The 144,179-nt window shown below is 43.8% G+C and overlaps 9 protein-coding genes across 14 annotated transcripts in view; 6 read left to right on the forward strand and 3 right to left on the reverse strand.

Annotated features, from left to right (window-relative positions):
• The first annotated feature begins 2,194 nt into the window (after positions 1-2,194).
• Positions 2,195-13,472, forward strand: LOC311133021 (tapasin-like). Its single transcript, XM_084166440.1, has 9 exons — positions 2,195-2,344; positions 3,211-3,399; positions 10,445-10,693; positions 10,978-11,337; positions 11,598-11,921; positions 12,200-12,298; positions 12,447-12,475; positions 12,756-12,792; positions 13,003-13,472. Exons 1-8 carry the CDS (start codon positions 2,284-2,286, stop codon positions 12,765-12,767), a joined length of 1,323 nt encoding a protein of 440 aa, XP_084022566.1. The 5' UTR covers positions 2,195-2,283; the 3' UTR covers positions 12,768-12,792; positions 13,003-13,472.
• A 4,387-nt stretch (positions 13,473-17,859) lies between these two features.
• On the forward strand, positions 17,860-27,092 carry LOC311132671 (uncharacterized protein). The gene is made up of 11 exons (XM_084165938.1): positions 17,860-17,905; positions 18,789-19,041; positions 19,453-19,833; positions 19,975-20,106; positions 20,296-20,412; positions 20,611-20,842; positions 24,894-25,063; positions 25,215-25,377; positions 25,520-26,075; positions 26,184-26,316; positions 26,533-27,092. Exons 1-11 carry the CDS (start codon positions 17,868-17,870, stop codon positions 26,590-26,592), a joined length of 2,235 nt encoding a protein of 744 aa, XP_084022064.1. The 5' UTR covers positions 17,860-17,867; the 3' UTR covers positions 26,593-27,092.
• Positions 27,093-33,444: 6,352 nt separating this feature from the next.
• On the reverse strand, positions 33,445-36,580 carry LOC311132027 (zinc finger and BTB domain-containing protein 22-like; the record flags this gene model as incomplete). The annotated part of the gene is made up of 3 exons (XM_084165193.1): positions 33,445-34,410; positions 34,569-35,474; positions 36,368-36,580. The coding sequence occupies 3 exons, from the start codon at positions 36,578-36,580 to the stop codon at positions 33,445-33,447; spliced, it is 2,085 nt and encodes a 694-aa protein (XP_084021319.1).
• A 66-nt stretch (positions 36,581-36,646) lies between these two features.
• On the reverse strand, positions 36,647-50,741 carry LOC311133022 (carboxy-terminal kinesin 2-like). Its single transcript, XM_084166441.1, has 17 exons — positions 50,623-50,741; positions 50,148-50,180; positions 49,827-49,913; positions 49,611-49,704; positions 49,402-49,458; positions 44,213-44,248; positions 43,883-44,090; positions 43,396-43,561; positions 42,763-42,930; positions 42,412-42,525; positions 42,000-42,284; positions 41,593-41,757; positions 39,335-39,473; positions 39,051-39,190; positions 38,858-38,931; positions 38,621-38,696; positions 36,647-38,488 (listed from the first exon to the last, which is right to left on the reverse strand). The coding sequence occupies exons 2-17, from the start codon at positions 50,157-50,159 to the stop codon at positions 38,444-38,446; spliced, it is 1,866 nt and encodes a 621-aa protein (XP_084022567.1). The 5' UTR covers positions 50,160-50,180; positions 50,623-50,741; the 3' UTR covers positions 36,647-38,443.
• Positions 50,742-54,430: 3,689 nt separating this feature from the next.
• Positions 54,431-68,846, forward strand: LOC311132711 (zinc finger protein 362-like). Of its 4 annotated transcripts, none has more exons than XM_084165984.1 (12): positions 54,431-54,578; positions 55,913-55,980; positions 56,305-56,563; positions 56,788-56,910; positions 57,377-57,415; positions 62,833-62,984; positions 63,177-63,253; positions 63,432-63,656; positions 65,434-65,601; positions 66,133-66,211; positions 66,420-66,578; positions 67,189-68,846. In XM_084165984.1, the coding sequence occupies exons 2-12, from the start codon at positions 55,918-55,920 to the stop codon at positions 67,579-67,581; spliced, it is 1,737 nt and encodes a 578-aa protein (XP_084022110.1). In that variant the 5' UTR covers positions 54,431-54,578; positions 55,913-55,917; the 3' UTR covers positions 67,582-68,846. The 4 variants fall into 4 exon arrangements, with proteins under 4 accessions (XP_084022110.1, XP_084022113.1, XP_084022112.1 ...); XM_084165985.1 differs by lacking the exon at positions 54,431-54,578 and adding an exon at positions 54,778-55,353; XM_084165987.1 differs by lacking the exon at positions 65,434-65,601 and having other exon boundaries at positions 54,447-54,578.
• Positions 68,847-69,080: 234 nt separating this feature from the next.
• On the reverse strand, positions 69,081-86,556 carry LOC311132484 (flotillin-1; the record flags this gene model as incomplete). The annotated part of the gene is made up of 11 exons (XM_084165769.1): positions 69,081-72,123; positions 72,778-72,942; positions 73,159-73,296; positions 73,609-73,654; positions 73,899-74,080; positions 74,315-74,467; positions 84,460-84,555; positions 84,701-84,820; positions 85,629-85,772; positions 86,276-86,366; positions 86,504-86,556. 11 exons carry the CDS (start codon positions 86,554-86,556, stop codon positions 72,103-72,105), a joined length of 1,209 nt encoding a protein of 402 aa, XP_084021895.1. The 3' UTR covers positions 69,081-72,102.
• A 2,754-nt stretch (positions 86,557-89,310) lies between these two features.
• On the forward strand, positions 89,311-95,533 carry LOC311132818 (tubulin beta chain). 2 transcript variants are annotated; one of them, XM_084166163.1, is made up of 4 exons: positions 89,311-89,456; positions 92,254-92,362; positions 93,054-93,164; positions 93,346-95,533. In XM_084166163.1, the coding sequence occupies exons 1-4, from the start codon at positions 89,400-89,402 to the stop codon at positions 94,401-94,403; spliced, it is 1,335 nt and encodes a 444-aa protein (XP_084022289.1). In that variant the 5' UTR covers positions 89,311-89,399; the 3' UTR covers positions 94,404-95,533. The 2 variants fall into 2 exon arrangements, with proteins under 2 accessions (XP_084022289.1, XP_084022290.1); XM_084166164.1 differs by having other exon boundaries at positions 89,333-89,456; positions 92,254-92,385; positions 93,062-93,164.
• A 25,781-nt stretch (positions 95,534-121,314) lies between these two features.
• On the forward strand, positions 121,315-123,973 carry LOC311131786 (transcription factor 19-like; the record flags this gene model as incomplete). Its single annotated transcript, XM_084164917.1, has 3 exons — positions 121,315-121,573; positions 121,824-122,808; positions 123,021-123,973. The coding sequence occupies 3 exons, from the start codon at positions 121,315-121,317 to the stop codon at positions 123,337-123,339; spliced, it is 1,563 nt and encodes a 520-aa protein (XP_084021043.1). The 3' UTR covers positions 123,340-123,973.
• Positions 123,974-132,565: 8,592 nt separating this feature from the next.
• The window catches only part of LOC311132915 (poliovirus receptor-like), a 76,696-nt gene continuing 65,082 nt past the window's right edge, over positions 132,566-144,179 (forward strand). Inside the window, exon 1 of one of the 2 annotated variants that reach the window (XM_084166298.1) lies at positions 132,566-132,937. In XM_084166298.1, the coding sequence (XP_084022424.1) occupies positions 132,850-132,937 (88 nt within the window). In that variant the 5' untranslated portion in view covers positions 132,566-132,849. The remainder of the gene's footprint in view (positions 132,938-144,179) is intronic. The other variant, XM_084166299.1, reaches the window with a different exon arrangement.

Raw genomic sequence — 144,179 nt, forward strand, 5'->3', positions numbered from 1 at the left:
CACCAGGTGTCGCAGGAAGGTCAAGAAAATCATCAGGGACCCCAGCCACCCAAGCCATGCCCTGTTCTCCCCGCTTCAATCACTCAGATGCGGGAAGTACAGGAGCATCATGGAAGGAGGATTACTTTGATGTGAAAGAGGAGAAACATTGTATTCTTCCTATAGTATTCTCAGAGGGCTTGTGGTTTGGGAGGGTGACACAATTGAGCTATCTCAGGCTAAGGTCTATGGAGCTTTATTTGGCATACTGTATGTGACCCATTGAAGGAGGTGAATCGTCTCCATTTGATATTAAGTTGTTTTATATCATCACATTGAAAAACACAGCAATAAAATAATACAGCATAGAAATATAATGGGAAGTACCATGCACACACACACACACATACAGAGGAGGGTGGAGTCAAACAGTGTTGAGGTAAGTCCTACACCATTTCCTGTAAGAGCGTCAGTATGCAGCCATCTTTTGTCTGCAGTTGAAGTCGGAAGTTTACATACACCTTAGCCAAATACATTTAAACTCGGTTTTTCACAATTCCTGACATTTAGTCCTAGTAAAAAGTCCCTGTCTTAGGTCAGTTAGGATCACCACTTTATTTTAAGAATGTGAAATGTCAGAATAATAGTAGAGAGAATGATTTATTTCAGCTTTTATTTCTTTCATCACATTCCCAGTGGGTCAGAAGTTTACATGCACTCAATAAGTATTTGGTAGCATTGCCTTTAAATTGTTTAACTTGGGTCAAACGTTTCGGGTAGCCTTCCACAAGCTTCCCACAATAAGTTGGGTGAATTTTGGCCCATTCCTCCTGACAGAGCTGGTGTAACTGAGTCAGGTTTGTAGGCCTCCTTGCTCGCACACGCTTTTTCAGTTCTGCCCACACATTTTCTATAGGATTGAGGTCAGGGCTTTGTGATGGCCACTCCAATACCTTGACTTTGTTGTCCTTAAGCCATTTTGCCACAACTTTGGAAGTATGCTTGGGGTCATTGTCCATTTGGAAGACCCATTTGCGACCAAGCTTTAACTTCCTGACTGATGTCTTGAGATGTTGCTTCAATATATCCACCTAATTTTCTTTCATGATGCCATCTATTTTGTGAAGTGCACCAGTCCCTCCTGTAGCAAAGCACCCCCACAGCATGATGCTGCCACCCCCATGCTTCAGGGTTGGGATGGTGTTCTTCGCCTTGCAAGCATCCCCCTTTTTCCTCCAAACATAACGATGGTCATAATGGCCAAACAGTTCTATTTTTGTTTCATCAGACCAGAGGACATTTCTCCAACAAAAAAAAGCACGAGCTCTCTGAGCAATGTGTGCACGAGCTCTCTGAGTTTGAGCTATGTCTTGTTCCGCTTGTTGTCCTCAGATGACTTAAATCCTTGTTTCAAAGAAATCAGGTGATCTTGACCATTCTGGTGAGCGTTGTAGTGTTGGAGCGCCATCTTGTGTTGAATGTGCATTCTGCAATGTGTGCACGAGCTCTCTGAGTTTGAGCTGTCTTGTTCCGCTTGTTGTCCTCAGATGAACTAAATCCTTGTTTCAAAGAAATCAGGTGATTTTGACCATTCTGGTGAGCGTTGTAGTGTTGGAGCGCCATCTTGTGTTGAATGTGCATTCTGCAATGTGTGCACGAGCTCTCTGAGTTTGTGCATTTGTCCCTCATAAAATCAGTGTATCTACTTAGTTTCTTTCTTTCTTCACAACCTCTTTCAGGTCCTAATAGGCCTACTTTTAATAATATGGTTATTATGTGCTAAAAGAGCCAACCTCAGGCATTTCAACGGTGGCGCGCACAGCAAAAGGCAGCCAGGGAGACATGCATTTAACCAAATCCCGTACATTAATCTTGAAATATAACTGCAACTTTATTCTAACCATTTTGACTTTATTCACGAAATTAAATTTCGAGTTTATTCTCGAAATATTGCCACTTTATTCTCGAAATGTAATTTCGACTTTATTCTCGAAGTTTAAATATTGGCACTTTATTTTTAAGTACTATATTGCAAAAAATAATAATCCACCACTCCTTATTTTTTTTTCTCTTCACTTGGCCCCAATACTCTTCCGTAGTTTCTAAACCTACATACTGGACTGTCTTTGGTTTTACTGTATACCATTGTGCTCTGCCTCGTCTGGCTATGCGCATGTCAGTGTCTGTCTGCAAAATGCAAGTGAAAGTAGAGTTTGCTGTGGGGAATTACAGGGAACATATTGCTCCATATTTTTTCTCATCCATCAGACTACAGAATAGTCGAGGACACTGTCGAAAACTAACATGGCCAATATATCAACAATATATAAGCTATCCTTTCTCGCCTTTACTTACTTCATGCACGGTAAATTGGTCAGCCTTTCTTACTGCACATTTGATTTAGTGGTGGATTTGACGAAAGTTGTAGCACTGTTACTGTTCTACTGTGTACTCAATTTTACATTTACGTCATTTAGCAGACGCTCTTATCCAGAGCGACTTACAAATTGATTAACCTTAGTTTGTAGCTAATTACAATGCATATAGTTGCGCAGTTAAAAATAACTTTGTTGAGTTAAAGGACAATCAGCAGTAGCTACATCCTACACCCATTGATTCTTGAAGAATATAACTTATAAATGGACCATGAGCTTAGTTCAACTGTCGTATCCCATCAGAACACAAAATATAAATTTGTTTTAATCCAGTGTTTGTAAACAAAATAAATGTAAACAAACACTGTATAGCCCCGCCCAAAAAACTATCATTTTGATATCATGGATGGTCAGGCCTTGCATCCATAGCTCTGTCTTTGAATTTGAGAGTGGTCGCATTTCTCCAGCCCCATTCCCCCGCTTTTTACCGAAACGGGTGGGGATATCGCTTTGTTATTGGTTTAACTGCTGATTTAAGAATATATACTTTCATAATATATACCTTGTAGAAAATGTACACGTGGAAAACAGCCCTACATAACGCTGGCATATTCATTTACATGAATTTGTATCGAGATTTAGAGTTTTTTTCAAGGTCTTAATGCTAAGCATGTATCATTAGTCAATAACTCGTTTCTATAATGATTGCCTTTTCATATCCATCCATATTCTACAGTAGTCTACATATTTTCACCCATAGAAATACAGTGTTGTTCTATTTAATTCTGTTTTTTCACCTACCCACATTGGTCGGCCTCACACATTCACACAACTCTCTCATCCTTCTCTCTTCCAGTCTATGGAACAAGTTGTCCAGTTCTGGAGTGCTGGTTTGTCCAGGAGAAACCAGGTAGAGGTGGGGGCTTCCATGCTGCTATGAGCCAGGAGAAGACACTACTTTACATCAATACAGACCCAGACAGTGAAGAAACCAGGTCAAAGCAGGGACCATCTACAGACCATGATAGAGTCTACTACGTCACTGGTCAGTACTTATCATTATACACTGCTCAAAAAAATTAAGGGAACACATAAACAACACAATGTAACTCCAAGTCAATCACACTTCTGTGAAATCAAACTGTCCACTTAGGAAGCAACACTGATTGACAATACATTTCACATGCCGTTGTGCAAATGGAATAGACAACAGGTGGAAATTATAAGCAATTAGCAAGACACCCCCAATAAAGGACTGGTTTTGCAGGTGGTGACCACAGACCACTTCTCAGTTCCTATGCTTCCTGGCTGATGTTTTGGTCACTTTTGAATGCTGGCGGTGCTTTCACTCTAGTGGTAGCATGAGACAGAGTCTACAACCCACACAAGTGGCTCAGGTAGTGCAGCACATCCAGGATGGCACATCAATGCGAGCTGTGGCAAGAAGGTTTGCTGTGTCTGTCAGCGTAGTGTCCAGAGCATGGAGGCGCTACCAGGAGACAGGCCAGTACATCAGGAGACGTGGAGGAGGCCGTAGGAGGGCAACAACCCAGCAGCAGGACTGCTACCTCCGCCTTTGTGCAAGGAGGAGCAGGAGGAGCACTGCCAGAGCCCTGCAAAATGACCTCCAGCAGGCCACAAATGTGCATGTGTCTGCTCAAACGGTCAGAAACAGACTCCATGAGGGTGGTATGAGGGCTCGACGTCCACAGGTGGGGGTTGTGCTTACAGCCCAACACCGTGCAGGACGTTTGGCATTTGCCAGAGAACACCAAGATTGGCAAATTCGCCACTGGCGCCCTGTGCTCTTCAAAAATGAAAGCAAGTTCACACTGAGCACATGACAGACGTGACAGAGTCTGGAGACGCCGTGGAGAACGTTCTGCTGCCTGCAACATCCTCCAGCATGACCGGTTTGGCGTGGGTCAGTCATGGGGTGGGGTGGCATTTCTTTGGGGGGGGGCCGCACAACCCTCCATGTGCTCGCCAGAGGTAGCCTGACTGCCATTAGGTACCGAGATGAGATCCTCAGACCCCTTGTGAGACCATATGCTGGTGCGGTTGGCCCTGGGTTCCTCCTAATGCAAGACAATGCTAGACCTCATGTGGCTGGAGTGTGTCAGCAGTTCCTGCAAGAGGAAGGCATTGATGCTATGGACTGGCCCGCCCGTTCCCCAGACCTGAATCCAATTGAGCACATCTGGGACATCATGTCTCGCTCCATCCACCAACGCCACATTGCACCACAGACTGTCCAGGAGTTGGCGGATGCTTTAGTCCAGGTCTGGGAGGAGATCCCTCAGGAGACCATCCGCCACCTCATCAGTGTCAGGTCGTGTTGTAGGTGTGGTGTAGGAATCAAACGCAGGAAGCAGACTGAATTCCAAAAAGCTGTATTCCTGCCTAAACACAGGCAACAGGACAAAATAAGCCTGACAGCAAAATACGCACGAAGGCGAAAAGACAATGCGCACAAACAGGTGCGTCAGGATGAAATAAGTGCACACACAAGTGCAACGAACGCTCCAGCAAACAGTGGAGAAAATAACGCTCAACCGAGCAATACACAGACTGACGGTAACAATCACACACAACACAAGACAAACACAACGAGAAACTTATAGGACACTAATTACTACAAAACAGAAACAGGTGTAGAAACAAACAGACAAAAGCAAACGAACATGAAACATCAATCGGTGGCAGCTAGAATTCCGGAGACGACGAACGCCGAAGCCTGCCCGAACAAGGGAGAGAGGCAGCCTCGGCCGAAACCGTGACAGTACCCCCCCCTTGACGCGCGGCTCCAGACGCGCGCCGACTCCGGCCTTGGGGACGACCCGGAGGCCGCGGCGCAGGGCGCGTCGGATACCCCCGATGGAATTCCGTCAGGAGCGACGGGTCCAAGATGTCTCTCCTCGGCACCCAGCACCGCTCCTCCGGACCGTACCCCTCCCACTCCACTAGATACTGAAGACCCCCTCTCCGACGTCTAGAATCCAAGATGGATCTCACGGTGTACGCCGGTACCCCCTCGATGTCCAACGGGGGCGGGGGGGTCTCCAAGATCTCATGTTCTTGGAGTGGGCCTGCTACCACCGGCCTGAGAAGGGACACATGGAACGAGGGGTTAATACATTTATACTCCACTGGCAACTGTAATCTATAACAAACCTCGTTCAACCTTCTCAGGACTTTAAATGGCCCTACAAACCGCCGACCCAGTTTCCGACAGGGCAGGCGGAGGGGCAGGTTTCTGGCAGAGAGCCAGACTCGATCTCCAGGTGCGTACACAGGCCCCTCCCTGCGGTGTAGGTCGGCGCTCGTCTTCTGTCGACGTATGGCACGCTGCAGATGGACGTGTGCAGCGTTCCACGTCTCCTCCGAGCGCCGCACCCACTCATCCACAGCGGGGGCCTCGATCTGGCTCTCATGCCATGGTGCCAGAACCGGCTGGTACCCTAAAACACACTGAAAAGGGGTTAGTTGGGTGGAGGAGTGGCGGAGAGAGTTCTGTGCCATCTCAGCCCAGGGCACATATCTCGCCCACTCCTCCGGCCGGTCCCGGCAGTATGTTCTGAGAAACCTGCCCACATCCTGGTTTACGCGTTCCACCTGCCCATTACTCTCCGGGTGGTAACCCGAGGTGAGACTCACCGAGACCCCCAACCGCTCCATAAAAGCTCTCCAGACTCTGGAGGTGAATTGGGGACCCCGGTCAGCCACAATGTCCTCGGGCACCCCGTAGTGCCGGAACACATGAGTGAATAGTGCTTCGGCGGTCTGTAGGGCAGTAGGAAGACCCGGCATGGGGAGCAAACGACAGGCCTTAGAGAACCGGTCCACAACGACCAGGAGTGTAGTATTCCCTTGAGAGAGGGGAAGGTCAGTTATAAAATCCACCGAGAGGTGGGACCATGGTCGTTGTGGAACGGGCAGGGGCAGTAACTTACCCCTAGGCAGATGTCTAGGCGCCTTACACTGGGCGCACACCGAGCAGGAGGAAACATAAACCCTCACATCCCTGGCCAACGTGGGCCACCAATATTTGGCACTAAGACAGTGCACTGTCCGGCCGATACCCGGATGTCCAGAGGAGGGTGACGTGTGAGCCCAATAGATCAATCGATCCCGACACTCGAGCGGAACATACTTCCGACCCTCCGGGCATTGTGGTGGACTAGGGTCGGTGCGTAATGCCCGCTCGAGCTCAGAATCGAGCTCCCACACCACCGGTGCCACTAGACACGACTCCGGCAGTATGGGAGTGGGCTCCACGGACCTCTCCTCCCCGTCATACCGCCGAGACAGCGCATCTGCCTTACCGTTTTGTGACCCAGGGATGTAGGTGATCTTAAAAGAGAAACGGGTCAAAAACATACTCCATCTAGCCTGTCGAGGGTTCAGCCTCCTCGCTGCCCGGATGTACTCCAGGTTACGGTGGTCCGTCAAAATGAGGAAAGGGTGTTGAGCCCCCTCAAGCCAGTGCCTCCACACCTTAAGGGCTTGTACCACAGCTAACAGCTCCCTGTCCCCTACGTCATAATTTCGCTCCGCCGGGCTGAGCTTCTTGGAATAGAAGGCACAGGGGCGGAGTTTAGGTGGCGCGCCTGACCGTTGGGACAGCACGGCGCCAATACCGGCTTCAGACGCGTCCACCTCTACCTGAAATGGTAAAGAGGGATCCGGATGCGCCAGCACCGGAGCCGAGGTGAACAGGTCCTTCAGTTTCTCAAACGCCCTGTCCGCCTCGACTGACCACTGCAGACGCACCGGGCCCCCCTTTAAGAGAGACGTGATGGGAGCTGCCACTTGCCCAAAACCCCGGATAAACCTCCGGTAGTAATTCGCAAACCCCAAAAACTGCTGCACCTCTTTCACAGTGGTTGGTGTTTGCCAATTACGCACGGCTGACACTCGGTCTACCTCCATCTTCACCCCTGACGCAGACAACTGATACCCCAAAAAGGAAATCGACTCCTGGAAAAACAGACACTTCTCTGCCTTCACATACAGGTCGTGCTCCACCAGCCTCCGCAACACCCTGCGCACCAGGGCCACATGCTCGACACGGGTAGGTGAGTACACGAGAATGTCATCTATGTACACCACGACTCCCTGTCCCTGCATGTCCCTGAAGATCTCATCCACGAATGATTGGAAAACTGACGGAGCATTCATCAACCCGTATGGCTTGACTAGATACTCGTAATGGCCCGAGGTGGTACTAAAGGCTGTTTTCCATTCATCATCCTTCTTGATGCGCACCAAGTTGTACGCGCTCCTGAGATCTAATTTCGTGAAGAAACGCGCCCCATGCAACGACTCAGTCATGGTCGCAATCAGCGGGAGTGGATAACTATACTTCACCGTAATCTGATTGAGACCACGGTAATCGATGCACGGACGCAACCCCCCATCCTTCTTCTTCACGAAAAAGAAACTCGAGGACGCGGGGGAAGTGGACGGCCGTATGTATCCTTGTCTCAGTGATTCGTCTATGTAAACCTCCATAGCTTTCTTCTCCTCCTGAGACAGAGGATACACATGACTCCGTGGGAGCGCAGCTCCTGCCCGAAGGTCTATCGCACAATCCCCCTGCCTATGGGGTGGCAACCGCGTCGCCCTCGCCTTACTAAACGCGATAGCCAGATCCCCATACTCAGGTGGAATGTGCAATGCGGGCACCTGGTTTGGACTTTCCACCGAGGTAGCCCCTAAGGAAACGCCCAAACATCTACCCACACACTGAGCAGACCACTCCATCAGAGCCCTCTCCTGCCACGAAATAACGGGGTTATGGGTACTTAACCAGGGCATGCCCAGCACCACCGGATACGCAGGAGAGTCAATCAGAAACAGTTGAATTATCTCCTGATGACTCCCCTGCGCACACATCCTAAGTGGCGCCGTGACCTCCCTGATTAAGCCCGTACCCAACGGACGACTATCTAGGGCGTGAACGGGAAAAGGAACTTCCACAGGGAGAAGGGGAAACCCTAACTCTAAACAAAACTTCTTATCAATGAAATTCCCAGCCGCGCCTGAATCTACCAGCGCCTTATACTGGGAATGAGGTGCCACCTGCGGAAAACACACAGGCATACAAAAATGGGCAACAGTGAGCTCTGGGTGAGTGGGGCGCCTACTCACCTGGAGGGAATCCCCAGTGCGGGACCTGTCGTCATCTCCCCGAGGAGGCCATCCCCAGCACCTAGCCGCGGTGTGTCCTCCCCGACCACAGTTGGTGCAGTGGATGGACCCCCTACTCTGCCGACTCCTCCTACCTCTAGCGCCAGCGCCCCCGAGCTCCATAGGACACGGCTCGGATGCGCTGGAGGATGGAATGGACGGACCCCCCTCAGGACGTCCGCGGGTAGCCAATAGGTTATCTAACCTAATTGACATGTCGACCAGCTGGTCGAAAGTGAGACTGGCGTCCCGACAGGCCAGCTCCCGACGGACGTCCTCTCTGAGACTACATCGGTAGAGATCGATGAGGGCCCGCTCACTCCACCCTGCATCTGCCGCTAGAGTACGGAATTCGAGTGCGAATTCCTGGGCACTCCTCCTCCCCTGCCTGAGGAAGACCAGACGCTCCCCCGCCGCTTTCCCCTCTGGGGGATGGTCGAACACCGCCCTAAAGCGGCGGGAGAACTCGGTGTATGTAATAGTCGTGGCGTCGATCTTCCTCCACTCCGCGTTGGCCCACTCCAACGCTTTACCGGCCAGGCAGGAGATCAGGGCGGACACGCTCTCATGCCCTGAAGGTGCCGGATGGACTGTGGCCAGGTACAGCTCTACCTGGAGCAGGAATCCCTGACACCCAGCTGCGGTCCCGTCGTAGGACCTCGGGAGAGATAGTCGGACTCCGCGAGGTTCCGGCGCTGGACTGGGTAGGCTGGCCGATGGTGCTGGCAGGGCGGCTGGCGGTGGAGGCGGACCCCAGCCTCGGAGGGTGGTCATCACCTCCTGCAGGGCGGCCCCCATCTGCAGGAGCTGCTCTTGCTGTTCCCGAACCTGGGTTTCCAGTCTTGAATGTGCTGCTTCGGCTCCTGCTGATTCCATACTGTATGGTGTGTGATTCTGTCAGGTCGTGTTGTAGGTGTGGTGTAGGAATCAAACGCAGGAAGCAGACTGAATTCCAAAAAGCTGTATTCCTGCCTAAACACAGGCAACAGGACAAAATAAGCCTGACAGCAAAATACGCACGAAGGCGAAAAGACAATGCGCACAAACAGGTGCGTCAGGATGAAATAAGTGCACACACAAGTGCAACGAACGCTCCAGCAAACAGTGGAGAAAATAACGCTCAACCGAGCAATACACAGACTGACGGTAACAATCACACACAACACAAGACAAACACAACGAGAAACTTATAGGACACTAATTACTACAAAACAGAAACAGGTGTAGAAACAAACAGACAAAAGCAAACGAACATGAAACATCAATCGGTGGCAGCTAGAATTCCGGAGACGACGAACGCCGAAGCCTGCCCGAACAAGGGAGAGAGGCAGCCTCGGCCGAAACCGTGACAATCAGGAGCATGCCTAGGCATTGTAGGGAGGTCATACAGGCACGTGGAGGCCACACACACTACTGAGCCTCATTTGGACTTGTTTTAAGGACATTACATCAAAGTTGGATCAGCCTGTAGTGTGGTTTTCCACTTAAATTTTGAGGGTGACTCCAAATCCAGACCTCCATGGGTTGATACATTTGATTTCCATTGATAATTTTTGTGTGATTTTGTTGTCAGCACATTCAACTATGTAAAGAAAAAAGTATTTAATAAGATTATTTCATTCATTCAGATCTAGGATGTGTTATTTTACTGTTCCCTTTATTTTTTTGAGCAGTGTATATTAAATAGGACAATCTCTTTAGAAATTATGACTGATTTGAGTGACAAACCAGTGGCTGTTAAAGGTGCAGTCAGTCAATTTGGTGTGACACCAAGCCTCTAATTTCAATTATACAAGGCTACAAGAGCGTTGCCATTTTAGACAGAGCTTTTCAGAAAAATAAATGTTATTTCATTGAAAGGATAACTTCTATAGACAAATCTCCCCCTCTCTCCTCAGACCCAGCAGCCACCCTCTGCAGTTCTTCTCTGCACCCACCAGAGGGCTCAGTCCAGAAGCCACAGTGCGAGATCAACCCCTTCATGCCCCAGCCATCCACCGTCCAATGGACAGTCCCACTCACGGACTCTGCCCACAGTCCTATCTACCTGCAAGCCGACTGGTACTCTGCTGCCTTGCAGGGCCTTGACGGACAACTGGGCCTCTCCAATGTCATGCGTGCTCCCACAGCAACCAAGGAACCCAATGGTATGACTGAAAAGGAATGAAATTCTTCTTGAGCAAGGGTTGTAAACAACAGACAGATTGTCATATTTAACCATTATAAGTGATAAAAATGGACTTCTAATCAAAATGACATGGTGTTACCAACACCACAGTGATAGTGACATATTATTAACCATAATTTAAATGAATTTGTCATACACCATGAAGAAGTATAGCAACCAGTGATGTTTATTACCACGTAATGTCACAGGTAAAGTAGTATTAAAGTGTAACGTCTCTCTCCTACCCCTCTCTCTCTCTCCCAGTGGTGCTCAGTGTGTCCAGTAGAACCTCCATGATCCGTTCCAGACTCGGGGAACCAGTGGTTCTAGACTGTGGGTTCTGGGTGGAGGCCTCTTCTCCTCTCTCTGGCTCTGGCTTCGCCGTGGAGTGGCGCTACCAGTTCAGGGGCGATGGACGTCTGGTCCTGGCCTACGACGGCAAGAGTGACCGATTTGCCGAGACCCAGGAAGAGGGAGCGGGGCTAGACTTCACGGCTCTGCACGAGACAGGAAATGCATCTCTGATCCTGCAGGAAGCTCAAGTGCGCCACTCAGGAACCTACATCTGCACGGTGTACTTGCCCTATCTCCTGGCTCAGGTGGTAGTGGAGCTGGAGATTGTAGGTGAGGAGAGATGAATATGCTTGATTAGTCTGCCAATACTAAAGCATTGCAATGTTTGTTTTAGATCTGTTTGGTAGAATCTCAGCCCCTATGTATTTACATGTTTATTCACTGAAACAACTAGTGTAACACCATATACAGTACATTCTTATAATGGTATATCATGGTCAACTAAATGGCATTAGATTATATGCCATAAGTGTGTATTATCCTATCTTATCTAATTCTCTCCCTCCTCTTTCTCCCTCTATCTCTCCCAGAGCCTCCGTCCCTCTCCATCTTCCCCTCCCCGCTCCCTCTCTCCGTGCCCGGACAGGTGGTGACGGTGCAGTGCGAGGCGTCAGGATTCTCCCCCCTCTCCATGGAGTTCCGCTGGGAGTTAACAGGGCCAGATGGTAGGGTCAGGCCCCTGGGTCAAGGAAGCGTGACGGGCCACAGACAGGGCCCAGACAGCACTTACAGCCAGACCAGCCGTCTGGAGTTGGACTCAGCCAAGCTGGATCTGGGCCGCGGCGGGGAGGTCACCTGTGTGGCGGTCCACCCTGGAGGCACCCGGCGGGCCAGCGTCACCCTCAATGTCACCGGTGAGAGAATTTAATAGAGCTGCATTGAGTTGATGGATGTTGCCCCTATCCACTGATTCAGAGCCAGATATTTCTATCCCTGTAAAGGTAAACGTTAGGATTGGGGTAAGGTAATCCAATCCTAGATCTGTGGTTAAGGGCAGTGTCTCTAAGCCTACTAGTATCATTTCTGATATGCAATTACAGTGATCTGAAAAGTCAAATAATTTAGACTTGATACAACACAACTGACCCTGAGTATGTTTTAAATTTACTCCCTATCTCTTCACCCCAATCAGGTGTCAGTGCTCCCTCCATTGAGGACTCTATGGCGATGGTTGCTGTGGCCCTGGGGACATATGGTTTGATCAAGGTCCTCTCCTGGACATTTAGCTCTGGTAACTACAATCAGTTTGAACTAAGATACACAAAAACTACGCTAATGTAATGTAAGATTTTGAAGCCGTAAAGCTACTGTGTCCATCCAAAGAATGAATTTGGATCTTGTGTGTCAATCTAAGGCTTGACCTTTTCTTGCTTTTATAGGGCCCGATGATGCTAACTCACAAGAGAAGGTAATTGCACTTTCATAAATGTTGTCAGACATATTTTGTAGTTACATGTAACTACAATGTATCTGTGGATATTTCCCAGCTAACATTGTCTTGCCCAAAAATGTTTTTATCTCAAGCTGTATCCCCCTAGTTAAAACTCCAGCCCATGGATTACGATATAATATGATGACATTATGTTTGATGTATTAGTGAATTTTTAATTAGGTCTTTGGATTTCTCCCATTGTCTGTTTTGTTAGTTTACACACATAAGGCTCATCCTGATCCTCTCTCAATTACAGGAAGTGAAGTAAATGTGGAAACATCTGGGATTCCCAGGTGAGTGTGTAATGGAACCAACAAAGATGGAATTTCAGGAATAAACGTGTACCGTTTGTAGTAGGTTGTGGAAGGTGGTACATGGAAAGAAGATATTGAGTTTCGGACAGCAGTTGACAATTAATTATATGACAAGGGGTCGGGCGAGAAAAATATTTTAATAAATGACTGATTTAAAAATTGACAAATTAAAATACTGTTTTACAACAGTGTGAGAATTCATCTCTAGAAGAACTCAAGAGACTTGTGCACATGAGCATGTGTACATGTGGATGCAGATCATTTTGTGTTGTGTTATTAGTGGCTCTATTGGGTTAATTGAACCTGTATTTAAAGATTGAACCCTGTCATTATTTGCTTTCTATGGATTCTGAAGGTAAATATAAGACAAAATCTTTTCCAATTGGAATATCATTTATTTTCATCATAAAATGTGTTGTATGTATAGTAATTCCCTGGAAGTGTGTTTATATCATTTGGTTTGTTTTGGGTAATGTTTAATTGTATCTTGCCTTGTAAAGAAGGTATAGGCTACTGTGAATAATGTTTTTCTTATTGATGTTCCTATCATCACATCAGAGTTGTTAGATTAATGTATTGCCAGGAATGAGCAACAACTTTGAGCAAATGAGGACTATTTGTAATGGGATGTAATAAAGTCTTTGTTCATCTTCAAACCAGTTTCGCCTGTTGTTTAATTTGTGTTATTGGTCATGTGATAAGTAGATAAGAAGTACTTATCATGTGAAAATCCTAGGATCTTTTGACTAGGGGTGCTTCTGCTTCCACACAATTTGACTCAAGGATGTGAATACTTACTTGATGGGGTTTTTTTTATTTTTTTTATTTTTTTTTATTTAACAGTTAAGAACAAATTCTTATTTACAATGAAGGCCTACACCGGCCAAACCCGGATCACGCTGGGCCAATTGTGCGCCGCCCTATGGGACTCCCAACAGTGCCTCAAGCACTGAGATGCAGTGCCTTAGACCGCTGCGCCACTCGGGAGCTTTGGTTTTAACCTAGCTGACTAAACTCAACTCCACAATGGAGTTGAGCAGCGACGAGTGTGGACATCAAGTCGTTATCAGTCGATACTGTTGATTTATTTCAATGTTGATTCTTTAATGCATACGTTGTACATTTGTTGGTCCTGTGTAACTGTGTAAATTTATTTGGGTGAAGTCATCTGTAGTTTTTGATAAAAGCAGACCCTGCCAGCAAAAAAAATCTGCCGTGCAATGATGGGCTGCTCTGAATTTAAAGATCCCTTTAAGTAGCCCCAAACGGTTCAGACACTACAGACAGAAGTTGGCACATCAGTATTACCAACTTCAGACAAGTCCCGTGACACTTGTGGGGGTCATAGAGCAAAATGGAGAACACCGTAGAGCAAATCGGGGAACACCTGTATAGCAAAACGGGGAACACCATTGTGTTCGTGCGAGTCTCATCTTTCCATAGAGTGGTCATGGTTTGTAGGCCAAACCGTTCGGACTCTACATATGTTTTCGTGAGAAGACCTATTTTTGGGATGTATCATGGTCTGACAAAAACTGCTGTAGTTCGGCCACCTTCCACCGCAGATGCGGATAGCTGAATGTGGTGGATTGAGACGCAGCCTATGCAAAAAAACAGTTATCTCTAGTTTAAATTTATGGATTTTGATGGGGATTAAAAAATATATATATTACGTCGATTGACGCACAGGTGTGGTAATAGACTCTCTTAAGGATTTTAACGAACAACAGCTCCCTTGGCAGAGGTCCTGTAAAACGCTACTTTTATCAAGAACAACGGCTTGTATCCCCAAAGGAATAAAACGGGGATACACAGGACAAATATAGGTACAATGTAGGCATAAATTTTTTTTACAAGTATCGACTGACCGGTGCGGTCAGCCCACACTCATCGCTACACATTTACATTTACGTCATTTAGCAGACGCTCTTATCCAGAGCGACTTACAAATTGGTGCATTCACCTTATAGCCAGTGGGATAACCACTTTACAATTATTATTTATTTTTATTTTTTCTTACGCTTCTTGTGTAAGGCAGGGTCGTACTCTCCGAATGTTGTAGAGCATGAACCTACAGGTCGGGTCACCGCCTTGATGTTAGCGGAGAACGACAGGGTGTTGTCCAGGGTCACGCCAAGGCTCTTCGCAATCTGGGAGGAGGACACAACGGAGTTGTCAACCGTGATGGCGAGATCATGGAACGGGCAGTCCTTCCCCGGGAGGAAGAGCAGTTCCGTCTTGCCAAGGTTCAGCTTGAGGTGGTGATCCGTCATCCATACTGATATGTCTGCCAGACATGCAGAGATGCGATTCGCCACCTGGTTATCAGAAGGGGGAAAGGAGAAGATTAGTTGTGTGTCGTCTGCGTAGCAATGATAGGAGAGACCATGTGAGGATATGACAGAGCCAAGTGACTTGGTGTATAGCGAGAATAGGAGATGGCCTAGAACTGAGCCCTGGGGGACACCAGTGGTGAGAGCACGTGGTGCGGAGACAGCTTCTCGCCACGCCACTTGGTAGGAGCGACCGGTCAGGTAGGACGCAATCCAAGAGTGAGCCGCGCCGGAGATGCCCAGCTCGGAGAGGGTGGAGAGGAGGATCTGATGGTTCACAGTATGAAAGGCAGCAGACAGGTCTAGAAGGACAAGAGCAGAGGAGAGAGAGTTAGCTTTAGCAGTGCGGAGAGCCTCCGTGACACAGAGAAGAGCAGTCTCAGTTGAATGACCAGTCTTGAAACCTGACTGGTTTGGATCAAGAAGGAAATTCTGAGAGAGATAGCAAGAGAGTTGGCTAAAGACGAACACGCTCAATAGTTTTGGAGAGAAAAGAAAGAAGGGATACTGGTCTGTAGTTGTTGACATCAGAGGGATCGAGTGTTGGTTTTTTGAGAAGGGGTGCAACTCTCGCTCTCTTGAAGACGGTAGGGACATAGCCAGCGGTCAAGGATGAGTTGATCAGCAAGGTGAGGTAAGGGAGAAAGTCACCGGAGATGGTCTGGAGAAGAGAGGAGGGGATAGGGTCAAGCGGGCAGGTTGTTGGGCGGCCGGCCGTCACAAGTCGCAAGATTTTATCTGGAGAGAGAGGGGAGAAAGAAGTCAAAGCATAGGGTAGGGCAGTGTGAGCAGGACCAGCAGTGTCATTTGACTTAACAAACGAGGATCGGATGTCGTCAACCTTCTTTTCAAAATGGTTGACAAAGTCATCCACAGAGAGGGAGGAGTGGGGGGGAGGGGGAGGAGGATTCAGCAGGGAGGAGAAGGTGGCAAAGAGCTTCCTAGGGTTAGAGGCAGATGCTTGGAATTTAGAGTGGTAGAAAGTGGCCTTAGCAGCAGAAACAGATGAAGAAAATGTAGAGAGGAGGGAGTGAAAAGATGCCAGGTCCGCAGGGAGTCTAGTTTTCCTCCATTTCCGCTCGGCTGCCTGGAGCCCTGTTCTGTGAGCTCGCAATGAGTCATCAAGCCACGGAGCTGGAGGGGAGGACCGAGCCGGCCGGGAGGATAGGGGACATAGAGAGTCAAAGGATGCAGAAAGGGAGGAGAGGAGGGTTGAGGAGGCAGAATCAGGAGATTGGAGGGAGAAGGATTGAGCAGAGGGAAGAGATGATAGGATGGAAGAGGAGAGAGTAGCAGGAGAGAGAGAGCGAAGGTTGCGACGGCGCATTACTACACAACTCCATTGTAAATCGTGGAGATTAGTTATTGGCTAGTTTTAACCATATGGTTGTACTTTCAGTTGCAAGGAGCACAACTGTATTCGCCTAATACCTGATCCCTATTTATTTAGTATTTTATATTTTATCAACAATACAAAAGATACACATACAAACGATGACATCATACAAACATCAACAGCTGCCCAGACCAACTAGCCCTCCCTCACCCCTATCTCCAGTGCCCATATCACTTTAAGCCACATGGCCTTCCCTGATCCCAAATTAAAGATAACATATATATATATATATATATATATATATATATATATATATATATATATATATGTATATATATATATATATATGTATATATATATATATATATGTATATATATATGTATATATGTATGTATATATATATATATATATATATATATATATATATATATATATATATATATATATATATATATATATATATATATATACACCTATATACAGTACCAGTCAAAAGTTTGGACACACCTACTCATTCCAGGGTTTTTCTTTATTTTTACTATTTTCTAATAGTGAAGACATCAAAACTATGAAATAACACATATGGAATCATGTAGTAAGCAAAAACGTGTTAAACAAGAGAGTTCAAGTAACAGACACATCTCAACATCAACTGTTCAGAGGAGACTGCGCGAATCAGGCCTTCGTGGTCAAATTACTGCAAAGAAACAACTACTAAAGGACACCAATAAGAAGAAGAGACTTGCTTGGGCCAAGAAATGGAAATCTGTCCTTTGGTCTGATGAGTCCAAATTTGTGATTTTTGGTTCCAACCTCTACAATCACCCAACCTCAACCCAATTGAGATGGTTTGGGATGAGTTGGGCCGCAGAGTGAAGGAAAAGCAGCCAACAAGTGCTCAGCATATGTGGGAACTCTTTCAAGAATGTTGGAAAAGCATTCCTCATGAAGCTGGTTGAGAGAATGCCAAAAGTGTGCAAAGCTGTCATCAAGGCAAAGGGTGGCTACTTTGAAGAATCTAAAATATATCATATATTTTGATTTGTTTAACACTTTTTTGGTTAGTACATGGTTCCATATGTGTTATTTCATAGTTTTGATGTCTTCACTATTATTCTACAATGTGGAAAATAGTAAAAAATAAAGAAAAACCCTGGAATGAGTAGGTGTGTCCAAACTTTTGACTGGTACTGTATACATATATGTTATTATTATAATTTGTTATGTTAATGCTATCAATATTTATCTTATCAGTCTCAGAAACACAAAATAAAAAATTGTTTAAAAAACTGAAGGGCAAATGTAGTCAATTTGGACAAAACACAAGTGAATAGCCAATGATCGACGATGTTACTGAGCGACAACCAACCAATGGTAGGCTTGAATGTTCCAGCGGTGGGGAGAAATTGAGGTATCGAGCGCGTAAGTTGACTATCATTGTTTTGTCCATAGCTAACCGTCTAACCACTGTCTGAAAACAGTAGCTATATTATATACTTCTGCATTTCATACATAAGGATAGTAAAATTATTTGTTTACATGTTGTCTTTGTCATACCCCTACCATTTTACCCAGAGATGTTGGCGCTTTTCTGACCAGCACGCTAACGTTAGCATTTTGCTAACTAACGTTAGCACGCTAGCTAGCTAGTTAACAGCACACACAACAATGGTTTTTGGAGTGTTGCTGCAGTTGAGGTTGACAGTAAACAATCTAGTAAATGTGGTATTTTCCTGACAGAAGTTTCAATCAGCGCCATCTCGTTTAATCACATAATACTTCTCCGCATTAGCTACTTTAGCTAGTTACGCGCTAAGTAATTAGCTAGCAAGTGTTCCTTTAACGTTTAGCTAGCTAGCTAACGTTACTGACTGTCTGAACTGGTGGTCCGTGTCCAGTCTATTTTCGTTGTAGATCACGTAAGCCTAAAAAGTACAAACAATATTTGTTGTTATGTTTGTTTTGATTCGTGTTTGTGAAAAGGGACAGGGGTGGAGTTTACATTGGATAATGGGTAGCAAGCCCTGGCCTAGCCAAAGCTATCAAGGGGGGTTAGCCTGCGCCTGATCCTGGTCATTCTCATATTGTAAAAATGGTTGACCATAAATGTGTCAACTTTGAAGAGCGTAGGCATTGCGTTTGATAGACTCACTAAACCAACACCTTGTTATTTGAACTAGGAGTCACTAAACAGAGCAGGATATAGGCCTAAGTTTCAGATGGCATGACAGTGATAACAGTGGTATGTTACTTTTGAATTTGCCCAAGGCATCATTTTGACACCATTGTTTTTGCCTTTCCTCAGCAAAGATAGTCCCTATCTGATGGCGGTTGCCTCAGCAGCAGTGATGGACAGGATTGTAATCCTTGATGATGATGAGGAAGAGGAGAGGCCTCAGCCCTCTTCCTCCACCTCCTCCTCTAAACTCTCAGCCAATCAGCGTACGCCTCCAAAAATCCAACAGCCCGCTCCTACTCACATCACCCAATCTCCTTTCGCCACGGTGAAGAAAGAGAGCCACGTTCTTCAAGCAGAGAACCAAAAGCTCTTTACTGAGGTAAGAGGTTACATGGATGGTGGGGATGTTTGGTACAGTCACACTACAAATACGTAAGTTGCGCTGCAACACTGGCAAGCACAACTACTGCTGTGGGTTTGAGTCTTTGCTGGCTATTAGTCCATCACAATGTTGTCAGATCACAGAAATCATAACGTGATTGTACATTACCCTCTTGAACTTCCTACATCACTCTTAATCAGTGTTTTTTCGAATCCCATAGTGTGTGCAAACTTTTTCTCCAGCCCAGCACTAACACAACTGATTATAACTAATCCACTAACCTTAAGCCCTTGTATTGAGCTAGAACAAAAGTCTGCACCCACCCTGTGGGTCCCCCCCCAGTGCAAAGATTGAAAAACACTCCTCTAAACCTCTCCCTCGTTCACTCCCCTCCCTCGCTTTGTTCAGTTTGTAGAGTACTGCTCGGCCCACACTCAGGACTGCCCCGAGGTCATGACCTTCCTGCACGCAAAGCACTCCAAGGCCTCGCCGGACTTCCTGTCCTCGGTGGAGTTCCGCAACACACTGGGCCGCTGCCTGACACGCGCCCAGGCCAGCCGCACCAAGACCTTCGTCTACATCAATGAGCTGTGCACCGTCCTTAAACAGCACTCGGACAAGAGGAGGCAGACTGTCGTGAAGGTGGTTCCTACCGCCGGGGAGAAGAAGGAGATGGAAGAGGAGGCACCGGTGGAGGAGCTACCGTCTACCTCGGGGCAGCAGGAAGAGGAGGAGGATGCGGTGGAGGACGAGAAGGAGAAGAAGACGAAGAAGGCTTCCCGGAGACAGGTCAGCAGCACCATAGATGGACAGTGTCCATGACTTCTCTATAGCTTTGTGCACTTGGTCAACCTCAAGGGTTTAAAAGCATTGGATTGGTTTAGATGAAAATACCAGGCATATCTTCATCTCTCGCTCTCGGTTTCTCAGATTGCGTACCTGGAGAACCTGCTGAAGATGTACAATGATGAGATCCGGCGGCTGCAGGAGAAGGAGCTGAGCGTCAACGAGCTGGAGGAGGAGGACTCCAGCTACATCCAGGAGCACAGGCTAAAACGCAAGGTCAGATCACCAAGGCCTATTGGTTCCAATGGCTCAGTTGGTTAGAGTGTGACGCTTGTAAAACCAGAGGTTGGTTTGATTCCTGCATGAGCCACATAGTAAATACATGTGTTAACTGTACGTGGCTTTGATAGAAGTATCTGCGAAACTACTTTGTTTTTTTAGCCACTGAAAACCTCTCTCATATAGATGATGAAGATCTATGATAAGCTCTGTGAGCTGAAGGGCTGCAGCAGTCTGACAGGCCGAGTGATCGAGCAGAGGATCCAATATAAAGGGACACGCTACCCTGAGGTCAACAGAAAGGTAACCAACACATGACAATCAACCAACTCATTGTTGATTGACAACCCAATGTTTTTTGAACATTGCTCATTTTTTTATATAGACTATGGATGAAAATGAGCTTTATAACTAACCACAGTATGAGATAAATCAAGGAATAAGTATAAATAGGTAATAAATACATGAAAACATGACGATATACTCTGATCCCACCCCCAGATTGAGCGTTTCATCAATAGTCCCGAGGCCCAGCTGAATCCCCCCGACTACACGGACATCCTGCAGCATGTCCGTCGGGCCAACGAGCGCAAAGGCCTCAACCTCAGCAGAAAGCAGCTGACCCAGATCGCCCAGGACGCCTTCCGTGAGACTGGCAACCGCCTGCAGGAGAGACGCCACCTCGACATGGTCTACAACTTCGGCTCGCACCTCACAGACCTCTACAAACCCGGTAAGAGAACGTAGTATACATACCTCTACATTCCTGTTTGGAGCTGTGTGTGTTCATCCGCTGTACGTCTTTCTGTGTGTGTGTGTGTGCCTGTGTTTTAGAATAAAGATAATTACACACTAGGGCTGGGAATTGCCAGGGACCTCACGATACGATATCACGATACTTAGGTGCCGATACGATATGTGTTGCGATTCTCACGATTCTATATGTATTGCAATTCGATACTGTGATTTTATTGCAATCTGATGTTCCAAACATATGTATCACCATCTGTCTGCTGCAGAGGGACTAGAGAGAGCTATGAGAAAACAAGTTTATGATCAGTCATGGAAATAAAAGTGCTGAAAACTAATTGGAGCCCCATTTGAAAATAATATGGAGAACAAGCAATGAAGGAAAGATACTGGAGTTTTGGTGCAGGTACAGCCAACTAGCACAAAAATTATATTGTGATATTGTCAAAAAGATACGATAAATGGTCAAAAATAATATCCCGACATGTAGCTGAATGGATCCCCCATCACTATAATACACTTCACCAAGTTGTGAAATCCTGGTAGTTGATACACAGTGATACCAGTATGCTGCTTTGTGCATATCAGGTCGAACATGTGAAAACTATACTGAACAAAAATATAAACGCAAAGTGTTGGTCTCATGAGTTGAAATTAAAGATCCCAGAAATGTTCCATACGCACAAAAAGCTTATTTATCTCATATTTTGTGCACAAATATGTTTACATCCCTGTTAGGGAGCATTTCTTCTTTGCCCAGGTAATCCATCCACCTGGCAGGTGTGGCATATCAAGAAGCTGATTAAACAGCATTATCATTACACAGGTGCACCTTGTGCTGGGGACAATAAAAGGCCACTCAAAAATGTGCTGTTTTGTCACACAAGACAATGCCACAGACGTCTCAAGTTTTGAAAGAGCGTGCAGTTGGCATGCTGACAGCAGGAATATCCACCAGAGCTGTTGCCAGAGAATTTAATGTTAATTTCTCTACCATAAGCTGCCTCCAACGTCGTTTTAGAGAATTTGGCTGTACCTCCAACCGGCCTCACAACCACAGACCATGTGTAACCATGCCATCCCAGGACCTCCACATCCGGCTTCTTCAGCTGCGGGATCGTCTGAGACCAGCCACCTGGACAGCTGATGAAACTGAGGAGTATTTCTGTCTAATAACGTCCTTTAGTGGGGAAAAACGAATTATGTTTGGCTGGGCATGGCTCCTCAGTGGGTCGGCCTGGGTCCCAAGTGGGTGGGCCTATTTGTATTTATTATGGATCCCCATTGGCAGCAGCTACTCTTCCTGGGGTCCAGCAAAATTAAGGCAGTTATACATTTAAAAAACATTACAATACATTCATAACAGATTTCACAACATACACTGCTCAAAAAAATAAAGGGAACACTTAAACAACACAATGTAACTCCAAGTCAATCACACTTCTGTGAAATCAAACTGTCCACTTAGGAAGCAACACTGATTGACAATCAATTTCACATGCTGTTGTGCAAATGGAATAGACAACAGGTGGAAATTATAGGCAATTAGCAAGACACCCCCAATAAAGGACTGGTTTTGCAGGTGGTGACCACAGACCACTTCTCAGTTCCTATGCTTCCTGGCTGATGTTTTGGTCACTTTTGAATGCTGGCGGTGCTTTCACTCTAGTGGTAGCATGAGACGGAGTCTACAACCCACACAAGTGGCTCAGGTAGTGCAGCTCATCCAGGATGGCACATCAATGCGAGCTGTGGCAAGAAGGTTTGCTGTGTCTGTCAGCGTAGTGTCCAGAGCATGGAGGCGCTACCAGGAGACAGGCCAGTACATCAGGAGACGTGGAGGAGGCCGTAGGAGGGCAACAACCCAGCAGCAGGACTGCTACCTCCACCTTTGTGCAAGGAGGAGCAGGAGGAGCACTGCCAGAGCCCTGCAAAATGACCTCCAGCAGGCCACAAATGTGCATGTGTCTGCTCAAACGGTCAGAAACAGACTCCATGAGGGTGGTATGAGGGCCCGACGTCCACAGGTGGGGGTTGTGCTTACAGCCAAACACCGTGCAGGACGTTTGGCATTTGCCAGAGAACACAAAGATTGGCAAATTCGCCACTGGCGCCCTGTGCTCTTCACAGATGAAAGCAGGTTCACACTGAGCACGTGACAGACGTGACAGAGTCTGGAGACGCCGTGGAGAACGTTCTGCTGCCTGCAACATCCTCCAGCATGACCGGTTTGGCGGTGGGTCAGTCATAGTGTGGGGTGGCATTTCTTTGGGGGGCCGCACAGCCCTCCATGTGCTCGCCAGAGGTAGCCTGACTGCCATTAGGTACCGAGATGAGATCCTCAGACCCCTTGTGAGACCATATGCTGGTGCGGTTGGCCCTGGGTTCCTCCTAATGCAAGACAATGCTAGACCTCATGTGGCTGGAGTGTGTCAGCAGTTCCTGCAAGAGGAAGGCATTGATGCTATGGACTGGCCCGCCCGTTCCCCAGACCTGAATCCAATTGAGCACATCTGGGACATCATGTCTCGCTCCATCCACCAATGCCACGTTGCACCACAGACGGTCCAGGAGTTGGCGGATGCTTTAGTCCAGGTCTGGGAGGAGATCCCTCAGGAGACCATCCGCCACCTCATCAGGAGCATGCCCAGGCGTTGTAGGGAGGTCATACAGGCACGTGGAGGCCACACACACTACTGAGCCTCATTTTGACTTGTTTTAAGGACATTACATCAAAGTTGGATCAGCCTGTAGTGTGGTTTTCCACTTTAATTTTGAGGGTGACTCCAAATCCAGACCTCCATGGGTTGATACATTTGATTTCCATTGATAATTTGTGTGATTTTGTTGTCAGCACATTCAACTATGTAAAGAAAAAAGTATTTAATAAGATTATTTCATTCATTCAGATCTAGGATGTGTTATTTTAGTGTTCCCTTTATTTTTTGGAGCAGTGTATTAAGTGTGTGCCCTCAGGCCTCTACTATACTACCACTTATCTATAACACAATCTATGTGTACAGTACCAGTCAAAAGTTTGGCCACACCTACTCATTCAAGGTTTTTTCTTTTTTTACTATTTTCTACATTGTAGAATAATAGTGAAGACAACAAAACTATGAAATAACACATATGGAATAATTTAGTAACCAAAAAAGTGTTAAACAAATCAAAATATCAAAAGATTCTTCAAATACAATGTAAAAAATAAAGAAAAATCCTTGAATGAGTAGGTGTGTCCAAACTTTTGACTGGTAGTGTACATATAGTGCATATGTTATCGTGTGTTTGTATGCATGTCTGTTTTCTGTTGCTTCACAGTCCCCGCTGTTCCATAAGGTGTATTTGTATGTTTTTTAAATCTAATTTTACTGCTGGAATTACTTACTTGATGTGGAATAGAGTTCCATGTAGTACTGTGCGCCTCCCATAGTCTGTTCTGGATTTGGGGATTGTGAAGAGACGTCTTGTGGGGTATGCATGGGTGTCCGAGCTGTGTGCCAGTAATTCAAACACACAGCTCGGTGCATTCAATATGTCAATACCTCTCACAAATACAAGTAGTGATGAAGTCAATCTCTCCTCCACTTTGAGCCAGGAGAGCCTGACATACATATTATTATTGTTAGCTCTCTGTGTACATCCAAGGGCCAGCCATGCTGTCCTCTTCTGAGCCAAATGCAATTTTCCTAAGTCCCTCTTTGTGGCACCTGAACAGTAGTCCAGGTGTGACAAAACTAGGGCCTGTAGGACCTGTCTTGTTGATAGTGCTGTTAAGAATGCAGAGCAGCACTTTATTCCCTCCCAGGCCCACCCATGGCTGTGCCCCTGCCCAGTCATGTGAAATCCATAGATTAGAGCCTAATGAATTTATTTCAATTGACTGATTTCCTTATGAACTGTAACTCAGTAAAATCGTTAAAATTGTTGCATGTTGGTTTTATATTTTTCTTCAGTATATTTAGGAAGGTTGACTACGAAGTCATTAACTCTCACCCTTTTTTTCCCTCTTTCATTTACCCCACTCTTACCAGCTACTGACCCTGCCCTGTTGGACCCCACATTGGCCCGTAAGCTGCGCTCTAACCGGGAAGTGGCTCTCTCCAGCCTGGAGCAGGTCATCTCCAAATACGCCCTGAAGCAGGACGACACGGAGGAGGTGGAAAGGAGGAAACGGCTAGAGAGAGACAGGCAAAAGAAAGAGGTAAGAGACCTAGAAGGAGAACAATTCTGTAATTGTCACCTGTTATGATCAGCCAGAGCTTTTCCACATCTGCTTGAAATATTACATGGTATTTATTTACACAAATGACTGTCACCACTCACTGTCTGTCTGTTCTGTGTGTCAATGGAAGGGTCAGTCATCGGAGCAGGCCACCACAGCCGATGACAATCCCCTGATGAAGGGAGAGGAGGAGGTTGAGGAACAAGCTGAGGAAGAGGATGATGAAGACGACGAGTCGTCTGATCCAGACATCGAGGAGGAGATCCAGGCCAGCAAAGCACAAGCAGGGCCAGGTGATGATGATGATGAATTGCATTTACACAGCGCCTTTCTCAAATTCGGTGTTTTAAAACGGTTTATCCTGGGTTTTGGCTACAACATAGATAAATACAATAAAAATCTGGTTTCAACTGATTTGAGTTTTATTTTTTTCAGAGGAGGAGGAGGACAACAATGAGGTAGAGGCAGCCAACAAGAGTGAAACCGAGGTGGATAGGGGGAGTGACGGAGACCAGGACGGAGGAGAGGAAGAAGAGAACACTGAGGAGGACAAAGACTCTGTGACGAGAGGAACCAGCCCCGTCTCCCGGGGTGATGCCCCACGGATCTCCTCCTTAGTCGACGAATCCCCCACAGACAGCCCCAGCCAATCAGAGGCGATGGAGGCAGACAAGGGGAACGAATCATCTGATACCAACCTCCCAAAGGAGGACGTTGTTTCCTCCAATCACGTTTTGGCTGTGTCTGTAAGCACTAGTGTGGAAACTAAGGACTCCTCAGCCTCCCCCATGGCGACGAATCAGGTCTCTTTTCCTCCATCACCTGTGCTGATTTCGACCAATGAGGACTCGTGCACGGTCATCATTGAGACGAGGTCAGCAAATTGCAGCCCCCGGCCACCCAGTACCAAAGACACCTCCAGAGGCAGGAAGAGAAGGAGGAAAGAATCCAGGAAGTCTCACAACGGGGATTTAAGGTACCACAATGGGAGGTGAGTCTGTAGCACCCAAATGAATTATGTAAAATAAAGTCCATGGAAGATATCTATCCATCTTCAAGTGTGGAGACTTGAATTAATTAAATGTCTCTCCATCTGCAGTGAGAGTGACATCCCTCTGGACATGGGTGTGGTGACCAGTAGCCCCTTGCAGGCAGACTCCACCAGGGCTGACACTCCCACCCAGGAGATGGTCACCAGTTCCCAGTCCACCCCGCCTCCCAAGAAAAACAAGGTGAGAGTAAACGATGTCTCACTACACATTTTTCCCACGTATGCTGAGCATATCATACCCTTGCACTGAAACACGTCTCACCCCTCTAAAACCCCCAAACATCTGTCACCTCTGTGTGTGTCATGCACATGCTCCGCTGCCATGACATGTCACTAAAAACCTTTGTTTGTACAGTATGAAAACCTCTTACCAACCTCAATTTTGTGTCATTTTCAGGTCAACGTGGCCACCCAGTGTGACCCGGACGAAGTGATCGTCCTATCGGACTCGGAATAACCTCTGCCCCCACCGTACTGGGTGTTCACGCTTCCCATTACTAGTCTGAAACCAGGTCTGTTTATGCTGCACAAACAGATCTGAGACCAGGCTATCCAACTTGACTTCCAAACTAGTGCCTGCTAATGTGAACTCTTGAAAGTGTACGCATTTTCAGACGGGAGGGTAAACCTTTCATTACAGATTGAAACTGGCGATGGACGTGGTAGTTTACCGCCAATGTTTACATTCTATATTTATATGCCAATTTTTGCCCAGTGTCTGGATTGTGCGGGAAGGGAGCAGCATCGCGTCAGGTTATTTTTGTATTTTAGCTGTAAAAATGAGTTCAATTAGATATTATTTTTCCAGTTTTCTTTGTTTGTCAATTATTTTGGATGGGTGAATGGATGTGTGTTAGTATGCTAGAATGCTGGCAATAGAAGATGAACCAGTTGAACACAGGAGTACTGTATCTTAGATGTATACAGGGCCAATACAGGATCTATCCATCAACTTTGTCAGTGCAATCATGGATCATTTATTGTATGGTTGGTGTTGCTGTGTCCACATAGTGCAACCTAATGGCCTGAACACTGCTATTTCGCCCAAGTAATATGCAAGCGCAACTTGATGGCAGACTGGCCATCAGTTTAATTGTGTTCAAGATGCCAAACAAATGCAATTGAGTAGATGCATTGATCTAAATAGCCAGGTACAGCTTTGCATTAATGTGAAATGTAGAGCAGTGTCCTACTTTATGCAGGCATAAACCCCTGAAGAAATGTTCACATTGACTTTACATAAATAGGTGTGTTCAGGCTGATGGGCATTGTTGTCCATCTCAGCATGTAGTAAGTAAGCAGGTGTTTGGGTTGGTTTGCATCAAACTTGTTCATAACTCCTCTTGCTTGAGACTGCAAACAGTGGTAATGATTAATCAAACTCAATATTTTTCAAACCTCCCCAAGACGCTTTGATTGGATTCCCTTGTTTTTAACCAATTCAATAAGATTACAGGGGAAGACCGCTTAATTGTTATCCAATTTTCCTTTTAGTACACTGAGAAGCAAAGGGCACATTTCCTTTTAAATAAACTTTGATAATAACAAAGCGGTTTGTGGTAAACCTCGTCATCTGAACGTTCCAAAACGTTGTGTCCCGCTGAACGCCCCCCAGGTGCTTTGTGGGTAAAGGGATAGGGGAAGGTAAAGTGAAACATGAATTGTAAATTTGGAAAACAAGAATAGTGACATGCTAAAACAGGTTACAGAAATGAACTTTGAAGACTATTTTTATTTAACCTTTATTTAACTAGGCAAGTCAATTAAGAACAAATTCTTATTTACAGTGACTGCCTACCAAGAGGCAAAAGGCCTCCTGTGGGGACGGGGATGAAAAATGTAGGACAAAACACATCACGGCAAAAGAGACACCACAACACTACATAAGGAGAGGCCTAAGACAACACAACATGGTAGAAACACATGGCAGCAGCACAGACAATGGCACGAAGGACAAAAAGGTTGACGTCAAATCAAATTTTATTGGTCACATGCGCCGAATACAACAGGTGCAGACATTACAGTGAAATGCTTACTTACAGCCCTTAACCAACAGTGCATTTATTTTTAACAAAAAAAGTAAAAATAAAACAATAACAAAAAAAGTGTTGAGAAAAAAAAAGAGCAGAAGTAAAATAAAGTAACAGTAGGGAGGCTATATATACAGGGGGGGTACCGTTGCAGAGTCAGTGTGCGGGGGCACCGGCTAGTTGAGGTAATATGTACATGTAGGTAGAGTTAAAGTGACTATGCATAAATAATTAACAGATTAGCAGCAGCGTAAAAAGGATGGGGTGGGGGGGCAGTGCAAATAGTCCGGGTAGCCATGATTAGCTGTTCAGGAGTCTTATGGCTTGGGGGTAGAAGCTGTTGAGAAGTATTTTGGACCTAGACTTGGCACTCCGGTACTGCTTGCTGTGCGGTAGCAGAGAGAACAGTCTATGACTAGGGTGGCTGGAGTCTTTGACAATTTTGAGGGCCTTCCTCTGACACCGCCTGGTATAGAGGTCCTGGATGGCAGGAAGCTTGGCCCCAGTGATGTACTGGGCCGTACGCACTACCCTCTAGTGCCTTGCGGTCGGAGGCCAAGCAGTTGCCATACCAGGCGGTGATGCAACCAGTCAGGATGCTCTCGATGGTGCAGCTGTAGAATTTTTTGAGGATCTGAGGACCCATGCCAAATCTTTTCAGTCTCCTGAGGGGGAATAGGCTTTGTCGTGCCCTCTTCACGACTGTCTTGGTGTGTTTGGACCATGATAGTTCGTTGGTGATGTGGACACCAAGGAACTTGAAGCTCTCAACCTGTTCCACTACAGCCTCGTCGATGAGAATGGGGGCGTGCTCAGTCCTCTTTTTTTTCCTGTAGTCCACAATCATCTCCTTTGTCTTGGTCACGTTGAGGGAGAGGTTGTTGTCCTGGCACCACACGGCCAGGTCTCTGACCTCCTCCCTATAGGCTGTCTCATCGTTGTCGGTGATCAGGCCTACCACTGTTGTGTCGTCGGCAAACTTAATGATGGTGTTGGAGTCGTGCCTGGCCATGCAGTCATGGGTGAACAGAGAGTACAGGAGGGGACTGAGCACGCACCCCTGAGGGGCCCCCATGTTGAGGATCAGTGTGGCAGATGTGTTGTTACCTACCCTTACCACCTGGGGGCGGCCCGTCAGGAAGTCCAGGATCCAGTTGCAGAGGGAGGTGTTTAGTCCCAGGATCCTTAGCTTAGTGATGAGCTAAGAACACATCACCCGAAGCAGCCACAAGAGTCAGTAAGAGTGTCCGTGATTGAGTCTTTGAATGTAGCGATGGAGATCAAACTGTCCAGTTTGTGTTTTTTGCAGCTCGTTCCAGTCACTAGCTGCAGTGAACTGAAAAGAGGAGTGACCCAGGGATGTGTGTGCTTAGAGGACCTTAAACAGAATGTTACTGGTAGAACGGGTGCTTTTTTAGGAGGGCGAGGGTTGCAGTAGGTATCTCAGATAGGGGGGAGTGAGGCCTAGAAGGGTTTTAGAAATAAGCATCAACCAGTGGGGTCTTGTGCTGGGAATACAGAGATGGCCAGTTTACAGAGGAGTTAGAGCACAGTGATGTGTCCTATAAGGCGCATTGGTGGTAAATCTGATGGCTGAATGGTAAAGAATATCTAGCTGCTTGAGAGCACCCTTTCCTGCCAATCTATAAATTACGTCTCTGTAATCTAGCATGGGTAGGATGGTCATCTGAATCAGGGTTAGTTTGTGTCAGCTGGGGTGAAAGAGGAGTGATTATTATAGAGGAAACAAAGTCTAGATTTAACCTTAGCCTACAGCATTTGGTATTTTATTAGGATTCCCATTAGCTGTTGCAAAAGCAGCAGCTACTCTTCCTGGGGTCCACACAAAACATGAAATAATACAGAACATTAATTGACAAGAACAGCTTGGATATGTGCTGAGAGAAGGACAGTGTACTGTCTAGCCATACTCCCAAGTACTTGTCAAGCTTTAAACCCTCAGAGGTAGTAATCACACCGGTGGGGAGAGGGGCATTCTTCTTACCGAACCACATGATCTTTGTTTTGGAGGTGTTCAAAACAAGTTTCAGGGCAGAGAAAGATTGCTCGAGACTTAAGAAAGCTTTGTTGTAGAGCGTTCAACACAAAATCCGAATGTATCAAGACTACTGAAGGGCTTTAAGAGAAGTTGTGAGACGTTTTTTTCTGAAATAGATCACACATTAACACAAGCACCGCTTGCTAAATTACAACAGTTATTGTTTTATTTTGCCTTTTGATACAGATTAGTAAAGATAACATTGATGTACTTGGCCTATGGTAACAATGTCTAAGAAAGACAACTCCGGTTCCATAAGCATGTGCAACAACAATCATGTGTTCAATATCAAATAATAGAATGTAACCCAAAATATGCACTATTCAGAAGCTACAAATAACAGTACTGTTATTTCAGACCTAGTGTGCAGTAGCTACAAGCCTACTACATTTTTCCTCACAATTTTCCCTTTATGAAAAAAGATATTTGTCCTGCCATGAAGATGACAACTGAATACTGGCTGCTAAGCCTCATACAATGGTACGAACTTTGAGATCATCTGATGAAAAGGTGCTACAGTACATGAAGCTGAATCCATTATTGATTATGTGGTGTAAATGCTATGAAATGCAGCCAGGCAAGTTATTGAACAGTGCTCTCTTGAAACAGTCAATGGAATCCCCTTTCAATCCCACACAAATAGCAGCCAACTTGATTATTAAGAGGAGGGAGTCTAGACTTCTTTCTTTTGAGCCTGTGACTCACACCTGTCAATACAAAACTCACTATTGACCAGAAGCACTTTATATCTCTACAGTGGGGTCCGAAATTAGACACCCTTGATAAAGATGAGCAAAAATAAATAATTCAAATACTGAGCTATATTTTATGCAAAAAAAAAGACATTTTATACTAATACAATTGCTCAGAGAAATTGCTTTTTGTATACTTTTTCTCAAAGTAGGGGTAAAAATGTATACCCGTTTTCAATACCTCACCTTGCGAGGATAATGGCACTGAGCCGTTATCAAAAAAATGATATGAGTTGGAGAACACATTGTGAGGTATCTTAGACCATTCCTCCATACAGAATCCTTCCAGATCCTTGATATCCTTCGTCTGCATTTATGGACTGCCCTCTTCAATTCAAACCACAGGTTTTCAATGGGTTTCAAGTCTGGAGACAGATGGATATTGCAAAAAATATATTTTGTGGCCAATTAACCATTTCTTTGTGGATTTTGTGTGCTTGGGGTTAATGTCTTGCTGGAAGATCCACTTGTAGCCAAGTTTCATCCTCCTGGCAGAGGCAACCAGTGGTGGAAAAAGTACCCAATAGTCCTAATTCAGTAAAATTAAAGATACCTTAATAGAAAATGACTAAAGTGAAAGTCTAAAAGTATTTGGTTTTAAATATAAAGTCTCAAAAGTAAATGTAATTGCTCAAATATACTGAAGTATCAAAAGTAAAAGTATAAATCATTTAACATTTCTTATATTAAGCAAACCAGACAGCACCATTTTCTTGTTTTTTAAATTTACAAATAGCCAGGAGCACACTCCAACACTCAGACATAATTTACAAAAGAAGCATTTGTGTTTAGTGAGTCCGCCAGATCATAGGCAGTAGGGATGACCAGGGATGTTCTCTTGAGAAGTATGTGAATTGGACCCCTTTCCTGTCCTGCTAAGCATTCAAAATGTAACAAGTACTTTTGGGTGTCAGCGAAAATGTATGGAATAAAAAGTACATTTTCTTTAGGAATGTGGTGAAGTAAAAGTTGTCAAAAATATGAATAGTAAAGTACAGATATCCACAAAAAAACTGCTTTAGTACTTTAAAGTATTTCTACTTAAGTACTTTACACCACTGGAGGCAACCAGGTTTTTGGCTAAAATGTCCTGGTACTGGGTAAAGTTCATGATGCCGCATTTACCTTAGTGAAGTCTGTCTCTGGACTTGAAATAAGCGCAGACAAAGGATATCAAGGATCTGGAAGGATTTTGTATGGAGTAATGGTCCAAGATCCCTCGTAATGTGTTCTCCAACTCATAAAACATTTTAGAAAAAGGTTCAGTGCCGTTATCCTCGCAAGGTAAGGTATTGAAAATAGGGGTGTCAATTTTGAGCCCTACCTTTGAGAATAAAAAATATTACTTGTTAAACAAACACTTTTTATGAGCAATTGTATTAGTATAAAATAATTTCCCTTTTCTTTTTTGGTTGCATACAATATAGCTCAGTATTTAAATTATTTATTTTATACAGTCATTTTTTGCTCATCTTTATCAAGGGTGTCAATGTCGGACCCTACGCCCACTGTATGTGTTTAGTAAGGCAGTCAAATTACGTATATAAATTAGTGTTAAATAGTTATATATTCCCTATTTGATAAATCTATCTAAACATAAATATCTTTATATACACTTAGTTTAAGCTCACTTCAAATGCAATTTCCTCCATTAAACTGCTGCAGTCACGAGCTACATCTTTCATACATTTTACCAATCATGACTTAACAGATAAGTATACACAAACACTAAAGCCAACAGGTCTTTCTCTTAACTCCCAAGTTTTTCTCCTGCATAAAAAATATATCCACAGCCTTCATAGAAGGTAAAACCTTGGTAAAAACATACAGAATCATGGTGGATACTGCTTTGTTTAGCCACCCTACTGTTAATAGTACTCAATGTCTCTCAAGGCATGCATTGGAATTTGGCAGTTTGAGTGAGGAATGATCTGTAAGAAACCCAGTTATCAGACTAATGCTTTGTCTACCATCAATATTAATGAGGATCACTTGTAAACACACTATACACTGTATAGCTTTGCACCTATCATAATGGTAACAGATTAGTAACTGATATTATAGGATATATTTACAGTAATACGGTACCATAGCACTGCAATTGGACACATTACCAGTGTGAAACAAGATGGCAGTACTGCAAGTGTCTTCTTCAGACACTTTTACTTGAAATGCACATTCTCTGGCAGAAAAGGCATATAATATAGTACACATCATTTACAACAGCAACTTTCCTCTCTAACATTTTGTCAAAGGTGTCATTGGTGAGGCATTGTCTCTTAATTTTTGGTTTTCTTGACATAGCATGTGCCACAAAAGTCATACAGAGAATAAACTTGACATTTAAGAATATACTGAACTGTACAATGGTCCCGAGCCATTTGCCAATGGGGGACACTTTCCAGTGGTCATTGGAATGCCTCTCCAAAGCCTCTTGTCTTAAACACTCGTGTTGTTCACCCGTTTGGTTAAGTGACACTACTATTATTAGCACCAACCTCACACACTTCCTCCTGACACCCACCTCGGCTGACCCCCAGACCAAACACAGATGAACCTTGACCCTGCAACACGCTCTGAGAGTTGACCCCTAAGAGCGCTCCAGCACTGGCCATGGTCAGGCAAGAGACAGCATTGCTGCTGCTACCTGTACTGGAATGATGTGGGGACAAGACAGAGATCCCGCTCCTGCCACCAACGGCACCTTGACCGGCCTCGCTGGTCGAGAGGTGGAGATGAGGGAGGTGCTGTGGGGAGATGTCATCAGTGCGGTCGGACCCTCCCCCGTCCTCGCTCCTGCCAGCCGCCCCGCTACGTCTCTCGCAGTGGGAGCGGTGCCGCATGAAGCTGTCACGCCACATGAACTTCTTGCCGCAGCCGTGGCAGTCGTAGGGCTTGAGCCCCGTGTGGGTCTTCATGTGCTCCGTCAGGTGGTGCTTCATCTTGAACTTCTTGGCGCAGACCGGGCAGTTGAAGGGCCGCAGGTCCAGGTGCATGTTGATGTGGCGGTCGCGCATGCTCTTGTGGGTGAAGGTCTTTCCACAGTGGCACATGAACACCTTCCCTGAACTCCCGCCAACACCCCCGTCCAGTCCATCTAAGCCACCGCCCAAACCCCCCTGTGCTGACAAATGGACCGCTCCATGCTCCAGGTTTGGCCCTTTAAATGGTGACCCGGCCATAACACCTCCCATTCCTATGGGTTGAGAGGAATCTAGAGAGGATTGGCTGTACATGAGGATCTGGTTGCCTTGCATGTCTATGGGAAAGAGCTGAGCTCTAGCAGCAGCAGCAGACTGGACTTGGCCAAGTAGGGCTGAGACGGCTCTGCCACCACTCTGACCAGCGCTGTCATGAAGGTGCTGTGGGGGAGTCTGGTCCATCAAACCATTGTCAAACTTGAGGTAGTCTTCAGAAGACTGGCAGTAATCCATCTATGAGAGAAAGTGATTCAGTTTGGTAACGATCCAAAAATACAGAAACTGACACTCATTCCAAATGCACCTATCAAACAGTTGTCCTCCTGATAAGTTAAAATGGTAAGTAGCCACATCCACAGACAAACATATTTTGCATCAAGGGTTTGACTAACCTGTGTCTCCATTTCATGGTCCGCTTTGCTGCTCAGCTCTCCAGACAGAGTCCTAATGTTGGATATGTTGAACGTCCTCTCCCTCTCCCTCAACATCTCCAACTCTCTCTCCTCTTCCTCATCTGGCCCTTCCTCACCCGACACCACAATCAGGTCATCGTCCTGGGGCCTCTCTGTTTTTACCACCACCCACTGTTTCCGGGGCATGATGCTGGGCTGGCTGTAGGTGGGCCGCTTCTGGAGAGGGGAGGCATCCCCATCTTGGTAGGACGACACCCCGAAGCTATCGCTGACTCCAACCTCTTGGTCCGAGACAGAGGTCGTCGTCTTCTTCCTGCTGCTCCGTCGCTTCCTATGGTACTGGAGCTCTTCTTCCTCTTCTTCATCCTCTTCTTCGATGAGGAAGGCCTCCTCGCCCCCAGAAGGGGTGCAGTAGCTGGGGGTGGAGTTCACGCCTCCCTCCCCTGCAGCTCCAGCGGCCGCCGCTCCCCCTCCGAAGTTGGTGTCTCTGGGACTAAAGTAGTTGGTGCTGCTGGGAGACTGGCTCTCACTCAGGGACGGGCGGCTGGGAGGGTGAGGGGCTGGCTGGGTGTTGCTTCCCCCAGCTTGGGCACTACCAGCCCCTAGGGAGCTTTCACTGCTACTGCATCCAGGGTTCCCCTGCGCTCCCCCAATGACGCCCTGGGCTGCGCTCCCACTCCCCACCACCCGCCCCTCTTTGAGGAGCTCTGTGCACTTGTCCACGATGTGCCACATCTGCAGCACGCTGCCCACGGTGAGGTAGTTGACGATGTCTTCGCGGAGCATGCGCAGCTGGCCCGTGTAGGCGCAGCTCAGGATGCTCTCGAACGCCAGCGGGTCCATAACGGCAGGGATGGAGACGGTGGACATGTTCTTCAAGAGCACCTGGGGAGGGGGGGGGGTGGGGTTGAAGAGACATTTAATGATGGTTGGTGACATCTAATGCACAGAATCAAAGTTATCGATGTAAACTCTCACTTCAGTGCAGAAAGTTGCATAGTGCAATAGGCCTTGGATGAAAACCATCTAGATGAGTCACAACCAGTGGCTGTTAGAGTTAAACTATACTGAACAAAATTATAAACGCAACATGCAACAATTTTACTGAGTTACAGTTCATAAAAGGAAATCAGTCAATTGAAATAAATTCATTAGGCCCTAATTTATGGATTTCACGACTGGGAAGGGGTGCAGCCATGGGTGGGCCTTGGAGGGCATAGGCCCACCCACTGGGGAGCCAGGCCCAGCCAATCAGAATTAGTTTTTCCCCACAAAAGGGCTTTATTACAGACAGAAATACTCCTCAGACCCCAACAATGCAGTTTATTCAAAAAATTTAAAAAAAGTGTTAAGTAAAAAATAGATAAATAACAAATAGCAAATAATTAAAGAGCAGCAGTAAAATAAAATGACAGTAGGGAGGCTATGTACAGGGGGTACTGGTACAGAGTCAATGTGCGGGGGCACCGGTTATTGCCCCCAGCACAAGGTGCACCTGTATATTGATTATGCTGTTTAATCATCTTCTTGATATTCTACACATCAGGTTTCTGGATTATCTTGACAAATGATGAAATGCTCACTAACATGGATGCAAACAAATGTGTGCACAAAATGAGAGAGAAATACGGTTTTTGTGCATTTGGAAAATGTATGCAATCTTATTTCAGCTCATGAAACATGGGACCAGCACTTTACATCTTGCGTTTACATTTTTGTTCAGTGTAAATTCAGTCGGGCTATGCAACGCACCAGCAAGCAGAACAACAGACACACACCTGGTCATGAAAGTAGGGTGAGGATGCAGCTAGCACGCAGCGGTGGGCCTTGAACACCTGCCCCTGGACCTGGATGGAGAGGTCACAGAGCTGGCCCTCCTCGCGCTGCCTGTTCAGGCTGTCCAGTACAGACGCCTGGGCGCTGGGGAAGCACACCTGTACCACCGAGCCAGAGCTACTGCTACAGCCCTGCCCCATGGACAGAGAATGCATCTAGGCTTTTGAAGAGATGGAAAATGTCGTTTGTGACGGAATAATTCATTATATGACGTGGTGGATGGATGGTGTATATCCTTTAATTTACTTACAAGTAGGAAACAATGTCAACCACATTCCCAAAAAAATGTTAACCACATTCCCAAAACAGTAATATGAAATTGCCCTAGACGGTCAATCAACCAATCACGACCCCTTTAATGTAAGCTTCACAAATCACAACTGATGCTTTCTTATAATGCATTGACTCAAATTTCTCTGAATGACAGACACCACCTTGCTTGAGACTCAAAAATATTTACGAACATTGTGGAAAAAAACAATATTGTTGATAAATAATGCAACAGCCTATAACGTTAGATTGGTTCTATAAATCAAAGAAACTGGCAGTAGACAATTAAAACGTGATGAGTAGTAGTCTTTATTTTGCCACATGCATAGTAAATGAACGTATTGTAATGCAATTAGTTAGCTAGTTTAACACAGGCTTGCAGTCAATCAATCCTGCTAACCAGCCAGCATTTGTAGCCAAATCTAGCTAACGTTAATAACAAAGCAAGCTGGTTTGTCAGCAGTCTGCGCCGGTGGACATGTTTTGAAAAGGCAGTGTTTTGAGTTTCTCTCATGACAAAGCATAGCTAGGTAGCTGCAAGGTCTCAATCATGAGAGCATCATTTGGCTACAACTAAAAACTGCCTTCAATGTCTATCTAGCTAGCTAACGTTAGCGTGCTAAAATGTATCTAGCTAGCAAGCTAAACACCACTTACCGTTTTAGAATGTGCACCTTTGAAACAATTATGTAAAGCCAGACTCTCTATCCCGACAAGCTACCTTCTCTGTTGTTTACATATACATTTCCAATGGTATGATTTGTTTCCCATCATGTTTGGCAGACAACCCGTCATGCGCCGCCTTTGACGAAATGCCAGACATACTGAACAGCAGACTAAAAAAGTAACACGGTTGTCTCGACTAGACACTGGAGGTGGCATAGCAACCAAGCTATGACAAAAACGACCTCTTGTGGCGTTTAGTGAAAGCGGTAAAAGGTTTATTAAACCAGAGATATGTATATGACGAGATGCTCATGTCTCCGCCATAGGCGGGAAGGCAGGCGACAAGTTTAGGTCTGCATATTAAACCCATAAACGTATTGGGTTTATTCTGGACATATTTTGGGGAGAGTGAGCGCTCTCACTTCGATTTTTCCACTCGGATTAAATTGTAATTCCACTTTCAACCTCTGCAACAGATCTGGAAGGCAACATTATCAGACCAAATAACCTTTATTCTTAGAAGGGCTATAAATCAGACTCAGTTCACAGATGCATAATAAAGGCAGAAAGTCAGTTGGTGGTAAAACATCCAGCGATTTAGTGGTAAAATAAATAAATAATTGCAGGTGGATCCACTCTGATCATGCTCCCTATACTTAAAATGCATTTTTCAGCAAAAGGTGGGTAAACTGTTGGGCAAAGAAAAAAGGCAGGTAAACTGCATTTACCCTACACTACTGAAAACATCCAGTAGCCTCCTGTAGCTCAGTTGGTAGAGCATGGCGCTTGCAACGCCAGGGATGTGGGTTGGATTCCCATGGGGGGCCAGTATAAAAAATGTATGCACTCACTAACTAAGTCACTCTGGATAAGAGCGTCTGCTAAATGACAATTTTTTTTTTTTTAAATTAGGTAATCTATAGGATTAAGTACAAGCCTTAGAAAATTAGCTTTTATTGATCTTTGTACATCGGATCCAATTGATTAAAAATGTATAATATCAAATGAAGCCACAAATACCAGGGAATGAGTTTAAAAATCCCAATGTACAGACACCACACTCAATTTACATTCCCCCCCATTTACTTCCGGTTAGCTGATGCTGTGCCAATAACACAATCATTTACCTGCAACAGAATAAATAAAACAGTTAAAATATGCCATTGTTATTCAGATAAACAAAATATGCACAGCATTATCTTCCAGAGTTGTATAAAAAAAATAAAAATAAAATTAAAAAAAAGTGTTAGAACACTGACCTTGCAGGCAAACCGTAGAGAGTTCAGGGTCTCCGCGAAGCTGTCAGCCTCTGGGGCAATGTTGACAAACATCAAGCTAGAAGGAGAAGAGAAAGACAATATTACATATGGCGAAGTACTTTGCCTTGCTAATTATCACAACCACAAACTTAAAAATAACCGTCCACAAAAAAACATAAAAGACGAATCTGCTCACAAGTCCCATTCTAACTCAGCTCATAATCAACTTCAACTTACGTCTTGCTGTTTCCTCCGAGGCAGCTTTGGAGGAGGTACGTCAGCTTTGAGTTTCTGTATGGGATAAAGCTCTCCTGGAACACAGACAAAGAGTGGGAGGGTAAGCAAACGCAATCAAGCTATAACTTACAAAGCACTCGTGACTCCATAAGCAAGCCACCAGCCTAGGAGGCATTGGGCTGTAAACATATACCTTATTGGCCAGGGCGGCGATAACAATCCCAAGGTTGGTCAAGGAGCAGTTGATGGCTGTCATCTCCTTGAAGCGGTCCCCTTGGGATTGGCTCTTCTGCACCCGCTCGCTGCCAGCCAGGTCCACCAAACACAGAGAGGCTGCAGACAGACACAGAAACACAGTCAGGATTCTCATACCAGAATGCAATCAGACAACAGGATTATTATTAGTTCTCATTTAAGATCTCAGCCTTTGTGTAGTTGCAGATGTACAAAACGCAGACAACCAGTGAACACGTTTACATTTGCACTTGACGTCTCTCCCAGAGTTCTCGCCCTCAATGTCGAGCTGGAACACCGAGTGCGAGCGGGAGGAGTGGTCGTTAATGTTGGTCCGGGCTGTGGATCGGTTCTGGTTGGCCAGTGCGATCAGGTTGCAGACCTGGATGGACAATTGGTCAAAATGGACACATTAGATTAGCCTATTGAATAGGGGATACTTTATTGCAGTGATTTGAACCTCCACTACAGGTTTATCAGAGAACTGCTCTACCTCCCATGTTCGACATGTAGGACACTTCAAATCCTAAATGGGCAAAACAAATAGGACACTTTGAATCATAACCACTATTGAGGTAATTATATATTTTTTGAATACAGTGCCTTCGGAAAGTATTCAGACCCCTTGACTTTTTCCACATTTTGTTACGTTACAGCCTTATCCTATAATGGATTAAATAAAACATTTTCCTCAATCTCCACACAATACCCCATAATGACAAAGCGAAAAGAGGTTTTTAGAAATGTTTGCACATTTATAAAAAATGAAAAACAGAAATACCTTATTTACATAAGTATTCAGACCTTTTGCTATGAGACTTGAAATTGAGCTTAGCTGCATCCTGTTTCCATTGATCATCCTTGAGATGTTTCTACAACTTGATTGGAGTCCACCTGTGGTAAATTCAATTGATTGGACATGATTTGGAAAGACACACACCTGTCTATATAAGGTCCCACAGACAGGATTGTGTGGAGGCACAAATCTGGGGAAGGGTACCAAAAAATGTCTGCTGCGTTGAAGGTCCACAAGAACAGTGGCCTCCATCATTCTTAAATGGAAGAAGTTTGGAACCACCAAGACTCTTACTAGAGCTGGCTGCCCGGCCAAACAGAGCAATCGGTGGAGAAGGGCCTTGGTCAGGGAGGTGACCAAGAACCAGACGGTCAGCTGTGCAGCAACGCTCCCCATCCAACCTGATAGAGCTAGAGAGGATCTGCAGAGAAGAATGGGAGAAACTCCCCAAATACAGATGAGCCAAGCTTGTAGCGTCATACCCAAGAAGACTCATTGCTGTAATCGCTGCCAAAAGGTGCTTCAACAAAGTACTGAGTAAAGGGTCTGAATACAAAAATGTCTAAAAACCTGTTTTTGCTTTGTCATTATGGGGTATTGTGTGTAGATTGATGAGGAAAAAAACGATGTAATCAATTTTAGAATAAGGCTGTAACTTAATAAAATGTGGGAAAAGTCAAGGGGTCTGAATACTTTCCGAAGGCACTGTATATGTTCTTGTCCCATACACCAGATAGGTGCAGTGAAATGTGTTATTTTTACAGGGTTAGCAATGGCATATAGTACAGCACCCCTGCAGCAATACTGGTATGCATTTGTACACAGTAGTGATGTGCAGTTTTAACTACTTTTTACTGGCTTGAGAGTCATGATTTTTTTTTCTGACTGACTCGTCAATTTTAGTCTTTAGTTTGACCTGCTAGTGCTGGCCGCAGTGACTCCTACAGCAGGATTAATACCCCCTCCTCCGGCTCAGAGGCTCAAGACTCACTCCGACCACCAACTAACAGTCTGTCATATGCGCGCATGAAAATAGATGAGCATAGAGAAGAGAAATACATGTTTAGATCTGATAATTGATCGCATGGTGCAAGGATGACTGCAATTAATTGATTATTGAATGTTATGGACACAGCTCTGTTAAACTCGAACCCTTTGAGGGGCTGCAGATTGCGAATGACTGTGCCCATCTCCTTGCCTGGCTACCCAGACTCCTTACACCAGTCAAATGCTACGCCACGCCCACGGACGTTACTTTCTTCTCGGCATTGTGAGATGCATATAGCGAATGACAGAGCAGCAGAATAATTTAGTGTGAGTCGTGAGGCTACTTTTCACAAGCAATGCATTCTGCCAAGAGTGGTTCACAATCTAGTCCGGTTGCGGCCAAAACAAGACCGCGTTTCAAATGTATCAAGAAATAATCATATTTGTATGCCTAGCAATCAACAAATGTACATTGTTTAATGCACACATTTACAAGTCAGTCACAAATGACAGCTCCAATAAGCTCCATATGGTGAACGACATATGAACGAGAAGCTCGTAGAATCATGACTCTTTCGAGTTCAGGTCATCATTCGCTATTGGTTATTTTTACTGAACGATTCGAAATATATATATAGTCTACCTTTACATCTAAAATGTACAAATAAAATAAATCTAACAGTGAAATTTAGGCTAATATGAGTGTTGAAATGCCCACCTCATCTTCAGAGTTGACCTTCTGGTAGGTCAGATTGGTGACGGTGACCTCATTGTTGGCACTTTTGCGAATCTCGTGCTCCGGTCTCTTGTTGGCCTTGCCAGTGTAGAGGAGATCACGCAGAGTTTCGTTGTAGATCTCAACAAAACTGGCAGTAAATGTAAACTGGAAAAAAGAAACCAGAATCCAGTCAAAAGGGTTACATGTTGCAAGTACCATGCATTTAACACCAGCTTCAACTCATTCGACTTAAACGGGAAATACATAATCTGATCTAAAAAACAGAAACACATTGATACAGTAAACGTCAAATAAACAAGTTCAAATTCCGTTCACTGTAATAGAACTGTTCAGCTGAAGGGACAGCTACCACGCAGTCGGCTGAAAACCAATGGTATCATTATTACCTGCCATCCCTGCTCCCGCAGTGTCGTGGAGGCCTGAAAGATCTGCTGCACGGCCCGGGGGATGACCCCACGCATGTCCTCCATCTCGCCCCCCTCCATGGTGTAGGTTTTACCACTGCCCGTCTGGCCGTAGGCGAAGCAGCAGACGTTGTAGCCATCCAGGGCTGACTGCACCAGGAGGGAAATCTCCTCAAACACATCCTGTTGCGGGGTGGAGGGCCCAAACACCCGGTCAAAGCTGAAGTTGTAGCTCTTTTGGATGTCTCCGGAGCGCCCTATGTGAGACTACATGGGAATGGGGGAGTGATAGGATTTTCTTCCTGCCATTTCTGACACTTGTAAAGCAAGATTAGAGGACCACACTGAAAAACATACAATTACCAAAAAATATATTTAGGTGTGTCATTGTTACCTCTTCAGTCTTGGCCAGTGTGATAGCCTTGTTATCGTGGGCCGGGAGCTGAATATGGTCAATCTGCCCGCCGGTCTGCAGGGGGCGCACTCTGCAGAACACCCTGATGTTTCCCTATAGAAATAAGAGAGCGGTCAGAGTCTTGTTAGTTTGAGAAGAGCATTGCAACTTTTTGTTCCTGTTTTGAGCTGCAATGGACAGGGGCCTATCTAACGAGAACATACAGTATGTTTGAAGCAGAAATATAAGAAAGAAAAAACGAATTCAATAGGCTCAGGAGAATTTAATTGTATGCAATCCTATCTTCAGGGCATTGAGCATTCGCCCTACTGAATGACCCACTTGACTTGCCTTTAGTTCTTGGATTGCGTTGTGGAGCCCCCGGCGCTCCATCTCTCCACAGTGAATTACGTCTGTCTGGCGGGCCACAGTCTCCTCCAAGTTGCGGACCGTGTCCTGGGTCTCCCTCAGTGTGGTCTGGCAACGGGAGAAAGTGGAGCCCTGCACAAAGAGCTGGGTCTGGTAGAAAGAGAGAAGTCAGACACTGATCCACCAGATGCACATTAAAAAAATATCGGGCTGCAACAGGGGTTCTGTCGAAGAAACATAATGGCAATGGGTTTTAATGAGGCTGGACCAAATGGCTATGCCTGACTTCCTCCGATATTCCTGACCAAGGAGCAGAGGCACGTTATAAAAACAGACCTCACTCAATACAGCTATACACCATTAATCTCATGTCACAGCAGTCAAGATGATCAGTTGTCACAATGAGTAGGCCTGTGTGCTATTTCACTTATTGTGTTCTGTCAATGTTTATTTTTATTTTATTGTTTTATTTTAGCTGGATTAAGTTTGTTTTTCCTATCACGTATGGGTTTTATTTTGACCTTTTCTACTATTTTTGTTACTCCGTCCAGTTGGTGGCGGCATTACACCTTTTGGTGTTGTAGTCTGCCATAGAATCCACAGAAGATGCTCTACCTGCACATTGTGAAGCTCGGCCTCCAGACTCTTTCTCAAGCCCAGAAGAACTTTGTGCTCCTCAGTGAGGTTGCATAGGGTCTTCTCCAAGGACGCCTTCTCACTGGATACAATGGTCAGCTGCTCTTTGACACCAGACAGGATAGCCAGCTCCTGCTCATAGTGGCTGCAACACAGAGAAAAACTGGGTAAGATTGGCAAACACACCAAAAGGACCAAAAGAGTCACATGTAGTGATACTATCATGTTATTATTACTGCACTACTGGCTAAATGTATGCATAAAGTTATGACTGGTATAACACTCAAGAAAGGGAAGAAAACGTTTCAGCTATATGTCCACTTGTTTTGCTAAATCAACACTTACCCGACGTTCCTTACGCAAAATAAGTCACTCTTTCCTATGTGGTTACAATGCCCTTTCCCATGCCACTACACTCATTTTCACATAATGGTCGACCCTATGCATGTTCAATGGTACTCCGTACCTGAGCTGTGTGTGGAGTTCTTGTATCTCTGAAGTCATCTGTGCTTCCTTCTGTCTGCCTTTAGCTACAGACTCCTTCAGACTCTCGTTCTCCTGGGACACTGTTTTGACTTTGCTCTGGTAGTTGGAAATCTTGCCCTCCATGTCAGTAACTTTCCCCTTGAGGTCCCATGCAGGCCGCCGTGAACCCCCAACAGCTGCTGTTGGTGCTAGGGAAACACATTCAACACCCTCATGTCTTAAGATATGGAAGAGAATGTTAGTAGATACAAGATAGAGAACATTTTATTAAGGAAGGACCATGTGAAAAAACAGGGACTAGGGTAGTTACCTGCTTTAGCGACGGATGCATTGGGCTTCTGAAAACCTATTCAGGGTATAAAAAAAAAAAGTTTAAAATCAAGGCCGGTCTGGACCGCACCAAATCTGAACCAAAGATAGACATCTATGATTGGTTCAGATTTGGTCTGGACCAAAAACCAATGTCTGTGGAAAATCAAGGCCAGTCCGGAACTGCACAAAAAGAACAAGTCCATAAGGAGTCAGTCCGTGCTTACTGAGGTGTAGCCTACAGTGTTGCCTGAAATGTAATTTTATGAATACCCATCTGTGGTTAGCCTAGCATTTGTAAATCACCAAAAAGCAACGTCCAGACAGGACCAAAAAAAGACGTATGCTCATGCTTACTAGTGTGTGTAGCCTACAATGTCGGCCCGCAATGGAATTTTATGAATGCCCATCCATGTGGTAGGCCTTTGCATTGGCTTTATTAGTCCTGATTCCTGTGACTAATCAATTTGGCTATTTAAGCTCTGAATATCAGCTACCCAACTCCATCAGGAGTTATCGCAAGCCTTTTTGCAATGTGTTTACACAGCGGGAAATGCAGAAATATTTTCTATTTTGCTATGATAAGTTTGTCAAAAAAATGTACGGATACAAACGTCAAACCACTGATAATTACAATGGGGTGAAACTCCTGGACAACAGTTGTGATTGTCCATTCCATAATGGCCATTTTACTTTGACCTGTCCTGTTTTTAAGATATGTTGCTTTGTTAACATGACAGCTCATTTATTTGTTAATTGAGCGCCATTTAGGTTAGGCTATTTGATCGGAGAAACCTGCATGACGTAAAAAGTGTCAGTCTCATTACATTGATATACATTTTATCTCCAGCCTGTAGGCTTCAGAAAAGGCCACATATTCTTACTACCATATCCTATATCTGCTACATGATTTATGTTAGATTATTATTTTTTGACTGCACGTTGGTGGAGCGCTGCAAGTGGTACCGGAGCGCCAAGTCTAGGTCCAAAAGGTTTCTTAACAGCTTCTACCCCCTAGCCATATGACTCCTGAACAGCTAATCATGGCTACCCAGACTATTTGCACTGCCCCCCCACCCCACCCCCCTCTTTTACGCTGCTGCTACTCTGTTTACTATCTATGCATAGTCACTTTAACTCTACCCACATGTACATATTCCCTCAATTACCTCGACTAGCCGGTGCCCCCGCATAGACTCTGTACCGGTACCCCCCTGTATATAGCCTCCCTACTGTTATTTGATTTTACTGCTGGTCTTTAGTCATTTGCTTTAATTTTTTACTTAACACCTTTTTTTTTTTTTTACTGCACTGTTGGTTAAGGGCTTGTAAGTAAGCATTTCACTGTAATGTCTACACCTGTTGTATTCGGCGCATGTGGCAAATAACATTTGATTTGCATCGCTCAATTGATAGAGCATGGCGTTTGCAACGCCAGGGTTGTGGGTTTGATTCCCACGGGGGGCCAGTATAAAAAAAAATGTATTCACTAACTGTAAGTCGCTCTGGATAAGAGCGTCTGCTAAATGACTAAAATGTAAATGTAAATCTCTCCAACAGCACCCTGGAGAGGCGCGCTGGGAATGGACCAAAAATATTTTGTGCCCCTGCCTTTGACAAAGTGGCCACTGATTATTAAAGGCCAGCATCAGCGCTCACCTAAAAAGCCCATATGCCACTGGTTGAGAGAAATGGTCATTGTTTTTGCGCATAATTATGTGAGGTTTTATGTGTTGTTGTTGGATGTGTGTCTTGATCAGTTTAACTCAGAAAATGCCGCCCTCGTCAATCTACCGCCATAGGCTGCCGCCTAATCCTGCCTGATGAGCGGGCAGGCCGTGCCTATAGCATATCATAATCACATCAATAAACGGATTATAAACAAATTCTGAACACGTGACAGCAAAATTGATGCAGAGGACGTGACAAATAAACTAAAAAACAGGGGAATATTTACACGTTGCTCAGGAGGTAAAGTCAGATGTGTGGAATAAATGTGACTTATTGAAAATACGGGAGAACAAGAAAAAAACGGTAAGGAGCTAGCGCTGCGTGCATATGTGTGCCAAACAGGTGCTGTATAGATTACAATATCATTTCTGACCGTTTGGAACAATGTAAACAACACTAAATAAAGTATAAGCGTACCAGAGAGTCTGTTGTAAATTTTTTTTGCTAAGCCTTTATTTTTACATTTTAGTCATTTAGCAGACGCTCTTATCCAGAGCGACTTACAGTTAGTGAGTGCATACATTTTCATACTGGCCCCCCGTGGGAAACGAACCCACAACCCTGGCGTTGCAAGCGCCATGCTCTACCAACTGAGCTACAGGAGACTTTATTACAGTAAAGACTGAAAACAGCCGAATTCATTCATTAATGCAATTTCTGAAATGGAACTAATTATTCAAGGCTGGCTTTATTTTTAAACTAAAAATGTTTGATTGCAATTCAAAGTCATGAATGACTTGTATGCTGACATGAACAAATGAACGATACAGTAGCCTATAGAAGTATTGAAATGTAGGCCTAAGTAAGTTACGGTATTAAGACTAAGTAAGTTACGGTATTAAGACTAAACAGGATGTGCTCTTAGGCCTACAGCTCGGGCTGCTATACTAAGCCTACTAATGATAATGACATTACTTATTATTATAATAACAATAAGGAGATCAAGAAAAACGAGCATTATTATAAATATTATTTTTCGGACAATTTGGAACAGTGTAAATACTAAATAAATTATAAATAATACCAGAGGCTGTTCTAACAGAAAATAAAAAAAAAGTGTAAACCCTTTATTACAGCAAAGCAAAGATTAAAAACAGCCGAATTTGTGAAGTCGTTTGCTTGACATGTTGTTGTGTGAGCCTTGGTGCTCACGGAATCAGTAGGCTATTAAACAAACACTCAAATAGGCAACAGAAGCAGGATCTGTCTTGTTTCTGTAGATATATTGATGATTTATAAAGCCAGGCACATTTAAGTTAGGCTATTGATTATAGACCTAATGAAGTTCACGTTTCCTCTCTGTTCACTTTTGTTAGACAATAAGGCAAGGGCTGTTTTCTCATCTCCTCCTTCTGCTGCTGCCTCCAGCATTGTTCTCAACACCAATATGCTGGTTAACTTTGCTATTATGCACATAGCAACATGGTCTAGGAAAAGCCGCCAATTCAAAAGTGCACTGATGTGTTTCAGAACCGTGGACAGCGACCACTATCCAACGCGGGAGAAGGCGCATTTGTTATAAAATAATATTTATTAGTGTTGTACCACTGTTTATGTAATATAACCATATACAATTTCAGTAGCACATGTCTTAGACTGATTGACTGTGCCACCCCCATGGCCTCCACAATGGATCTGTCCCCTCAGCGTGAATCAGACAGATGTCTTATATACACACACACACACACACACACACACACACACACACAGTGGGGAGAACAAGTATTTGATACACTGCCGATTTTGCAGGTTTTCCTACTTACAAAGCATGTAGAGGTCTGTAATTTTTTTCATAGGTACACTTCAACTGTGAGAGACGGAATCTAAAACAAAAATCCAGAAAATCACATTGTATGATTTTTAAGTAATTAATTTGCATTTTATTGCATGACATAAGTATTTGATCACCTACCAACCAGTAAGAATTCCGGCTCTCACAGACCTGTTCGTTTTTCTTTAAGAAGCCCTCCTGTTCTCCACTCATTACCTGTATTAACTGCACCTGTTTGAACTCGTTAACTGTATAAAAGACACCTGTCCACACACTCAATCAAACGGACTTCAACCTCTCCACAATGGCCAAGACCAGAGAGCTGTGTAAGGACATCAGGGATAACATTGTAGACCTGCACAAGGCTGGGATGGGCTACAGGACAATAGGGAAGCAGCTTGGTGAGAAGGCAACAACTGTTGGCGCAATTATTAGAAAATGGAAGAAGTTCAAGATGACGGTCAATCACCCTCGGTCTGGGGCTCCATGCAAGGTCTCACCTCGTGGGGCATCAATGATCATGAGGAAGGTGAGGGATCAGCCCATAACTACACGGCAGGACCTGGTCAATGACCTGAAGAGAGCTGGGACCACAGTCTCAAAGAAAACCATTAGTAACATACTACGCCGTCATGGATTAAAATCCTGCAGCGCACGCAAGGTCCCCCTGCTCAAGCCAGCGCATGTCCAGGCCCGTCTGAAGTTTGCCAATGACCATCTGGATGATCCAGAGGAGGAATGGGAGAAGGTCATGTGGTCTGATGAGACAAAAATAGAGCTTTTTGGTCTAAACTCCACTCGCCGTGTTTGGAGGAAGAAGAAGGATGAGTACAACCCCAAGAACACCATCCCAACCGTGAAGCATGGAGGTGGAAACATCATTCTTTGGGGATGCTTTTCTGCAAAGGGGACAGGACGACTGCACCGTATTGAGGGGAGGATGGATGGGGCCATGTATAGCGAGATCTTGGCCAACATCCTCCTTCCCTCAGTAAGAGCATTGAAGATGGGTCGTGGCTGGGTCTTCCAGCATGACAACGACCCGAAACACACAGCCAGGGCAACTAAGGAGTGGCTCCGTAAGAAGCATCTCAAGGTCCTGGAGTGGCCTAGCCAGTCTCCAGACCTGAACCAAATATAAAATCTTTGGAGGGAGCTGAAAGTCCGTATTGCCCAGCGACACCCCCAAAACCTGAAGGATCTGGAGAAGGTCTGTATGGAGGAGTGGGCCAAAATCCCTGCTGCAGTGTGTGCAAACCTGGTCAAGAACTACAGGAAACGTATGATCTCTGTAATTGCAAAAAAAGGTTTCTGTACCAAATATTAAGTTCTGCTTTTCTGATGTATCAAATACTTATGTCATGCAATAAAATGCAAATTAATTACTTAAATCATACAATGTGATTTTCTGGATTTTTGTTTTAGATTCCATCTCACAGTTGAAGTGTCCCTATGATAACAATTACAGACCTCTACATGCTTTGTAAGTAGGAAAACCTGCAAAATCGGCAGTGTATCAAATACTTGTTCTCCCCACTGTATTTTTTGTTATTGCTACTGCTCGACTAAAGAAATCGACCAAACAATCCACCAGTCGACTAAATGTGGTCAGCCCTACAAACAAGACAGTAGACTGACAAGGCGAGCTATTAATATTGTTATATCTTTCAAAATACACAGCATCTCACCTCTAGACGGAGCAGCAGCTATAGTGGCTGCTCCTGTAGGCTGAATCAGTTTGGCTGCTAAGAGAGAGGGAGGGAAGGAAGGATAAGACACCTATTAAAAAATAAAAAAAACATACCGGTATTACAGAAAGACTGTGCTAAAACTATGAGAAACAAGCAGTGATGACATTGGCCAAGCCAGTCAATTAAGTGTTTGAGAGGACACTCACCAACAGCTCGCTTGGGTGGAGGTGGCCTCTTTGTTCCCATCGCATTAGCTGCCTGTCTCATCTTTGGGTCGGAATCAACCATTCTCATCTTTTTCTAAAGGAGACATTTGTTTTTTTTTCACTGGCAACCGTCTAACTTGTTTGTGGTGCATAAAGTAATTTAACAAGTTTGTCATCAGTGTCTGTATTACAGTTTTGCAGAAGATAGCTACACACCTGAACAGGTTGTTGGTCAGAGTTTATGCTTTCACGACTAGAGGAGAGGACTCTTTTACCAGACATGACTGGTAGGCGGGAGGTGCTCTGCAGAGGGAGGAATATTTGTTAGGGAAAGAGAGAAATCAGCTAACATTACTAAGTGATAACAGATTGTAGCAGGCACTCCATTTAGCTACATGTTTTTCTGTAGTTGTCAATAGCGAAAGAGTTAACTGACTTTCCTGGCCTAAGCTTGTGATGATATCCAAAACCACCCTATTCAGACTGATAGCTAACGTTAGGTTGATAACTAGCTAGTTATATCAGACTCCCACTCACCTCTTTATTCATATGGCTTGAATTTCTATGTACCTAAAACAGAGCGATTAACATGTAATGTTAACCATAAAGGAATCAATGGCATTACACAGGGCTAGTTAAAAAGAAACCATTGGCCTGTTAACGTTAGCAAGCCAAGTAACGTTAGAATGGTGGGTTGAATTACGAACTGCAACTTTGTATAGATTGTAGCTAGAGAGCCATGATTTAGTTGTGAATACACCAATAGCAAGCTAGCAGGAGTGTAGTTAACTATAAGAATATTTGGTTGGAGTAACAACAATTAACTGGCTTACTGTACAGTAGCTAACTAACTAGTTAGGTAGCAAACCTTAGTTAGCTAAATTTATACAACCAGCAAGTCGTTGTAAAGTTGAGGGAAGGGCAAAGCCATAGCAGTCATACAAAATTCAAACAGCCTTACAAACATATAAACAAGACATTTCTGAAATGACAGTTTAGCAATATTTCTTACCAATATGCGTGTTCACACTGGTATGAAAATGTATGCACTCACTAACTATAAGAGCGTCTGCTAAATGACTAAAATGTTTCGCTGCAGATACCACAGCAGTTTGAATTTCAAATAGAAACGTTTTGCTGGCGCTTTACACCTTCCAACGTAATTGGTTGACCTTAGACCAATCGTGTTACATGAAACACAATCCCGCCTTCTTTTTTCCTTACTACCCAATCCAATGTAAATGATAGTCATTTGGGGGATGGGCAATTTTCCGCCAATTCCATTCCCTATACAGAAAATCCATTGATCCGATCAGTCGTTGGATCAATTAAATTAAATATGATATCGAATATAAAATATAAATATATCTCTGAATCGTCAGCTTGGCTCTATAAAATAACAATATTAAGTTAAATATGGACATATGAGCAAATTTAATACGAAACAGTCAGATACAGTCAAGATGGAATTGAGAAAAAACAAAAACAATCATGGATTCAAACAATCACTTTGTAGTCTACATTTTCCAATATTGAATTATTATGTAAACCTGTTTTCCATTCTCTGTTTGAATTAATGAAAAAAATAGCTTTTTTCCAAAGATATTTCCACAGCACATTGGCAAATCTTTTTTTTTTCATCTTTTTTTTTTTTTGGGGGGGGGGGGGGGTGAATTATTATGATTATTATGTTATAGATAAAATACATTAATACTATCCATTTTCACATTCATCAAAACCTACTGGTCCTAAAATACATTGTTCTCTCATCATATACTGTTCCCTATCAAATACTGTTCACCCATAATGTATCCCCATCAGATAGGCTACTATTGTTTATGATACCGATCACTGCACTTGTACACAACCCATCTGAAATTAGCCCACCCAACTACCTCATCCCCATATTGTTATTTATTTTGCTCATTTGCACCCCAGTATCTCCATTTGCACATCATCTCTTGCACATCTATCATTCCAGTGTTAATACTAAATTGTAATTATTTTGCACTATGGTCTATTTATTGCCTTACCTCCATAACTTGCTACATTTGCCCACACTGTATATATATTTTCTGTTGTATTTTTGACTTTATGTTATGTTTACCCCATATCTAACTCTGTGTTGTTGTTTTTATCGCACTGCTTTGCTTTATCTTGGCCAGGTTGCAGTTGTAAATGAGAACTTGTTCTCAACTGGCTTACCTGGTTAAATAAAGGTGAAAAAAACAACAACCTGTAAACCCCATAACAACTTTTCACATCCTATCACATCACACACAGTTAGAGCTGTTGTTAGGGAGCTATAACAGGGCTCAAAGACCAGCTGGGGCTACATACAGTGGGGAAAAAAGTATTTAGTCAGCCACCAATTGTGCAAGTTCTCCCACTTAAAAAGATGAGAGAGGCCTGTAATTTTCATCATAGGTACACGTCAACTATGACAGACAAAATTAGAAGAAGAAAAAATCCAGAAAATCACATTGCAGGATTTTTTATGATTTTTTTTGCAATTTATGGTGGAAAATAAGTATTTGGTCAATAACAAAAGTTTCTCAATACTTTTTTATATACCCATTGTTGCCAATGACACAGGTCAAACGTTTTCTGTAAGTCTTCACAAGGTTTTCACACACTGTTGCTGGTATTTTGGCCCATTCCTCCATGCAGATCTCCTCTAGAGCAGTGATGTTTTGGGGCTGTCGCTGGGCAACACAGACTTTCAACTCCCTCCAAAGATTTTCTATGGGGTTGAGATCTGGAGACTGGCTAGGCCACTCCAGGACCTTGAAATGCTTCTAATGAAGCCACTCCTTCGTTGCCCGGGCAGTGTGTTTGGGATCATTGTCATGCTGAAAGACCCAACCACGTTTCATCTTCAATGCCCTTGCTGATGGAAGGAGGTTTTCACTCAAAATCTCACGATACATGGCCCCATTCATTCTTTCCTTTACACTGACCAGTCGTCCTGGTCCCTTTGCAGAAAAACTGCCCCAAAGCATGATGTTTCCACCCCCATGCTTCACAGTAGGTATGGTGTTCTTTGGATGCAACTCAGCATTCTTTGTCCTCCAAACACGACGAGTTGAGTTTTTACCAAAAAGTTCTATTTTGGTTTCATCTGACCATATGACATTCTCCCAATCCTCTTCTGGATCATCCAAATGCACTCTAGCAAACTTCAGACGGGCCTGGACATGTACTGGCTTAAGCAGGGGGACACGTCTGGCACTGCAGGATTTGAGTCCCTGGCGGCGTAGTGTGTTACTGATGGTAGGCTTTGTTACTTTGGTCCCAGCTCTCTGCAGGTCAAACAGGTGCCATTAATACAGGCAACAAGTGGAGGACAGAGGAGCCTCTTAAAGAAGAAGTTACAGGTCTGTGAGAGCCAGAAATCTTGCTTGTTTGTAGGTGACCAAATACCTATTTTCCACCATAATTTGCAAATAAATTCATAAAAAATCCTACAATGTGATTTTCTGGATTTTTTTCTCTCAATTTGTCTGTCATAGTTGACGTGTACCTATGATGAAAATTACAGGCCTCTCTCATCTTTTTAAGTGGGAGAACTTGCACAATTGGTGGCTGACTAAATACTTTTCCCCCCCACTGTATGTACTGCTTGCATTACATATGCACTGTGTCGGGTGGATGCACCCAGAGTAGGTGTTGGTGAGGTCCTCCCTGGAAACTCCAAGTCTTTTGAGCCATCAGAGGAAAAATGTTCGGAGTTGGTTGGCCATAGCTTGCCAGCAGCCATGCCATCCTGCCCGCACCCCACTCCTGGGTTGCCTCTGAAGCTAAGCAGGGTTGGTCCTTGGGTGGGAGACCTGGGGCCCGTATTCCCTACTCAGTAAGGGTCATTATGGGTTAAGGTCTTTTGGCGAAGGTGATTTTGCATTTGGATGGGTTTAGTGATATTTTGCTGGATTGGACCCATGTATCCCAGGCTATTCAGGGTTGTCTGGTGTGTAGTTATGTCTCAGCAGGAATGAAGCAGGTTAAGGCCATCATGCACAGCTGTTGTTCATGTCACAGGCAGCGATGTCAATTATGGCCATGATGGGGGAACAACAGTAGGCCTATATGATGGGAAAGCAGTATCTGATAGAGAACAGTATATTGTAGCGATCCTCACCATGTCAAATAAAATACAATACAATTGGTCACATACACATATTTAGCAGATGTGAGCCATGTTACAATTTCCACCAAGTGTGTTAACCCTATTGGCGCGGTGCTTAGGGTGTTTGCCTTTGCGTACGCTACATTTGGACTGAGTTTTCTCTTTGCGTTCGCTACATTGAAGTCAGAAGTGGGATTACATTTTACATTGACATTTTAGTCATTTAGCAGACGCGACGTACAGTTAGTGAGTGCATACATTTTTCATACGGGATGGCGGCCGTGGGGCCATCGTAACACACAGTCTGGGATGTGAGGGGGCTGAGTTTAGTCGAAGCAAGGGGACGTGGCTTCCCGTTCGGAGAGGGCAGTGTAGCAATCCTCGCTATATGAGCCACATTACAATTCGCACCAAGTGGGTTAAACCTATTGGCGCGATGCGGAGACCAGGGTATTCACGCCGGAGACCAGGGTGCGCTTCCCGCTCGCTACAATATAATGGGGAAACAATATCTGATGGGGGAGCATAATTTTTTTCTTGCAACTTGTTGGAAACTGTACCCGGGACCCCAGTTTGGGAACCCCTGTCTTTGCCTGTACTGTGGCATACCTGTATTAGCCATCATTGATAGTGGAAGGCTACCACTGTACAGGACCCCAACGACCGGAAATCAATTTCTCGGCACCGGAAGTGTAGAGCGGAGCAGACCCACAAGAGGGAAAAAGAAAAAAAATAGAGGAAAAAAAATCTGCGAATCTGAGGATTCGGGTGGATTTGGACTGAGTTTCCGAACTGTCCCGACCCGCGGGAGCCCGGGGGTTGAGAAGGAATCGCCAACACCGGTAATTAACATCGAGTTATTACTCAATCGTTAATTATTTGTGTGTTACAGAGCAACTCATACGAGCTGCTGCTATCCTCTATCTGGACAGCCGGAAGTCTGCATGAAGCTGCGTCTCGCACAGGGGCATTGGCTTCGACGTTTTTTTCTCTGTTTTTTTTATTCGCGAGTTCTTTTTTTATTTTTTTTATTTTCTCAGTGTGACGAACAGTGAGAGGGGTGGAGGCATTGTTGTTTTCAAGCGGAAGTTTATTTGTTTATTGTCGACTTAAAAAATAGGCCGCATAGTTGCAAGCTAGCTAACAAAAGCAGAAATTAATTGAGGCAAGTTAGCTAGCTAACCTCAAAGAGTTAGCTAGCTTCTACGTTAGCTAACTAGCTCAGATTTCACTCATCTGTTGTTGTTAGATAATTAACTAGCTAGCTAACATCAATATCAGTCTATTAAGCTTGCCACCAGCCATTTAGTTAAAAGAAAGGGTAGGCGAGTGTTTTCTTGTAGGTGGTGGCGGCGGCGGCGGCGGCAGCTATCCCTTTGGCTGGCAAGCTGTCTTGTGTGTGTGTGTGTGCCCTGGCCTGGGATAGGAAATACTATAACTTGACAGAACTCAATGTTCCACATCAAAATGGATAGCAGACACCTCTATGTTGCTGGTGGAGTTACAAAGCTACAATAAATAACTTCCCATGTTATACACCTACTAGCTGGATGGTTTTCAATGACAGACGACATTGTTCCTTGCTATTTATAGTGCCCACTCCAGCCATGTAGCTCGGTGAGAGAAGCTAGCTAGTAGTTTCCAGGGCATATTTAAATATTTCTGTTAAATATTCTATTATGTATGCAATACAATGTATCCATACTTGTTTTGTTTGTTATGATCACATCTGTAGACTGTGCTAGAAGTTATAAGTAGCCATTGATTAAACATACTTTCTGTACACCCCCTCTACTGCACTCTGCATGCATTTATTTGTATGTGAACTGTAAAATGCCATTTACAATTCTGACCAACAGCAACACTCTCTGTCCGGGGGCCATGGAGACTTGCATATGATATGGATCACACTTTTCTATCTTAGTTAAATATATTGGCAGTGGGCAAAATGCATGCCAGTGAAGAAAACACAGTGTTAGCTCGACTTTTGTATCTTTCAACATAGCCTATTCCCTTGAACAAAACTCTTTATTTTACTCAACTTCTTAGATATGCTTAGCATTTGCAAGAGACCAATAACTTTGGCCAGACATGAGTTGAGATGGGCATGGTCTCATTTCAACTGACGATGACGAACGAGCACGTGTTTATAAGTTATGTTGCTTTTCAATTACAGAAATAATGGAAGATTCCCATTTCAACTCATCATACTTTTGGTCTCCCGTTCCCACAGTACAAGGACAGGTAGAAACCTTATTACTGGACCTTATCTTGAAATGTACATGGTGGTGTCACAAATAAAGACAATACATTTCAGTTAGCACTAATAAATAATGAGCTTACACCTTAGGTGAGGATGGCAAAACATCAAATTCATTGTAATTCATGTGTAAGTAACAAAACAACAAGCCTCCCCAAATGATCACTTCTGCCCCTCCTCTCTTCCACTTCCCTTATCAACCTCTACCACCTCTACTCATTTCCTTTGGCATCTCACCCATTCTCTCTATTACCTGTCTTTCTCTTTTCCACCCCTCTTTTCCTATCCACCTTTCCCCTCCACTATAGATTGAAAATGCCATGTTCCTGAACAAGATGAAGGAGCAGTTGGGTCCGGACAATAAGTGTTCTCCGTCGTTCCCTCACTCCTCCTCGCACTATCCCACCGCCGTGCTCACCATGGACGCGGGAGGCCGGGTGGTGCCCAAACAGGAAGGTGGAGGCGGTGGCGTCCAATTGAACTCCGTAGGCGGGCACCTGCACCAGCCGCACACCTCACAGAATATCACGGTGGTGCCCATCCAGTCCACCGGCATCATGACGGCAGGTGAGTAGACAAGACAAGACACACTGCCAGTGTCAGTTTGTCTGGCTATCCTCTGTGGTTGTTCTATGTGTATCTCCTCCCTGTTACTGTCTGGCTTAATCATGTTATAGGGATGTCTCGCAAACATTCTCAGTATTTCATTGTGTGTGTAGTGTGTAATGTGTACCTCGGCTCTCTTGGAGGGGTGTGGTGCAGTCAGGTCACCGTCTCTCTCTCCCTCTCAGCGGGGCTAGTGATAACCACTCCCCAAGGCACCCTGGTCTCTCAACCCACCTCCACACAATCTTTTGTGTCCGGACCCCCTGCCACCACCATGATAGTGTCCGCACTGCACCCCACAAACACAGGTAAAACCTCCACCCCATTCCCCGTTCCCCTCTCCCCCCCCGCACTGTGATAGGTTGTGTGCCTGAGCGGCTTGCAAATCTGTCCTGGCTTATTAACAACCATAGCAGACACACTGGCACACACTTACATACACACATACTGTACATTCATTGGAGCATTAAAAAAATATATTTAATCCCATGGTTGATATGGGCTGACCCTGCAAGGGTACCACCTTCTACAGTCTTTTTTTTTTATCACAAACTTCCATCCTCAACACTCACAGACATGCATTATGCACTCACACACACAGTAAAACACGCATTGCTGCTTGAGCTAACCCCTGCAACGCGCTGCCAGCAGCCAACCACTAACCCTTGACCTGATCCAACCCCCCCACCCTCTGCGGTGAGAGAGAGAGGGAGCGAGCCAGGTAGTGAGCTCCGTGTGTTGAGTGTGTTCTCCTCTTCTCTCGGTTTCTGTCAGAGAGCAGCCAGCACGCCTCTCTCTACTTCTACAGCCACAGTGAGTACTCAGCTCCATCTCCCCTCCACCCTGCCCCACCTAGCCCAATACTTCCTCCCCATATGCCATCATCCATCCCTACTGCTTAGCAGCAAAGCCCTGCAGTCCTGTGGTTTTGTTGTGTTGACTTGCACTCTGAATTGGTATTTGGTATTTTATTAGGATCCCCAATAGCTGTTGCAAAAGCAGCAGCTACTCTTCCTGAGGTCCACACAAAACATGAAACATGACATAATATAGAACATTAATCGACAAGAACAGCTCAAGGACAGAACTACATATATATATACAGTTGAAGTCGGATGTTTACATACACCTTAGCCAAATACATTTAAACTCAGTTTTTCACAATTCCTGACATTTAATCCTACTAAAAATTCCCTGTCTTAGGTCAGTTAGGATCACCACTTTATTTTAAGAATGTGAAATGTCAGAATAATAGTAAAGAGAATTACTTATTTCAGCTTTTATTTCTTTCATCACATTCCCAGTGGGTCAGAAGTTTACATACACTCAATTAGTATTTGGTAGCATTGCCTTTAAATTGTTTAACTTGGGTCAAACATTTCGGGTAGCCTTCCACAAGCTTCCCACAATAAATTGAACCAAAAGGTACGATCTTTGTCCCCATGTGCAGTTGCAAACCATAGTCTGGCTTTTTTTATGGCGGTTTTGGAGCAGTGGCTTCTTCCTTGCTGAGCGGCCTTTCAGGTTATGTCGATATAGGACTCGTTTTACTGTGGATATAGATACATTTGTACCGGTTTCCTCCAGCATCTTCACAAGGTCCTTTGCTGTTGTTCTGGGATTGATTTGCACTTTTTGCACCAAAGTACGTTCATCTCTAAGAGATAGAAGGCGTCTCTTCCTGAGCGGTATGACGGCTGCGTGGTCCCATGGTGTTTATACTTGCGTACTATTGTTTGTACAGATGAACGTGGTACCTTCAGGCGTATGGAAATTGCTCCCAAGGATGGACCAGACTTGTGGAGGTCTACAATTCTTTTTCTGAGGTCTTGGCTGATTTCTTTTGATTTTCCCATGATGTCAAGCAAAGAGGCACTGAGTTTGAAGGTAGGCCATGAAATACATCCACAGGTACACCTCCAATTGACTCAAATGATGTCAATTAGCCTATCAGAAGCTTCTAAAGCCATTACATCATTTTCTGGAATTTTCCAAGCTGTTTAAAGGCACAGTCAACTTAGTGTATGTAAACTTCTGACCCACTGGAATTGTGATACAGTGAATTATAAGTGAAATAATCTGTCTGTAAACAATTGTTGGAAAAATTACTTGTGTCATGCACAAAGTAGATGTCCTAACCGACTTGCCAAAACTATAGTTTGTTAACAAGACATTTGAGTGGTTGAAAAATGAGTTTTAGTGACTCCAACCTAAGTGTATGTAAACTTCCGACTTCAACTGTATATACAGTGGGGAGAACAAGTATTTGATACACTGCCGATTTTGCAGGTTTTCCTACTTACAAAGCATGTAGAGATCTGTAATTTTTATCATAGGTACACTTCAACTGTGAGAGACGGAATCTATACATCAGAAAACCAGAACTTAATATTTGGTACAGAAATCTTTGTTTGCAATTACAGAGATCATATGTTTCCTGTAGTTCTTGACCAGGTTTGCACACACTGCAGCAGGGATTTTGGCCCACTTCTCCATACAGACCTTCTCCAGATCCTTCAGGTTTCGGGGCTGTCGCTGGGCAATACGGACTTTCAGCTCCCTCCAAAGATTTTCTATTGAATTCAGGTCTGGAGACTGGCTAGGCCACTCCAGGACCTTGAGATGCTTCTTATGGAGCCACTCCTTAGTTGCCCTGGCTGTGTGTTTCGGGTCGTTGTCATGCTGGAAGACCCAGCCACGACCCATCTTCAATGCTCTTACTGAGGGAAGGAGGTTGTTTGCCAAGATCTCGCGATACATGGCCCCATCCATCCTCCCCTCAATATGGTGCAGTCGTCCTGTCCCCTTTGCAGAAAAGCATCCCCAAAGAATGATGTTTCCACCTCCATGCTTCACGGTTGGGATGGTGTTCTTGGGGTTGTACTCATCCTTCTTCTTCCTCCAAACACGGCGAGTGGAGTTTAGACCAAAAAGCTTTATTTTTGTCTCATCAGACCACATGACCTTCTCCCATTCCTCCTCTGGATCATCCAGATGGTCATTGGCAAACTTCAGACGGGCCTGGACATGCGCTGGCTTGAGCAGGGGGACCTTGCGTGCGCTGCAGGATTTTAATCCATGACGGCGTAGTATGGTACTAATGGTTTTCTTTGAGACTGTGGTCCCAGCTCTCTTCAGGTCATTGACCAGGTCCTGCTGTGTAGTTCTGGGCTGATCCCTCACCTTCCTCATGATCATTGATGCCCCACGAGGTGAGATCTTGCATGGAGCCCCAGACCAAGGGTGATTGACCGTCATCTTGAACTTCTTCCATTTTCTAATAATTGCGCCAACAGTTGTTGCCTTCTCACCAAGCTGCTTGCCTATTGTCCTGTAGCCCATCCCAGCCTTGTGCAGGTCTACAATTTTATCCCTGATGTCCTTACACAGCTCTCTGGTCTTGGCCATTGTGGAGAGGTTGGAGTCTGTTTGATTGAGTGTGTGGACAGGTGTCTTTTATATAGGTAACGAGTTCAAACAGGTGCAGTTAATACAGGTAATGAGTGGAGAACAGGAGGGCTTCTTAAAGAAAAACTAACAGGTCTGTGAGAGACGGAATTCTTACTGGTTGGAAGGTGATCAAATACTTATGTCATGCAATAAAATGCAAATTAATTACTTAAAAATCATACAATGTGATTTTCTGGATTTTTGTTTTAGATTCCGTCTCTCACAGTTGAAGTGTACCTATGATAAAAATTACAGACCTCTACATGCTTTGTAAGTAGGAAAACCTGCAAAATCGGCAGCGTATCAAATACTTGTTCTCCCCACTGTATATATATATATACACTACCGTTCAAAAGTTTGGGGTCACTTAGAAATGTCCTTGTTTTCAAAAGAAAAGCAATTTTTTTGTCCATTAAAATAACATCAAATTGATCAGAAATACAGTGTAGACATTGTTAATGTTGTAAATGGCTATTGTAGCTGGAAACGGCTGATTTTTTTATGGAATATCTACATAGGCGTACAGAGGCCCATTATCAGCAACCATCAGTCCTGTGTTCCAATGGCACGTTGTGTTTGCTAATCCAAGTTTATCATTTTAAAAGGCTAATTGATCATTAGAAAACACTTTTGCAATTATGTTAGCACAGCTGAAAACTGTTGTGCTGATTAAAGAAGCAAAAAAACTGGCCTTCTTGAGACTAGTTGAGTATCTGGAGCATCAAATCAAATCAAATCAAATTTTATTGGTCACATGCGCCGAATACAACAGGTGCAGACATTACAGTGAAATGCTTACTTACAGCCCTTAACCAACAGTGCATTTATTTTAAACAAAAAAAGTAAGAATAAAACAACAACAAAAAAGTAAAATAAAGTGACATAAAGTGACAGTAGGGAGGCTATATATACAGTAAAATAAAGTGACAGTAGGGAGGCTATATATACAGGGGGGTACCGTTGCATAGTCAATGTGCGGGGGCACCGGCTAGTTGAGGTAATATGTGGGTTCGATTACAGGCTCAAAATGTCCAGAAACAAATAACTTTCTTCTGAAACTCGTCAGTCTATTCTTGTTCTGAGAAATGAAGGCTATTCCATGCGAGAAATTGCCAAGAAACTGAAGATCTCGTACAACGCTGTGTACTACTCCCTTCACAGAACAGCGCAAACTGGCTCTAACCAGAATAGAAAGAGGAGTTAAATAGTACCCGCAAAACACCAGTCTCAACGTCAACAGTGAAGAGGCGACTCCGGGATGCTGACCTTCTAGGCAGAGTTGCAAAGAAAAAGCCATATCTCAGACTGGTCAATAAAAATAAAAGATTAAGATGGGCAAAAGAACACAGACGCTGGACAGAGGAAGATTGGAAAAAAGTGTTATGGACAGACGAATCGAAGTTTGAGGTGTTCGGATCACAAAAAAGAACATTTGTGAGAATAAATGTGCGGCCCACCATGTAAAAAAAAAAAAAAGGTGATGTAATCAACGGCCAATGTTTACTTTCTTGGTGCTATGACAGTCTATAACAAATCAGTCCGACAGTACTTTTGACAGTATTTCAATCTGAAGGAAGTATGGTTTGAAGTAACTGAAATGCATCAGAAAGGTATTGGGAAGTTCAGAAGATCATCAGGCAATAATTTTGTATGATTTTCTGTGTAGAAAAGAACATAATCATTGATGAAGTTGATGAAGTCTGATTTAGTGCCTGGTCTTGTCCACTCTATTTGAATGAGTCCTGCGCGGCTTGTGGGCATTGTATAGGGAAACAGAAGACACTTACGTTTTCCTGAGTCTTATGTTTCAGTGATGGGGTCATAATATGTTGTAGCTTAAACCGTTTTTAAAGATAACGCCACAATTGTAGGAAGAAAACAGAAACCGCTCTGTTTATTACGTCCGCGTCTAGCGGCTACCGGAGGTTACGGTTCTATGAACCGAGCGTACATCTTTTATTTCCGAGTTTCTTTCGCCACGCCATTTTCAAATCAGGCGTCCCCACATGGGGTCACGACCCCCTAGTTTGGGAAACGCTACTGTAAGGCCTGTTATAAGCTGCAAATAACATTTATTCAAACGTGCAGGATGCTTGGATGTAATGTTTTACTGGACTTAAGCTCACACTATACATTGCACAACATATTATGAAGATGATCAGATCTGGGACCTGTTGATGGTCCAGTAGAGTTGTCTAAGTAAGGCCAAGACTCCAAAAACCCAATCTGAAAGTCTAAGTATATGATCTGATGCACCCCCACTAATGGTCCAAGGAAGTTATCTAGAGGACCAATGGAGTGATCTGGAGTACGCCGCCATGTTCTCTGGTGGTGCAATTCCATCCATGAATGTGATCATCCAAAGGTTGATGAAAATCACTGTCTTGGATTAATGTCCAAAACATATCAACTACAGTATCTGCCCCATTCAAAAAGCAAAATCAATTTAGTTTAGTTTTGTATCTGTGCACGCTGTCCAAATAGGCAGTTGAGTGTAACCGATTATTTTTGCAGCGATGAAGTCTGTCAGGTGTTCCAATATATGGGTGAAGAGATGAAAATGCCTCAGTGTAATGGGGTGATATACCACTCACACGTTGTTGCTTTCACCATTGCATACCAGGAGACACCGCTTTGGATGATACTCACCAAGCAGAGGCCCATGGGATATGTTGTGTGGTTTTTGGTCTGTTTTAATCAGAGCTATATTCTTCTCCCCCGTTCTCTCCCCTTCCCTTCATCCCTCCTTTCCCCATCCTGTTTTTTTGTCCCTGTTTCAGACAAGAAAGAGGATTTGATCATCCCTCCTGTTGTCATGCCAACGCCCGGGAAGCGGGGCAGGAAGAAGAAGTCGATGATGCCGAGGGCGGGCGCCACCCTCCCCCCAGGAAGTGATGCGTTGATTCTGGCACACCTGGCTGCTGGGGGGCAGGTGATTGAGATTTGAAGTGATGTCACATAATAACTAAGCCGCTACAGATGTTATGTTGAGTATTATGTTGTGTTTAATCCAATCCATAATGATAAAATACGTTAAGGCTACATATTGTTGTGTCATTATTTCAGGAATAGTGAAGCAAAGTGTTGTTTATTAAATAAATCATTGTTTCGTTTTTGTGTATAGCACCACACTGCCGACCATTATGACTTATCAAATGATGAGGATGAGCATGGGAACAAAGATGGGACCAAATCATACAGGTATATTAGAGGCTTTGTGCTTACATACTTTTTACTCCTTAACTTTCACTATTTGTTACCCAAGTTGACCCTGTCATTTATTCCCCATTCAAAGTATCTCCATGTCTATACAGTTCTCAGTTTCTCTTGTTTTCTCTCCATTTCCACCACTTGCCATTCTCTCTTACCCCTCTTCCAGGTGCCGGATGTGTGCGGTGACGTTCTTCAGCAAGTCGGACATGCAGATCCACGCCAAGTCTCACACAGAGGCCAAGCCACACAAGTGCCCCCACTGCTCCAAATCGTTCGCCAACTCCAGTTACCTGTCCCAGCACATCCGCATCCACAGTGGGTCCAAGCCCTACACCTGCTCCTACTGCCAGAAAACATTCAGGCAACTCAGTCACTTACAGCAGCACACACGGTACTGCTGCCTCCCTGGCGTGTATGTGTGTGAGTGTGTGTGGTGGTTGATTTCAGGGAATAGGTGTTTGACTGCAGAATATAGATTGTCACACAAGAATGAAGGGTTGGTAGGAAAGACAATCACTATCACTACAAATTCAGGGATTGATACCAATGTACTTCTCATCATTTGGCTTTGAATTTGACCATTACATTATGAGTAACTACTCTGCATTAGAAACATGGGGTTTTATTTTGGCAATGCAAATAATACAGTATTACTCCCAATAATACTTTTACAAAAATGTCTTATTGTACTTCATCTATGACAGCAGGTTTAGAATAAACAAGCCCGATATTTCTATTTCTGGTGAGGTGTGACAAAGCAGCACCACCCTTTTTTCACTGTCGAAATGTCACAGCTTTTATAAGGAGCATGTGTGCTGTTTGAAATGTTTTTTCTTGCCAAATTGCTTTTTGCCAACTTTGATGAAATCGTTCAGTTATGTCCTTGTATCTGTTGATTGCTTTGCCTGTACCCTCTTAATTTTGTGGTGTCCATCTTTTCTTCCTATCGCATCCTTATCCCTCATTTTACTTTTCTGACTGTCTGCTTTCCTGCTCTCTGTTCCACATGTTCACTTACATGCAAACAGACAAGCAGGAACATACGGAAGACAGGGATACAGTATATAACCATTACCAGAGACGTAGACGAAGAATTTTACGACACAACATTCAGTGCTAGGTTAAAAACAAATTGTGTAGAGGAGGTCAAAAACCACAGTACGGGCTTCAAGTGTAATACAGATTGAGTGCCTTGGTTGTATTTACATTTTAAGTTTATCTGCGTTGTTTGCTATCTTGGAGGCTGTTTTTATGTGTGGTTTGCAGATTTCTTTGGGAAAGAAAGTTTCTTATGTTATTGGCAAACAACCTGAGAAAGTAGTTTTTATGTGTTTGGTAAACTAGACATAATAGAGGTCCAAGAATCGATCCCTGTGGAACACCACATTTAATCTGAAGAGGGGGTTAACTTCTTTGAAAGTGACAGATTGCATTCTTCCTTTTAGATAGCTGGAGAAACACAGCAAAGACGAATAAGTCACGTCCATCCTTGGGGAAAGGATGTAATTTTACTATCCCTGAAACAGCATCATAATGTAAAAAAAATTATGTCAGACAAATAATATGGCTCTATCTACATTTACCTATCAAAGACTACATCTTTCCATATTGATTTCTTCCTTTTCTTTCGCTGCCTTTCCCTGACACTATCAGTTCTATCTGTGCACCATCTCTTCAACCAGTCTTTGGTTTCTTGAATGTTTATGAGGAATTCAATAAAATACTTTTCCCTTCCTCCCACCCTCACCGTTCTGGTAGAATGAAGTGCTCCCTTTGCCTTCTCTATTACATTTCCTCCCTCACATGCCCCTCACAATTCTTTGCCTTTGGTTTCAAGAGAAAGACGAGCGCTTGCCTTCACTCAAATTCCTTAGCAGTAGGCCTCTGTAGGATTACCACACAATATCGGTAGCACACCATAGGTGGAGACAGAGAGAGAGAGAGAGAGAGAGAAAGGAAAGGGGGACTGTGCCTGCTGTTTGTTTTCGTACTGTGTTTCGCAACTCCGACACAGCAACAACAAAAAGTGCACACTGTCAATCAAACTGCGCTAAACTTGATTTGGGGTGATTTGATTATATGATTTGATCTCCGGATCATTCGTCGCTGATTTTATATATTATAAATCTCTCTTTTTTTCTCTCTCTATCTCCCCATCCCCTTGTTAGAAACCACACTGAGGGCAAACCGCACAAGTGTCCCCACTGCTCCAAATCGTTCTCCAACTCCAGCTACCTGGCCCAGCACATCCGCATCCACAGTGGGTCCAAGCCCTACACCTGCTCCTTCTGCCAGAAAACATTCAGGCAGCTCAGTCACTTACAGCAGCACCACAGGTAAACATTACTAAACAGGGACAGTGGGCAGTCATGTCATCACACTCCCTCTCTAGTTCCATCTACTCCTCTTTTTCTGCTTTCCTCTCACTTTCCTTCTCCCTCGTTGTCTCTCATCCTCTTATCTTCTTGCTCAATTTCAAAACAACCCTAATCCCCAAATACTTATTTAATAAAGCGTTTAGCATATATTGATGTAATTAGAAGTCTCATTCAAGTTTGGCTACATTTTCTGGCTCCTCCCTCATGTCAGCATTGGTTTGGACCTGAGGCTGTAGCCAATATGCATATCCCCTACACTTTGACATCTGAAAGGACTGGTTGGATTTACCAGTAAGCAATATGGTGGAAACTATCTGAGGGGCCGTCAAGAAAGACCATTGGATAGTGTGGTTCATTTAGGATTGGATATCTCTCTTTCCGTCTTTCCTGTCCGTTGCTTGGAGTGAGTGACGCTGTAATGAAAGTAGTCAGGCTACTGGGGTTTTCTGGGAGCTGTAGTTCATTACAGACTGTGTTTCACTTCCATAGGATTCACACTGGGGACCGACCTTACAAGTGTATCCATCCTGGCTGCGAGAAAGCATTCACTCAGCTGTCCAACTTACAGGTAGGCAGGCCTTCTACATCCAATTCACAAGTCCAATAGATCTCAAATTTGGACAATAATCATCTCAATTTCAATATATTTGGTTGTAAGTTTCTCATAGCAAAACTTCACTTAGCTCTAAATTCATTACGTACAGTTAATGATATGACATGATAACGTTATAGTCACAATAATCATAATGTATTAACTCTTTCATTGCTTCCCCCAGTCTCACCGCCGGCAGCACAACAAAGACAAGCCGTATAAGTGCCACAACTGTAACCGCGGTTATACAGACGCGGCCAGTCTGGAGGTGCACATGTCCACTCACACGGTCAAACATGCCAAGCTTTACTCCTGTGGCCTGTGCAACCGCGCCTACACCTCGGTACGCCTGTCAATCACCCTAAAACTCCTCCTCTACCTCCTCCTCAACTACATAAAGTCCCACCCCTTTTAAAAGAGTTCCACACGCTTTTACTTTCTAGATTCAAGGCCTCCCCACTTGTGAGGGGCCTGTTGTATGAAAGTGGTGTTCAGCAATGTCATATTGTAGGGGAGGGGCTAGAGCATTGTGAGGGTGGAGACTAATTCATTGTATGTACTTCTTTCAGTAACTGCAGTATTAGATTACTTGAAGGACTACTTCAGGTTGTTGTAAGTTGGTTGGTAGTGACAAAAGTTAAACAACCAGTAGAACAGTAGATTAACAAGTACACGCAGTAGTTTGGCTTGATGGTGACCTATAGGGTTGTATAGGACTGTACAGGTAGGCTTTGGCTATGTAGTTAAAAACAGTTATCCCCCCTCTACTGTAGTTTATATACGCTAGGCCTATATTATTTCCAGTAATTTGCATAGACTACATATTACTGAGTTTGTATGTAGGTGCTGCCAAGCCCTTGCATTTTGTTCCCAAGACCCACTGCATGGTAAGTGTTCACTGCACTGTCCACCTCACTCACCCTCTTTCTCTCCTCTCCTCTCCTCTCCTCCAGGAGACCTACCTGATGAAACACATGCGGAAACACAACCCGGACTCCCTCACGGTGGCGGTCGCCGCCCAGCAGGCCCAGGGCCACACCCCTGGAGGAGGGGGCAGGGGGAGGGGCCGTGGTAGAGGAGGAGGCGGGGCAAATGCAGTGGGTGGTCCTGTAGGGGCAGGCCAGAACCCGGGTCAGAACCAGCCCCAGAACCCCAACAACCCCCAGCAGGGCAGCTACCCGCAGATAGAAGGCGTGCCATGCCCCTTCGACATGCACCAGTACAAGACAGTGTCGGCCGGCGAGATCCAGTACAAGCCAGTCAGCGTGGCTGATCTGTCGGCCCATAAGGACCTCTGCTTGACCGTGTCCACCTCAGCCATCCAGGTGGAGCACATGAACTCATAGAGCGGGAGGATGGACAGAGGGGAGGAGAGGAGGTTGGACAGAGCAGAAGATGGACAGAATGGAGAGGGAAGAAGTGGAGGCTGGTGTCACTTTAAATGGGAGGATGGGCTCCTTGTAATGGCTGGAATGGAACAGTGTCAAACACATTGAATGTTTTTGATTCCAGCTATTTCAATGAGGCCGTCCTCCGATTTCTTCTCCCACCAGCCTCCACTGGGAGGGAGAAAGGACTAAGTAAAAACTACACTGCCTTGGGGTTGGCGAAGGAATGGATGGAAGAATGAGGTTTGGTGATGTAAGACCCAATCAGAGAATAAGGAAAGGAGGGTATGAAGAGGAAACCTGAGATGAAGAGGAAGTATGGGATATGTAGTCCAGTATTGAGTGAAGAGATGATATATGAATGGTTCAAAGAATGCACTTAAAGGAGAAGAGATTAGAAAAGGGGGGGCTGATATATAGAAGGCACTTGATCAATCTTGTATTTTTTCCTCTCAGTTTCTCATCGTTTCATTTATTAGTTGTATGTATATTATCATATGTATGTATTTTTCTACCAACAGTGGAATGTGTTAACGAACGGCGTTTGAAAGTAAAAAGATTGTGCAAGGAAAGTGAGTGAGAAGAAACATCTAGAAACAGAGCAGATTTTGTATTTAAGAATGATAATTTTCTATATTCCCAACTCATTCTTGCAAAGCAAGGGGTGCGGGGGATAAAGGTGGATTGTCTTGAAACAATGAATTGGCTGTCAGGTACTTATAACGAGTTGTTGTTGTTTTTTAAAACCTTTCATACGGAATATTACTACCTTCGTTATTATTATAGTACGCAACTATCAATGTTATCCTCATTATTATCCATTGGAAGATACTGTAATCTATGTAGATATATATAGAAATGAGTTTTCATTCAAAAAAAGGGAATGATGTACTGCCTCTAAAGTAAACTAGAGATCTAAATGCAAATGAAAAAGAAAACAAAATAACTTAAAAAGTAATGAATCGTTGACCCGTCCAATCACAGAGCTCTATTCTGCTCTGTATTTATTGAGCTGGCTCGTGATTGGCCGGTGATCTTATTTATACTCCTTGTACTTCATTGTGTCTTTTGAAATAACAGTTCTCAATATTCGTATTGTTATCGCTCCTAATGCCGTTATTAACTACCCTTATGCTACACTCGCTGTATATGCACAGTACACATTCATATGAACAGACTGTTTCTCCATGTAAGGACAATAAAGTGAGACAGTCGGAGATGACAAGCTTGCTGTCCGATTCTCCTTTTCCTGCATGCAGACATGCTGTGGACAGTCAGTTTGAAGGTATTGTATCAATGTACAGTACATAGGTAAATGATACATTGAAATAATATAAAATACTGTGTTCGCTAGGTGATTGTGTTTGGGACACTAATTTGCCGTACCCTGTGCCATGCCCATTTCACAACCTTCCTACACACACACACACCAAAGAAGACAAGGGAAGACGAGGGTTGTGGTTTTGGAATCAAAGGAATTATGTATTTGATATAGTTTAAGGGTATATGTTTCCTACAAAATACAAATGTCTAAGGTTCTTCATGACACCAGTGCACAGCAATTTGAAAATAATACATAGTAAAACAAAGTAAACAACACACTATTCTAATATAACTCAAAGAAAATGAAACCAGTCCTGGATACAATCTACTTGCCATGGAATTCATCCTATTCTTTTCATTAAATGAATAGTAAGTAACTTTTTCACAAGCTTTGTTTGGTTTTCACTGAAACATGCCATTTAAGAATATATAATAAGCAACTATTGGTATTATTTATTGGCAAAACAAGGGACATCCATGAAAGTAGATTATGTCCTGGTTAAAGTAAGATACAACACAGGAAACAGGGTAGCATTGTGTTAGTAAGGATAAGGAGGTTTGATTACACTGGTCTTATGATGCAACTGAAGGTAACCCTTTTTGACAAAGCCAGGCCAAGACGCTGAGCTCAGAAGGTTCTTAATAAAGTTTGATACATGTGACAACTTGACATAAAAAGCAGATTTTAGATATGATTTTCTTATCTTTGAGTACAGTGTAAAATGTTTCAAGCTAAATTGAACACACATCTTAAAATACTTCACTAAACGGGTACTGTAGACGCATTTCTACAGAAATTACAACATCTAAAATATCCCTTATTTTGATGCTTTGGCCATATTTGGAACCTCTGGTTCTGTCCCTGGTTTGGTTACTTATGCCTTCAGGCTCCTGACAAATTCCATCGAAAAAAGCACACTTAAATATAACAATCACATGCATGATTTCGTGTTTCACATAAATAAATACGACAAAAAAAATCTATGAAATTAAATATACAATTCAATACATTTCAGACTATTCAGTGTAATGTCATCAGTACATAAGACGGGATCTTGTGTGGCGATGATGAGGTAGAGGGTGAAAGTGTGTGGGGATAAGGCAAGTTAATTGTCAGCCTCACTTCCTATACTGAATCAGTCAGCTCACTAGACCCTACAATGCCATGAGACACACAGGGCTAGCAAGCTATGCTTTCTGAATGATTTCCATTGAACATACTGATCTGAGGCAATGATTGAATGATAAGATAAGATAGTACTTTATTAATCATCCAGAGGGGAAATTTGATTGCACCAGCCAATACATACAGTGATGAGGAATGACCACTTGCCTTTCCTCTGGTGAAATGCAATGTCATGAAATACACTGAGTATACAAAACATTAGGAACACCTGCTCTTTCCATGACATAGACTGACCAGGTGAATCCAGGTGAAAGCTATGATCCCTTATTGATGTCACTTGTTAAATCCACTTCAAACAGTGTAGATGAAGGGGAGGAGACTGGTTAAAGAAGGATTTTTAAGTCTTGAGACAATTGAGCCATGGATTGTATATGTGTGCCATTCAGAGGGTGAATGAGCAAGACAAAAAATGTAAGTGCCTTTGAACAGGGTATGGTAGTAGGTGCACCGGTTTGTGTCAAGAACTGCAACGCTGCTGGGTTTTTCACACTCAACAGTTTCCTATGTGTATCAAGAATGATCCACCACCCAAAGGACATCCAGCCAACTTGACACAACTGTGGGAAGCATTGGAGTCAACATGGGCCAGCATCCCTGTGGAACGCTTTCAACAACTCGTAGAGTCCATTCCCCGATGAATTGAGACTGTTCTGAGGGCAGAAGTGGGTGTATACTCAGTGTATGTGCCATGTACTCAATACTTGTATGTCATGCTATGATGTCCATTAGTAGTTATGTTCCTTACTAGTACAATACGACACAGCTAGCTTTAGTTTGGGCTGCAAAAGGTTCTCAAAAAGAGAAAAAACCTGCTTTCAGAATTCATTATTTTTACATGACACCTCCTCTCTTTCTACTTCTGATGACAATCAACATTTTTCTAACTGAAAATTCCTCCCTTTATTATTACATTTCACAGCTACTATTCCAGTTGCTCTGAGGACCACCTTAACAATAATGTAGCTTCAATGCTAACAGTACATCTCAATGAACATAAATAGTACAGCTTGACATTATGTCGTGTTAGGCAGTGCAATAATTCCATGATTATAACATCATATTACCATTTTGACAGCTATAACCGAGTAGTAAACCAGTCCCCTAGCACTCTGGACTAAAGTAATGCAAGTCACATTTGTGAGAACTGCTACATAATCTTGACTAAAAGGTCCTTTCTAATGACTATTGATTAAATAGGATAATTCAGTGTGAGAGACGCAGAAAATACAATGAAAACATCTTCAAAAACACGCCAGTTACGTGTCGTAACAGTGAAAGTAGACACACATCAATGGGAAAGCACACATTTTGCAGATAGAAATCCATAGAAAATAATAATATACTGAGTTGCCTGGCCTATTCACACTACTCCCAAGAGCCTTTGCAGGTATAGATTAGAATATTGGATACTTTGAATGGTTAATATTTTTTACATTCATTGTTACTTAAACTTAGTATCAACAGAGCCATGACGTTTTCTCTTAACCAAATACATTTTGTCAGACTAAAACGACAACCAGTAATATTAAAAACAATGAAACACGGATTTGGTCAGGACACCTTTGCTTCTGATGAATAAGACTGAATGCTGCGAATGAGAATACTGACTGGAGGTTGATTGCGCGTTTGCATTGAACTCGCCAGTTAAGATGCACTTAGGGTTTGGCAGCAAGGCAGTGGACACAGGCAGTTATAAAGGAGGGAATCAAGGGCCAAATATACACACAGAGTGACAAGGCATTCCAATAGAAAACGGGTTAGAGGTGAAAGGTGAGATAGGCAGAGAAAGCGATATTAAGACACATGGAAAGAAGGGGGGATTGATAGAAGTTGTTGGTTATAACATACTTGAGGAGAGGCTGTGATAGTAGACAAATATGCAGACACTACAGCCAGGCAGGGGTATGACCGGTCTGCCTGAGCCAGGCAGGGGTGTGATGATAGGTCTGCCTGAGCACCGGAGCCTCTCCTCAGCCCACACGAGTTGTCACCTAGAGAATGGATGGACAGGTCGAGAGAGAGGGAGATGGCGAGCGATACAGAGAGCGAGAGGGTGGGGGGGTGGAAGATTTGGAGAAAGAGAGAAAATGAAGGAGCAAGGATTCACAAAGTAGGATCAGTGAGTTAGCCAACTAGGTTTACTAACATTACAAACCTGAAATTTGCATGGAATACTATCTTGTACTCAAAACTTACGATGACCCATATTGACCTTTAGCATTCTTCATAAACCGTCAAATGAAGAGTTATACATGTGCATGCGTGTTTGTCACAGTTATCTGGCAAGTTATTCATATATCCTATTCTGTGAAATATAACTCTAGAGCGTTGGGCCAGTAACCAAAAGGTCGCTGGTTCGAATACCCGAGCAGACAAAGTGAAACATTTGTTGATGTGCCCTTGAGCAAGGCACTTAACCCCAATTTGCTCCAGGGGCGCTGTACTACTATGGTTAACCCTGTAAAACAACACATTTCACTGCACCTATTCCGGTGTATGTAACAATAAAACATTATTATTGTAACTTTTGGGGGTAACCACTGGTATAATTAATTGGAGACCTACTGAGAATGTTGTTATGCAGACAAATAACAGTCATCTAGTTCTATAATACATCACACACATCGTTGGTTATGCTGTCTCACCTGTGAGATGTTGACTCCGGTCAGTTTCTCCACAGCCGCTGGAAGGCGGGTCATGATGTCTAGCACCTCCCCTGTGAGCTTGGCCACGCCCACCTCGGCGCCGCCGCTGGAAATCATGGTGATCTTCTGAGCCTGCGCCAGAGGCCTGCTGATCTCTTCCGCCATCTAGAGGAGGGCAGAGGAACATATGAGAGGTGTTCGTCCAGTTTCTATGCCCAAAAACTCACCCAGTGACGAGTGATCACCCAATTATGTGTACTAACTAACATACAAATCTTCTATTCAATGCATGATTTACGCGATTTTTAAACGCGCACATCTCAAATTAGGATTCCGCTCTAAGTGTGTATTTGAGCTCTATCTCTTTGAAGGTGTTCTCACCAGTGGTAGTTGCTCCAGCAGCATGTCCACCATGGCTCCCTCCTTGTACTGCTGGAAGGCTTCGGCCTTCTTGGCCATCTGCTCCGCCTCGGCTCTCCCCTTCGCCTCCACAGCAAAGGCCTCCGCATCTCCCTTAATCTGAGAGAGAATATTTTTTGGTTTGTTCTTTTTTTGTTATGACGGTCATATTATGTTGTTACAGCTTCCTTGGGTGTAACTTATTGTAATTTAACTGCAATTTTTAGTAGTATTGATTCAACAAGCAAAATGACTTCAGTGTGGTAAACATAGACTTCTCCTATTACCATTAAAGTGCTCTCTGCTCAAACGAGTCACAGACAATAATTATCTGCTTTTAGGGGTAAAACATGCTTGGAACAGTAACAATCCTATACTAACAATGTACTTTTGTTTTCAGAATCCATCTGGAACAATGTGATGCTCACTCACCCTAATGGACTCTGCCTCAGCCTCTGCCTCCATGATGAGCTGTGCACTGTCGGAAGAGAAACATATTTATTTTATCTCATACACCTTAGTTGGCCAGTGAGGTATACACTATGGATATAGTACATATTACATATTTAGTATAGTTTGTATATGTGTTTTTTTTGTCTGTCTCATACTCCATGGAACGCATTAATATCTAGTATATTTTCATTGTCTATGCAATACATTTTTCACAAAATACAATATATAATTTGTGAAAGGTCATTTGGAGACCTGTGGCTGTTACTCACCGCTGGGCCTCGGCCAGCTTCTCCAGGCGGTATCTCTCTGCCTCAGCAGGCTTCTTGACCTTTGCCTCCAGCTCCATCTCCTTGCGGGTGATCTCCTGCTCCTGGAGCATGATCTGCTGAGAGCGCTCCACCACCTGGACCTGCATCTTCTCCTCCTCAATGCGCTGCTTGGTCTTGGCCACCTGACGGGTTAAAATGGTAACACCAAGATCTCAGTAGTACTCTTTATGACTATTTTTAAGAGGTTATGTTTTCCTCTATATTTTTGTGTTATTCTGTGTTTTACTTTTTGTTGCTTTGTTTCAATTGGTTTAGTGAGCTGCTTTCTATATGTTGTGATTTTGAGAACAAACAAATAACGAGATTGGGTGTGCTATACAATACATCCATGTCTTAGTGTAATATCATGGACATACCTGTAACTGGTAGGCCATCTCAGACTCTGCCTTCTTGGTGTTGACCTCGATGTCATAGGATGCTTTCTTCAGCTCATAGTCCCTCTGAGCCTTAGCCATCTGGATCTCATTGACATACTGGGCTGAGATCTTCTCCTGCATGGCATGGGCCTCCTACAGAGAGGGAGCGACACACAGAAAGTGTAAAAAAGAAACAAGAGGAGATTGGAAAAGGAAAGGTTGAGATGGAGTACGAGGAAAGAGAAAAGTAATGTATATGTATGTATGTACAGTGCCTTGCAAAAGTATTCATCCCCCTTGGTGTTTTTCCTATTTTGTTGCATTACAACCTGTAATTTAAATGGATTTTTATTTGGATTTCATGTAATGGACATACACAAAATAGTCAACATTTGTGAAGTGAAATTAAAAAAATAACTTGTTTCAGAAAAGTATAAAAAATAAATAACGGAAAAGTGGTGCGTGCATATGTATTCACCCCCTTTGCTATGAAGCCCCTAAATAAGATCTGGTTCAACCAATTACCTTTAGAAGTCACATAATTAGTTAAATAAAGTCCACCTGTGTGCAATCTAAGTGTCACATGATCTCAGTATATATACACCTGTTCTGAAAGGCCCCAGAATCTGAAACACCACTAAGCAAGGGGCACCACCAAGCAAGCGGCACCATGAAGACCAAGGAGCTCTCCAAACAGGTCAGGGACAAAGTTGTGGAGAAGTACAGATCAGGGTTGGGTTATAAAAAAATATACGAAACTTTGAACATCCCACAGAGCACCATTAATTCCATTATTAAAAAATGGAAAGAATATGGCCCCACAACAAACCTGCCAAGAGAGGGCCGCCCACCAAAACTCACGGACCAGGCAAGGAGGGCATTAATCAGAGAGGTAACAAAGAGACCAAAGATAACCCTGAAGGAGCTGCAAAGCTCCACAGCAGAGATTGGAGTTTCTGTCCATAGGACCACTTTAAGCCGTACACTCCACAGAGCTGGGCTTTACGGAAGAGTGGCCAGAAAAAATACATTGCTTTTTTTAAATTTTTAAATTTCACCTTTATTTAACCAGGTAAGCCAGTTGAGAACAAGTTCTCATTTACAACTGCGACCTGGCCAAGATAAGGCAAAGCAGTGCGATAAAAACAACAACACAGAGTTACATATGGGGTAAAATAAAACAAAGTCAAAAATACAACAGAAAAAATATATATACAGTGTGTGCAAATGTAGCAAGTTATGGAGGTAAGGCAATAAATAGGCTATAGTGCAAAATAATTACAATTAGTATTAACACTGGAATGATAGATGTGCAAGCAGTGGCGGCTCCTGAAAAAATTCTCAGGAGGGGCAATTTTTCTGATGATTTAGGTGACCTACACACATTTTAAAAAAGATATGTCCAGCAACAACATGAAGACAGGGTCAGCATATAAGTCAATACCAGAAGCATTTATTGACTGATCTGGGGAGATGGATTCCAGTTTCTGTGACAGATTATAAATAATCTCTGATGCCTTTGTTATATTAGCTTTTGGTTGAATGTACTGTCGTAGTAAATATATAATGTTATAGCTTGGTCTGACTAAAATCTTGTGCATGACCCATTTTGTGTTGGGCGTTTGTTTCTGTTCCTATCCTATAACAATGGACAAAAGAGTCCTATCTTGTCAGCCTTGTCAGCAGGTGGCCAAGGAGTGGTGATCCTAGCTGACCTAAGACAGGACACTTTTACTTTACTCGCGTGCACGAACGAGTCCGTGCACGCGATTCCAGATATCTTTACCTCTGAATAAACTGCCTTTATTATACCATATCCACCCTGTCCAAAGTCTCTACTTGGTCTCAGTTCTCCAGTAAACTTGTGATTATCAACAGTACACAACGGTAACAAACAATTGGGGGAACTCACGGGGCAGATAGTAACCACTTAAAAGGAAGCGATTCCCAAACCTTCCATAACAAAGCCATCACCTACAGAGAGATGAACTTGGAGAAGAGTCCCCTAAGTAAGCTTGTCCTGGGCCTCTGTTCACAAACACAAACAGACCCCACACAGCCCCAGGACAACAACAACAACAACAACAACAACAACAACAACAACACAATTAGACCCAACCAAATCATGAGAAAACAAAAAGAGAATTACTTGACACATTGGAAAGAACAAACAAAAAAACAGAGCAAACTAGAATGCTATTTGGCCCTAAACAGAGAGTACACAGTGGCAGAATACCTGACCACTGTGACTGACCCAAACTTAAGGAAAGCTTTGACTATGTACAGACTCAGTGACCATAGCCTTGCTATTGAGAAAGGCCGCCGTAGGCAGACCTGGCTCTCAAGAGAAGACAGGCTATGTGCACACTGCCCACAAAATGAGGTGGAAACTGAGCTGCACTTCCTAACCTCCTGCCAAATGTATGACCATATTAGAGACACATATTTCCCTCAGATTACAGCGATCCACAAAGAATTCGAAAACAAACCCAATTTTGATAAACTCCCTTATCTTCTGGGTGAAAAACCACAGTGTGCCATCACAGCTGCAAGATTTGTGACCTGTTGCCACAAGAAAAGGGCAACCAGTGAAGAACAAACACCATTGTAAATACAACCCATATTTATGTTTATTTATTTTCCCATTTGTACTTTAACTATTTGCACATTGTAACAACACTGTATATATACATAATATGACATTTGAAATGTCTTTATTCTTTTGAAACTTCTGAGTGTAATGTTTACTGTTAATATTTATTGTTTATTTCACTTTTGTTTACTATCTACTTCCCTTGCTTTGGCAATGTTAACACACGTTTCCCATGCCAATAAAGCCCTTAAATTGAATTGAATTGATAGTAAGGTCGCAATGACACAGAAAGCAGTTCAATGTCGGGGTACAGAGTCGCTCTCTTACCAGGATCGCGGTCCGCTCTGACCAGGGTGAAGGTGGCCGGCTCCACTTCTCTGTCCGGGACTCTGTCATCCAGCCAAGTCTCCCAGCTGTATTGGGATTACAGCTGCCTGCAGCGTTTTCATTATTTAGTCCGTTCGTAGCGGGTATGTACACGATCAACAAGATCAGTCCAAAACCGAAAGATCAGTTCAAAGCAGAATGTTTGCAGAATGTTTGTAAACTAAGTCTACAAATTAAAAACATAAAATAACGCCACACTGCAGGTCACAACAGAGACGCTGCTAGCCGCCATTGTCTTAGTTACGTTCATGGTTACGTCACGTATGACGAAAGCGCGTAAGTGCATGCCCACAGACACCCATAGAGAATGTATTGAAAGCTTTGAAATTTGAAAAAAATAGATTTTACATGACAGGCTATGAGAGACTTCTGGGCGATTTTCAACTTGACTGAAATCGCCCCAAAAACGGGCGGGGCCATTTGAAGCACGACTTTAGCCTGATTTGATATTTAGTGGCTGGCAGATCAGACGTGAACACTGATAACTACTGTTGCCGTGATATAATTGATTAGAAAAAAATTCCCTTCCTTTTCCCGTTTGGCAGTGCGTCGCCCATATCGCCCTATTGAACACACCGCCCATGTGTGCAAGAGATAATGTGTAAATAGAGATACTGGGGTGCAAATTAGCAAAATACAGTGGGGAAAAAAGTATTTAGTCAGCCACTAATTGTGCAAGTTCTCCCACTTAAAAAGATGAGAGAGGCCTGTAATTTTCATCATAGGTACACGTCAACTATGACAGACAAATTGAGAGAAAAAAAATCCAGAAAATCACATTGTAGGATTTTTAATTAATTTATTTGCAAATTATGGTGGAAAATAAGTATTTGGTCACCTACAAACAAGCAAGATTTCTGGCTCTCACAGACCTGTAACTTCTTCTTTAAGAGGCTCCTCTGTCCTCCACTCGTTACCTGTATTAATGGCACCTGTTTGAACTTGTTATCAGTATAAAATACACCTGTCCACAACCTCAAACTGTCACACTCCAAACTCCACTATGGCCAAGACCAAAGAGCTGTCAAAGGACACCAGAAACAACATTGTAGACCTGCACCAGGCTGGGAAGACTGAATCTGCAATAGGTAAGCAGCTTGGTTTGAAGAAATCAACTGTGGGAGCAATTATTAGGAAATGGAAGACATACAAGACCACTGATAATCTCCCTCGATCTGGGGCTCCACGCAAGATCTCACCCCGTGGGGTCAAAATGATCACAAGAACGTTGAGCAAAAATCCCAGAACCACACGGGGGGACCTAGTGAATGACCTGCAGAGAGCTGGGACCAAAGTAACAAAGCCTACCATCAGTAACACACTACGCCGCCAGGGACTCAAATCCTGCAGTGCAAGACTTGTCCCCCTGCTTAAGCCAGTACATGTCCAGGCCCGTCTGAAGTTTGCTAGAGCGCATTTGGATGATCCAGAAGAGGATTGGGAGAATGTCATATGGTCAGATGAAACCAAAATAGAACCTTTTGGTAAAAACTCAACTCGTCGTGTTTGGAGGACAAAGAATGCTGAGTTGCATCCAAAGAAGCCATACCTACTGTGAAGCATGGGGGTGGAAACATCATGCTTTGGGGCTGTTTTTCTGCAAAGGGACCAGGACGACTGATCCGTGTAAAGGAAAGAATGAATGGGGCCATGTATTGTGAGATTTTGAGTGAAAACCTCCTTCCATCAGCAAGGGCATTGAAGATGAAACGTGGCTGGGTCTTTCAGCATGACAATGATCCCAAACACACCGCCCGGGCAACGAAGGAGTGGCTTCGTAAGAAGCATTTCAAGGTCCTGGAGTGGCCTAGCCAGTCTCCAGATCTCAACCCCATAGAAAATCTTTGGAGGGAGTTGAAAGTCCGTGTTGCCCAGCGACAGCCCCAAAACATCACTGCTCTAGAGGAGATCTGCATGGAGGAATGGGCCAAAATACCAGCAACAGTGTGTGAAAACCTTGTGAAGACTTACAGAAAACGTTTGACCTGTGTCATTGCCAACAAAGGGTATATAACAAAGTATTGAGAAACTTTTGTTATTGACCAAATACTTATTTTCCACCATAATTTGCAAATAAATTCATTAAAAATCCTACAATGTGATTTTCTGGATTTTTTTTCTCATTTTGTCTGTCATAGTTGACGTGTATCTATGATGAAAATTACAGGCCTCTCTCATCATTTTAAGTGGGAGAACTTGCACAATTGGTGGCTGACTAAATACCTTTTTCCCCACTGTAAATAACAATATAGGGATGAGGTAGTTGGGCGGGCTAATTTCAGATGGGCTGTGTACAGGTGCAGTGATCGGTAAGGTGCTCTGACAACTGATGCTTAAAGTTAGTGAGGGAGATAAGTGTCTCCAGCTTCAGAGATTTTTGCAATTTGTTCCAGTCATTGGCAGCAGAGAACTGGAAGGAATGGCGGCCAAAGGAGGTGTTGGCTTTGGGGATGACCAGTGAGATATACCTGCTGGAGCGCATACTACGGGTGGGTGTTGCTATGGTGACCAATGAGCTAAGATAAGGCGGGGATTTTCCTAGCAGTGATTTATAGATGGCCTGGAGCCAGTGGGTTTGGCGACGAATATGTAGTGAGGACCAGCCAAGAAGAGCGTACAGGTCACAGTGGTGGGTAGTATATGGGGCTTTGGAGACAAAACGGATGGCACTGTGATAGACTACATCCAATTTGCTGAGTAGAGTGTTGGAGGCTATTTTGTAAATGACATCGCCGAAGTTAAGGATCGGTAGGATAGTGTCTGCTTAAAGAAAAGAATAAGCAAACACATTTGGTGTTCGCCAAAAGGCATGTGGGAGACTCCCCAAACATATGGAAGAAGGTACTCTGGTCAGATGAGACTAAAATTGAGCTTTTTGGCCATCAAGGAAAACGCTATGTCTGGCGCAAACCCAACACCTCTCATCACCCCGAGAACACCATCCCCACAGTGAAGCATGGTGGTGGCAGCATCATGCTGTGGGGATGTTTTTCATCGGTAGGGACTGGGAAACTGGTCAGAATTGAAGGAATGATGGATGGCGCTAAATACAGGGAAATTCTTGAGGGAAACCTGTTTCAGTCTTCCAGAGATTTGAGACTGGGACGGAGGTTCACCTTCCAGCAGAACAATGACCCTAAGCATACTGCTAAAGCAACACTTGAGTGGTTTAAGGGGAAACATTTAAATGTCTTGGAATGGCCTAGTCAATGGCCAGACCTCAATCCAATTGAGAATCTGTGGTATGACTTAAAGATTGCTGTACACCAACGGAACCCATCCAACTTGAAGGAGCTGGAGCAGTTTTGCCTTGACAAATGGGCAAAAATCCCAGTGGCTAGATGGGCCAAGCTGATAGTGACATACCCCAAGAGACTTGCAGCTGTAATTGCTGCAAAAGGTGGCTCTACAAAGCATTGACTTTGGGGGGGGGGGGGGGGTGAATAGTTATGCACGCTCAAGTTTTCTTTTTTTTGGTCTTATTTCTTGTTTGTTTCACAGGAAAAAAATATTTTGCATCTTCAAAGTGGTAGGCATGTTGTGTAAATCAGATGATACAAACCCCCAAAAAATCAATTTTAATTCCAGGTTGTAAGGCAACAAAATAGGAAAAATGCCAAGGGGGTGAATAGTTTCGCAAGCCACTGTATGTATGTATATATGTATGTATATGTATATGTATGTGTGTATATGTTGCAAAGAAAAAGCCATATATCAGACTGGCCAATAAAAAAAAAAAGATTAAGATGGGCAGTCTGAGATATGGCTTTTTCTTTGCAACTCTGCCTAGAAGGTCAGCATCCCGGAGTCGCCTCTTCACTGTTGACGTTGAGACTGGTGTTTTGCGGGTACTATTTAATGAAGCTGCCAGTTGAGGACCTGTGAGGCGCCTGTTTCTCAAACTAGACACTCTAATGTATTTGTCCTCTTGCTCAGTTGTGCACCGGGGCCTCCAACTCTTTCTATTCTGGTTAGAGCCAGTTTGCAATGTTCTGTGAAGGGAGTAGTACACAGCGTTGTACGAGATCTTCAGTTTCTTGGCAATTTCTCGCATGGAATAGCCTTCAATTCTCAGAACAAGAATAGACTGACGCATTTCAGAAGAAAGTTATTTGTTTCTGGACATTTTGAGCCTGTAATCGAACCCACAATTGCTGATGCTCCAGATACTCAACTAGTCTCAAGAAGGCCAGTTTTTTGCTTCTTTAATCAGCACAACAGTTTTCAGCTGTGCTAACATAATTGCAAAAGGGTTTTCTAATGATCAATTAGCCTTTTAAAATGATAAACTTGGATTAGCAAACAAAACGTGCCATTGGAACACAGGACTGATGGTTGCTGATAATGGGCCTCTGTACGCCTATGTAGATATTCCATAAAAAATCAGCCGTTTCTAGCTACAATAGCCATTTACAACATTAACAATGTCTACACTGTATTTCTGATCAATTTGATGTTATTTTAATGGCCAATTTTTTTCCCCTTTCTTTCGAAAACAATGACATTTCTAAGTGACCCCACGTTTTTTAACGGTAGTATATATACAGTGGGGGGAAAAAGTATTTAGTCAGCCACCAATTGTGCAAGTTCTCCCACTTAAAAAGATGAGAGAGGCCTGTAATTTTCATCATAGGTACACGTCAACTATGACAGACAAAATGAGACTTTTTTTTCCAGAAAATCACATTGTAGGATTTTTTATGAATTTATTTGCAAATTATGGTGGAAGTTAAGTATTTGGTCAATAACAAAAGTTTCTCAATACTTTGTTATATACCCTTTGTTGGCAATGACACAGGTCAAACGTTTTCTGTAAGTCTTCACAAGGTTTTCACACACTGTTGCTGGGATTTTGGCCCATTCCTCCATGCAGATCTCCTCTAGAGCAGTGATGTTTTGGGGCTGTTGCTGGGCAACACGGACTTTCAACTCCCTCCATAGATTTTCTATGGGGTTGAGATCTGGAGACTGGCTAGGCCACTCCAGGACCTTGAAATGCTTCTTACGAAGCCACTCCTTTGTTGCCCGGGCGGTGTGTTTGGGATCATTGTCATGCTGAAAGACCCCGCCACGTTTCATCTTCAATGCCCTTGCTGATGGAAGGAGGTTTTCACTCAAAATCTCACGATACATGGCCCCATTCATTCTTTCCTTTACACGGATCAGTCGTCCTGGTCCCTTTGCAGAAAAACAGCCCCAAAGCATGATGTTTCCACCCCCATGCTTCACAGTAGGTATGGTGTTCTTTGGAGGCAACTCAGCATTCTTTGTCCTCCAAACACGACGAGTTGAGTTTTTACCAAAAAGTTATATTTTGGTTTCATCTGACCATATGACATTCTCCCAATCCTCTTCTGGATCATCCAAATGCACTCTAGCAAACTTCAGACGGGCCTTGACATGTACTGGTTTAAGCAGGGGGACACGTCTGGCACTGCAGGATTTGAGTCCCTGGCGGCGTAGTGTGTTACTGATGGTAGGCTTTGTTACTTTGGTCCCAGCTCTCTGCAGGTCATTCACTAGGTCCCCCCGTGTGGTTATTGTGATCATTTTGACCTCACGGGGTGAGATCTTGCGTGGAGCCCCAGATCGAGGGAGATTATCAGTGGTCTTGTATGTCTTCCATTTCCTAATAATTGCTCCCACAGTTGATTTCTTCAAACCAAGCTGCTTACCTATTGCAGATTCAGTCTTCCCAGCCTGGTGCAGGTCTACAATTTTGTTTCTGGTGTCCTTTGACAGCTCTTTGGTCTTGGCCATAGTGGAGTTTGGAGTGTGACTGTTTGAGGTTGTGGACAGGTGTCTTTTATACTGATAACAAGTTCAAACAGGTGCCATTAATACAGGTAACGAGTGGAGGACAGAGGAGACTCTTAAAGAAGAAGTTACAGGTCTGTGAGAGCCAGAAATCTTGCTTGTTTGTAGGTGACCAAATACTTATTTTCCACCATAATTTGCAAATAAATTCATAAAAAATCCTACAATGTGATTTTCTGGATTTTTTTTCTCCATTTGTCTGTCATAGTTGACATGTACCTATGATGAAAATTACAGGCCTCTCTCATCTTTTTAAGTGGGAGAACTTGCACAATTGGTGGCTGACTAAATACTTTTTTTCCCCACTGTATATATATATATATATATAATTCCCTCACTGTATTTCGACATAACCTGAAAGGCCGCTCAGCAAGGAAGAAGCCACTGCTCCAAAACCGCCTCATGCTGTGGGGGTGCTTTGCTGTAGGAGGGACTGGTGCACTTCACAAAATAGATGGCATCATGAGGAAGGAAAATTATGTGGATATATTGAAGCAACATCTCAAGACATCAGTCAGGAAGTTAAAACTTGGTTGCAAATGGGTCTTCCAAATGGACAATGACCCCAAGCATATTTCCAAAGTTGTGGCAAAATGGCTTAAGGACAACAAAGTCAAGGTATTGGAGTGGCCATCACAAAGCCCTGACCTCAATCCTATAGAAAATGTGTGGGCAGAACTGAAAAAGCGTGTGTGAGCAAGGAGGCTTATAAACCTGACTCAGTTTTACCAGCTCTGTCAGGAGGAATGGGCCAAAATTCACCCAACTTATTGTGGGAAGCTTGTGGAAGGCTACCCGAAACGTTTGACCCAAGTTAAACAATTTAAAGGCAATGCTACCAAATACTAATTGAGTGTATGTAAACTTCTGACCCACTGGGAATGTGATGAAAGAAATAAAAGATTAAATAAATAATTATCTCTATTATTATTCTGACATTTCACATTCTTAAAACAAAGTGGTGAGCCTACCTGACCTAAGACAGGGAATTTTTACTAGGATTAAATGTCAGGAATTGTGAAAAACTGAGTTTAAATGTATTTGGCTAAGGTGTATGTAAACTTCCGACTTCAACTGTATGTATGAATATGTATATTTACAAAAACATATATGGGAGATTGGAAACTATGCAGACAATGACATTGATGGAAACTACAATCTGCAATATTAAAGCTGATCTACCCCCTAAACATTTAAAATATAAAAAGAGAAAAGTAAGAACGGATTGGGAAAACCAAGCGAAAGGAAATATGATAGAGAATTCCGAAATAAACAAGAGCAAGGTAAAGGATAAAGGGTTCAAGAAGAGAAAGAAGGAGAGAGTGGAGAGAAGGGAGAGGTGGCCCACCCTGATCACAGCATCCCTCTTGAACTGGGCCTCTCCGATGCGGGCGTCTTTCTGCACCTGGGCGGTCCTGGACTTCCCCAGGGAGTGGAGGTAGTCCTGAACCACAGAGAGGAAGACAACAACATGCTTTTAGTTTAGGGTCGATTATTTACCTGGCATCCATCTAGTGTCCATTATTTACCTAGCATTGGATCAGTTGCAAGAATGGAGTGTCCATTGAAAGTAGAGAGAGAAAGCACACCTGGTCGTCGTGAACGTCTTTGAGCGTGTAGCTGACCACGCTGATGCCCATGTTGACCAGGTCGGACGAGGCCACCTTGAACACCTCCTCCGAGAACTTCTTACGGTCCCTATAGATCTCCTGAAGGGGGTGAAATAACAGAGTTAGCACCTATGTTAATATACTTTCATTTGACAGTGAAAAGATGCAGTGTTCCCTCTCCATCATGTTACTATGTAGTTGAACACATAGCCAGAAATAGATTTCCATATGACTATGGTTCGGCTGTATATATAAAACTGTTTCATTTGTTGTTTGTTATGGTCTGTTTCTTATGGTCTGTTTGTTATGGTATGTTTGTTATGGTCTGTTTGTTATGGTCTGTTTGTTATGGTATGTCACAAGACAATTCTACCATGCAATGTGCTGTTTTGAGTATGGTACATACAAAAATACCCTCAAATAAAAGGTGACATTCTGTACTGTCGCCTCATATGAATCATCTGATCTCAAATCCAAAATGCTGGAGTATAGAGCCAAATTAAAAGTTTTAGCTTCACTGTCCGAATAGATGCGTAGGGGAGTGTATCTCTGGCCAAAGCTCTTGGCTTTGGTCATGGCTTTACAGCATTGAAATCAGTGAGCTGCTATAATGTGCTGTTTGTTTATCTATAACTGTAACTGTGGACGTGGCCAGTAAGGGTGCGGTCCAGTTTACCTCATGCAACCATGAAGAAGGCAAATAGTGCCAAAATGTTTCTATATTGCACTAAAATGAGTGAGCTGCTATAATGTAGCCTGGTCCCAGATCTGTTTGTGACATCTTACAAAACAGATGTTCTACAACGGGTTGGTCAAAACAAGCATTGTGATTGGGTACTCGGCAGGTACTCGGCTTCGCCTTGTGCCAACGACCGCAGCACAGCTGTGCTAAAAAGGTCAAGTTTACCTCCACAGTCAGGTGGGCAATGATGGCCCTCTGGTGACCCTCCAGCGTCTCCAGGGCTATTTGGGCGATCTCGCCCTCTGACTTCCCCATGAACATCTGACAGGCTGCGGCCAGCATCTGCTTGTTCTGCCCCTGGATCTTCATCTGGAGGGAGGAGAGAACACAGGTTAATAGTTCATTAGGGTACGCAACCGAAAACATTGAAATAAAAATTGAAACAGAAAACGAAAATGTGCATTTTATGAGGAAGTTCAGGTAGCCCCTCCCTGTTTTACTCTGTTGTTGGTGATTAATGAACACGACTCAGGTGTGCACAGTGCTAATCAAACAGAAGCATCTGCTGTACACTACCCAACTACACAGCAGGAATAGTTGTATCAACACTCAAACAGGCAGGGTTACTCTGTTCTGTCCACAGCACAAGAGAGTGAGGTATTTAATCATTTAATGCCAGTGTATAAATGATTGATATAAGCAAAACAGATGGCAAGTTTTAATTGGCTACTTGATATGTATTTCATTAAAGAAAGCCCTTACACTTGAGTTCAAAACTAGGGTGTCTAAACCTGTTTCAATGACTGTAACAGAATAGTGCAGTTACATTGGCTCAGGAAGAAACGGAGACAGAGAACGATGGAGAGACAAACCTGGGCAATACCAGTGACTGAGATGGGAACCCCATGGCGGGTGTAGACTTTATCACTCTTCACGTTCAGCGTCAGAGTGTTCAGGGAGATCCTGGGAGAGAAGAGAGGAAAGGAGGGAGAGATATAATCATTCCACAATGCTGTAGTATGATATCCCAAAACAATGGTAAATGGCGATACATGGCCAATATATGCGTTTGCAGACATGAACAGGAAAAGAGACCGTACCTCTGGATCTGCTGAACACAGGGAAGCACAAACACTCTGCCTCCAGCAATCATTACTGGAGGAGAACGGCAGAACCCTGAGGAACAGAGATAGAGAGAGAGGGAGGATGGTGAGATACGCATGAGAGAATTACTACCATCCTACAGCTCTTTAATGTAATATGTTTATAAATGGAGAACAGAATTGTATTGATTAGAGAATGGACCTGACACCACCATAGCCTCATTTGGACCACATGTGTAGAACATGTTTTTCTTCTTCTCCCTCAGATGCTATAAAACAAAAAACAACACACAATTTCATAATAATAATAATAATATGCCATTTAGCAGACGCTTTTATCCAAAGCGACTTACAGTCATGTGCGCATACATTTTTACGTATGGGTGGTTCCGGGGATCTAACCCACTACCCTGGCGTTACAAGCGCCATGCTCTACCAATTGAGCTACAGAGGACCACAAGCTGGACAATGGGCCTGACAGTGGGTTACTTGAGAGTCTTACATTGGCCTATTGCTCAAGCATGTGTAGCTTCATTCATCAGTCATGCTTGACAGCTTTGACTGAAATCTATACAGTTGGCCTAATAATAATTTTATATAGCTACTGTAAGTAACAAATGTGACTAAATGTTTTATATATTTCAATTAACATTTAATCAGAATTTGAGCAGGTAGTCAGTATTATAACTATTGTAATCTTCTCCATGAAAATCCAAAGGGGCAGGAGCCTTGAGAAAGCTATCGAGACAACACTGGCAGCTGATTGAATTTGCGTAGATGTTGCGCAGCATCATCCAGGACATTTTGCTTTTAAAGAGCATAGACAGACAAGCTCATACATGTATCAACAAATGTATCAACACACATGTAAATAGGATATAAATAAAACATGCAAGGGTGTAGCAACTCGTTAGCAATGATACATATGTATCCAATTCCACTATCATTTTTGCCAGACCCCACTGATGTTTACATATGTTGCAATCCGAGATGCATCAAATCAGTCGAAAGATTAGGCAAAATATGTCCGTTCACTTACCAATTTGACAGAATGAACTAATGCAGAATACGTCGCAACAATACTTTTTTTTCCTGTCAAAATACAGCAGTGTTATTCTTGCTATCGTCTGTCCAATGACTATATGTATATATGAAGCGTCTGTCCCGTTATTGCTCTTTCCGTAAAAAAAGCTTCTGTCCATTGTCTCACGCCCATTGCAAAATATGCTGTCGCCATCTGGTGGTGCGGTGGTGAATTGTATTTCACTCAATGATCAGTGTGAAATACAATTTCGAATTACTTAGCTATATCAACAAAATGATCCACTTAATGCACTTTAGTTGCCCTTTGTTCTTTGTTGTGTCAGTACCTAATTAGATGGATGGGACCCCCCCCCTCCTTCTGTCTTAACCTCTGAATGCTCGGCTATGAAAAGCCAACTGAAAATTACAGCTGAGGTGCTGACCTGTTGCACCCTCTATAACCACAGTGATTATTATTTGACCCTGCTGGTCATCTTTGAACGTTTGAACATCTTGAAGAACGATCTAGTCTTAATGGCCATGTACTCTTAAAATCTCCACCCGCACAGCCAGAAGAGGACTGGCCACCCCTAAGAGCCTGGTTCCTCACTAGGTTTCTTTCTAGGTTCCTGCCTTTCTAGGGTGTTTTTCCTAGCCACCGTGCTTCTACATTTGGGGTTTTAGGCTGGGTTTCTGTATAAGCCCTTTGTGACATCTGCTGATGTAAAAAGGGATTTATAAATACATTTGATTGATTGATGTGGAGGCATTATGCCTATTTGAAAAGTGGTGAGATGTGTGTGTATATGTATTTGTGTGTCCTCAAATTGTCTATTCATAGGCTCTCATTCTGAAGGCAACCAAACTTATTTCAAGTGAGGCCACATTGCTGTGATCTGGGTCATTTTTCTTTATTTTATTTTTTTGTTGGTCATTTTAGCAGACGCTCTTATCCAGAGTGACTTACAGTTAGTGAGTGCATATATTTTCATACAGGCCCCCCGTGGGAAACGAACCCACAACCCTGGCGTTGCAAGCGCCATGCTCTATCAACTGAGCTACCGGGGACTACATTGGGTCATGACACCAATGTGACAGGTTGTACAGGTTGCGTCATACAACCACCCCATTGAATGTTTGTCTTATTAAGGCTTCAAGTGAAGTGAGCGGGGGTAATCAGCACAACACGTATCTAACCATGCTACATTTGACCATTGGACGTTATAACAAAACAGCAGAAGATAGTATTCTGCATAATAATTTAGGATAATGAACATCATTTTGGAGTATTGTAGTAAGGTTATCAATATGTAAGTAATTTGTCTTGGCTGAACTGATTTAAGGGATCAATTACTGTACACAATATCACTTTTTTATTGTTTTATTCTAAGGACTATTTTCACATCTAATAGGGGGGGGGGGGTGGGGGGGATTATTTTCCAACAATACGTTTTTGCATTCATAGTCAATTGTATAGGAGTCTTACAGGATTTGGGGCAAGTCCTACAATTCATGATCATCTAGAACATTTTTGATAATCAGTGCGCTGACTCCATGGCCTGCCTGCTCCAACAGGACAGTGTTGACAGGGCGGGACGGGGCACTCCCTCTCTACTTCCGGCCCCTTTCTTTACGGCAGAGAAACCCCTTAGATGTTCTTTCCTCAGCCAATCAAGATTGGGTTTCCGAAGTACGTGACCAATCATTAGCGCAAGCTTCGGTTTGGCCACTGTCCAGATTTATAAATTCTTTGTCCCGCCTTTCTCAAAGGTTTCATCCACATACTTCACAGCGGTGAGTGTGTCTGCTGTGTCGACATAACAGCATTCCATTTCTTCTCTTGTATTTTCTATTATTACACGCATTCAGAATGAGGGAAATCGTACACATTCAGGCCGGCCAGTGCGGTAACCAGATTGGGGCCAAGGTAAGAATCTTGAAAACTTAAACGAACAATGTCTAGGCTTACATTTGGGAATTAATAAATAATGCATTATACAAACTATTTGTTGCTTCTCAAAAAGTTGTATTCTTGGCTATGGGTATTTTAAGTAAAACATTTCCACTTGGCCTAAATGATAAACATTCAATGCAGAAATTTCCGTTATGGTCTCTTTTTCTAACATGAGATGGCCATTTAATGGATGAAGAGTACCGGAATGAATATACCTTTTGTTGTCTGCTTTTCAGTTCAGTTGTAAAGCTTCTAAATCGTTTTTGTTCTTTATTGGATATACATTTATCTTTTGCCAATGTAAACTAGTCTTAGAAGAAAGCGCAACTGGAAAAACGCTGACAGTTATTTTATTATGGTGAGATAACGGGACTATCGAGACGTGATTTCGCTGGGCGTCTGTCTGCCCTTTTTGCCACGCTAATTGTTTTGTGTCTGGAATAGCCTTCTCTTCAATAGACTACGAAAAAGAGATGTCTAAAATGAAGATTTTAAAACACAAATAAAAAAACAACTAGACATTTATACACAAGACACTTAGTCCTACAGTTATGACACTATGGAAAAAACTATAGCTTCATATAGGATAGTTCACCCCCCGCGGTTTACAGATGTTGATGCGCAAAGATTGCATTTTCGAGACAATTTGTTTCGTTTTTTTTGACAAGTTAAAATGTCCTATAATTTTAGTCTCAGTAGACTAGGCTTATTCCTTGCATTAGACATTTACGTAAGTAGGCTATGTCTCTGGATAGCCTCCTATCATATTATTGAATCATCTTTAGGCTGTGGCACAAGTCAAACTTTAAACATAACTTGTAAAAGAGTAAATGGCTTTTTACGACAAAAACGCATGCCCTGTTGCGCATTGACACATCGCCTCTTGGCTGAGTGCGGATAATAGACCAGTAAAATGCACCACTATTAACGCTATGGTGATTTACATAGAATAGCGGGCTGTTGTCTTGCTGGAGCTGAATCAACGTCCTTTAAGAAAAAAAGGGGAAAGTTGCTGAAGCAGGCAAGGGAGAGAGGAATGAACGCCAACAACTGACGGGGACTTCTGGGCGGGGGGAGGGATATGAACAAGTGGTGGACTATGAGAGCAGATGACATCGTTTAAATGACTAATGCTTGTGAGAAGGAGTCGAGTTGACACTTTAGTGTAGTATATGTTTTTATCCACAACTTAGTTATTTTACACAACACCATTTGGGAACACTGCCATGGAGGGTCCAGTGGGCCAGTGAAATGTCATCAACATAATTTAATATCCATAAGGCCTCAATAACTCTATAAATATGCTGTCTATACCAGATAGCTACATAAGTCTATTCAGGCCTACCCTTCGTGGTGAATGGAATTCTTATGAGAAATGGAGTGTATCACTAGCCTAATTTGGTAGCCCTAACTTGTTGATGTGTTAAATGAGAATTTGTATTACCAGAGAGCACAGTGAACAATAATTGGACATTTCACTAATATTTATTGATATTGACATGGGTTAAAGAATAGATGGTAAAGTGGAGTGAAAGCTCAAGAGGTGTTTGATATAAAACAAGGTTCTCGCTCTCTCGCTCTCTGTCTCCCTCTATTTCAGATTAGGGTCAGTTGAGTTCGTATGACAGTCTGTGCCACTTCCTTAACGAAGTTTCGCCTTAATGTCTCACCTCATCAATCTGTCCCAGTAGGCTAATTCCTCTAGGATGGTTCCACTTTGCCTGCTCACATGGTAGCCTACGGAGTATTGCTTCTCTCTCTCTTGTTTAGCCATTTATAATAAATCTTCATGGACGGTAGATATTCTAGCATAAGTATAGAGTTGTTTTAAGCAGCTCTTTACGACATCTCTTGATCTTGTCTTCCTCTCTAAGGCTAGATGTTTATCCAGATTACTCTAATCCTTTGTTATTACTGCAGCCTCCCAGATCAGAAAAGTGACACCAGTGGTAGTGACACAACCATGCACGCTTGGATGTATACAGTACATACTCATATCTACCCTCACGCATGCACACATAGTCCTACTACACACAAACTTCTCAGACTTCAAAATACCACATAGCTTTGCAGTGTGACTGTGAAGCTGCACTAATGAATACACAGAGCACACCCCAACTGTGATTGTACTGTACATTGCACAAGGGGGACTCTGTAGCCTAGCTAAAAAGCACTAATTCAGGATGAGAAACAGGTATTTAGGGCTAGGGGCCAGCCTTGTAAATGCGATTTTGAATGTATTGCTCAATGTCTTGCGACTGCGAAGGCAATTATCTGTTGGATTTGCCTATGGTTTCTACACTCGACAGCATTTATTTCGCCCATGTGGTAGCTGGGAGGTCAAGAGCACACATCTGTGCCAGGATAGACAACGCCACTGGAAGAGATTTTGAATAGTTTTGGAATTATGTCATGTATTGAATATCCATATGGTATATGGTTCAACTTAAAATAATAGTTTGTCTTGCATGATATTTTGTAAGTTGTGTTGTAGAGGATACCTTATATGATATAGGGCCATGTTCATCTTTACAGCAATAGTCATTTTTTCATTAAATATCTAATGTAATAATATAGTAACAACAACAATAACCAACTATACACTACTAGCTCAGCTTCCCAACCACTTGACCTCACACCACCCCACAAGGGAATGGGCTATTACATTCTGTTGGTAGTTCAGCCACTCAGCGCAACCTGCACTTTAGCAGTGCTGGCCTGTGTCAATTCAAGCCACTCGGGTTGACATTTATCGATCTGTACTCTTTAGTTCTGGGAGGTGATCAGCGATGAACATGGTATAGACCCCACAGGCACCTACCATGGAGATAGCGACCTACAGCTGGACAGGATCAGTGTCTACTACAACGAGGCTTCAGGTAGCACATCTACACCCTCTAGAGTTACAAATAACCTTTCAACAGAAGAATGTCTTTGGTGCTTACACATACATGTACATACAGTACCAGTCAAAAGTTTGGACACAGCTACTCATTCAAGAGTTCTTCTTTATTTTTACTATTTTTTACATTGTAGAATAATAGTGAAGACATCAATACTATGAAATAACACATATGGAATCATGTAGTAACCAAAAAAGTGTTAAACAAATCAGAATATATTTTATATTTGAGATTCTTCAAAGTAGCCACCCTTTGCCTTGATGACAGCTTTGCACACTCTTGGCATTCTCTCAAACAGCTTCATGAGGAATGCTTTTCCAACAGTCTTGAAGGAGTTCCCACATGTACTGAGCACTTGTTGGCTACTTTTACTTCACTCTGCGGTCCAACTCATCCCAAACCATCTCAATTGGGTTGAGGTCGTGTGATTGTGGAGGCCAAGTCACACTGCAAAGCTATTAATGTAATGGGTGAAAATCTCAATGTCGCAGGGGAAACTGTATAGGATCATACAATTCGTGGACTAATGGAGGTGTACAGGACGTGATATATTTTGTCCTCCCCCTGGTGGACAGATAGGAGCTCCACTCCCCTTGACATCAAATAACCCATTGTTCCCTGCAATATTGAGCTGGTGTGTGTCTCTCAATCTTTGTCTCTCATGGAGGTGGCAAGTATGTTCCCAGAGCGGTCCTAGTGGACCTGGAGCCCGGCACCATGGACTCTGTCAGATCTGGACCCTTCGGACAGATCTTCAGACCAGACAACTTTGTGTTTGGTAAGGAATGAGAGGGGTTTGAGTTTAGCACTGCTTGAAGATTGAAGGGACATATCACGTTTAGTTAGCACATAGGAAAATTAAACGGAGTGAAAAAGTCATTATGAAACAGTCCTGTCATTTTGAAGTAAAATAGGGTTTGAGGTGTTCTTATGTCCCTCCTTTCCTCCGATGTTTCTAGGTCAGAGCGGTGCAGGAAACAACTGGGCAAAGGGCCACTACACTGAGGGAGCAGAGTTGGTGGACTCAGTCCTGGATGTGGTGAGGAAAGAGGCTGAGAGCTGCGACTGCCTCCAGGGCTTCCAGCTCACCCACTCCCTGGGTGGGGGCACTGGCTCGGGCATGGGCACCCTGCTCATCAGCAAGATCCGTGAAGAGTACCCTGACCGCATCATGAACACCTTCAGCGTGGTGCCCTCCCCGAAAGTGTCGGACACTGTGGTGGAGCCTTACAACGCCACGCTCTCGGTTCACCAACTTGTAGAGAACACAGACGAGACCTTCTGCATTGACAACGAGGCTCTCTACGACATCTGCTTCCGTACCCTCAAACTCACCACGCCGACTTACGGAGACCTCAACCACCTGGTGTCAGCCACCATGAGCGGGGTCACCACTTGCCTGCGTTTCCCCGGCCAGCTCAACGCCGACCTCCGTAAACTGGCCGTCAACATGGTGCCTTTCCCCCGTCTCCACTTCTTTATCCCCGGCTTCGCCCCCCTCACCAGCAGGGGGAGCCAGCAGTACCGTGCCCTCACCGTGCCTGAGCTCACCCAGCAAGTGTTCGACGCCAAGAACATGATGGCCGCATGTGACCCGCGCCACGGTCGCTACCTTACTGTCGCCGCTGTCTTCCGTGGCCGCATGTCCATGAAGGAGGTGGACGAGCAGATGCTCAACGTCCAGAACAAGAACAGCAGCTACTTCGTTGAATGGATCCCCAACAATGTCAAGACCGCCGTCTGCGACATTCCTCCAAGAGGCCTCAAAATGGCAGTCACCTTCATCGGCAACAGTACAGCCATCCAGGAGCTGTTTAAGCGTATCTCTGAGCAGTTCACCGCCATGTTCCGCCGCAAGGCCTTCCTCCATTGGTACACCGGAGAGGGCATGGACGAGATGGAGTTCACTGAGGCAGAGAGCAACATGAACGACCTGGTGTCTGAGTACCAGCAGTACCAGGACGCCACCGCTGAGGAGGAGGGTGAGTTTGAGGAGGAGGCTGAGGAGGATGCTTAAAGACGGAGTGAAGCAACACGAGCGAGGTGGAAGAATGAAGAAAAGTCCTACAAAAAGCTGGAAAATAACAAAATACCACAAAAAGAGAAAAACAAGATAAGTACCAAAAGAAAACTGGAGGAATACTATAGAACATAGCTGAGAAGAGGAGGAGCCCAATTGAAAACCCAGAAATTGAGGATCCTATCTGAAAATGGCTGAAATAGCTCAAGAACAGAATGACTGAAGACTGTGACTGGACATGGGTGAATGAATGTAAGGGAGGAGGAGAGGAGTGACAGCAGCATAATCAACAAATCAACTGGACACAGTCTGCATTCCATTTACTGTGACAACATGTACTGCATGGTCTTGACTGTATACCCAGAAAGGAATTAATGAATAAATATACAGTAAGTTAAGAAACAATGTTGTTGAAAGAAAGGTAAAGAAGAAGCCTATACCTATGAAAAGATTGTTCCTGTTATTTTCAGTGTTTTTTTGTTGTTGTTGTTGCCATTTTTCATTGAATCATGTCACAAATAAATGTGAATGCGACCACATATGCACTACAGGACCTCTCACCCCACAGATGGAGTTTTGATTTTGAGACTAAGGTTATTAACTTATAGCCATTGGCAAACAGATCTGGGATCAGACTAATTAACGTATGAACAGTCTTGATTCTGGGCTGACTTTGATGAAGGTGTCTGCTCCACCTGGAGCCGGCCTCACCCGGACGCCAACCAACGTCTCGGTGGGGACGACCTCGAACTGGAACATAATAGGGAGAGTTCCAGGAATTTCATTCCATTTGACCATAGCAAGGTTTTGAAACAAGATTATCTGAAGGAACCTCTGCAAATGTGTGTGTACAGAACATTTTAGTAAATGTTTACATATTGAACAACTATTCAAATAGAAGCCATTGTTATTTTAGGTCAAACCAGTTTGTCTATATGTCCAAACCCTGCTATAGTGTCAGGTATTGTTGACATCTGTGCTGCACTATGAAGGGCTGAAACTGCAACCGTCTTGCATGTGTTTTGTTCGTTCTTTTCTATTCTGATTATATATATTTTTTTTATCCTTGAGAAAGTGAAAAGTTGTTGCCTCTGGGGAGAAATAAAAAGGCATTTTTAGAAAACCTCTCTCTGTTGTTATTATTGGAAGGAAAATAATGATATTATTGCGGTATAATGAAGCAATAATCCACTCACAATGAAACTATTGCAAACACTTACTGTAACACCATTGCATTGAACATTTTTTAAATCAGGTCAATAGAAACAAATATTAAATCAATAAACTGTTGGGCAAAGGCACAATTTTTTGTAAAACAAGATTAGAAAAGAGTATGAATATGAATAACCACTTGAAAACAGCAGATAAACCCAAAAATATTGCTACCTTGTCACACACTAGATTAGAATACGTAGATTGGTTCGCCTGGATCTGTGATGGGTCCAAAAAGGCATAAGCAGTGACAGACAAATCAAATTGTATTTGTCACATCATGCTTCTTAAACAACAGGTATGGAATCGGAGTATCCCTTGGCTCCACTAATGCTAGTACAAACAGTTCACCACCAGTGGGGAAATAACTCAAGAAGAGGAGGAGGAGGAGGAGGAGAGAAAAAAAAGAGTCAAAACAGATAAATGAAAAACTAATTAGGTCATGAATGGAGGGCCATTTTGAATTTGTTTAATTCATTAGTTACCACTGTGACTAACCCACCTATAAGTGAGATATTGTAGCCTACAGGATATCTAAAGCTATACAACTATATTTATATAGGGCGGCAGGTAGCTTAGTGGTTAAGAGTGTTGTGGGAGTAACTGAAAGGTCGCTGGTTCTAATCCCTGAGCTGACTAGGTGAAAAATCTGTCGATGTGCCCTTGAGCAAGGCACTTAACCCTAATTGCTCCTGTAAGTCGCTCTGGATAAGAGCGTCTGCTAAATGACAAAAAATATATATATATTACATTTGTTGGTACTTTCCTGGAATAAAACGGTTATCTGTGTTCTTATTTTAATCACACATCAAGCAAACAAGATGTGAAGTCATAATACCATAGTCAAAATCCCACATGAATATGAGTGGTGGCATTCCAGAGCAGAACCTCCGGATTCTAACGAAATTGCACGAGATCCACCGATCATTAATAGACCACAAGCCGACAGCTTCCGAAACTCTACAGATAATCCCGATTCGTAACACCATTGAAGTCCCTTTCTTTGACTGGTTGGGGGTGAGGGAGAGGAGGAAGATATTAAAAAGAACAGAAAAACACAATTTTGCAGAAAACCTTACTTCCTGTACCCCGCAAGTCCCATCTGCTGTTTTCGGATCCAAGCCTGTCTGAAAGGTAATTACCAGCAATTATGATACATCGGTATCTGCTCAGTTCTACTGGTTTTTTATTTCATCGGGAAATGTATGGGTTAAATTTTGCAGTTTTTTCGTTTGCTGGCAGGTTATCTGGTTGTTTTTTATGCATGCCTAACAGCTATATCTAATATGGGTGATTTAGGGCGTGTTACGGGGAATGCAGCAGAGACGGGTAGGATGACAGTAATTACCTTCATCTTCACCTACAAAACATAAAACATCATGATTATTTTACATGTAAAGTATAGCACTTCCCATAAACAAAGGCTAAGAATACAAAATAGAAACGGGACAATGACCATTGTTGGGCACCAGGCAGCATTTCATAGGCTATTTATGCTATTTTGAAAGGTTAAACGGCCTCGCTGCATCTTCAGATTGGAGCCTATATCCTTACAATGAACACCAGAACAAACAATATGAGGAGGGTTCGTTTTTTCTAGGCTATTTCTTCTCCCCATCAAAGGTGCAGTTCATTATAGGCCTGGGAATAAAAAATAAAAATCATAAGCCTATTATATTTCACCCACCCTCACCCTCAATCGTTTATGTAATTGATCAACGAATGGTAGGTAGTTGAATGTGAAATTGGTTATTGTTCATTATTTGTTTGATGTCCTGCCCAATGCGTTAATGCGTGGACACACTGCCAGGACACCCAATCGTTAGGCTACGTAATTAATGGGAACGACCGATGGCAAATTTTGCATAGTCGCTGAGTAAGTGTTTGGTATGGTAAAATACTCAATGTACTGAAGAGAGAATACAGCTTTTTAATGGCACTTGGTCTTGTGCGAAAGGGGGTGGGGGGGGGGGGGGGGGGGAGTAAGGGAGCGTTTGTGCGTGTGAGATACGCGCAAAATAGAGAGTGCGAGCTTTGTCAAAATCCACACGGATAACATAAATCGTAGCTGGAACGAGCAGGGCTCTTCTCTGTCTTCCAAATTCCTCAGAGCAGTACAGTCCTCATCATTACCAACGCTGTTTTATCTTGTTGGGATAGCCCATGCAGCGGAGCATGACACACCCGTGGACAGACTGCACACTGTTTTACCGCTGAGAGATAGAACAAAAAAAAGGATGCTGCGCGCGAGTGAGTTTGTAGAGGAGGAAAAGCGACACCGGATGTCAAACGGATGAGATATGTGCGATAAATTGGGGTGAACACCATTAGTTCATCTTTACACCCCACAATACAAATATTGAGTGACCTATATGGCTTGTTCTGAAAACGGCACAGCCTACTTTCGACCATGAATTATTTGGCCTTCAGGCAATGGTCCAAAGCAGCTGATCATTCATCAAAAGCCAAACTTTTTGTGATTGATTTACATCCTTTGTACTTCCAGGGTTGAGAAAAGTGCACAATTTATCACACAACTCAGTTGGTACAACTCAGTATGCAATAAGCTAATGGCAGTGTACAACATAATAGCAGACCATTCAAACTCAATTAACTTGGCATATTGAATGGCACAATTATTAAACTCTGACACTAAATACAGCTCATTGGAAACCAATTGCCTTCAAAACTCTGGCTACACTTTGATTTTCAGCCTGTCCTGAATATGACATGAAAAAAGACAGTTCTGTAATTTCTTCATTTATGTGGCTGAAAGAGACAATGCTTATTAAACAGCACTCTGTGTTCTTTCGTGGTTGTAAACGAGGATCCTTGGAGCCACTTAGCTTCTTCCCCTCCCCTCCTCCCCATCTCCTGTCACTGTAGGCAGAATGGTGGCCCAAGCCTAGGCTCATGTCCACTCTAGTCTAACAGTGGTCAGCCTCATCACACAAAAGAGCTGGCTAATGCCCTGAGGAACTACAAGCCACTCATGTTAACCTCAGGAAATTATGTCATTACCACTGCAGACTCCCAGTTACAGTATAAATTACTAGGAGTATATTCTTTAATAGGAGCACTGCATGTCCAGATTTAAACTATACCGTATTATGTTTTGTTAATCTTCATACTGTATCTCTACAATTTAGTTTGAAAGGTATTTGTATACTCTGCATGCATGTACAATAATTAAATCCATATTTAGATAAGCAATATGCTGCTGTAAAAAATATATATATATTTTTTTCCAGAGATTCAATCAAGATGAAAATAATTGGTGTTGCCGTGTTTGGAGCTGTGTTCTGCACTGGTAAGCATATTGGTGAATTAGCCACCAGGGATTTCGATTGAGAGGCTGAAAGAGCATAAAGGAAAGTTTGACACAGTTACATGACTATATCAGATTTTATTCAAATGAGTACAACATGGGTAGAGTAATTTATTATCTGTTCCTTTTTTCCTTTTATGTTGTTGACAGCAGTTCTATTTTTGCAGTGAGAATGTAGGGCATTGACATTGCAAATGCTTTGTGATATTTGCCAAGTTCTGTAGATTCTCTTCCAGCAGTACAAAGGATTTCTAACTTCTTGAAGGTTCTTTGTAAACATTGACAAAGAACGTAAAGTAATGTTAAAATAAACCTCTCTTTTACTTTACAGTTCTGACTGCATCCCTGAAAGGTAAAGTCAAGCATGATCTAGAGTTTTTGTCAGTGACTGTCAAAACCTGAAGATTAAGTATGAATACCATCAGTAACTTTACCATGATTCTGACATATTATTCCTTATACTTATGCGTACCCTTATCAATCTCTACCTCTTTTACATTCTCTCTCTTCAGTCAAAGAAGAACACAAGATTGCTTTTTTCGGTGAAGATGTGCACATCCCTCTCCCATCCCTAGTCAGCACTGATGTTCTGTTCAAGCCCACCTCCAACCCCACCGCCGAGGTGGTCCTGATGAGGGACGGGCGGGTGGTGAGCCACCGGGCCCAGCTCAACTCCCTCAAGCACCTCATCCTGGAGGATGTGGGGGAGGAGGACGAAGGCATGTACGTGATCAAGAACACAGAGGTGCCTGCCGATGTCAAACACATCATCCTCCTCGTCAGGGGTACTGTTCTTCTAATTACTGTACAGTTAATTAACCTTCAGCTCTTCTAATTCTTCAAACTTTGCTTCTAATGTTGCAATCAACTTTTATGTATACTTCTTCAAATCACTGTTTATCCAATACATTCACTATCTAAGATCGTATCCTATCTCAGCGCAAAAACAATGTAACCCTTAGAGGCAGACGTCGATCGAAATGAACGTTTCTTGCATTGTTGACGTAGTTGCATTTGGTCTTCAATCGATTACGATCATTGTTCTGATGCAAATGAAACTGTATAGGAATAAAATACTCCCCCGGAGCGCTGAGTGATAGTGCTGTGCTGTTGTGTGCTCCCTGGTAGATTGTGCGCTGGAGCAGGTGGTCAAGTATGGTGAAACATACCACATCCCACTCAGCGACATCTTGGGCCCTATCACCCTGGAGTTCAGGTCCAGTCAAGCCCAGGTCAATCAGACCACCGAGCCACCGGCGGTGGTGCTGCTCAACCAGACTTCCATCCCCGCGGAGGAGTACAAGGGTCGTCTGAGTGTGTCAGAGAAAAGGGTGACTCTAAGCATGGTGCGGGGGACAGACGAGGGAAGCTTCACCGTACTGGACCGCGACGGGAAAGTCAGGAGGAGGTCATGCCTGAATGTGAAAGGTGAGATGAGGAAGATCAAAGTCAGAGAGGGAGGGGTCAATGTCAGAGGGGGAGTAGTCAAAGTCAGAGAGGGAGTGGTCAATGTCAGAGATGGAAGGGAGATAATGCTTGATCTAGGGGTTTTGAAATTGTGGTTAGTGGTATGGGCAAAATATGATTGATAAAGCTTGAAAGACACAAGTCAAAATAAGAGCAACCAGAATTATTTGACACATTTTTCTCATTCCCCTTCGTTTCAAAGAGCATCAGAACTTTGTCCACCTATCATATGGCAGTACTTTGAAGATCAACCTGTTTGTGGACCACACCAAAGTCAACCTCATGTACACTCCAGACTGGGACCGGAAGGAACGGGTCATACTAGAGCATGGAGAGCTAGTGGTGCCGGTGGACCCATCACTGGATGGCAGGCTGACTGTAGAAGGCTCCATGTGCATTCTGGAGAGGGTCCGGGTCAGTGACATGGGGCTCTTCAGAGTGACAGACCTGTTGGGGTTTCCTGTGACCAACATCTACCTGGAGGTGGAAGGTAAACCGTGGGTCAGGGAGGAGACTAGGGCTTTCACATATGGATTCATGTATCACCTCTATTAATGGTATTTTCCTTCTCTTTCTACTTCTTGTCATCAATGGCACTGTATATTTCACTCTCTCCTTTTGATATTGGAACTCTCCACATTCGCCTCCTCTGTCATCCATCCCTCCTCTTTTCTTGGTGTTCCTTTCCTTTCTGCCTGCTTGTCTTTCTCCTATATTTCTTATCATATTCCTGTCCATCCTCTACCCTTATGTCTTTCCTTCCTCCATGCTCTCTCTCTTCTTCCCTCTCTCTTTTAGCCTATAAATTACCCACGCTGTATGTTGCAATCCTCTCCTTACTGGGCCTCCTGGTCCTCCTCTTGCTGGTGTGTCTGCTCTCCTGCCTGATCAATGTGCGCCGTCGGGCGGAGAAGGCGAGGCAAATTGCCCTCATCGCCCAGCAGGCAGACAAGGGGGATGGAGACGCATTCGTCAAGGTAACTCACCTTAAACCTCCTCAACAGGGGTGACAACGTTAAGACACCATGATCCAACCCCTTTACTATAGTTAAACAGCATCTGGTTTATCATATCTGTATGCTATTCTCACGTCGAAACACTTAATTTACTAACAATTATCGTCCATTGTCTCTTCAAGAGCGCAGTTATCACGTATTTTGGAATCCTGTTACTATGATTGCAGGCCTAATATACTCGTAGACCATAGCACACTGCGACAATGGCGGAATATGATTCCAAAATGATAATGCTATATTCCTATTACACAAGTCGCAGATTGCAATGTGATTGTAAGAGAAATAATGGTGATGGTAAGACCTCTTAAAGGTATAATGAGACATTTTACAAAATGACGTATTGGCTTCCTTACCCTGTCTATGGACAAGGTATGACAGCAATTCATGCTTTGGTTTTGTTTACCTGGCCACTGTTTCAACTGCTAACTCTTTAGCATTAGTGGCACAAATCCAATGCAAGTCAATGGGAACAACATTAGTATTTTCGCACTTCATGTCCAAATCATCCTAAAGTATCTTAAAATTGGTTTTGTAACTCAATGTAGTTACTTAGAGATGATTTGGACATGAAGCGTGAACATTTAAATGTTGTACCCATTAACTTGCATTGGATTTGTGCCACAAATACTAAAAAGTTAAACAAAACCAAAGCATGGGTTTCTGTCATACCTTGTCCATAGACTGCTTACAAGGGTAAGGTAACCAGTATGTCATTTTGTAAAATGTTGCAACAACCTTTTAAGTATGGTCAAAGAAAAATGTCAGTGTTCATGAACTGTATTATACCTTTGCCTGTCCCGCTCTCTTTTCCTCTATCAGTGTGCGTTGCTGTGTTCGTCTTTAGTCTTGACCTATAAACCTCAGATAATTAGCTTTAATTAAACTTAAGGTCCTAATTTACTTTGATTAATTCGCTGGAATTCACCAAGGAACAAAACCTGTCTACCCAGTGTCAGCTTCCTGGATGTGTGGTGCTTTGAATCACACAAAATAAGATCATCCATATATCATCAGTCATCACTCTCTCCATATGGCAGATTCCATCATAGTGGTAATTTCAAGTGTTTTGTCCGCAGCCCACAATGTTGCCATTGTCCACCCATCATCTTTATCTCAATCCTTATGTACAGTGGGGAAAAAAAGTATTTAGTCAGCCACCAATTGTGCAAGTTCTCCCACTTAAAAAGATGAGAGAGGCCTGTAATTTTCATCATAGGTACACGTCAACTATGACAGACAAAATGAGATTTTTTTTCTCCAGAAAATCACATTGTAGGATTTTTAATGAATTTATTAGCAAATTATGGTGGAAAATAAGTATTTGGCCAATAACAAAAGTTTCTCAATACTTTGTTATATACCCTTTGTTGGCAATGAAACAGGTCAAACGTTTTCTGTAAGTCTTCACAAGGTTTTCACACACTGTTGCTGGTATTTTGGCCCATTCCTCCATGCAGATCTCCTCTAGAGCAGTGATGTTTTGGGGCTGTCGCTGGGCAACACAGACTTTCAACTCCCTCCAAAGATTTTCTATGGGGTTGAGATCTGGAGACTGGCTAGGCCACTCCAGGACCTTGAAATGCTTCTTACGAAGCCACTCCTTCGTTGCCCAGGCGGTGTGTTTGGGATCATTGTCATGCTGAAAGACCCAGCCACGTTCATCTTCAATGCCCTTGCTGATGGAAGGAGGTTTTCACTCAAAATCTCACGATACATGGCCCCATTCATTCTTTCCTTTACACGGATCAGTCGTCCTGGTCCCTTTGCAGAAAAACAGCCCCAAAGCATGATGTTTCCACCCCTATGCTTCACAGTAGGTATGGTGTTCTTTGGATGCAACTCAGCATTCTTTGTCCTCCAAACACGACGAGTTGAGTTTTTACCAAAAAGTTATATTTTGGTTTCATCTGACCATATGACATTCTCCCAATCCTCTTCTGGATCATCCAAATGCACTCTAGCAAACTTCAGATGGGCATGGACATGTACTGGCTTAAGCAGGGGGACACGTCTGGCACTGCAGGATTTGAGTCCCTGGCGGCGTAGTGTGTTACTGATGGTAGGCTTTGTTACTTTGGTCCCAGCTCTCTGCAGGTCATTCACTAGGTCCCCCCGTGTGGTTCTGGGATTTTTGCTCACCGTTCTTGTGATCATTTTGACCCCACGGGGTGAGATCTTGCGTGGAGCCCCAGATCGAGGGAGATTATCAGTGGTCTTGTATGTCTTCCATTTCCTAATAATTGCTCCCACAGTTGATTTCTTCAAACCAAGCTGCTTACCTATTGCAGATTCAGTCTTCCCAGCCTGGTGCAGGTCTACAATTTTGTTTCTGGTGTCCTTTGACAGCTCTTTGGTCTTGGCCATAGTGGAGTTTGGAGTGTGACTGTTTGAGGTTGTGGACAGGTGTCTTTTATACTGATAACAAGTTCAAACAGGTGCCATTAATACAGGTAACGAGTGGAGGACAGAGGAGCCTCTTAAAGAATAAGTTACAGGTCTGTGAGAGCCAGAAATCTTGCTTGTTTGTAGGTGACCAAATACTTATTTTCCACCATAATTTGCAAATAAATTCATTAAAAATCCTACAATGTGATTTTCTGGAAAAAAAATTCTCAATTTGTCTGTCATAGTTGACGTGTACCTATGATGAAAATTACAGGCCTCTCTCATCTTTTTAAGTGGGAGAACTTGCACAATTGGTGGCTGACTAAAAACTTTTTTTCCCCACTGTATTTGGTCCACCCAATAGATGTCGGCCTAATTACAAATTGGGGGAAAATCTAGTTAACGTTTTGCCTTTGCGTTACGTTTCTCCCTCTTAAAGGAGCCTCCGTTGGAGCCTCTGCTTGGTGAGAGAACTGTGTTCTGGCTTCATTCCGTAGTGTTAAGTGGATGAATCTGTATTGGTGTTTGTACTAACGCTCTGGGGATGGTCATAGCGTCACTATGCTGTGTGGGCCTCCCACCATCATCAGTGATTATTTGTCTGTGCCATCCATTCCTCACCCCTCCCTCTTTTCGCTAATCTCCAAACTGACAAATAACTGCAGTTACTTGTTCATGATAACTGCAGTCATAGCCTCAGTGCAAATAAGCATACAGATGCAGCCGTCCAATACGATTCAGCTATTCTCAAGCGCACATGCACATATATTATTGTTGGAGGCGGAGTTATAAGGTAAACATGTATTTATGTGTATGTGTGAGTATGTGCTGATTTGTGTGTGTGTGTGTGTGTGTGTGTGTGTGTATCTGCTGTGCGTTTGTCTAAGATCGGGGCAGTAGCGATTAACATATCAATTGGCTTGGTGATACTGGACTAGATCTACCACTTGTATTCTTGATTATATGCTGTGGTACTTTGTTAATTGCACATTTGGAACCAGGATTTTTACATGTAGTTAGTAACACACTTACAGTACTCGCAGAGTATACAGACATAATGTGGGATTAGGCTGTATAATACGCTGGATTAAATTGCCACCTGGACTAAGATTATCACAGCCCTACACTCTGGTATTATAGCAATTAGTGTTCTCTAGTATTGGAATACTGTGGAGATGAGTGCATAGACCTACACATCATCAATTACTGCATCAAATAACTACTGTACATCGATCAAGAGCATTGTGCATTATGACATGTAGTTTAAGTGTACACACTGGATGGGTTTCCTGGACACAGATTACTCCTGGTCTAAAATGCATGCTCAATGGAGAATCTCTGTTGAGGGTGCTTTTTAGTCCAGTTACAGGCTTAATCTGGATTTGGGAAGCTGGGCCAATTCAAGTACTGTAGTAACTATTCAAAGTTTGCGACACTGGGGGGTGTATATTGCTTAATCAGCTACTAGCCCAACAGAAAAAGTGTGCCGTTTCTATGTTTGTTCGTATTTGTCTGTGTCTATGTGTGTGTCTGTGTAATTTTTGTACACCTGATGCTATACATTTTTGTGTTTGAAAGTGGTGTACCGTAGATAATTTACATGTATTGTATATATTGTGACATGATGTGAGTGGCCTCTACTGTTCTAATCCCCCTGTAAGGGGTTTGCTCTGGAGGTTTAGACGCCACTATTAAAATGCAGCAAGGCTTCATGTCCCACTTCATTATGGATTTAGCCATAGATTTCTGGAGACTAGGTGACAAACCTGGACAGCTTGTCTGATTGGCTTTGCGGTTGCGGTCGCAACAGCAGTTTCCGGAGCATTCCGACATGAAACTCAATTGATCTACCTCTATCTCTCTCCTGACACACACTCTAGTATGCGATTCCCTGTCCCTCAAGAACGATGGTTCCCTGAAGCCTGGTCCTCTAAACTTCCAGGGTGTTATTTTCGAGCCAACAACTCCAGTCTCTCAATGTGTCACTCTATATATACACCTTACGATCTTATACATCTATATAAGAGCTTCGCGTGCAGTACATGTGCTTTTTGTGTGCCAACTCCTATTTACCCGTATGTATTTTTTATGACTCGCAGTCTACATGGTGAAGTGAACTTGTGATTGCTACTGTAATGTGCTTGCCGTGGGTTCCTGCTATAATACGACCCTCTTGTGTTGTCGTTGGTAGGTTGTTCAAGAGGCCTATACACGGTTCGCTGAGGAATCCACTTTGGCGTCTACGTGGGACAACAGCAATGCTACAGAAAGCACGGAGGTCACCATTAAGGTAAGCAGGGCTCAGGGACATATAATTGTCAAGGCTGAGGTGTATGATGTGTGGAAGTCAGGCGCAGGACACCGAAGCTTAGTCCAACAAAGTTTACTGTGAAAAACCACCAGGCAAGGATACAGTAAACGGCCTCAACAAAACAGAGGCGAGCAATACGCAAACTATGCGTATAACAAATAAACAAATAAACAGATACAAAAACACGCAGCACTACGGACAGGCGAAAAACAACACACAATCTAACCAATGCAAAACAGGGAACTTATAGGACACGTAATCAGACACAAACGGACACAGGTGTAAAAGACAGACCAAAGCAATCACACCAAGAAACATTCAACGGTGGCAGCTAGTACTCCGGGGACGGCGAACGCCGAAGCCTGCCCGAACTAGGAGGAGGAGCAGTCTCGGCAGAATCCGTGACAGTACCCCCCCCCTTGACGCGCGGCTCCAGCCGTGCCCCGACCCCGGCCTCAGGGACGGCCAGGAGGACGCGGACCCGGGCGCGTGGGATGCCCACGGTGGAACTCAGTCAGGAGGGACGGATCTAGGATGTCCCTCCTAGGCACCCAGCACCGTTCCTCCGGACCGTACCCCTCCCACTCCACGAGATACTGGAGACCACTCATCCGGCGCCTCGAGTCCAAGATGGTCCGGACCCTGTACGCTGGGGCCCCCTCGATGTCCAAAGGGGGCGGAGGGGTCTCTCCTATCTCATCTTCTTGGAGTGGGCCAGCTACCACCGGCCTGAGAAGAGACACATGGAACGAGGGGTTAATATTCTTGTACTCAATAGGCAGTTGTAACCTGTAACACACCTCGTTCAATCTTCTCAGGACTTTAAAGGGCCCCACAAACCGCCGACCCAGCTTCCGGCAGGGCAGGCGGAGGGGCAGGTTTCGAGTCGAGAGCCAGACTCGATCTCCCGGTGCGTACACCGGTCCCTCACTGCGGTGGCGATCGGCGCTCGCCTTTTGTTGACGGATGGCCCGCTGCAGATGGACATGGGCAGCGTCCCACGTCTCCTCCGAGCGCCGAATCCACTCGTCCACCGCAGGGGCCTCGATCTGGCTCTCGTGCCATGGTGCCAGGACCGGCTGATACCCTAAAACACACTGGAAAGGTGTTAAATTGGTGGAGGAGTGGCGGAGAGAGTTCTGGGCCATCTCTGCCCAGGGGATATACCTAGACCACTCCTCCGGCCGGTCCCGGCAATAGGACCTCAGAAACCTACCCACATTCTGGTTGACTCGTTCAACCTGCCCATTGCTCTCTGGGTGGTACCCCGAGGTAGTGCTAAATGCTGTCTTCCATTCATCCCCCTCCCTAATGCGCACCAGATTGTACGCGCTCCTGAGATCCAACTTTGTGAAGAACCGCGCTCCGCGTAATGATTCTGTCATAGTCGCAATCAGTGGAAGAGGGTAACTGTACTTAACCGTGATCTGATTGAGACTACGGTAGTCAATACACGGGCACAAACCCCCGTCCTTCTTCTTCACAAAGAAGAAACTCGAGGAAAATGGGGAAGTGGAGGACCGTATGTATCCCTGTGCCAAGGACTCGGCTATGTAAGTCTCCATAGCCGCTGTCTCCTCTTGAGACAGGGGATACACACGGCTCCGCGGAAGTGCCGCTCCTGTTTGGAGATCTATCGCACAATCCCCCTGTCTATGAGGTGGTAGCCGTGTTGCCCTCGTTTTGCTGAACACAAGTGCTAAATCCTCATACTCAGGGGGAATGCGCATTGCGGGCACTTGGTTCGGACTCTCTACCGAGGTCGCCCCTAAGGAAACACCTAGACATCTCCCTACACACTGGGCAGACCACTCCATAAGAGCCCTCTGTTGCCACGCAATGGTAGGATCATGGGCGCTTAACCAGGGAAGCCCCAGCACCACGGGATACGCAGGAGAGTCAATCAGATAAAACTGAATGATCTCCTCATGACCCCCCTGCGTCGTCATCTTAAGTGGTGCTGTGACTTCTCTGATCAGCCCCGACCCCAACGGCCGGCTGTCTAGGGCGTGAACAGGAAAGGGGGCTTCTACCGGCCGAAGGGGAATTCCTAACCTATAACAAAATGCACGATCAACAAAATTCCCAGCTGCGCCTGAATCTACTAGCGCCTTATGCTGGGAATGAGGTGCCACCTGTGGAAATCTCACAGGTATACTCATGTGACCAACAGAGAGCTCTGGGTAAGTGGGGCGCCTACTCACCTGAAATGACTCCCCAGTGCGTGACCTGTTGTCCCCTCTCCCAGGAGACCCTCCCCAGCACCTGGCCGCGGTGTGTCCTCCACGGCCACAGTTGGTGCAGGGGATGGCCCCCCTCGGGTTCTCTCTCCTCCTCTCTCTAGCGCCAGCACCCCCGAGCTCCATGGGAATCGGCTCGGAGGTGCTGGAGGGTGGAATGGACGACCCCCACTCGGGACGTCCGCGGGTAGCCAGCAGGGTGTCGAGACGGATGGAGATGTCCACCAACTGGTCGAAGGATAGGTTGGTGTCCCTGCAGGCCAGCTCACGACGAACGTCCTCTCGTAGGCTACACCGGTAATGGTCGATGAGGGCCCTCTCATTCCACCCCGCATCCGCCGCTAGAGTCCGGAACTCCAGGGCGAACTCCTGTGCGCTCCTCTTCCCCTGTCGGAGGTGGAACAGACGCTCCCCCGCCGCCTTCCCCTCAGGTGGGTTATCGAAGACAGCCCTGAAGCGGCGGGAGAACTCCGCGTAGGTGATGGTAGCGGCGTCTATTCCCCTCCATTCGGCGTTGGCCCACTCCAACGCCTTGCCGGATAGACAGGAGATGAGGGCGGAGACGCTCTCGTATCCCGAGGGCGCTGGGTGTATGGTAGCCAGGTAGAGTTCCACCTGCAGGAGGAACCCCTGACACCCGGCTGCAGAACCGTCATATGCCCTCGGGAGCGAGAGCCGTATGCCACTGGGTTCCGGTGCTGAGAGAGGAGGACTGGCCGTTGGTGATGGGATGGTGTGAGAAGGCGTGGGCACCTCTCCAGTAACCAACCGGCGCAGAGTGTTGGACACCTCGTTCATGGCGGCCCCAAGTTGCCGGATCATGGTGTCTTGGTCGCTGATCCGATCCTCCAGCGACTTGGGTGCCGCCACTGCTCCTGCTGACTCCATAGTGGTGTGTTGTTCTGTCAAGGCTGAGGTGTATGATGTGTGGAAGTCAGGCGCAGGACACCGAAGCTTAGTCCAACAAAATTTACTGTGAAAAACCACCAGGCAAGGATACAGTAAACGGCCTCAACAAAACAGAGGTGAGCAATACGCAAACTATCCGTATAACAAATAAACAAATAAACAGATACAAAAACACGCAGCACTACGGACAGGCGAAAAACAACACACAATCTAACCAATGCAAAACAGGGAACTTATAGGACACGTAATCAGACACAAACGGACACAGGTGTAAAAGACAGACCAAAGCAATCACACCAAGAAACATTCAACGGTGGCAGCTAGTACTCCGGGGACGGCGAACGCCGAAGCCTGCCCGAACTAGGAGGAGGAGCAGTCTCGGCAGAATCCGTGACAATAATGGCGTGGGAAGTGGTCTACCAGTGAGCATATTAAGGTGCAAGAGGAAAACAGATTAGACCATTATAATTGCAAATGTGTGAAATGTAGACAGACATAAACAGAAATACTGGGGCAATGTTTCCATAAAAGGTTGAAAATAACTACTCTCCATGCCAAGCAGCACCTAAACTAAATTTGCAGAAACATACGAAATTAATAATTCATGTTCCTTTTTTGCTGAACCTTTCTTTACTCTCCCCTTCCCCCACGTTACTTTCCTTCCACAGGGTCTGGAGGTATCCAAAGCAGGTCGCTACCACACTTTCTCCTCGGACAAGAACTTCCTGGAGATGAGCGACTCGGGGGTAGAGTTCAACTCCTCCGCCCTCCCGTTGGACAGCGAATGTGAGACGGACATACCCCAGACCTTCACCTCCCACAAGCTGCTCCTCGACAACTCCGACAGCGTGGCCGCCACCATCATCCCCGAGGGAGACCAGAGCGCAAACCGGACCCCCGACTCGGCCATGAGCCCCAGCCCCGTGACCCAGGCCCAGTCTGAGGCCGACGCCCCTGAAGAAGACCTGATGGGTGTCACCACGCCAAAAATGGCATCCAGGGGCGCCGAGCTGGCTATCAGCCCGTCAGTTCCCAATGCTACTGCAGAGAGCACCACCGCCTGAGAGCTCCTGCATTGTATTCTTAAAGCGCAGACACAAACCACCAGACACCCTGACAATCTTTACTCTTCAGCCTCAATTACTCCCCCCCTCACGCAGACATAACCCAAATCCTGATCACTGCTTTTTTAAATGTAAACTACACAAAAATGCTTGGTGTAAAAATTGCCAGTCTAAATGCACTAGACTTAATCCCTAAAGAAACAATACAAGACCCTAGCTCATTAGAACACATGAATTCTGTGCATACAGGAAATGCATGTGTAACGGAGTGAAGAACATATCGGAAGCTCACTCCACAGCTAGCTTGAAATGTCTTGGATAATAATAATAATAATAATAAGGGCCATCCAATTGATACCTTTTGGGTGGCTCAACACGTTGGAACGTTCTCAAGGAGGGCGGTCACGTGTGTTGCGAAGCAGAGGATCACTGGTTTGAGCCCAGTATGGGGCAGTCGAACAGTGGAGGAAGCTAAGCTGTTAGCAGCAGACTGATCCCCATTACACATGCATTTAAATTAGACTTAAAAGCCAGGATTTCTCCTTAGCTGGCCCAAGAGGCAATTGATAGTATTAATGACTGTATAGTCCATGCATGCCTCTCTTGGCCTAAGAACCACAGACTCAGAGATAATATCTAAGATAACTTGGTGGACTAAGGGAAAATGCATTATGATGTTTGTTGAAAATAGATTAAGATTACAATGCCCAAAAGGAATGAGCGCACACTGATTTCTGAGTACATCTTTTTATAATCCTGTAAAAATGAATCCCAGAATTCTTCTAATGACAAAAATGTAAACATTTTTGACAGAGCTACAATATATTTGATCTATCTTTCTTATTAGCATTGAATGTTCTTACCACCAAAGCTGTATGTGGGGACATAGACATAGCCGCAAAAAGTATGACATGGTAATAGACCAAATTAATTATACAAATAACATTGTAATACTAGACTAACAAAACCAATAAAGACAACTTTATTTTCGGAGAAATGCTTCTGACAAACATAAGCCCAGAGTATCTGACATGGGCCTACACCGCTACAATTTCATTACATCCAGAGAGACTCTATTAACAGAAAGTACAGGCATGGCAGAAGGCTTTGGCACCAACTCAGTGAAAGCGCTTGTCTCAGCATATAGCCTCTATAGAATACCAGAGTTGGAGAGCTAAAACCCCCAAGATCTTCTTACATAGTTCTTGCTAACTGACACAAGCTAGTAGATTGAATAACACCATGCTTTGCAAGAAAGCTAGTAGTGTCCCTGGGCATGTAACAAGGTGTCCAATCTCTGCCACTTTTGATGACATCATCCAGCAAAGTAAATGTTTACTACATCCCTCATCTTGCAACACAAATGACCTGGAACTAATACAATGGCAACTTCACATCAGGCCATTCTAAACCCTCCACATTAGGGCACGTTTATCATTACAACCCCAGTCACTGCAGGAACAAGCCTTGGAACAGGGACTTCTAGAACTTCTCTGACGGATGGGACATGACAATGATCCCTTTCGAAGTGACCTGAATGTTTGGATCGCTGCCCTTTAATAAAGGCAGACTCAAGAGTGATTGTGAAAGAATATGATAAGGCAGCCCTATTGAGAATGAATTACCTGCATGATGTCACCCTTCCTTTTTTCATTACTATTTTGCCTGACTCCACGGCCCTGTTAGCCAAAATGAACTCAGTGCTGAATTGATAAATGCTATTTTAGTCTGTCAGCTTTCCTGACAGACTAAAAACACTGCTTATTGAGACTGGAGCCCCAACAAAGCCAGCAAGTTATTAAGATTCAATGCACTTGCTGCTGCATTCATCACTGTCTTTATGGGAGAAGGTTTACACATTTCCTTTTAACACAATATGTATTGTGGGATTCATTTCTTTGAACCACACATCCCACCCAGAATCTCTAAATGAATAACAGTAGCTACTTCATCTCAATTCAGTGCAGCATCTTTTGCAAAGCGTTGTATTCCAGATAGGTGAGGATGAATGACTAGATTACAATAAAGCGGCAAAGTCATAATGCAAAACAGAACATAATTCTTATCCAACATCGTGATTGCTGAACCGCTTACATTTCATGATGATTGTATTGTCTAAGTTCTATTAGAATTGTACTGTCAAATAGGCCTATATCCCGGATGTATTCAATCTATTCAGTCTGAACAGGAAAAACACAGAACCGTTCCCCGACCGTTCAGATAACATCAGTGAGAGATGTTCATCTGTCCATTTGCTGCAAATATACGTTACAAAGACTTCCATCACCAGTCCATTTGCTTCAGAAACAGTATATTAATACACCCATTACAATGTCTGATAAACAATTCCACTAAGGCCTCCCACTGGTTTCAACTCTAGTCCGATCAGGTTCTGCATATTATTAATGAAGGCATTCTGTATAATTGGTGTGTGTGTATAGACAAAGGTCAAAGCAAAGGTTATGAAGGGGTGAAACAGTCCCAGGAATTCTGGGACGTGGCATAGTTGTTGTTGGGGACAGCGTCTGCTAGCAATATCGCTACCTCGTGTTGTATCCGATTTAGGATGTCTGTGAGAGGAACTCAAGAGAGTAAGTCAAACATGATTTGTGTCTGAAAGAAAAAGCACAACTATAATTACATGAGAAAAAGTTCAAGTATAACAAAAGCGTTTTTTTTTATTTTTTATTGCAGCTATTGTAAATAATAATGCAAAATACAAGTATGATTCTACTTTGCTATTTTGTTTAAAATGAAGGTTTACAGTGAGGGAAAAAAGTATTTGATCCCCTGCTGATTTTGTACGTTTGTATAATTTTAATGGTAGCTTTACTTGAACAGTGAGAGACAGAAAAACAAAACAAAAATCCAGAAAAACGCATGTCAAAAATGTTATAAATTGATTTGCATTTTAATGAGGGAAATAAGTATTTGACCCCCTCTCAATCAGAAAGATTTCTGGCTCCCAGGTGTCTTTTATACAGGTAACAAGCTGAGATTAGGAGCACACTCTTAAAGGGAGACCATCGCCAAGCAGCTTGGTGAGAAGGTGACAACAGTTGGTGTGATTATTCGCAAATGGAAGAAACACAAAATAACTGTCAATCTCCCTCGGCCTGGGGCTCCATGCAAGATCTCACCTCATGGAGTTGCAATGATCATGAGAACGGTGAGGAATCAGCCCAGAACTACACGGGAGGATCTTGTCAATGATCTCAAGGCAGCTGGGACCATAGTCAACAAGAAAACAATTGGTAACACACTACGCCGTGAAGGACTGAAATCCTGCAGCGTCCGCAAGGTCCCCCTGCTCAAGAAAGCACATATACAGGCCCGTCTGAAGTTTGCCAATGAACATCTGAATGATTCAGAGGAGAACTGGGTGAAAGTGTTGTGGTCAGATGAGACCAAAATCGAGCTCTTTGGCATCAACTCAACTCGCCGTGTTTGGAAGAGGAGGAATGCTGCCTATGACCCCAAGAACACCATCCCCACCGTCAAACATGGAGGTGGAAACATTATGCTTTGGGGGGGGTTTCTGCTAAGGGGACAGGACAACTTCACCGCATCAAAGGGACGATGGACGGGGCCATGTACCGTCAAATCTTGGGTGAGAACCTCCTTCCCTTAGCCAGGGCATTGAAAATGGGTCGTGGATGGGTATTCCAGCATGACAATGACCCAAAACACACGGCCAAGGCAACAAAGGAGTGGCTCAAGAAGAAGCACATTAAGGTCCTGGAGTGGCCTAGCCAGTCTCCAGACCTTAATCCCATAGAAAATCTGTGAAGGGAGCTGAAGGTTCGAGTTGCCAAACGTCAGCCTCGAAACCTTAATGACTTGGAGAAGATCGGCAAAGAGGAGTGGGACAAAATCCCTCCTGAGATGTGTGCAAACCTGGTGGCCAACTACAAGAAACGTCTGACCTCTGTGATTGCCAACAAGGGTTTTGCCACCAAGTACTAAGTCATGTTTTGCAGAGGGGTCAAATACTTATTTCCCTCATTAAAATGCAAATCAATTTATAACATTTTTGACATGCGTTTTTCTGGATTTTGTTGTTGTTATTCTGTCTCTCACTGTTCAAATAAACCTACCATAAAAATTATAGACGGATCATGTCTTTGTCAGTGGGCAGACGTACAAAATCAGCAGGGGATCAAATACTTTTTTCCCTCACTGTAATAGTTTTTAATGCAACATCAGAATACTGGACAGCATAAATATCTTATGTATAAATTAATAATATATGATTTAGCTACTTGATCGTTGCTATTCTATTGGCTATTATCTTGTATTTGTAGAGTATTACAATTGAATAGATTTGTGTTAAATTGGTGCTGAATTTGCACTGATTGGATTAAGACGGATGACCACTTTGACTAAAGACAATGTAAAAGCCACCTAATCTTTAAAGCTATCCCTTCCATATCAGGTAACAAGCTACTGAATCCATGGTCTGGTGAAGTACATTTGAACCCATTCCCATTTTAGTTAATTGAAGGGGTATTGACTTCTGATTGAATCTTGAGCAATATCCATGCTGTAGCACCAAAATTGGTTTAAAAAATACAGGGTAAAAAAAAGTATATCTACAATTCATACACACATACTACTATACCTTACAAACATTACCTAAAGCTCACTTTCAAGCACTCTTGTATATAGCCTAGATAGATTGCATGTGCATAGCCAATGCTGTTTCTTACTGCAAAGTTATGCAACATTTTATATCCCTGAATTGCGTCATTTATCCTTTCACTATGTTCACAGTAGATAGTTATACTGATACACATTATATAGGAGATGCCTTTGACTGAGTGATTGAGGACACATAATAGCAGTAAAATGCCTATTTTTCTGTCTCCCTCTCTCTTCCGCTCTCTGTTGCATCGCATATCATCTATCACGCGATAGTATCAGCACCTGAGAATGTTTTTTGGAAGATGCTAGACACGCTTGAGCATTTCATCAGAACTCTTAGTATCAAGACTATAACTAATATTAAGCTTTATGCAAATATCTGCTGTCATAGCTGTAGTATTCCCAAAAACTACTGCTGCATGTTGACCTGTAGACTGCCTGTGAGACAGCAGGAATACTGTAATATTTAAATTGCACTGTAGATCCTATCCTGTTGGTGTCTGTTCATGCAGTCAATTAGGTATTCTCATTGTCAATATTATTATGGCTAAGACTGGAATAATGTACACCTCGCCCGCAAATGCCATTACAAAATCAGCTCTGCAATTTTCACGTCTAACAGTTTCTTTTTTTAGGTTCATTGGAATGGGTAGTAAATTATTATGATGTGATGACTTAGGAAAGGTTTGTCTTGAAAAAACATTAAGAATATAAAGGGAAAAAACTTGTCAGAATGCTAGAATGAGAGGTCAAGTTTTTTGTAGACCTGCACCTGCATTAAATTCTATTTTCTTAATATTGATGTCAGCCTACATGGTATGCAAGCAAATGGACACCCAGGGGTGAGAGTACACTACCATTCAAAAGTTTGGGGTCACTTAGAAATGTCCTTGTTTTCAAAAGGAAAGCAATTTCTTTGTCCATTAAAATAACATCAAATTGATCAGAAATACAGTGTAGACATTGTTAATGTTGTAAATGGCTATTGTAGCTGGAAACGGCTGATTTTTTATGGAATATCTACATAGGCATACAGAGGCCCATTATCAGCAACCATCAGTCCTGTGTTCCAATGGCACGTTGTGTTTGCTAATCCAAGTTTATCATTTTAAAAGGCTAATTGATCATTAAAAAACCATTTTGCAATTATGTTAGCACAGCTGAAAACTGTTGTGCTGATTAAAGAAGCAATAAAACTGGCCTTCTTGAGACTAGTTGAGTATCTGGAACAAAACACCAGCCTCAACGTCAACAGCGAAGAGGCGACTCTGGGATGCTGACCTACTAGGCAGAGTTGCAAAGAAAAATACATATCTCAGACTGCCCATCTTAATCTTTTCTTTTTATTGGCCAGACTGAGATATGGCTTTTTCTTTGCAACTCTGCCTAGAAGGTCAGCTACCCGGAGTCGCCTCTTCACTGTTGACATTGAGACTGGTGTTTTTCGGGTACTATTTAATGAAGCTGCCAGTTGAGGACCTGTGAGGCGTCTGTTTCTCAAACTAGACACCCTAATGTATTTGTCCTTTTGCTCAGTTGTGCACCGGGGCCTCCCACTCCTCTTTCTATTCTGGTTATAGCCAGTTTGCGCTGTTCTGTGAAGGGAGTAGTACACAGCGTTGTACGAGATTCTTCAGTTTCTTGGCAATTTCTCACATGGAATAGCCTTCATTTCTCAGAACAAGAATAGACTGACGTGTTTCAGAAGAAAGTTATTTGTTTCTGGCCATTTTGAGCCTGTAATCGAACCCACAATTGCTGATGCTCCAGATACTCAACTAGTCTCAAGAAGGCCAGTTTTATTGCTTCTTTAATCAGCACAACAGTTGTCAGCTGTGCTAACATAATTGCAAAAGGGTTTTCTAATGATCAATTAGCCTTTTAAAGTGATAAACTTGGATTAGCAAACACAACGTGCCATTGGAACACAGGACTGATGGTTGCTGATAATGGGCCTCTGTACGCCTATGTAGATATTCCATAAAAAAATCTGCCATTTAATTTTTACATTTTAGCAGACGCTCTTATCCAGAGCGACTTACAGTTAGTGAGTGCATATATTTTCATACTGGCCCCCCGTGGGAATCAAACCCACAACCCTGGCGTTGTAAGCACCATGCTCTACCAACTGAGCTACACGGGGGCCATTTCCAGCTACAATAGTCATTTACAACATTAACAATGTCTACACTGTATTTCTGATTAATTTTATGTTATTTTAATGGACAAAAAAATTGCTTTTCTTTCTGAAACAAGGACATTTCTAAGTGACCCCAAACTTTTGAACGGTAGAGTAAGTCTTGGTGTGACTTTATGCTATATACAGGTAAAGAATGTGTGATTTTGGCAACACAGTATGACTATTCATTATTAAGCCTATCATGTATGTACATCCTTTAAAGTGACACAAACAGGACTCAGTAGTATTTAGTATTCAGCAATATATGTCCAGTTTACCTACTTCTGGGTTGAGTTCACTAGCCCGAAGGCCATAGCTGAATTCAGCTGAATGTTATACCTACCTGGCAGGTTTATTTCAGGTACCTTGGTGGAAAAATATGTCCGATTTATTCAGGAAAACTGCTTCTGCAAATGAAATGATGCATGCAAACCTCAGTTGTTATTATTGCATTTTATTGTTGTTTCATTTAAAATGAATTACTTTCCAAACTTGTCTGTTAGGTTTAAGTCCAGAATTCATACGGGTTCTCCAGCTATATTATCATTGACTTTTATAATACTTCGCTATCTTGTACAAACAACTATGCCCTTGTATGCTAGAATTAACAATTTATAAAATGTTATACTTTTGGCATCATGCACAGAATTTTTTTTATATGTTTTTTTCTGTAATGAATTAGCAATGTCCATTAAAGGATTTTGAAGAGACAGCGATGGAAAATGATGCCATTATTGTGTCTTGTGTCAGTGCCATGTCTGCAATATATTCTTCCAACATAATGATTTACGTTTTTGGAACAAAAATATTAAGCTGAGGTAAACTCACTAGGGAACCTTCTTAGTGTAGCAGGGTTGGGAAAGTCATTTCCATAATGAAGTCAAATTCTGGAAGTGAATCGAGTTTCCTCCTGTAATGTGTAGACATAGGGCCTACTGCAGGTTAAGCTACAGATTGTTACACCAGATGATGTGATATAACCAAATCTTTTTGGTGTCCATTACAGGATGTTACAGGTTTGCCTATACAAAACTACACCAACATTCTTTCAACTAACCTGCATTTGGCGATACTCTCTTCGTTCTCGATTCAGGAAAACAGGTATCTTATAAATGTCCGTGTCCAGTTGGTTCTACAAACACCAGAGAAAAGTCAGATAGTAAATCCATGTTTTGTATCGAGTGAGATATGCCTCTTGCATGTAATTTATCTTTATTTTAGTTGCACTGTCAACTACTTCTACAGGTGGCCGTTTTGCCTAGAAACGACTAGTTTCGGCAAAGATGCTGGGAAATTCTAGATGTGTAGAAGCTAAGATTGTGAAGAACCTTTCTTAGTTTTCTCTGTTTTTTTTGTAGAACCACCTGCAACTGGACAGGGACATCTATAAGATAACTGTTTTCCAGAATAGAGAACGAAGAGAGTAGGCCTATCGCCAATTGCAGTTTAGTTGAAAGATCTATGGAGCTGTTTTGTATAGGAAAACCTGTAACGTTTAGTAATGGACACCAAAAATATTTGGTTATATCACATGATCTGCTGTAGTAGGCCTACAATCTGTAATTACAGCAGGTGCTGCAGTGCACTTTTCTAAGGCGAGGGCCACATGGTATGAAATGCTCTAAAAAAAACGTATTTATATCTATCAACTTATTTTTCTTGAATAATGTCCTCTCTTAATTACAGGAAACTAAAAAACAACAGACAGCCTAGCAACTAACTAACTAACTACCTACCTACCTACCTACCTACCTACCTACACGTTTCATATGTAGTAGCAGGCCAGGTAGCTACCTCTCTCTGCAGTGACTGAGTTTAATTTAAAACTGTGCCATAGCTGTGAGTGACAGCACAGAGGCGGGCGGAAGCGGCGTGGATTCTCGCGCAAGAAAGCCCGGCTGGCGCGCCAAATTTCAAAGGACTTCCTGGGGAAAAGAACGCGAAAATCTCCGTTCAGCGAACAACGACGATTAAATTGGACATAAGTCAAAAGTTATCAAAATACTAAAGTATATCGACAGTTTTAAACAATCGGCAGCGTTAGCATCATATTTAGGCAGTGGAAGAGAATTCAAGTGCACCAGATTCGACCCACTTTTGTGAAGGTATGACTTTCAATGTGGATTACAGGAACTATCCAGCTGTCTACGCCTTGATTTTAAAATGCTTTTTCCTAGTAGTGTATTTTGAATTCATAATGATATGCACCTCTTAATCGGTGTAACGATATATTAAGTTGACATTTGTATAGTCATCTTGGCAAAAAATATTCGTTGTAATTTAGCTAGCTAGCTATCTAGCTAGCTAACAAAAGTGATTCAGTTGTCCACTGCTTCTTTGTCCCTGTGCCATGGCATGGCACGAGCCTTGAGCTACACGGCTACACTAGCAAGTCACCAGCACTGTCTGTCAGGCATCCAGTAACGTTAGCTATTAGCTAGCTACATCCAATTTGTTAGCTTTTCATAGAACAATGTGCATCATTCATAACGCCAAGGTAGTACCTACTACTATTCAACTACATGTACAAGTATATACTACATGTAAAAGTCTATACTACATGTAAAAGTCTATTTTGATGCATATTTTTTATTTCAGGAACTTTTCTCAGATGCAGATTAATGCACTAGATAGGGCGGGGATGTGCAACTTTGATGGGGGTGGGGGCCACAATCTGAACTCATCATGAGGGGCCACAGTGGCTTATACCCACCTCCATACCAAAACTTGCAGTCAGAGCTGGCCCTAGCCTTTTGGGTTCCCTAAATTACATTTTGTTGCGCCCCCCCCCCCCCCCATCTCTCTGTCTCTCTCTCTCTTGCAAGCAAAACCTTTGACAGTGGAGAGAATTTTAGAGTTAATTTCCTGCAATTCTACACATTTGCCATGGGGCGGAGAGAAAACGTTGCAATTTTAAATAGTTTGCTGCAAATCTACACATTTTGCTATGGGGTGGAGAGAAGGTTTTGCAATTTTATAACTTTGATGCAATTCTACTTGTGTTTCCATGGGGCAGAGAGAAACATTTGCAGTTTACAGCACATTTCCTGCAATTGTACACATTTTTCCATAGGGTGGAGAGCAATGTTTGCAGTTTAATATATCGGAGTGAGAGTGACTAACAAAATACATTTGTCGTACTTTATCAAAAGCCTTTTTTAAAGTCAGCTATGAATACCAGGCCTGGTTTCCCAGATTTTTCATAGTGTTCTGTTGTTCCCAGTACTTATCTCCAGTGTATCGTCCATGTAAAAAACCTGTCTGATTAGGATGAAAAATATCCAACAATACCTTTTTTAATTCTATGCGCTATGCATTTTGCTAGAATTTTTGCATCACAACACTGAAGTGTAAGGGGCCTCACATTTTTTTTTTAATGGACTGGATCTTTATATTTACCGCTTGGGTCCTGTTTCAGTAATAATGAAATCAGACCTTGTTGAGTATCTGATCATCTACAATTTCAATAGGAGTGCTAATAATGGTCCTCTGAGTACATAAAAAAAGGTTTGGTATACCTCAACTGGTATGCCATCCAGCCCTGGAGTTTTCCAGGACTTAAAGGCTTTAATTGCATCAATAAGTTCCTCCTCTGTAATTTGGCCTTAACATGAGTCTTTCTATACAGCTGTTAATTTTACATTATTAATAGAGAGAAAATAATCCTTACAAATAACTTCGGTTAGGGGAGATGGAGGAGACTAAAATGAAAACATATGCTTAAAGTACTTTGCTTCCGCTTTCAAAATATAGTTTGAAATCATTGGCATGCTGTCTAAGAATTTCCCTCTTCCTTCTTTTCAGATTGAACTACCTCAAGCTGCCAGTTATATCCCCCAGCCTTTTAGTGTCAATTTATGAACTAGTTAGCTTAGTCAACTGTACTTATTAGCATTACAACTGATATTTAGGTGACATTACTCAGAAAATAACCGTGCAGGTTATAGATTGTATACAATAAAATAAAAATAAAAGTTTTAATGTTTACTCTGTTCAAATTCATTCAACACCACATACTAAGAACCAAGCTTTTACCAGCATTACAGACAGCTTTTCATCACATTCATTGACTTAAGTGCTGTTTAAGCCATGGAAAGCTCTATGTAAGAAAGTAGCTGTCATTGACTGGGGTGGGGATCGGTGAGTCGTGGCCATGCTGTCCGGAGTTCAGCCGTGTTTCCAGCTGTTGAGAATCGGCTCGTCCTCCACGGATTCGGCTCGGGACCTGTACACGTTCCGGCCGGCGCTGACCCACTCAGTGTTTCGGCTGGGCCGTGCGGCAGAGCTGTGTGATGTCACACTGGACTCAACGTCTGTGTCCCGGATCCATGCCGAGCTGCATGCTGAGAGGGATGCGGAGGGGGCGGCCGAGGGGGGCTGGAAGGTGCAGATAAAGGACCGGAGCAGCCATGGTGAGTTCCACACCATCCCACATGATTACAGTACACCGCTCTTAGAAGAATCACCATCGTAGACATCCATCTATGATGTAGTCTGGTGTCTGTCATTCTATCGTTGGGAGGGTTTTGTTATTTATTAAAAAAACTATTTATACATATTCTACAACTACACACACTTATGTTTAGATTCCTTAGGTCTCATTCAACTCTATTCTACTAGCCTTTCATCTAATGAGCTTTCTCCTCCACCTTCCCATGCCAGGTACCTGGGTAAATGAAGTCCGTCTGCAGCCAAGTGTCCAATGGGAGCTCTCAGATGGTGACACACTCACCTTCGGCGGCCAATCAGAGAGAGGGAGCCCAGAGTTCTACTTTCTCTTCCAGAAGGTTAGCGTGCGGCCGTTGGACTTCGACGCCATCACCATCCCCAAGGCCGGCACCTTCTCCTCCGACCTGAAGAACCGAATCAGAACGAGCCTGGACCGCAAGGCGGTGGCCAACTTGGATCTCTCCACGTTGTCCATCAACAGGGCGACTGTCATTCTGAATTCCATTGGAAGCCTGAGCAAGATCAATGGGACTCCTTGGACATTTAAGAGGAGTGACGGCAATATCACAGACCCAAACTCCACCTCCCCGCCTTTTACATCCTTGGTCCCGCCCTCCACCCCTCCTCCCTTTCCACCTACTACCTCTGTGGCCTCATCCAAGTCACTCCCGCCGTCATCCAAGAGCAGGCGCAAGTCAGCCCACACTGTCCTTCTGGAGGATGGCAGCTCGGACGAGGCCAGGAACCAGCGAAGCTTGAAGGATGGACAGAGAGGGACAAAGAGAAGGCGCCTCTACAAGTCTGAGTCTGAGGGTTTCCACGCTTCTTTACTCAAAACGGACCAGGATGTACAACGACAGTTTGAACTGAAGCCTGTGCCTAAACCGATCGCAAACTGTCACACAATCGTCGCTAACGGCAAACTCAACCATGTATCCTTCAATATCAATCAGAGGCGGGAGATCGACCCCAACAATCAAAGGACTGGCCCAAATATGAACATCTCTGTGTTTCGCCAGCAGAATGTTTTCTCGCCGCCATCTTCTGGGCGGGGAAGGCGACGGGCTCACAGCTCCCCAGTGTACTCCCCTATGGTGGTGGGAGGAGAGAGCTACTCGCTGGCGTCCCCGTCCCTGAGGATCTGCAAAGAGGAGAGTGGACGGGCAGGACAGTTTGCCAGATTTCACGTCACCACTGGGTGAGAATGCCCTCATGACAGCATCCAAACTACAGTGATGTTGCTCTATCATGTCATAGTATTTTTTTTTTCACTGTACATTTTCCTTCTCTGTAAATATATATGCTCCGTTGTCTCTTCACATTCTCAAATATATATTTTTGGTGAAATAGAGTGAATATATTGAAAGTCAAATGTGACACTCACACACCTCGCTTTTCTCCTCCCTCCAGCAAGCGGCGGGGCAGACCAAGGAAGCACCCTCCTCCGCGGCCCTCCCTTCCCCCTCCTTCCTCTTCCTCGTCGTCCTCCTCATCCTCGTCGTCCTCCTCTTCGAGCTCCTCCTCGTCCTCCTCAGAAGACGAAGAGGAGGGAGTGTCCCAGGGGGTGGAGCCGTGTGCCGCACCTCGCTGCCGCCTGCCCCAGCAGGACACGGTGCAGTGGGTCCAGTGTGACGACTGCGACGCCTGGTACCACCTGGACTGCCTGCACTGTGACCGCAAGAACCTCCTGCTGGACCCCAATGAAGACTTCCACTGTGGCTGCCGCTGATTCAGCAGGAGTGGATCACAGCCCCCTAAACTACAGCACACTTAATGCCTTAATCATACCACAATGAATTTGGGGCTTGTTTCTGGAAAAAATACGATTGTTGATTATATGATTAAAGTAGATGTTGTACAGTGTTTGTGGAGGTTTTTAGGTGCGACTGAGGCTCTTTTGGACAGTGGGGCAGGTCTCATGTACATAATAGTTAGAGGCAGCCCTAAACTGACATTTTTCATCCAAGTGTTCATCCACGCTCGCTCTGTTGGGCAATGATTTGAGGTAAACAGTGAAAGCTAGAACTTGGGTTAGCAGTGGTAACCCCGGGGACTGATATGAACTGTGTTGAACTATTTTAGCTACACAAAGGCTACTCTGGTGTACAGTACAAGTCTGGAAACAAGTAGATATACAGTAACAGACAGCAGGTTTATAACTTTGTGAACTATGTACTTCTATATCGGGTTGTGAATAACCTGCTGTTGATTGGGGCTAATGAAGGTGGTATTGGAGAATTCACCGAATTCATATCTGCAGTAACACAGTATGCATTGCAATACTCTCATAATCACACAATACGAATAATCGAGCAAGGATATGCTTAGCTTGGTTCTATCCTGTTGAGTAAAGATGTTTACGCAAAAAAGATGACCATGGGTTTTCTGTGTTCATCTTATCTTTAGTAGTTAATGTTTTAATCTTCCCTAAAAGACTGTTTTGATATTTTCGATTTCAGATCTATAACATGCTGACTTATTTTTTTTCTTTGAATTAACATAAGCTTTCTGATGACTTTGATTTATGTCTCTTAACAATGTACCGTATGCATATCTGTCCATAACACATAGGAACTCCACCCAAAAACTATTTTGGTATCTTTCATTAGTCCTTTGTTGACATAGTCCCAAAATGTTTAGCTTGTCAGCAATCAAGTTTTCAAGATATGTGACTTTTAATATACAGAAATCATCCCCGTATTATGCATTTAGTATCATGATGCTGCGTTTTCCAAAATGCAGTATACGGGGATGATTTCTGTAATTTGTAAGTTACAAATCTTGAAAACTTGATTGCTGACAAGCAAAACATTTAGGAACTATGTCAACAATGGACTAATGAAACAAATACCAAAATATCTGGGTGGAGTTTTTCTTTAATCAAGCTGTAGGGCAGGCATGACCAACACTCCCAGGGAGCTACCCTCCTGCAGGGTTTTGTTCTAGCCCTACTATAACTCACCTGATTGTACTAATCAGTTGCTCTCTAGGACCTTGATTGGCCGGATATAATATGGCTGGAGTAAAAGCCTGCTCACCCAGTAGCTCTCCAGGAGGAGGGTTTGCTACACCTGATGTATAACAAAAGATTTCACACTGTCTTCACTTTAATGATTATAAGATCAGCTCTCAAGAGCACGTTACTGTTGGATGTTTCTCTCCGATTATTGGTATTTGTCTTCAAAGTTATCAGGGAAGAAATAAAAGGTATTTAAAAATGTATTGATGGAATATATTTTTCAACCTGTAGTTCACAAGTCTGTTCTGTTCACCATGACGCTTATTTAAAAAGTAGCCCTAACACCTATTGGCTATTGAATTACCAAGTGCATGGATAAAAACAGTACAAAATTGGAAAGAGACTAGCACACTGGTGATCTTGATGCAGCAGCTTCACAGATTTCATGGAGCATCAAGATCACCAGTGTGTGCTGGAGCTTCTTTTCTATTCACCATGATATTACCATGACTCAGACTTCGGCCCTCTGGGGTACATATCCATCTATGGCTCTGGGTCGTGACAACGTTCTCTGGCCTTTTAAAATAGGTTTTTATCCAGATTTTTTCTCCAATTGGAGCATGTCTGCTCTCAGGTTAGTGAGGTGTGCCCTGGTTAGAATGATACCAAGTCAGATCTGTGCAGACATACTCACAGACGGCCAGGGAAACAGATTACAGGGGAAAAACCCAGCCAGACCCTCAAGGGCGAAAATTACATTGTCCGTGTTTCCACGGCAACCCTTTTGGGCCAGCCACAGCAACAGACAAGTGTTAATTCTGGGAACCTTGGAGGTGATTGGAAATTAGACAGTAGGGAGAAGAAAATCTATTTGGCTCAGATAATTGTAGTCTGAGGGAAAATACTATACTGTTATTGGGAGGGTGGTAATGAGAACATGGAGCTAAAAAGCAATTTCACGTTTTTGTTTTTCACCAGCAGAGGGCTGTCTTGTTCTTTTAAGTGAACTCTATAGCTGTTGACATCACTTATAAGTGCCTGGTATAAAACTACCCAAGTCTGGATATATTTATGCAGCAATTCCCAATTATTTTCAATGAAAATCAGGTTTTCTTTACACAATTCAAAGAGAATTCAATATTGAGATAAATTACTGCGAGGGACAAAATAGGCTTGGGATGGATAGATTACAGTACACTTATTGGCACAGAATATTATCAGACACCTCAGCCAAACAGGCCCAGACGCAGACTTTGCTCCATATGTTCTCTGGTGCCTGAGAGGTGTGGTGTGACTGACACAGACTTACTGAGGCCTAATGGGATCATTGAAGCAGCTGCCACTTCCCCCAAGAACCTGTCTCTGCCCTCAGTGCAGGATATGAGACGCTTCCTATTTCCTGGGCTTCCAGCACCAGTCAGAAGAAGAGGGAAAACCCTATTACTCAATACTACAGCCTGAGAGGTAAGTGTCTGGAACACAATGAGTGCGCCATTCGTAAGCCTTGTGTTCAATTTAATGAGTGTATCAATTACAGTCAAACGATATTAATGGGCCATGAAAATTAATGAATGATAGCATTATAGAACTCTCCGGGCTATAATGCTTCCAGTTCAAAGTTGCAACTCAATAATTAATAAAACAGGCCAGTAACAACAGGTTCTAAAAGTATGATTCTAAAAGGTTTAAATACAGTGGGGGAAAAAAGTATTTAGTCAGCCACCAATTGTGCAAGTTCTCCCACTTAAAAAGATGAGAGAGGCCTGTAATTTTCATTTATTGGTACACGTCAACTATGACAGACAAAATGAGATTTTTTTTCTCCAGAAATTCACATTGTAGGATTTTTTATGAATTTATTTGCAAATAATGGTGGAAAATAAGTATTTGGTCAATAACAAAAGTTTCTCAATACTTTGTTACATACCCCTTGTTGGCAATGACACAGGTCAAACGTTTTCTGTAAGTCTTCACAAGGTTTTCACACACTGTTGCTGGTATTTTGGCCCATTCCTCCATGCAGATCTCCTCTAGAGCAGTGATGTTTTGGGGCTGTCGCTGGGCAACACAGACTTTCAACTCCCTCCAAAGATTTTCTATGGGGTTGAGATCTGGAGACTGGCTAGGCCACTCCAGGACCTTGAAATGCTTCTAACGAAGCCACTCCTTCGTTGCCCGGGCGGTGTGTTTGGGATCATTGTCATGCTGAAAGACCCAGACACGTTTCATCTTCAATGCCCTTGCTGATGGAAGGAGGTTTTCACTCAAAATCTCACGATACATGGCCCCATTCATTCTTTCCTTTACACGGATCAGTCGTCCTGGTCCCTTTGCAGAAAAACAGCCCCAAAGCATGACGTTTCCACCCCCATGCTTCACAGTAGGTATGGTGTTCTTTGGATGCAACTCAGCATTCTTTGTCCTCCAAACACGACGAGTTGAGTTTTTACCAAAAAGTTCTATTTTGGTTTCATCTGACCATATGGCATTCTCCCAATCCTCTTCTGGATCATTAAAATGCACTCTAGCAAACTTCAGACGGGCCTGGACATGTACTGGCTTCAGCAGGGGGACACGTCTGGCACTGCAGGATTTGAGTCCCTGGCGGCGTAGTGTGTTACTGATGGTAGGCTTTGTTACTTTGGTCCCAGCTCTCTGCAGGTCATTCACTAGGTCCCCCCGTGTGGTTCTGGGATTTTTGCTCACCGTTCTTGTGATCATTTTGACCCCACGGGGTGAGATCTTGCGTGGAGCCCCAGATCGAGGGAGATTATCAGTGGTCTTGTATGTCTTCCATTTCCTAATAATTGCTCCCACAGTTGATTTCTTCAAACCAAGCTGCTTACCTATTGCAGATTCAGTCTTCCCAGCCTGGTGCAGGTCTACAATTTTGTTTCTGGTGTCCTTTGACAGCTCTTTGGTCTTGGATTGTGACTGTTTGAGGTTGTGGACAGGTGTCTTTTATACTGATAACAATTTCAAACAGGTGCCATTAATACAGGTAACGAGTGGAGGACAGAGGAACCTCTTGAAGAAGAAGTTACAGGTCTGTGAGAGCCAGAAATCTTGCTTGTTTGTAGGTGACCAAATACTTATTTTCCACCATAATTTGCAAATAAATTCATAAAAAATCCTACAATGTGATTTTCTGGAAAAAAAATTCTCAGTTTGTCTGTCATAGTTGACGTGTACCTATGATGAAAATTACAGGCCTCTCTCATCTTTTTAAGTGGGAGAACTTGCACAATTGGTGGCTGACTAAATACTTTTTTCCCCGACTGTAAATCACATTTAGCAGAACCGAGAGGAGAATGATTTTTTTACTTATCACCACAGGCGGGCAATGGGACAGAGATAGTCCATTCATACATTCATGGCCATGTTTCGTGGTCACAAAATTATAGTCAGATACTTAACTTGGGTTAAAATCAGCCTGGAACACCTATTAAACATTTATAATGTGCCTGTTGTAGGGGGGTGATCATTCCACATGACCAGGCTTTATGTCACAGATAACCAACTGTGATGGATGGCCCTGATGTCAGAGGGAGGGAAGAGTAAGTGTGGCAGTTATTGGACATGACACTTTAACGGCACCCTATCTGTCGTTAGGCTCATCAGAGAGGGTTTAACATGCTGCCTGAGCATACAACACATACTGGTATCACAACATGTAATGAAATGACCAGTCATACACACACACACACACACACACACTCACACACACACACACACACACACACACACACACACACACACACACACACACAAGGCCATCACTCACACCAGCATCTCACAGTGGGTGGCATGCTTCATTCTCTGAACTCAGTCCACAGGTGGTAAACAAAACAACCATCAGTCTCCAGTCCATCCTAATCTCAAAGCAAGTGGGGCTATATCTGCACTGTAACATCTGCGTGTTTGAGTGATCTAGGGTCGGGAGGTTAACATCACAAAAGCAGTTGATTATAATTCAAAACAATTTGGCTATATCAACCCTCTAGCGTCTGGGTGTTTGAGTGATCTGGGGTCGGGAGGTTAACATCACAAGAATAATAATTATTGTGAATCTTATTATGAAAACAAGATTGTACTTAACTGCACCTATGGGGTCTGTGTTGGAGAATGAATGTTATCATTCTATGGCTCCCACCTTACCTTCCCACAGGTAGCACAGCTATTTCTGAGTCATAACAATTGAGTTGAGACTCAGTGGATGAAAGTAAATGGTAGCAATGACAGCTGGCTTTATTGTAGGCTGTGAAGGAGTGCCCACTTAGTCTTCCACAAGGGCAAACCGCTGTTGAACTGCCAATTATGTGATACACTTGCTCTGCAGCTGCTCTGCTGCTTACATAAATGAGTATTCTTGTCCCAATCCATTCTCAGTAATTGTTTTAGCTAAGTCTATATGTGATGGGAGTAAAACGCCTACTATTTCACATGGCAGAGGGGCTAAACAGCGGACATGAGTCAAGTACAAGGGATGTAAAACCCAAAGGCTCTCTCACACTGGGAGAGAATGTGAGGAAATTCAACCGGACTGGCAATCTCGCCAGACTCACACATCTAGCCAGCCAGCCCCTCCCTCAATGAGCTCTCCCCCCTTTAATCTGTCCTCCAAACATTGTAGCCTCCCCCTGGGGAGCCAGTTTTCTATTTATGGAGGAGTGTTGAGAGGATGTGAGACGATCAGAGCGCCTGCCTGCCACTGTGTTTGTGTGTGAGCTGTGCATTGCGGATGAGGAGTGGATGAACGGACACACAAACAGGAGCCAGTGACGCCGTACAGGGAACAGAACAGATGCGATTAAAATGTGTAAAAATTGCAAAATATGGAGAAACAAGACGGACCAGATGCAACAAGGACTTCTAGGAGAGGCTTTCTCAGCATGAGAACAAAAGCCTCTCTGTGTGTGTCACACAAATGTATACGCTTTAGGTGAGACAAATGCCAACTCACAGAAGCTGTAAACACACACACAAGGGCCTCTGTATATATTCACAAACACACAGCTACCACCCTTGTGCCTGAAACGCAAACCCACACCATTTCTTAAATCCGGCAACAAATGTGCTGGAAATAAATGAACAGGGAAAACACTAATTAACTGTAAACAAAGTCCACGGTACTAAACTAATGAAGATATTCACGAGTCGGAGAACACCAGGGATGAGGTGGCGGAGACACCGAGAGAGAAACAGATAGCGGAAGAGGAAGAGAAAAGAGTGGGAGAGAGATGGAGAGAATGGAAGATAGAGTGAGAGAGGGAGGGGAAGAAAGAGAGAGTATTTCAGGAGGTGTGAGAACGCTTCCTCCCCGGGGCTCCATGTCTCTCCAGCCCTTTAATGTCTTTAATTAAAGCGAACATAACTATCTGCTGCTCCTTTAGAGTACCATTACCAAAGCAACACTTAGCTACAGCTCAGCTAATAGGGGAGGGGAAAGGGAGAGGGTTAAACTCTATTGACGGCATGAAAAGAAAGGGGGAAGAATTAAGTCATCGTGGGGGAGGGAAAATGTATGCACTCACTAACTGTAAGTCGCTCTGGATAAGAGCGTCTGCTAAATGACTAAAATGTAAATGTAAATGTAAAATATGGAGGGAGGAGGAGAGACGAGGGAGATGTGAGATCAATACTTTAAAAAATGAAGCAGGCTGCCACGGCTAAGACATACGGCGCTTAACGTGTCACTCCGATTGATACATGATCACATTAAGCGGCAGCTTGTTTAATCAATCTGATTCTTCTGAGCCGATCTCTGGCCACAGGGGCAATTTCTCAAATGGCACGGACAGGGTCTGGCCGAGAGAGGGGGAGATGGAAGAGGCTACTAAACATCAGATGCATTTACTTTAGTCATCTCTTTTGATGACATGGTTTTACCAAATCAGCTTTTTGATGGGCAGTTTGTTTTCCACAGATACTGTAGGCTTGGTCTTTCTGTTGGTTTGTATGTCACAGTGGAAGGACTAGTCTTCCATTGAAGCCTCCTTGGGTCGAGCCATCAGTAGTGCCGGTCAGACAATTGGCAGAGCTTTGGGACAGAAAAACTCATTATTTTATTAGTTGAAAAAGATTGCCAATTGAACAGTGCAGTATTTCAGTGTTTAACGTTCACCAGCACAACTAAGACAATATCTAGAGGTAGTTGGTCTCCATGGAGCTAACCCCAACACAAACCCTAATAAACCCCCAATAAACCCCAGGGCTAAAGTTATGAATAATTTTAGACTAAGACCCTGTAAACCTACATTTGTGCCAGCTAGATGTTGCAGATGACATGGCCTGCCCAATCTACCCTTGGTTGAGTGATAGTGAACATTGCCTCCATTTTGCCCAGGCACAATGATGGCATCCAGCTCTGGCCCCCTGCCGTTTGTTGTGTTCAACCTCCAATCTCAGCCATGTCAGCAGGCTCCTTATCGTGATGGACAGGCACCTCTCACCCACAGCTCCACGTTTGCAGATTAAAGATTATCTGGCAACCTGCGGGTTCCCTTCCCTCTTAGAAAAACATACAAATCTATATCCACACAAATCAGATGGCAACCATATGGGCCTTGGGGCTTGTTGGAATGGGAGTGAAAACAGAGGACCACATTTACAATTCATGGACTCCTATACAAAGAAAACAATGCTAGCACTTTGCTAGCTTGCCTGGCTCCAGCCGTGGAACAAAGCATCTTGGGTAAATAACACAATAGGTGTCTGAGCTGACAGCCAGTCAGGGGGTGGTAGTTGATTTATATTCCTCCCTGGAAGGAGATTGAGGAGCCAAGGCCAGGACAACCTGAACGCGAGGCGATGGATGTGGCCGCAATTGCATCAAACTGACAACAGATGGCACACTGTAGTTGGTGATTTGTATGCTATGTACACCCACACACGGGGGTGGTCACTTGTTTAGAGGACAGAAGGTTTTCGATGCTCCACCACTATTAATTATTTGATTGAGAGTATTGCCAAGACAGAGAGTCAGCTGATGATCACTATGATAATGAGCTGCTAATAGAGAAGTATCTCACAGCTTGTGGCCATACCACCAATCACAGGATCATATTCTGAGGCAACATTCTCCTCTGAGCGACATGTATACATCCATAAGGAGGTTATGACGGTGTGTTTATGCATAAATATTTAAATAGGTGACATCTTGGATACAAGTTGGGAAATGACGTAAGGACGAACAACACCAGTCTATAATCATCAATAGACTGAATACCACATTTTGTGCAGATTGTTGATGATGAAAATCAAGTAACTAATTGTCAACTGCTCATTATTTCTTTACTAGTTGCCCTTATTAATATTATTGGTGAGTGCCTTTGATCAACAGAGGATTTAAATTAATGTATGTATGCACTCATTACTGTAAATCGCTCTGGATAATACAGTCTGCTAAATGACTAAACGTTGTTATTGTTTTTTTATGTAAATGAAAGTCAAAATCTTGTGAAACAGCTAGTCAGCTATAATATTTGTTCTGCAAATATTATTTTGGGGACGTTCCTGAATTTCATGTTTCATAGTAATGAGTGTTGGTGGTGGGAAGGTCCCTAAAACGTCACTACTTTTTTCAACCTGATCAATTTAACGGAAGCATTTTCATTTGATTTCTATCTATGCTGCCTTTCAACCTGTGGTCTCAGCATATACTGTACATATTAATCATTGGTTGCCACCCACTCATAATACCCCAATTATCCACTGTGTAGCCGAACACTGTGATTTCATTCATGCCATATCATACAGCGAAAAATGTATATTGAATAGACAGAGAAAATGGATCTCTCCACAATCAATTTACGTCAGTGGAATAAGCAAGAATGTTCTCTATTGTAATAATTTGAAAAATAGGCTGTATGCGTTCCTATGTTGAAGTTTAGAGAAAAGTTTATTGTGACATCACAATCAATCTCCCAGAATGCTGAGTGGAATTGACTAATCGACACGCCGAACGAACACTATCGTTACTTTCTTTTGGTTCAACAGTAGCGAACACACGGTAGACATACCTGTACGCGCTACGTCCGCCCCATACGGGGAGGGGTTTTTGAATGCTTTTGTGTGACTGTCAAGAGTCGACTGTAATTTGAAATCGAGGAAATAAGACGTCGGACTGAAGAGCAAACGGTCCGTACCCATAATTTACCGACTCCGGTCTGTTTTGCGGTCTATTCTTATTCGATTTTGCCCCCTGAGAAATCGGTCAAGGAATATTCAGTGCGTTCTGGTGTGGTAGTGGGGATTTCATGTCCACCCCGTTTTTTTAGAATGGCGAGAGACTACGCTAAACATTGCCCGGTATCACCAATGAAAAACTGTTTATTGGTGACCGCAGTGGTCCTTCTGATTATTCAAGGTAAGGAACATGAACATTGACTTATATTCTGTCATCTCAGGTTATTTTATCAGCCTACCTCTCTCTACGTGTTCTTTCTGTGTTACTATGGGTCACGTTCTTTCAAAGGTTCAGTATCGGTAACCGAAATGTGCCATATAGATCCATCCACCGTCCCATGTGAAAAGCATGCACATTGTGTGGTTCACCCACACGGTCATACATGATTTCAGAGGTGGCGGTGGTGGATTTCTCAAGACCTGTTGTGGAAGTTGACTTATACACAATACCGTCTGGTTCCTTTTATCCCGAGTTTCGGTACGCCATGTTATGCATGCAAGGTGTGGCCTCCCGGGGTATTTATTTCTCAGAGCGCGTAGACAGCAAGTCTGATTGTTCTGAATCACCTTACTCGCTGTGTGCGTGTTCTGTTTTTACACCTCGGTTGAACATTTGTTTTGGTTTCCTCAGATCCGTTCAGATAACAAGTTTCATTCAGACAACAGTGATCTAGCTGATAATTTACAAGGGCAGAAACTAAGTCAGAAAAAAGCAACAGGGTGTTGCTGTACAACAACAGTCAGCCAAGACACATGGTTATGGTCGTTTTGTGTGGTGTCCTCTAGTGTAGCCTCAAATCGTCAATGTCAAAACTGTAAAATTAAGATGGTAACTACATTCACCCTTAACACTTCTTTGTTTTAGCCTTATAAAAAATTCAATTGTCACGTATCCAAGAACTCATCTGCATATACAGCACCATTGAAGAGTGCATTGACTGCAAGCCTTATCACAACCAAAACCAGAGCATGGCTATGAAAAATAAAGTATGAGGTCTCGTAAGGTTGGACTGGTGTTTGACCTGAGAGTATAGACGTTTTGATTGTAACCTGTTAGGGTTTAGGGCTATTCGATTTTTGAGGGATTTGATGGTTGATTACACAGTGCACATTGTTGCATAGGCCTAATCTATTTGTGTTTTATATTTACTGTAGCCTGATACTTTTAATCATATTAAGAGTTTCTGGGTAGAGGTTTGCATGGGTTTATAGGTCAAAGAGATTTTGAGCTGGTTGTCATGGATACTCCTTAGTGGCAGCATGAATTTTGCCCATTGAGGTGTCCATCTTTTCTGGTGGTGTTGCTAGTGTACTAATTGATAAATATTGAATTCAGGCCAGGGTTGTGAAAAACTAAATCAGTTTTGTGTGCTGTAATGTCTTTTTAGTAACCCAAAGCAATTTCAGTTCTCTAGGAATTCTTCTTGCTCTTTTTATGCCCATACAAATCCTCCTTACAAACAGGTGTCAGTATAATAAGGCCTGCAGTATGAATTGAAGCTAAACAATTTCTGAATGTTTTACGATTTCAGAGCTCAAGCAACATTCAAAGAATCCTAAATAGACTTCAGATAACAAACCCCCCCAATCCAATACCCACACCCACATAAAACAAATTTCAGCCCTTTCACAGCATGCCCATTCTCTCTTTCTAGCCTATTTTCAGACTGTTCTCCAGCTCCCGTCCGGGCCCTTTGTTGGAGCAGCTTTAGTCATTGGTGAATTAAAAGGCCCAATACCCCCCCCCGCCCCCATCTCCCCCCTGAGTTCTGGGCCCCATTGTTTATAGATGTCTGGTTTGTCAGAGACTCAAGCAGAGAGGGGGGGGGGGGGGGGGACTCAAACTGCGAAAATGTTTAGACAAAAGTCCCTGCATGTCCTCAGCTCAACCAAATCAGGCCTCTCACTGTAGGGGAATGTATACACCATTTTCTTCTTGCATGTAGAGGTTTTCAGGTGTTCAAAGGAAATAACCAACTCTATTATAACAACAAGATCAAAAGAAAATCATTAATTTATTTTCATTAACAGTAAACCGTCTCCAAGGATTACTGTGGAATAACCCAGATAATCTTAACAGAGAAATGGAATAGAACTGCACCTGCACAAATGGATAAAGACATGCAGTGCAGTAATGAATGCAAATAGAATCATAAATTAATAGTGTTATGGAGGAGTAAAAAGATTCGATTGAGATGTGTACGCCATCAATAAATGCCCTCTCCACCATCGAGTAACTTCTAAATCGTTTGCAACAAGTTGGTTAGGTCAACCCCTCCTGCTGATGCAACCGAGATGGAGGTAGATAAGCTACTGATTTTCCCAGTCTTCAAAACCTCTCCACCCACCTGCGGTTTGAGATAAAAACAAAGGCTAAAGAGATGGATTTCTGAGTGGGCTAGGTAAACAACTCTTCTCTCGCCCTTCCATGTGCCCCCTGCCTAAATCAGAATGTCTGATTGGGTTCTCTGCGACTCCCCTGCGTTAAGCATGTCATTCTCGTTTGCATACTGCACACCAACATCTCTCTGCACACCAACATCTCTCTGCACACCAACGTCTCTCTACACCAGTGTCGGGGTGGAAATGTATTCACAGCACTTCTCTATTTTAAAACAGACCTAGAATATAATAATTATTTTCGGCTACGACAGTGCAAGCCTTATTAATTACTTTTATATCCCTCAGTAATTCCAGGGGTTGATTGAAAATTGTGCCTGACGGCTGCAGCACATTACTGGTCCGCGCCACTTCAGCGTACTTTCCTTCAAGCACTTTATCACGACATTTAGTCTCTGCAGACCTGGTGACCGTTCTGTCTGACTGTTAAAAGGCATGACAAACACTTGATGAATTGTCTTCATGGTAGATGTCGTAACCCTTCTATGACATGTTATAGGCCGTCTCTGGTCTGGATCAAACAGGAGCTGAGCACCGACACTTTTTCCACTACTTTTGTATCAATTTACTTTTGTTGAGTCTATAGGCAAAACTTGAACTTGAGGACTAAACAAAAATGGATCTAGTTGCTTCCTGTAGAGAGATGGTATTACCACAACTTTCTTCAGATTTTTATTTGTGCAGCTCCCTCAACCCTAGGCATCAAAACAAAAATAGAAAGGAATAAAATTACATGCATGGAAAACACTGAGGGCAGGATGCATTTTTATGACTCTGAGTGGAAAAAATATATTTTTTAGCGCAACTAGTAGCAAATGCCCCATGTTGTCTTGTGTAGCAAACAAAAACATAAAAAGGTTGCTTCCATTTACCAGTGGGTTTGGCAATTGAAACTGACAGGCATGTCTTAACCCCAGAGTCTATTTTCAGTGCAGAGGCTTTTAGAAATGTGACGAGAGCCTAATAGCGTGGGATGTTTCTATGGTGTTTCACTTTCGGGGGTGTGACTTGTATTCGCCCAATTTTCACACTGGGTGAGTGATTGCCGCAGAGATTGCTAATAAGATGCGTTCTCTTTCAAGTATGCTCCATTACATTTTTTTGCATGCAATTTCCAGTAGGCCCAATCCTATGTACCTGGTTTATAAAATCCAGGCCTACACAAATGTTTAAACAGTTAAGAATGTTTTACTGGTGAGTGCGGAAGGGAAATGTGAGCACATGCTACGGAGACTTACTGTTCGCAGCATCACACATTCATACACATTGACACGAGGCTGGCGGAATCATCCAGCACACGGCACTGAACACAGTTAATCAGACACAGGGGCATGATCTGATCCAACTGAAACCCAGAACGACTAGAATAACACAATCTAGCCTCCCAGTTACATGGCTCTGGAATCGAGTCTGCCCCCGTAACGCACCGCATTGAACTTGACAAGTGTGGGGGAATTGTCAACCTCTCGCTATTCCTGGAACTTTTTATAGTGTCTTGAGTTTATTGCGCTGCGACACTGCCACTCTCTGTTGAGTGTCAAAATGCTTCTGGTTTTCCCGGAATAAGCCGCCCGGAGCGTGTCAGAGGCAGTGGGATGCCTCATCCTTGGGAGTGTGTCCGCTGGAGTGTATGGAGGAAGACACTGCTCCGAGGCTTATGACAGCCCACAGCACCGGTGAAGGGAAACGGTTAAGGCGTTTAGTGTGTACCATTTCACCGACATAGAATAGGTGGCAATGACAGCGACCCTCCACAGACTCTGGTTGTTTTCACCCGCTGATATGCAGTACATAACCCATCGCCGGTGCAGTATTCTGGGTAACACCACAACAAGCCAAGGTGACTGCATGCCTATGTAAGGCATGGCAGTTACGCCGTCTTTGGCACGCCTGCTTCCAGACAGCGCGTTTTGCCTCCTTATCCAAGCCCCCCTGGCCAGCTTGTTTGTTCTGTGGATTACAGAAGGGGATGGCATGAATTCCTCCATTCAGGTTTTTGTCTGTCTGTGTTTCCCGGATGATGCAGGCTGGACTCTGCCAAAGGGAAGACATGGCAGGCCTCCCACCTCCATCATCATCATTATCATCAGTCGCAGTTGCTCAGTCGGTGTGTGTCACATGGGGTGACGCTCATCGCATAGCCCCTGGTGATCGGAATGCAAGCTTCCCCACCGCTGGAGGTCATCTGCCTTTCTGGCTGAATTTGAAGAATTTCCAGATTAGCTTCGCAGCAAGGTTCACAAGTTCATTGGCAACTGTTTGTGTGTCTTTGTGTGTGCACTAGTTTCTGTGCCTTGCAAATACATTGTTTGTCTGGAAAGCACTGCAGCAAGGGTTTTGAATCAATACAGGTTAAGGTTACCCATTCACTCACGCGCCCATTGCCTTAATATGGGCAGTGGAGCGAGACAGCACAATTACCGTGGGTTGCAGTGTTGTTTAACATAATCACTCTCTCAGCCTCTCTCCTCGCTGCTGTCTTTCTCCACTCTCGCACTTATACTCATCATCCCCCTCTTCCTCTTCCTCTTTGTCTTCTCTCTCTCTCTCTCTCTCTCTCTCTCTCTCTCTCTCTCTCTCTCTCTCTCTCTCTCTCTCTCTCTCTCTCTCTCTCTCTCTCTCTCTCTCTCTCTCTCTCTCTCTCTCTCTCTCTCTCTCTCTCTCTCTCTCTCTCTCTCTCTCTCAAGATCTCCCTTGTGCTCAATCTTTCCTCTTTCACATCTCCCACTCTCTGTTCAAAGTGCGATCAGATGAGCAGTGCCAAGTGAAAGTTACGGGAAGGTGTCAACTTCTGCCTTTCAGGCATGCAACAGATTTCCTTAGCCTGCACAAAGGTGATTAATAAATGTTTCATCGAACATTTTCCAAGGCATTTATGCTCCACCCAGGCATAATGTGCCTCTATAGCAGGAATTGGTTTATATTGATTGGTTTATTGTTGATGTTCAGCAAGCACCACCGTCTCCCGAGTGTCTGCTCAGTGCTGAGAAATGCTGTCTGAAATGACCATGTCATAAGAAAGCATCTCGCCCACTTTCCTGTAAAAGGCTTACCAGCGTGATTACTTGTGAAAAGCGAAATTGGCTTTCTGCCCTCGTTCTTTCTCCAACTCCCATTCTGTCTCTCTGTCACACATTAAAGCCAGTCCTCTAAGATTAATCCCTGGCACCCTCACTGGCTCTCTCTGTCTCTTTTATCCTTTCTCTCTTTCATATTTCCCCCCTGAAATCCCTCCATCTCTCACTGACTCTGTGGCTGAGAGGGACAGGCATGGTCATGTTTATTTTAGTGCTTATCTGTAATGGTGACCCTCAGACCGAGGCCACAAGCCTCCATCTATTGCCATGTTTCTCTCTCTCTCTCCCCCTCTCCCTTTGTGGTCTGCCTCTTCAGCCACCATCTCCTTATCCCACCCTGCTCTCTCTATTCCATCTTTGCAATCCATTCCTCTGCACACCTTCCCCTGCGTCTAGGCGGCTACACACAGCAGAGCAGATTAGTTTGACTGTCTCAATTTCTCTCCCTTTCCCTGCTCAATTCAATTGAGTTGACCATCTTGTCATGATAAATATGCCCTCATTTTGCCAAACTATGTACGTAGTACAATAATATCTAAGAGAAGACGCTACTCTGCCTCATATCTTGTTCTCGAGTTTCCCAGTTCTCTGTCATAGGAGTAGACAAAAGATCTTCAGCCTGTGTTGTTGAACCCAGATATCGTTGTACAAAAGGCTGGAAGAAGTGCTTATTTTAACTATCTTCCCCTAAGGACTTTCCTGTCTCCCCCCTCCATCCCTGATGTTCCAGCTGTGTTTCTCCACACTGTCCTCGCTGTTCCCTCTCAATGCTGTGTTTGTGTATGTTCAGAGAGAGGGGGTTTACTGAGAGAATGCCCCTGCAGTTGGCACCCCATAACGACCAACAATGATTACAGTTAATATTGTTTGTTCATTCGCTGTTCTTGCCGGTCTGTTTGCTAATCAAATTTTAATTTCCTCTTACAATTAACATTTATTTTTAACATGGATTTTCAATAGCGTGCCTCTTTTCAGCTCTTAGACCCGTAGTCGAGATGACGCGTCTCCCCATTCATAATGAATGAAGTATTTCTTATGCCTGAAAACATATGCCAGCTCAAACATTGTCTTTGCACCATAAATCAGAACAATGTAGCACAGACTAATTGCAGTGTCGCTTTTGATGATTAATTAACATAGCGTGTCAGAGCTTCTCAGAACCCCTACCACTGCCTGAGTCAGACTGCAGACTTTAGTAGGAGTAGGGGGAGGGGTATTGTACTGTGTGTGCCTGCAGTGGACGGACAGTAAAAGATGACCCAGTGGATCTAGACATACCTGTCCTGCAGGTACGACTTCCTTCCTGGTGCCCTGTTGCTGTCCTGCCTTTGGAAGGAGCCAGGCAGATGCCTTCTGGGGTGGAGCTTAATTGCCACCTAAACTGAGTGTCGTGCCCCTATGATGCACAGATGGCTTTCCAGTCCACGAAGCCCTGCGCCCTGCCTGCGGTGGACTGTGTGACAGGTCATCCACTGTCCTATTCATCATGTAGTCTATCTGGAAAAATGGAGCCCTGGCCTCTCCAGACAGAAATAGACTGTGAATGTTCTCCCTCCCACCATTCTCACTGGGACAGAGCATTGAGAGAGAGGCCCTTTGAAGCCTTTGTGCCTAACCTGTACGAGAGAAGCTCTCCCACTGTTCTGGGATCTGTTCTACCTGCCCAAACTGTAGCACCTGGGATTCATTGATGATAAAAAAACAAAAACTGGATCCAGATCAACCTTTGAGCGGCTCTTTTTTTGTGTTTTATCTTGCGAAACAGCACTCCAGAGAGGAGCTGCCTGTTTTTTTGTGTCATGTGAATTTCTATCTCTAATTTGACCTAAGCTTGAATCATTACCAGAGGTTGTAAAGCTCTGGTTTTAATCATCAATGATTCAAGGTCCACAATCCACAAGTAATTATCGGTAAATTTTATTCAAGGAGAGCTCTGCTCAAAAACACAAATATCCTGTTTTTTATACCCCTTGACAAACAAAGACACTATGCTCCTCCCACCTTTAGGTGGCTTTCTTAAACAGTTCCCGCCTTCCCCCTTGAATGGTTAGTAACGCCCCCTCTGTTAGTGGGTTGACACTACATGATAATTCTAACATTTATACTGTGTTTGGGGTGAAATTCTTTAGTCATTATTCTTAAAATCCAAATTAATCTAACATTTTGCCACTCATGAATGGAGGTGAATAGCTACTTTGCTGGGATTTTGTCCCCATTAGACCATTGCTGTTTGTGTGTGGCCCAGCCTGTTGCTGTCACCATTAGACCTTGTGTACATTTTCTTCCATTATGGTGTGAAGGACAATTGGGCTTCACTCCAAAGAGATTCTGTTTCCAACAATGGTCCTTGTGGCACAGAACATCTATCTATGTTCTATTTCTAGAATGTACTGTAGCGACAGCCACTCAATCTGGAACTGGTTTAGAGAAACCATGTTTGTAAAGCGGTATTGTCAATAGGTGAGAGAGAAAGCATGCGTATTACTTAACTTTCTTTTATAAGGATAAATAACAGTTCTGTAAGCGCAACGTAGCACTAATTCATTAACAAGGCCAGCATGACAACAGAGAATTAGATGTTATTCATGTGGGAGGAAAAAACATATTTAAGCCGCCCTGTTAATGCATTGAAATAACAATACCGATAATGATATTGATAGTAGTGCGCCGTCCAAGTCAAGGCTGACTACGCAATCCCAAGGGAATTCCCAAACCTGCGCAGTCATCCAACAATCGTTAGTTTTATTTCCTTGCATCTCATAAAAGCCCCTGGATTTCGTGACCTTTTCCACCCAATTGCTAATTATATACCCAGGATAAGAATTGCCATCAGAATAGAAGAGCTTTCCCAGCGACACAACAATGGAGCGCAAACAGACCATGTTTTTTCTCCTCCCAGTGAGGAACCTGGTGCTAAATCAAGATGGTTTTCAGTCTTAATGGAGCCTTGACAGTATTGAGCTGTGGGGTCGATTCAGACCACCATCCATGTGTGGGAAGAGGAGACAGTGACACATACCAGATAGAGGTCAGCGGAGGTCAGATAGGTTAAGGTAACGGTGGAGTGGGCGCCAATATCTCCCTTGGACAGAACTGTGGACGTACGACGACAGGAGAAATCTGAAGAGAATGTGATGCCGAAGACTCTGAGGGGGTTTGTGCCTTGGAGGAGTTGTTGATGAAGAAACCGGATGAGTGAAGACATATATATTTAGAAAAATCTTTCTGGCCAGCTTTGCCGTATCGCTGCACATTCTGCCTGTGGAGAGCATTCGTGCGTGTTGCTGAAGACCTCCCCTGAACTAAAAACCACCCCGCCGGCCCCCAGGGGCTTTTCCTTCCCCGGTTCTCCCCTTTATTGGGGCCTTGCGTTGCAACCGAGCTGTGTTTACGATTACTCTGTGTGCATGGGCGCAGCGTGTGCCAGTATTTTGGGGAGCTGGAGGTGGGGGGAGCTGAAGGGGGTTATTCTGGGCATGCGTCCACGTTCTGCCGCTGGAATCATCTCCCCGGAGTATCCCCCAACCCCCCTCAGGCGCCGCCCGGTTGGCTGCGGCCCAACTCTATTCATTCCTAATTCCAGACGCAATGCTTTTTTTCGCCCTTCGTCACGCCCCCTCTGCGTGTGCTTACACTCGTCTGCAGCCCAAGAGTTTGTCAGCGATTCATTAATTCATCATCATCACAAGGCCCGGCACTCAGGGGCAGAGGGACTACTTTATTCCCTCTCTTTTCTCCCTCTCGTTTCTCCTGCTCTCTCCCAGAGACAGTCTAAACGCGCTGCAGGCTGTGAGCCGAGAGAGAGAGGAAGAGACGGAGATGAGGAGAGTGAGAGGGGAAGAGGAGGCTGTGACGCCAGCCGCGATTAGAGCTATGACACTCCCCGATTAAACACACATTTAAATTAGACATTTAAATAGACTCTGCCTTGGGAGGGAGCAGAAGAGAGAAGGAGGGGGACTGTGCCTGCATGTCATGCCCACAGGAACGTTTTCGCTCTCAAATGAAATGCTTAAGCCGGCATATATTATTAATGCACTCTGTGGAAATGTGGCCCTTCTGTACCCCCTGTCTCCATGTCGAAACGCTCCCCTTCCACTTTGTCTATCTCTCTCTCCCTCGCCTCAACCTCCCCTGTTCTTTCTCTCACTCTACCTCCCCTGTTCTCTCTCTCTCTCTCTCTCTCTCCCTTCCTCCCCTCTCAGGGCACCTCTCCACTTCCCTTGATTCAGTGACTGTCAGTTTACCTCTTAAACCCAGCCCTCCATCTCTTATATTCCATTTTGTTCTCCCTCTTTACCTCTCCCTGGCACAGACTGCCTGATAATTTGCCTTTTTCAAACCATTCCCCTCTTTAGCAGACATGCTCTCAATCGCTCCTTTCCCCTGTGTTGAAGCCTCTCCCGCTCCTGCACCCCAGTAGGTAATTAGTGTTCATATAGTTGCTCCAATTTGCAGTAACACCTGTCTCTCTCTGTCTCTCTCTCTCTCTGTCTCTCTCTGTGTATGTATGTGTATGTACACACAGTATTTCCGTGTCCTATCTCTGCAAATGAGTTAGGCTGTTACATCACATCCAGGTTGAAGTGCCCTACTTTCCCACTCCGCCACCCCACCCTATGTTTATTTATTCAGATGTGAACAGAAGGGAAGGAGAGCCAATGAGAGGGAGGAAAACGCAACGGGCTCTCCCTCAGAGCAACCAACATGAAGTGAGCATTTCTGGCATTCCATTCTTCGTTATTTCGGTCAGCCTCCAAATAAAAGGGTTAAAAGATTACAGATGAACTCTAATGTAAAGCCAACGGAACTCAACAGTTTCTCAATGAGTAAAACTTCAGTGAATGGTACACCGCCTCCACCAAGCTTGTTTGCATTGGGTTGTAGTGAACGAGAGAGCCAATCTCAGCAGATACTTTGAATGACTGTGAATGGAACAGTCACCCTATCCAGGGCCACCGTCTCAGTGGTAGTATAGTATCGTTCAGTGGACACTCTCCTTCCTTCCAGAACAAATGTGGGCTAATGTGTCATCATATCGCTACGAATCTCCAGTGACACCGCTGCCATTGACCCCAACAGACACACTCGCACACAGACTGTCACTCTCAATCTTTGTCACTCTAGTAGTCTGCCAGATAAGCTGTGCATCGGTGCAGCCTCCCATCGTATAAGGCAGCGGATGCTGGAGAGGGTCCATGACCAAGCACTGTTGGAATAAGCAATGTGACGGCTCCATTAGCAGTGATGGCTACAGGACTTCATTAGGCAGTAGCTACACTCTGGGGACACTGTTGGGGGGGAACCATGCCGGAGTTAACAGGAACAGGACAGGCTGACGAGCACCTAATTAGTGATCACACCGGGAGCCCGAGCGGAGGCTTTGTTTCGCCACGCAGGCATCCTCCTGAAGAGGTGTCCATAACAGCTGACCCAGAATCAGAATTAAGGCGCTTCATACTGTGTTGTAGGTTTGGATCAGAGGATGCTCGGCTGACCTCAACTGTGCATAGGGAAAACAGACGGGTAATCTGCCGCTATTTACCCACTGGGATAATGACACACAGGTGTTGATGAATAGGGAGATAGCGAAAGAGAGAGATCTGACAGGAATAAATCAGAGGAGAGGAAATGGAGAAAGAAGAGGTGGAGGGAACTGCATGAAGAACCAGAATGGGGCGAATGCTAACAGCGAGTAAGAACAGCAGGAAATAGCGAAACTACCGCAGCAGACAAAAGAAAGTAGTCAGAGAAGGGAGAGATAATGGAGGGAGTTGTACTGCGTTAATGGAGGAGATGATCTGTCACTGAGACGGAGGGCAGAAGGCAGAGAGGAGAGAGGCGGGGTTGCCTCATAAGTAATCGAAAAACAGGGAAGGGGGGCTGGGGAGGAGGGAGTGCTAAGCTGACAGGGAAGGTGTCTACATTTCTCCTTAATGAGCTGAA

The sequence above is a fragment of the Coregonus lavaretus genome, assembly GCF_964263955.1.
Source record: "Coregonus lavaretus genome assembly, chromosome: 7".
Taxonomy (NCBI): domain Eukaryota; kingdom Metazoa; phylum Chordata; class Actinopteri; order Salmoniformes; family Salmonidae; genus Coregonus; species Coregonus lavaretus.

Excerpts from the sequence above, each read along its gene's own strand:
- LOC311132711 (XM_084165984.1), top strand. The coding sequence starts at position 55,918 with ATGGAAGATTCCCATTTCAACTCATCATACTTTTGGTCTCCCGTTCCC. Across the intron at positions 55,981-56,304 it reads TTCCCACAGTACAAGGACAG|ATTGAAAATGCCATGTTCCT; the intron begins GTAGAAACCTTA and ends CCTCCACTATAG. Across the intron at positions 66,579-67,188 it reads GCAACCGCGCCTACACCTCG|GAGACCTACCTGATGAAACA; the intron begins GTACGCCTGTCA and ends CCTCTCCTCCAG.
- LOC311133022 (XM_084166441.1), bottom strand. Across the intron at positions 39,474-41,592 it reads AGGTCAACTCTGAAGATGAG|GTCTGCAACCTGATCGCACT; the intron begins GTGGGCATTTCA and ends TTGTCCATCCAG. Across the intron at positions 38,489-38,620 it reads CTCTACGGTTTGCCTGCAAG|GTAAATGATTGTGTTATTGG; the intron begins GTCAGTGTTCTA and ends ATTCTGTTGCAG.
- LOC311133021 (XM_084166440.1), top strand. The coding sequence starts at position 2,284 with ATGGCCAATATATCAACAATATATAAGCTATCCTTTCTCGCCTTTACT. Across the intron at positions 11,338-11,597 it reads AGTGGAGCTGGAGATTGTAG|AGCCTCCGTCCCTCTCCATC; the intron begins GTGAGGAGAGAT and ends TATCTCTCCCAG. Across the intron at positions 12,299-12,446 it reads CTCCTGGACATTTAGCTCTG|GGCCCGATGATGCTAACTCA; the intron begins GTAACTACAATC and ends TTGCTTTTATAG.
- LOC311132818 (XM_084166164.1), top strand. The coding sequence starts at position 89,400 with ATGAGGGAAATCGTACACATTCAGGCCGGCCAGTGCGGTAACCAGATT. Across the intron at positions 89,457-92,253 it reads GTAACCAGATTGGGGCCAAG|TTCTGGGAGGTGATCAGCGA; the intron begins GTAAGAATCTTG and ends TGTACTCTTTAG. Across the intron at positions 92,386-93,061 it reads GCACATCTACACCCTCTAGA|TATGTTCCCAGAGCGGTCCT; the intron begins GTTACAAATAAC and ends GGAGGTGGCAAG.
- LOC311132671 (XM_084165938.1), top strand. The coding sequence starts at position 17,868 with ATGTTCCAGCGGTGGGGAGAAATTGAGGTATCGAGCGC. Across the intron at positions 20,107-20,295 it reads AGCACAGGCTAAAACGCAAG|ATGATGAAGATCTATGATAA; the intron begins GTCAGATCACCA and ends TCTCTCATATAG. Across the intron at positions 20,843-24,893 it reads CACAGACCTCTACAAACCCG|CTACTGACCCTGCCCTGTTG; the intron begins GTAAGAGAACGT and ends CACTCTTACCAG.